Consider the following 144,179-nt stretch of genomic DNA (forward strand, 5'->3'; position numbering starts at 1 on the left):
TTTCAATCAATTCAATCAATTATTCAATATTCTAGAATCTATGGAATTTTGGAATATGATAACTAGTGTATTAACTATCTTCATAGCCACTTCTTTCAAAACCCAAGGACAATTGTCATCAGATCCTGGGAATTTATAACGTTTGATCCCTTTAATTATTCCATTACTCATTTTTACCTTATCCTTTTTTTCTGTTAGCCATTCTTTCATAGTACACCTATTGTTCCCCACTGAAGATCGACACAAAAAGCTGGAGTAACTCAACGGGACAGGCAGCATCTCTGGCGAGAAGGAATGGGTTCTCCACTATTTCCTGAAGGTTTTATTTCTCTTCTTCCATGAACACAGACACAGATATCAGTTCAATTTATTTGGTTATCCTATACTTCCCAACAAAATTTCTGCTGGATTTCTCCACAATGGGGCTTTGAGAAATCATAAATTGAGGGATATATTTTGGATATATTCAGGGATAATTCCCCTGCTCGTCTTAAAATTGCACAATGGGATCTCTTATTCTGACTTTGAAAGCAAATGACGCAGCCTCTGACAATGTGGTACTCCCTCAACATTACTGGATAGACAGTACTCATTTATGGGGTGGGAGATTGCAACCTTCACGTGGTCCGCCCTGTTTCGACGAATGCAATCAACCTGACGTGCACAATCAAATAAGATCAAATAGAACCAGTTGTCCTACAACTTTAGGCTGTGCACGCCATACGCAAGAAGAAGAAGAAGAAGTAGACATTTATGAAGTGTTCGGCATGGACAGTGTGGGTCGAAGGGCCTGTTCCTATGCTGTATAGCAGTCTGTTCTATGTATGTTCCAAATGGAAACATTTAGCTCTTAGGGCTAAAGGAATCAAGGGATATGGGGAAAAAGCAGGAACGGGGTACTGATTTTAGATGATAGGCACAAAAAGTAACTCAGTTATGGCCTACTCCTGCACCTATTTTCTAAGTGTAGGAAAGAACTGCAAATGCTGGTTTAAATCGAAGGTGGACACAATAAGCTGAAGCAACTCAGCCGGACAGAGGCAGCATCTCTGGAGAAAAGGAATGGGTGACGTTTCGGGTCGAGACCCTGATTTCGTCCCGTAACGTCACCCATTCCTTCTCTCCAGAGTTGCTGCCTGTCCTGCTGAGTTATTCCAGCTTATTGTGTCTCTCTTCGGTTTAAACAAGCATCTGCAGTTCTTCCTTACACACTGATTTTAGATGATCAGCCATGATCATATTGAATGGTGGTGCTGGCTCGAAGGGCTGAATGGCCTACCCCTGCACCTGTTTTCCTGTGTCTCTATGAAATTGAACTGGAACCCAGGCTGATGAGTGATACAAACCAACACCGTTTTTATTGATGTTGACGAATGCACTGACATTAATATTTATCGCCATTAATGTGTAAATATTAGGACTACAGTAATTGTTGTCGCTGGTAGATGGCAGTGTTTTCTGCAGTGTGGAACAGGGTGATGTTCATTTGGGTTGCAGAGTCTTCTTGCAGCAGCGAGGGGGAGTAGCCTTAGAGCTTGGAGAGAAGAAGCAGAGAGGCACAGAGGACAGACAGACAAACAAGAGACATTCCACAGGGCTTTTGGTTCTCACTTCACAGGAGCTTGCCATGACATTTGCTTCTTGCCCCCGAAATGCACCATCAGGCAGAGGAATTGTGAAGTACAAGTGCTGAGAAGCAGAGCTGGAGCAAGGGGGAGATATTGCAGCAGGGGGAATATTAAGATTTTCTACTGGTGTTTAAATTTTTTTTTTTGGAAGGTGGGTGGGGGGGTGGGGGGGGATTTCTTTTTTTTTTTTTGTACAAAAAATGGCAGCCAACTGTACTGCCAGTGCCAGCAAGACCAAAACCAAGAAGAAACACTTTGTGGCTCAGAAGGTGAAGCTGTTCAGAGCCAGTGAACCCCTGCTTAGTGTCCTCATGTGGGGAGTGAACCACACTGTAAGTAAGATCAGATCTGCCTCTTTTTTTTTTTTTTTTGCAGCAGCAATACTTATTGATTTATCTGTGTATTTAAATATGGAAAAAAAAAGAAATTGCATCTTCTCTTGGGGTGTTGGGGGGGATGCCTTAAGACTGTCTTAAACGCTTTTCTTTGCAGGGTTAAGATTATGCATTAATTTGAACAGGGTGCATTTTAAATTAGAGTTTAATTTTTATCTTACATGGAATTTTGTCGAGGGCGAGGATAGATCTGAAGACTTGTCAGCTTCCAAGAGGAGGAGAGAGGTCTCATTCATTAATGAATGGGGAAAAAAACACACAATTAGATGTTGCAAATGACCATGTTCATGTGTTTTTTTTGTTGTTGGTTTTGATGCATATAAATGAATCAATTTGCTTTTCTTTGTAGCAGGCAGGGAGGGAGGGAGGGTGGAAATAAATAAATGTGTTAAGGCTTGGGAGAGGGGGGAACACATTCAGGATTTAAAAGCAAGCAAGCAAGCAAGCAAGCAAGCAAGCAGCTTGGGCTGGGGCAGGACTTTGTTTTCAATGAGAAAGAGAGAGAATAAATATTTAGTGATTTATTTTGAAGGGGGCTTGTTGCGGCGAGGCCGATGGTTTCATTCACTGGGTGTTTTTAGGAGGAATTTGGGTTTAATTTGGCTTCCTTGAGGTGGAGTTTGTTCTAAGCGCCTGGAAGGGGCAGAGTTTTTATTTTAGGTTATATTTATATATATATATTTTTTAATTCCCTCGTGGTTTTGGCGCCGGGTTTTAATTTGAGTTGGGATTCGGCCTCTGGGGGGGGGGGGGTTAACTTCCCACCGGCTTCACCAACCCACCTTTTCTAGGCCATTCCTGCTGCTGTTGCGCCTCTGTCAATTCCAGGGCCCACCGCGCCCCTTCGCTGGACGCGCTCCTCAGGCGAGGCGAGGCTTTGCGGCCTAGGTTCCCGCCCCCCCCCCCTCCCCCCTTCTCCTGTTAAACACCTTCACATTTGCTCAAATTGCATTCTAAATAAACTTTGCAAAGGCAAAACTAGGTGATTACAATAATTATAAATGACATTTCTCTCAGTTTAGTCTGGTTATCTTCCTGTGCTTATAATTTTGAGACTAATGATTTCTGTAATTTCACAGCCATAAAAACATTTAATTAATTACAATAAATTGTGCCGTTTTACCCCTTGATACGTGTGTGTTTTGACAGTAGGTATGTGTGCAATAGTTTATTTCTTTGCCAGTGTCTTCCCTGTAATTCTAGGATGCCACTGCTAAATTGATATAAAAGCCCCTTCTGAGGAAATGCACAACTATTAGACACTTGAGAGTGAATGTCATAGATATTTGTTAGCCAAGGGGTATACACACATATTACGGCGAGTTGGTTGGACTAAATTAGCACAGGAGTGGGGCTTGCATGTCTGTGTTTTTATTTTTTGGTTCGTGGGGGTGGCACAACGGCGCAGCAGGTAGAACCACTGCCTCGCAGCACCAGAGACCCTCGTTCGATCCTGACCTCGGGTGCTGCCTGTGTGGAGTTTGCACGTTCTCCCTGTGACCACGTGGGTTTCCTCCAGCTTCCTCCCACATTAGATTAGATTAGATTCCTTTATTGTCATTCAGACCTGAACGAAATTTCGTTCCCTGCAGTCATACATATAATTTTAAAAATGACAAAAACACACAATCAACACAAATTTAACATCCACCACAGTGAGTTCACCAAACACCTCCTCACTGTGGTGGAAGGCAAAATCTTAAAGTCTCTGTCTCTTCCCTCTTTGTTCTCCCTCTGCGCCGAGGCGATCCAGGCTCCAGATGTTGTGACCCCACCGGGGTGATGGTAATCCCGCGGCTCAACGTGCTCCGCGAACGGGCCGGTTCAAACTCCGCGGGTGGTCGCTGCCGCCCGCCACAGCTCCGAGGCCGAGTTGGGTCTCCGCTGCAAAGATGTGTAGGTTAATTGGCCTCTGTAAATCTCTCCTAGTGTGCAGGGAGTGGATGAGAAAGTGGGGGTAATATAGAACGGTGTGAATCGGTGATCGATGTGGGCTGAATGGCCTGTTTCAGACTGAAGAAAGGTCTCTACCGGAAATGTCACCCATTCCAACTCTCCAGAGATGCTGCCTGTCCTGCTGAGTTACTCCAGCATTTTGTGTCTACCGAGCTGGAACAGTGAGCCAGCAGCTAGCTCCATTTGCTGCACTTCTGTGCCACTCATCCAAACAGTCATGCAGCATAGATATGAACCATTTGGCCCACCACATCAAGCAGTGAGCACCATCTATATTAATTCTATCTCCCAGCACTTAGCCTGTAATTTCTTTGCCTAGTCAATTCAAGATCACTTTTAGACACTTCTTAAAATGCTGTCAACAACTCTGCTTCAATTCTAGTAGCGCATTCCAGGGACTCACCGTAGAATAGTACTCCACACCACAGGCCCTTTGGACCTCTATGCCTTTGCTGAACAAATGCCAAACTAAACTAATCTCTGCCTGCAAGTGATCGATATCCCTCCATTCCCCGCATATTCATGTTTCTATCTGCAAGCTTTTTAAATGCCACTATTGTACCTGCTTCCACCAGTCTTTGTGAAAAATCTTGCCCTGCACACCTCCTTTAAACTTTCTCTATAGCTATGCCCTCTAGTATTTGACATTTCCACACTGAGGAAAAAGATTCTGACTGTCTACCCAATCTCTGCCTCTCACAATTTTATAAACTTCTATTAGGTCTCTCTACAGTCTCTGATGTTCCGGAGAAAACATTCCAATTTTGTTCAACCACTCCTTATTGTTAATACTCTTTAATCCAGGCAGCATTCTGCTAAATCTCATCTGTACCCTATCCAAAAACCTCCACATCCTGTCTGTAATGAGGCGACCAAAACAGTACATAATACTCAAACTGTGACCTAACTAAAGTTCTGTGAAGTTGCAATATGACTTCTTGACTCTTATACTCAATGCCTCAATTGATGAAGGCAAGCATATCATATGTCTGTTTAACCACTTCATATGCTAGGGTTGCGACTTTCAGGAAACTATGGTCTTGCATCCCAAGATTTCTCTATACATCAATGATGTTATGGGTCCTGCCATTTACTGCATACTGTCCTCTTAGACACAAAAAGCTGGAGTAACTCAGCGCGACAGGCAGCATCTCTGGATAGAAGGAATGGGTGACATTTTGGGCTGAGACCCTTCTTCAGACTATCTTCGGTTTATACCAGCATCTGCAGTTCCTTCTTACATATATCCTCCTGTATCCTTTGCAAGCGAATAGTGAAAGGCTTGGATAGAATGGATGTGGAGAGGATGTTTCCACAAGTGGGAGAGTCAAGGACTAGAGGTCATTGTCTCAGAATTAAAGGAGGCAATTCTTTCGTCAGAGGGTGGTGAATCTGTGGAATTCTTTGCCACAGAAGTCTGTAGAGGCCAAGTCAATGGATATTTTTAAAACACAGCTAGATTCTTGATTAGTATTGATGTCGGGGAGAAGGCAGGATAATTTTGTTAGGAGAGAGAGATAGATCAGTATGATTGAATGGCGGAGTAGACTTGATGGGCCGAATGGCCAAATTCTGCTCTATCACATGACCTTACGGCATGATAAAACCTCCACCTTTCTGAGTGGAAAAAGGTCCTCCTCAGAACCCCCATCCTTATTCTATGCCCTCTAGTTCCATTCACCTTTGATAAGGGGAAAAGGTTCCTGCTGTACACGTTATCTATATGTCTATTTTATACCTGTTCGGACTTTTAAGAATTTTTTTTATTTGGCAGTTGTGTATTTTCAGTTGCTAAAACTTCAGCCAAGGCATAAATCTTTTTATTGATGTATAGAAAATCATGAGGGGTATAGATAAGGTGAATAGTCATAGTCTCTCTGCGAGGGTAGGGGTGTCGAAATAAAAAGGGTGTACGTTTAAGGTGAGCAGGGAAAGATTTAAAAAGGAACTGAGGGGGAAACGTTTGGAGTGGTATGTGTATGTAACGAGCTGCCAGAGAAAATAGCAGAGGTGGGTACGTACAATCATGAAATTTAAAGGACATTTGCATTGTTTTACAGACAGGATACCTTTGGGGAGATAAGGACCAATTGCAGGCAAGTTGGATTAGCTCTGTTGGGCAACTTGGTCGGCAAGGATGAGTTGGGCCGAATGACCTGTTCCGTGCTATATGACTCTATGATCCAGGTTGGCCAAGTGTGGAGCTCGCTGCCTAGCACGGACAGTGAGTGATTTTGAAAGGAATTTGGTGAGGGGAATAAATGAACAGGATAGAGTGGGGGTAGACACAAAATGCTGGAGTAACTCAATGGGTCAAGCAGCATCTCTGGAGAGAAGGAATGGGTGACGTTTCGGGTCTCGACTTTCGGGTCTCGACCCGAAACATCACCCGTTCCTTCTCTCCAGAGATGCTGCTTGACCCGCTGAGTTACTCCTGCATTTTGTGTCTACCTTCGATTTTACCAGCATCTGCAGTTCTTTCTTAACTACAGGATTGGGTGGGGTTTGCCTTACAGCGATCGGCACTGACTCAAGGGGCTGAAACGCACCCTCCTGCACCATAATAACTTTGACTGTAAAATTGAAACGTTGAAACCTTAAAAGAGCGAAGAGCAGAACATGTCTGAGGGGTGAACGATCTTCTTCTGGATAGGTTATCATGAGGAAGGAGATCCTTGCAGTTGGGAGACGCAAGGACTGCCAGATGCTGGAATCTTGAGCAAAACTCAAGTGCTGCAGGAAATCCATGAGTCAGGCAGCATCTGTGGAGGGGATGGGCAGACCCTGGTTTGGGTCCAACCCAAAACATTGCCTTTCCATTTGCACCACAGATGCTGCCTGACCTGCAGAGTTCCACCGACATTTTGTGTTTAGCTTGTGTAAGCTATTTGCGTACAGTTTTGGTCTCCTAATCTGAGGAAAGACATTCTTGCCATAGAGGGAGTGCAGAGAAGGTTCACCAGACTGATTCCTGGGATGGCAGGACTTTCATATGAAGAAAGACTGGATAGACTCGGCTTGTACACGCTAGAATTTAGAAGATTGAAGGGGGATCTTATAGAAACTTACAAAATTCTTAAGGGGTTGGACAGGCTAGATGCAGGAAGATTATTCCCGGTGTTGGGTAAGTCCAGAACTAGGGGTCACAGTTTAAGGATAAGAGGGAAGTCTTTTAGGACCGAGATGAGAAAATCATTTTTTACACAGAGAGTGGTGAATCTGTGGAATTCTCTGCCACAGAAGGTAGTTGAGGCCAGTTCATTGGCTATATTTAAGAGGGAGTTAGATGTGGCTCTTGTGGCTAAAGGGATCAGGGGGTATGGAGAGAAGGCAGGGATGGGATACTGAGTTGGATGATCAGCCATGATCATATTGAATGGCGGTGCAGGCTCGAAGGGCCGAATGGCCTACTCCTGCACCTATTTTCTATGTTTCTATGTAAGAGGTTTGTTCAGGAGTTGGACAATAGAACTGCTGATGAACTTTAAGATAGATTGAATGAATTGGGTGGTGATTTTGCCGCTTTGAAGAGCAGGGCTACACCATGAAACCCAGGTGTATTCCAGTGGTTTGGGACGATATTTTAGATTGGAAGAATTATTGTTTCAACAGTGTTGTGTAGGAAGGAACTGCCAATGCTGGTTTAAATGGGATAGACACAAAGAGCTGGAGTAACTCAGCGGGACAGGCAGCATCTCTGGAGAGAAGGAATGGGTGACGTTTTTTTCGGGTTGAGAGGCTGCTGACTTTGTGACTTCTCAGTCTAACCATCCCTCCTTTATGTTCTGAATGAGTTGTTTCCCCGAGCATCCAGACTAGGAAATGTAGATAAACACCAGAGGAAGGATGGGAAGTGATAAGCAAATCTGGTATTTTCTCCCCCTGGCTAGCCCAAATGTGTTGCCCCTATTGCTGCTGAGGAAGGAAGGAGTGTAGGTTTTAGGACCAGTTTGCTCCGACCGGTTGTCCATGAAACATCTGAGGAATCAACAAAATGCTGGATATACTCACCAGATCAAACACCATTTGTGGAGAAAGAGAAAAAAAAAACCTCTCAGGTCGATGAATTGGGGAAAAGTGAAAAATTAAGTATGTTTTAAGTTCAGAGATGGAAACTAGATAGGTTCTTGCTGGATGCCATGGATATGGTGGTTCTTGGTTCTTGGTTTCTTGGTCCTCCAAAATATTCCAAATGGAATTTAAACTGGAGGTGGTGAAGGGTTATTGGGAAGAAAGAGCTACTTTAAATTTAGTTGCATCTGGTTGGGTAACTATAGCAGGGTGGAGATTATTCCATGCTTTAATTGTGTGGGGGAAGAACGAATTGCTGTACACATCTGTCTTTGTAGCTGGGATCACAAATTGGATCGAATGCCCTCGTCTGTTCCTAATTGGTTTGGGGTTTGGTGTAGGTCTTGTAATCTATGTCGAGCTGACCATTTAACATTTTGTAAAAACAGGTCAAACGGTGAGCTTCACGTGTGTCTTGGAGAGGGTTCCACCCCAGAGAATTCAGAAGTTTGGTGACACTCGCTTCTCTCTCATAGGTGTTAGTAACAAATCGAGCTGCCTGTCTTTGGCAACCCCTAATCCCAATCCCAAAGTCGTATGGGTTTGTAGGTTAATTAGCCTCTGTAAATTTCCTCCAGTGTGCAGGGGGTGGATGCAAAAGTGGGACAAAGTAGAACGAGTGTGAACGAGGGATTGTGGGCTGAAGGGCCTGTTTCCATGCTGTACCTTTCAATCCATCGGCGGGAATTGGATGGAGAATTAAAATGGCTGGCCATTGGAATCTCTTGGTCACCCTAGACAAAGTGGTCTGCAAAGTGTTCACCCATGTGGAGGAGACCACGTCGTGAACACTGACTGCATTATGCAAAATTAAAAGAAGTTAAAGAGAATTGTTGATCCAAAAAGGACTATTTGTATATCCGGATGCTGAGAAGGCAAGAGTTAAAGAGAGGATGTTGCATCTTCTGCTGGAGCCAAAATAAAAAAAAATAAAATAAGAACTGGAGATATTATGTTCTAAAAAGCCAAAAAAGTTCAGATATTCAACATCTGCAGATTTTTGCTCTGTTGCATCATCTGTTTACCATTCAATCTGTGTTTGAAACCGATGGGTGGGTGAATCATTGTACTTAAAGTCATACAGCGTGGAAGCAGGACCTTCGGCCCAACTAGCTCACCCCAACCAACATGCCCTATCTACACTAGCCCCACCTACTTGCATTTACCTATATCCTTCTAAACCTTTCCTATCCATGTACCTATCCAAATGTCTTTTAAATGTTGTGATAGTGCTTGCCTCAACTACCTCCTCTGGCAGCTCGTTCCATATACGCACCACCCATTGTGTGAAGAAGTTGCCTCTCAGGTTCCTGTTAAATCTTTCCCCACTCACCGTAAACCTATGTCCTCTGGTTCATGATTTCTCTGGGTGAAAGGCTAGGTGCATTTACACTATTTCCCCCCCCCCTTCATGATCTTATACACTTCCATAAGATCACCCCTCTTCCTCCTGCGTTCCAAGGAACCAAGGCCTGCCCAACCTAAGCCTTTGAGCAGCTGAGGAAGATCTAAATATGTGTAGAGGGATGATTTAATTTGGAAGGTGCATTGTTAGAGAATCATAGATATATCTTCTTATCGAGTCCACACACAAGATTAGAAGTTGTTCAGCCAGAGCTGAACACACTTCTCGGCATCTGAATACAATGGTGTCTGTCTTAGAAACATAGAAAATAGGTGCAGGAGTAGGCCATTCGGCCCTTCAAGCTTGCACCGCCATTCAATATGATCATGGCTGATCATCCAACTCAGTATCCTGTACCTGCCTTCTCTCCATACCCCCTGATCCCTTTAGCCACAAGGGCCACATCTAACTCCCTCTTAAATATAGCCAATGAACTGGCCTCAACTACCTTCTGTGGCAGAGAGTTCCAGAGATTCACCACTCTCTGTGTGAAAAATGTTTTTCTCATCTCAGTCCTAAAGGATTTCCCCTTTATCCTTAAACTGTGACCCCTTGTCCTGGACTTCCACAACATCGGGAACAATCTTTCTGCATCGAGCCTGTCCAACCCTTTAAGAATTTTGTAAGTCTCTATAAGATCCCCCCTCAATCTTCTAAATTCTAGCGAGTACAAGCCGAGTCTATCCAGTCTTTCTTCATATGAAAGTCCTGACATCCCAGGAATCAGTCTGGTGAACCTTCTCTGTACTCCCTCTATGGCAAAAATGTCTTTCCTCAGATTTGGAGACCAAAACTGTACGCAATACTCCAGGTGTGGTCTCACCAATACCCTGTACAACTGCAATAGAACCTCCCTGCTCCTATACTCAAATATTTTGCTATGAATGCTCCTATACTCAAATCCTTTTGCTATGAAAGGATATGTCTTGTCGTTCTTGTACTTCTTGTGCGTGGTGGTGGAAAGATTGGTGGAAACAGGGCCGCGACGTGAACGCTCTTTCCTTGACCCCAATAGATATATGAGACCACAAGATGTTTTGAGACCATGGGTGGCACAGTGGCGCAGCGGTAGAGTTGCTGCATTACAGAGACCTGGTTTTGATCCTGACTACGGGTGCTTGTCTATGGAGTTTGTACGTTCTCTCCGTGGAGAGACTGCTTGGATTTTTTTCTGTGATCTCCGATTTCCTCCCACACTCCAAACGTACAGGTGTGTAGGCTAATTGGCTTGGTGTAAATGTAAATAGACCCAAGTGTGCTTACAGAGAAAGGTTTTTGTTTGCGTACTATCCAATCAAATCAGATAATATAGTGCATGAATACAATCAAGTCTTGAACTGAAACGTCACCCGTTCCTTCTCTCCAGACATGCTGCCTGTCCCGCTGAGATACTCCAGCATTTTGTGTCTTATCTTCGGTGTAAACCAACATCTGAAGTTCCTTCCTACACATATACAAGTACTACAGGTAGAGCAAATAAAAACATACCAGTGTGCATTGTAGTGTTACAGTTCCAGAGAAAAAGTCTATTGTCGGCATTTAGTAGTTTGATAGCTAAGGGGAAGAATTGGTTTATACTCTCTAGAATTTAGGAGATTGAGAGGGGATCTTATAGAAACTTACAAAATTCTTAAGGGGTTGGACAGGCTAGATGCAGGAAGATTGCTCCCGATGTTGGGGAAGTCCAGGACAAGGGGTCACAGCTTAAGGATAAGGGGGAAATCCTTTAAAACCGAGATGAGAAGAACTTTTTTCACACAGAGAGTGGTGAATCTTTGGAACTCCCTGCCACAGAGGGTAGTCGAGGCCAGTTCATTGGCTATATTTAAGAGGGAGTTAGATGTGGCCCTTGTGGCTAAGGGGATCAGAGGTTATGGAGAGAAGGCAGGTACGGGATATACCTGAGTTGGATGATCAGCCATGATCATATTGAATGGCGGTGCAGGCTCGAAGGGCCGAATGGCCTACTCCTGCACCTAATTTCTATGTTTCTATGTTTCTAATCTGTTCCTGAGTGTGGTGGTATGTGCGTTCAAGCTTTTGTATTGTCTGTCTGACGGGTGAAGGGAGATGGAATGTACACCAGTCATTGAAAGTAGGCATGCAGGTGCCGCAGGCAGTGAAGAAAGCAAATGGTATGTTAGCATTCATAGCAAAAGGATTTGAGGGGAAGAATCTGTTCCTGAGTGTGGTGGTATGTGCGTTCAAGTTTTTGTATCGTCTGTCTGACGGGAGAAGGGAGATGGAATGACTTGATTATATTGGCTGGTTTGGAGACGCAGTATGAAATGCAGGCGGAGTCAATGGTGGGGAGGAAGGAACTGCAGATGCTGGTTTAAACAGAAGATAGACACAAAATGCTGGAGTAACTCAGCGGGTCTGACAGTATCTCTGGAGAAAAGGAATAGGTGACGTTTCGGGTCGAGGTCTGAAGAAGGGTCTCGACCCGAAACGTCACCCATTTCTTTTCTCTAGAGATGCCGTCTGACCCGTTGAGTTACTCCAGCTTTCTGTGTCAATGGTGGGCAGACTGGTCTGTGTGATGGGTAAAAATCACAGTAAATAACCATGAGAAGAACTTCCCTGCGCTGTTCCAGATTGTGCAGCTTTGATGTGCTCCTTAGAGGGCAGGCAGTTTAATGCCTTGTATTGGAAGTGTCAGACTGGCTTAGATGCTCGTGTCTCTGAGTGGGCATTAAACCTTTGACCTTCCAACTCTGAGGTGAGAGTAAACTGAGCCAATTCTGGCATCTAAGATGCAGAAAGCGGTTTTACAGATGTATGGCAAAAAGTAGTCGTGAAATGTGAATTTTATGGGTTGTGAATGTGTCAATCACAATCCTAGTAACATTTTCTTTTTCGAAGTTTGGGTCAGTGGTGCATGACCAGGAAATTACAGTTTAGTTTAGCTCAGCAATACAGTGTGGAAACAGGCCCTTTGGCCCACCGAGTCCATGCCGACCAGTGGTCACTCGCAGACTAGTTCCATATAATCCCACTTTTTCATCCTACACACTAGGGGCAATTTACAGAAGCCAAATTAACCTACAATAGACAATAGGTGCAGGAGTAGGCCATTTGGCCCTTCAAGCCAGAACCGCCATTCAATGTGATCATGGCTGATCACCCACAATTAGTACCCCGTTCCGGTCTTCTCCCCATATCCCTTAACTCCGCTATCTTTAAGAGCTCTATCTAACTCTCTCTTGAAAGCATCCGGAGAATTGGCCTCCACTGCCTTCTACCAAACGTGAACGTCTTTGGAATATGGGAGGAAACCGGGGCGGCCAAAGAAAAACAGGAAGATCGTGCAAACTCCACACAGACAGCACACGTAGTCAGGTTTGAAGCCGGCACTGTGAGGCTGCAGCTATACCATTGTGCCACTGTGTACCCCTAACTAAGAGTTGTGGATATCATTGGCTATACATATATCTATTATGAAAGAGAGACACAAAAAGAGCGGGGTAAAGCTGAGTTTGCCCCTCCGGTTCCTATTAAATCTTTACCCCCCTCGCCTTAAACCTATGTCCTCCGGTTCTTGATTCCCCGACTCTGGGAAAAGACTGTGCAATTACCTTATCTAATCCTTTTATGATTTTATACACATGCTGGAGATTTGTGCTTATCGGATGTTATTAACTTCAAAGTTGTGCCCAGAGGTTGGTTGTAACGTCCCTAACAGATGAGGTGCTAACGTTCTTGAACTAAGGTTGTGCTTCAGTTGGCTATGTAGGAGTCTGAAGAGCAAAAGAGGAGTGCGATGGAGGTTGAAAGTGGCAGGTTACTGCAAGTACAATCTGTGCTTGTCCTTCCCAATGTACACTAAATAGTAACCTGAATAATGTAATGTAGAGTCAATAATGTGTGGTTCATTGTATCCATAAGGTGAAGAGAGGTGGGAAAAGTCTTATGGTCAATATAAACTTTAGTTTATTGTCACATGTAACAAGATATGTACCTACGTGGTACAGGTTGGACAAGTACATAGATAGGACAAGTTTGGAGGGATATGGACCAAACGCAGGCAGGTAAGACTAGTGTAGCTGAAGAAGGGTCTCAACCCAAAATGTCACCTATTCCTTTTCTCTAGAGATGCCGTCTGACCCATTGAGTTACTCCAGCTTTCTGCATCAACGGTGGGCAGACTGGTCTGTGTGATGGGATCATCACAGTAAATAATCATAAGATGAACTTCCCTGCGCTGTTCCAGATTGTGCAGCTTTGATATGCTATGACTCTAAAGGATATGGACCTCATGGGTGAAGATGGAATTTGTGTAGATCGACATGGTCTGAAGAAAGGTCTCAACCCGAAACGTCACCAATTCCTTCTCTCCAGAGATGCTGCCTGTCTCGCTGAGTTACTCCAGCATTTTGTGTCTGCCTTCGACATGGCCATTGAGGGCCGAAGGGCCGACTTCTGTTCTGCACAACCACATGTGGCCTGTTTTGTAGCTGAAATTCTTTTGTAAACTATGTTGATATGTGTTTCTGAAAAGCAATTTATATCAGATCTATATCTATATTTGAATTCACATTTATTTTTAAGTGACCAAACCCGTTCCTCTGGTCTTAGATTGGAGGAGATCGGCTGATGGAAGTGACATTTCTTCAGCAGCAATGTAAGCAGAATGATTCTGAAGTTCTGAATAAAAATTGGTGCGTTCGTGGAAAAAGAACCGCTAATACAGCAATTCTAAAATGTGAACAGAAGATGCTGTAAATAACTCAACAGGTCAGGCGGTATCTGTGGGAAGAGAAACTGAATCAATGCTTGATCAGAAACGTTAACTGAGTTTCTCTCTCTACTGAAGCTGCTTGACCTGCTGAGTAGACATAAAATGCTGGAGTAACTCAGCGGGTGAGGCAGCATCTCTGGAGAGAAGGAATAGGCGACGATTCGGGTCTAGACCCTTCCTCAGAGATGGTAAGTCCGATGATAGGTCTCGACCCGAAACGTCGCCCATTCCTTCTCTCCAGAGATGCTGCCTCACCTGCTGAGTTACTCCAGCATTTGGTGTCTACCTTTGATTTAAACCAGCAGCTGCAGTTCTTTCTTACACATGACCTGCTGAGTCACTTCACGCTGCCTTGGCATGGTCTAGCTTGCATCAAAATCCTTCCAGTATTCGGGCGACCAGAACTGCATCCACAGTGATGCAAGCAGGGGCGGAAAACCCGGGGGGGGGGGCCAGAGGGGACACGTCCCCCCCATGTTTTGAGAGGTGGGCGACATCCCCGCCAGGTTAACCTGTCTGGGCTTGCGGGAAATATGGCCAGCGTGGAAAAGCAGCGCTGGTGTCCCGTCAGTCCAGACAGGGTTGTTAGTTAACCCGGTGAGACAGGCAGTAGAGCTGCATTTAGCGCTGGATTGAGCCTCCGAAGCCTCGCGCGCGTGTGAGTGTGCGCATGCGCGCGCGGCCGCCAAAAAAATTGTGTCCCCCGTCCCCTCCATGTTTTGATAGTGAGTTTCGTTCTTGGATGCAGGCCAACTAAACAAGTTACATTAAAGGGCGCAAAACTCTGGAGTAACTCAGTCCTCGAGTCAGGATTGAATCCGGGTCTCTGGCACTAATAATAATAATGATGGATGGGATACTCAAGGCGCTTTACATCGCATTATTCATTCACTCCTCAGTCACACTCGGTGGTGGTAAGCTACTTCTGTAGCCACAGCTGCCCTGGGGCAGACTGACGGAAGCGTGGCTGCCAATCTGCGCCTACGGCCCCTCCGACCACCACCAATCACTCACACACATTCACACACAGGCAAAGGTGGGTGAAGTGTCTTGCCCAAGGACACAACGACAGTATGCACTCCAAGCGGGATTCGAACCGGCTACCTTCCGGTTGCCAGCCGAACACTTAGCCCATTGTGCCATCTGTCGTCCCTATAAGGCAGCTACTCTACCGTGGGGCCACTGTGCCGCCCATTTTTATTGTCCTCCTCTCATATCCCTTGAATTTCTGACTGTCCCAAAAAAAATCGACCAGGTTTATTCTTAAATATGCTCAGTGACTAAGCGTAGACGCACTGTAGCAAATAATTACAAAGATTTACAAAGCATGTTAATAAAGAAACGTCTCCACATCTTGCTCCTAAATGTCTGATCCGTTATATTGAAGCTATGCCCTCGGATCCAGGATCGAACACTGTCAAATCTCCAGGAAATTTTGTTCTATTTCAAATAGATCACCTATTTTGCTTCAAAATTAGAGAAAATAGAATCTCATTCCGTTCCATTGATCCTTGTTTAACAATCTTATCATGAAGAGAGTCATTGTAATAAACCTTTAACCTGGCTCTGTTGTGGACTTTATATATTTACTCATTGGCTCATTTGGACGAGATGTGAAACTGAGATGGGAAGAATTCTGAAGTGAATGTTACGAATCTCCTGAGAGTTTGCCCAGTGACCTAAACAAGTCCCCATCTCGGTTATAAATGAAAAGTGCTGCAGTAACTCAGCGGGTCAGACAGCATTTCTGGAGAACGTGGTTTGGTGATGTGTAGGAAGGGGCTCATCATCGGCGGTCACTCGAAACAAGTATGACTGTCCTCTCGTGGACGATGCCTGTGCGTGACTTTGTTTAACGTGGGGAGACTGGTGCACAGGCAGCCACCCCATGGTCCTTGACAGTTCTGGGTCAGGATCAAGTGGCATGGAGTCCAAGACGACCGGAGACCCTTTTCTGCTGCAGTCTTCATCCGCCTCCCCGTTGTGACGCTCCACTAAGGTCCTCCGCCTGTTCCACCGTTGAGGTCTTGGTTGGATTGCTCTTTGTCAGAGACCTCCCCCTCGACCTTACCACCATAGGTGACCCTACCAGGGGCATAGCTCCAGACGGCATCGCTCGCAGGATCTCAGGTCCACACAAGCTTCTCCACCACAACAAGGTGACAATCCACGGAGAAGAGGAAAGAACTGCAGATGGTGTTTTAAACCGAAGATAGACACAAAAAGCTGGAGTAACAGGCTGCATCTCTGGAGAGAAGGAATGGGTGACGTTAGGGTGGATAGGTGATGTTTTGGGTTGGGAACCCTCTTCAGACCTTGTGTCTGTTGGACTGCCTTGCTATTACAGTGATGGATGGATTTGTCTGTAGAGCTGCATTGGTTGCATTGGAAAGTCATTTAGGTTTGAAGCCCTGAGGATGTGTCAAACTGACGCAATAAAACAGCGCAAAAGTTCATGTTCTTTCTTGCCCCCTGGACAGTGACATTCAGTACAGCTTGATGCGTTCTCTGTAAGTAGTTTAATTCAGTTTAGTTTTAGTTTAGAGATGCAGCGTGGAAACAGGCCCCTCGTCCCACCGAGTCCGTGCCGACCAGCGATCCCCGTACACCAGCACTATCCTATACACACGAGGGACAATTTTACAATTTTACCGAAGCCAATTAACCTACGAACTTGTACGTCTTTGGAATGTGGGAGGAAACCGGAGCACCCAGGTCACGGGGAGAACGTACAACCTCTGTACATGCATCACCCGTACTCAGGATCTGACCCAGGTCTCTGGTGCTGTCATCATCATAATCATAATTACTTTATTAGCCAAGTATGTTTTGCAACATATGAAGAATTTGATTTGCCACACAGTCATACCAATAAAAAGCAACAAAACACACAAAATACATTTTTACATAAACATCCATCACAGTGACTCCTCACATTCCTCACTGTGATTTAAGGGGGAAAAAAGTTCAATCTCTTCCCTTCTTTGTTCTCCCGCGGTCGGGGTCCTTGAGCCTTCCGTTGACTCCCGTAGCTGGTGGTGGGCCCTCCGTGTAGGGGCGATCATGTTCCTGCATCGGGGGGAATCTCAGCTCCCCCTTGCCGGGCCATCTACCCTGGGCCGGGGCTGGTCGAACCTCCTGGTCGAAGCAGCAACTCTATTGTTGCGCCACCCCTATTTGGTATGTAGATGTTAATTTAAGGGCCTTCCTTCTTAGAAGGGTGTAAGAGCTAAAATGACGCTATATAAAAAAGCATGGAATTCTCTACCGGGCCCTGGTGAATTTTTATCTATTACCCAATTTCACAGAGACAGAATGCCTGATTATTGACTCATTACGTGCCTGGAGGCCCTACAGCAGCCTGGGGCTTGCCTGGAACGGGCACCGCTCATTTTACCTAGAATATGGACTGGGCTTTAGGGCACCTCTTGCATGTGGGATAAGTCTGTACTTCTGTACAATTTGCTAATTGGGGATTTGCGTAGGTATTGCAATACTCCACTGGACTATTTATAAGAAAATAATGTTCCTGTTCGTTTGCACTTAGCACATGCAACAATAAAAGCTCCATTGGTCCTAGTGGCGGCGCGGCTCTGGCTGCAGCGGCTCTCCGGCAGTCCTGTTTGTTTTGTGTTTTTTGGGTTGTTTATTTTCGTTTTGGTTAGTCTAGTTTTGGTTATTAGTTTCTGTTTGGGGGGGGGGTTGAAACGGGGCTTGCTGTCTCTCCCTGCGGGGGAATGCGACTTTTATGTCGTATTCCCCTTCTCTGCCTCCGTCTGCGCTGAGGCCTAATGGCGGAGCTGGCGACCTCGAGGCTCGGGAGGCAGAGCCCGCCAGGACTCGCACTGAGCTCGCTCCCGTGAGGACGGCCCGGCTCGGGGCTGGAACAGGGCTTCCGTGAGGGGCTGTGACGCTACCGTGAGGACGGCCGGCCCGAGGAAGGAACGGTGCTCCCGTCGGAGTGGTCGAGCTCGGGGAGGTACGGCGCTCCTAGCCCGAGGGAGGAGCGGCGCCCAGTCGGGGCGGCCCAGCCCGAGGGAGGAGCGGTGCCCAGTCGGGGCGGCCCAGCCCGAGGGAGGAGCGGTGCCCAGTTGGGGCGGCCCAGCCCGAGGGAGGAGCGGTGCCCGGTTGGGGCGGCCCAGCCCGAGGGAGGAGCGGTGCCCAGTCGGGGCGGCCCAGCCCGAGGGAGGAGCGGCGCCCAGTCGGGGCGGCCCAGCCCGAGGGAGGAGCAGTGCCCGGTCGGGGCAGCCCAGCCCGAGGCTGAGACGGTAACGGCACTCACGTGAGGGCGATCCGGCTCGGGGCTGGAACCATGCTCCGGTGGCTTGCACGGTGTTCTGGCGGCGGTGGCCTGAGTCCGGGGTTTGGCCACGGGCCAGCGGCTGCGTCAGCAGGACTGGTGAGCGGCAGCTTCGACCACCCTGGGCCGCGGTGTTTGAGCCGAGGGACAATTGTAACATCGCCCGGGGGGTATCGCCTCAGCGCAGAAGGAGAAGAGGAGGGAAGAGACTGGAGACCTAAGACTTTTGCCTCCATCACAGTGAGGAGATGTTGGGTGGACTCACTGTGGTGGATGTTAATATGTGTTTATTGTTGTTTTTTATTGTATTGTATTGTATGTATGACTGCTTCAATTTCGTTCAGACTTCGGTCTGAATGACAATAAAGGCTATCTAATCTAATCTAATCTAATTAAACCACAGAGTCTGGAGTGGAGCGGTCTTGGGATTGTATACACTGGAATTTAAAAGGATGAGAGGGGATCTTATTCAATCATATAAGATTATTAAAGGATTGGACACGTTAGAGGCACGTTAGAGGTTAGATCCAGGGGCCGCAGTTCAAGAATAAGGGGTAGGCCATTTAGAACGGAGATGAGGAAAAACATTTTCACCCAGAGAGTTGTGAATCTGTGGAATTCTCTGCCTCAGAAGATAGTGGAGGCCAATTCTCTGGATGCTTTCAAGAGAGTTGGATAGAGCTGTTAAAGATAGCGGAGTCAAGGGATATGGGGAGAAGGCAGGAACGGGGTACTGATTGGGGATGATCAGCCATGATCACAGTGAATGGCGGTGCTGGCAATGCACCTATTGTCTATTATTTGGATGGTCACAAACCTCATTATGAAGTTTCCATAACTGAGATGCACCTTCTCCGACAACACGCTAAGTTTCGGCAGCAGGTACGTTAAGATTAGATTTCACTCTTATGTAGTTTATATCTTTATTGATCCACAAGCACCAAGTTTAGTGTGACGTATTTTGTTTAACATAATGTTACTCACTGTACGCAGGGTTCTCAGCAGGCAACCAGGCAGATAGGACTCTGAACTGTGTACGCAAGTCAGCGGAGTGCAGCCTGAGATGTTAACAGAGGTCATGTAAGAAAGATTTCCCAGACCTGGCAACGTCGCTTTGACAGGATGACATCAGAGGATTGAGATGTGAGGAAAGACTGCAGGAACTAGGGCTTTTCAGGCTCAAAATGAGGTAAACAAGAGCGAACCTTATAGCATGCATAAGACAGAAAGCCGTGTGGAACGGCTAAGTACAGAACATTCAATTGTAAGGCTGAGGCGAGGTACCAAAATAAGAGGCAAAATTCTTCCCGGTAAAGGAAGAGAGTATGTAGAGTTATACATCATGGAAGCAGGCCCTTCAGCCCAACTGTGTAGGAACAAACTGCAGATGCTGGTTTAAATCGAAGTTAGACACAAAATGCTGGAGTAACTCAGCGGAACAAGCAGCATCTCTGGAGAGAAGGAATGGGTGACGTTTCGGGTCGAGACTGAAGAAGAGTCTCGGCACAGCATTTTGTGTCGATCTTCGGTCCAACCTGTCCATGAGGCCCCGATTAAACTGCTCACATTTGGCCCATATCCCACTAAACCAGTCCATGTACCTGTTTAGTGGGGTGTTTAAAATCTTTTAAATGTTGTTATTGGCCCTGTCTCAACTACTCCTCTGACAGCTCATTCCATATACCCACCTCCTTCTGTGTGAAAGGTTGCCCCTCAGGCTCGTATTAAACCTTTCCACTCTCACCTTAAACCCATGTCCAGACTCGTACATTCTCCTTATCAATACCCTGTACGGAAAAGAAGGAACTGCAGATGTTGGAACACCGAAAATTGCTGGAGTAACTCAGCAGATCAGTCGGCATCTGTGGAAGGAATGACTAGGCGATGTGTTGGGTCAGGTAGCTGAAATGAAGCTGGATATAGGATGAAAGGGAGGAAATTGTGTACCTGCTTTTGAGAGTTGATTGAAAGATACTGCATGTTAACAGGCCCCCCCTCCATTCACCGAGTCTCAGCCGACCATTGATCACCCGTTCATACAAGTTCTATGTCATCCCATTTTCACATCCACTCCCAACACATTGCGGCAATTTACTGAGGCCAATTAATCTACAAACCCAGACGTCTTTGGGATGTGGGAGGAAACCATAGGACCTAGAGGAAACCCACTTAGTCACAAGGGGAACGTACACAATCCACACAGACAGCACCCGAAGTCAGGATCGAAAATGGGTCTCTGGAGCTGCGAGGCAGCGGTTCTACCAGCTGAGGAAACAAAAATAACAGGACTTTAGACAGCCATTTATCAGGGACTAATGATTTGCATCAATGCTGTTCACCTGGATGTACCTGGCAATGCGCTCTGCCAACCTTCACCTGTGTCTGCCTCACTGACATAAATATTCTTGAATCCAAGAACGTGGTCAAAACAGTGGTCGGACCTCAAACAGCAAATGCTGAAAATATTTTACTCTTTGGAAAATATATTCATTTACCTTCTCCTAGCTTTCCTGCAGTCTTATGTTTCCCATTTGTTGCCAGGCTTATTGATCCTGCACGCTGTGCGCTGGAGCGGAGCTGAGAGACAATTCTCCGGTGTAAAAACTCCAGCTTCACCTCTGAAACCCCCAGCAGTCTGGTGGTGGAGTGTGTGTCGAAAAATATGGTGTCAACTATCAGCAAGTTATTTTGGGACATCTGCATGAAAATCCCGGACCGTTTAAACAGCGGGGGCCAAAATTACCATATTTATGAGTAAAATCCGGGCCTATTTGTAGTCGCACAGCATGCAAACAGGCCCTTCTGCTCAACTCACCCACACCGACCAACATGCCCCATCCACACTAGGCCCCATCCACACCAACCAACATGCCCCATCCACACTAGGCCCACCTGCCTGAGTTTGGCCCATATCCCTCTAAACGTGTCCTATTATAGAGTCACAGAGTCTCACAGCGAGGACAAACCCCGTACAGACCACACCCACAGGTCTTGATCGAACCCGGGTCTCTGGCTGTATTAGGCAGCAACTCTACCGCTGCGCCTCCGTGCCACCACTGAGTTCTCCCAAATGTAATTTTTTTAAAAGGCGTACATCCTGGCTGTAGAAATCTCTTTTGTTTCATATCTAATTCTATTCTTTTTAGATGTAGTGTTGTACAAACACTTTGCCTCTCAGACCTTCTTGCAAGTTTGGTTAATAACAATTGAATCATTCTGTCAGTGAGTTTCACAGCAGTTGTGATAATCATTAAAGTCTGACTCATTCATTCTCATGAAGAAATAACAATCATTCATCCTCTCGGGACAAGTGGAAGGAGTGCCTGAACAGGTAGAGTGCTGGAGCCTGGTGTTTGCTGCGGGGCTTTTACACAATGCTTTGCTGGATTAAATGACCATTGCAAGACTAGACATAACCATTTTGGGCGTGGCAAAGCAAAAGAAATGGGTTTAGTTAGCAATTTGTGCAATAAGAAAAGCATACAACTCATTTGTTCCTTTGTGTAGGAAAGAACTGTTTTAAATCGAAGATTTAAATACAAAATATTTAAGCACAAAATACAGCCAGCATCTCTGGAGAGAAGGAATGGGTGGCGTTTCGAGTCGAGTCCCTTCTTCAGACTTCTTCTTCCTCGTGTCCGGCCATCTTCTATGTCACGTCTTTCCGGTCGGTCAGTGACGGTTGGCGGTCGGTGGTTGCAGAATTGGCTACTTCAGTCAGTCACTGTGGTACAGTTCCTGTCGTCAGCATTGCCCGGGATGCACCACCTGGAGGCTTCTGCTTGCATCCCTTCTTCAGACTGATCAATCTGAAGAAGGGTCTCAACCCTAAACGTCACCCATTCCTTATCATTTGTTCCTTTTTACTTGGAGTAAGGTTTACTGGATTAATGGACAGGTTGCCTTGCCAGGAGAGTATAGCTTATTATTGCCACGTGTACCGAAATACAGTGAAAAGCTTTTTGTCGTAGTAATGCATTTGTGTCGCTATCAAATCAGCTATTTTTTTCTAATGTAAAGGCTGTGGCTTGGGTTTAAGGCACAAACTAACAAATGAGAGGCTAAATGCTATTTCCTCCCATTGGTTGGTTTTCTGTCATTCCTGATCCTGAATGCTGTGCGTCAGCAGCTCATGACTGCATGTCCTTCCTGCAAGCTGTTTGCACATTGAGACGTCTGGCCAGAAGTGACTAAGGGTCCATGCATGAAATATCTGGACAAAAAAGGCAAACAGTTACAGTGATCAAACTGTTGGCAGTGTGAGCTACCTGGTGCTGGAACGAGAGAGCTATCTGCCACTTGATCCTTAGTCCATGTAGTTCTGCTATAACCCTGCTAGATAAATTGGGCGGCATGGTGGTGCAGCGGTAGAGTTGCTGCCTCACAGCGCCAGAGACCCGGGTTCGATCCTGACTACGGATACTGTCTGTACGGAGTTTGTAGGCTCGCCCCGTGACCTGCGTGGGTTTTCTCCAGGATCCCCGGTTTCCTCCCACACATCAAAGACACACAGGTTTGTAGGTTAATTGGCTTGGTGTAATTGTAAATTGTCCTAGTGTGTGTGCAGGATCGTGTTAGTGATATATGCAGAGATTATATGGAGGAATATGGATCACTGCAAACAGAGTGGAGTGGAGTATCATGACATTCTGTGTTCGACATAGACATTGTGGGCAGAATAGCCTGTTCCTGTTCTTTGTTCTAATTCCCAGCCACTTTCACAACATCTTGCATCTTCTTCTTCTTTCGTGTCCATCTTCCATGTTTCAAATGTTGACACGGCTGTCATCGTCCGTCCTGAAAAGGACGCAAGCTTCCGGCGACAATCAGTGGGAAGCCATCACTTGTCGCAATAGATGATGGTGGTAGCAGAATTAGCTCAGGATACCTCCAGTTCCCAGCCCAGCGACGTGGACGCTTCTGCTATGGGGCCAATATCTTGCGTAATAATTTAGAATATAAACTTTTGAATTTAAATTTGGAAATTCAGATTATTGCCTGTATTGCTAACTGGCTGAAGAAGGGTTCCGCCCCAAAACGTCACATATTCTTTATTTCCAGAGATGCTGCCTGACCCGCTGAGTTACTCCAGCATTTTTTGTCAATCTTTTTGCTAATTGAGGAACTTGTTGAAAGAACAGATGGGTCTGTGACTTGATGATTATGCCTCCGGTCCTGGCTCCAGGTGTATGAACTTTAATTAGTTGATTTGATAAAGATATTCCCGTGTGATGGAGCATGGAAAGAGCAGCAGCCAGATCGGTCTTGCAGAGAGCTGGCACAAAGTCATTGAGCTGAATTGCCGCCTCCTCTTAAGCAACTCTTCTGTGATTCTGAATGTAATGTGAAATGGCTTTTAGTTTAGAGATACAGCACGGAAACAGGCCCTTCGGCCCACCGGGTCCGCGCCAACAAGCGATCGCCGCACACTAACACTATCCTGCACACACTAGAGACAATCTAGAACAAGGGGTCACAGTTTAATGGGGCTTTTTCACGGGGCGAGTTGACGCAAGATGTCACCAGAGTGAAGTGGTCGTGGTCCAGCACGAGTCTCGCACGATATAACGGGGGTAGATAAAGAGTTCCCACGGTACTCGGCATTTCTGTTATTTGTGCGAGTGACTTGTCCGTCTCCCGAGCTTTCCCGTTAAATCTTGAATGAACATCGTGAACTACACGTGACACAAATGATGTAACTTTTTTTTTCACACACTATAAATATCCTCCCTTGGTTGAATTGGCTCATTTGGAGACATGTTTTACTGTGTATGTGGGAGACACAGATGGACTGAGCACAGTACCTCGGTCTTACTGTGTGTGGGAGAGGGGGAGAAAGAGACGTACACTCACAGAGGCAGAGTCTCTCAGCCTGTGTAAGAGGGAGGGAGAGAGAGAGAGAGAGGCACACACAAGGTGGATGTGAAATCTCACCTGCCTGTTTCAGTGACAGACACCCGCCGCCAGTAAATGAAGACACCCCCATCTGTCTCCCCCTCCTCTCCCTCGACTATAATCTTTAAAAGGGACTTTAAAAGGGACTTTACTGAAAGGTTACGCATTTATCGACCACAGGCAGCATATCAGAAGGGTCTCGATATCTCTGGAGAAAAAGAATAGGTGGCGATTCGAATCGGAACCCTTCTTCAGACATCCTAATCGGAATTGAGTCTGAAGATGTGTCTCGTCCCGAAACATCAGCTATTTTTCTCCAGAGATGCTGCTTGACTCGCTGAGTTACTCCAGCGTTTTGTGTCTGTCTTCGGTTTAAACCAGCATGTGCAGTTCACTCCTTACACGGGTCTCTGGAGAACATTGATTGGTAGCGTTCCGGACCCTGCTTCGGAAAGGCATCGATCGCTAGTCGGCGAGGACTCCGAGCTGTATCTCTCAAAGAAGTACATGTGAAAAATTTCTCACGGACCATAAAAATGCGTAACCTTTCAGTAAAGTCCCTTTTAAAGTCCCTTTTAAAGATTATAGTTATTTTCTTGAATCTCATTAACATAACTCATGAATAAGTTGGTGTCCATATGCGGATGCAAATCTTTATTTTTATTTATTTTTTAAATTCAATCCCACAGAAGACAATTTTTACTCACCTTCTGTCCCCTCTGTCCAGCTTCCGGGTTCACCGTTCGCAGGAGTTCCCACGGTACCCGCAAGAGTTATTACGGATATCGCACTGGCCACTACGTTCATATAATGTTGCAATGCTCAACCACAAGTGTACAAGTCACTCTTGGAGAAATTCAAACTTTCTTGAATTTTCTCCCGAGTGACCAAGATACACGATTACCTGCCGTTAGCGCTACAGTGGTCCACGGTGGTCCACGAATGCCGTACTGTTATCGCACAAGGTTCCCACGATGTTAAACTCTGGTTAACTCTTGCGTCAAGTCGCCCCGTGAAAAGGTCGCTTAAGGATAAGGGGGAAATCTTTTAGGACTGAGATGAGAAAAACATTTTTCACACAGAGAGTGGTGAATCTGTGGAATTCTCTGCCACAGAAGGTAGTTGAGGCCAGTTCATTGGCTATATTTAAGAGTTAGATGTGGCCCTTGTGGCTAAAGGGATCAGGGGGTATGGAGAGAAGGCAGGTACGGGATACTTATTTGGATGATCAGCCATGATCATATTGAATGGCAGTGCAGGCTCGAAGGGCCGAATGGCCTACTCCTGCACCTACTTTCTATGTTTCGATGTTTAATCTACATTTATACCAAGCCAAATACCCTAGAAACCTGTACTTTTTTGGAGTGTGGGAGGAAAGCGGAGATCCTGGAGAATACCCACGGGGAGAACGTACAAACTCCGAAACAGACAGCATCCCAGTAGTCCTGATCGAACCTGGGTCTCTGGCGCTCTAAGGCAGCAACTCTACCGCTGCGCCACTGTGCCACATGTACCGAGGTACAAGTGAAAAGCTTGTTGCGATGGGGGGTCTCTGATGATGCTGGCTACCTTTTTTGAGGTAGCACTCCAGTAGATCCTTTCTATTGCGGGGAGGACAGTACCCGTGATGGACTGGGCAGTGTCCACCAGCTTTTGCAATCTTCATTGTTCCTGAGCGTTTGAGTTGGCGAACCAGGCCCTGGTGCATCCAGTAACTTTGCTCTTTACTCTACGCCTGTGGGAGTTCAAGAGAGTATTCGTTGACATACTGAATCTCCACAAAACTTCTGCGGAAGTTGAGGCGTTGATGGGCTTTCTTAGGGATTGTTAAAGGGCCTGTCCCACTGTACGAGGTAAATCTCCCGAGTTTTCCCCTGATTTGAACTCGGAGAATGTCCCGTAGCGGCTCGTACGAGTAACGGTAGGTACTCGGGAAATCCGGTAAACTCGTGACGTTTTTTCAACACCGTGAAAAATGTCCATGAGTAAGAAAATACTCATGATGAAAAAAAATTGTTACTTTTTACCCGTACGAGCCGCTACGGGACATCCACGAACTCCTACGTACCCGCTACGGACATTCTCTGAGTGCGAATCGGGGGAGAACTCGGGAGAACCCTTGAATTACCTCGACCAGTGGGACAGGCCCTTTAGTTGTTCAACCGCAGGCTGATGTGTTATTTGAACACACTTACAACCTGAATTTTCTGTTTTCGGGCCTAGTGCTCTGTCTCTCAATGGTTTGCTTTGAGAAACATTGCTTCAGGCTCTTGATTTCTTTCGAGAATTGTAATGCAAAGTGAATCGTACATTTAGACGGAACGAAAATCAAAATGTATTTCTATGCATCCTGAAATCTATCCTAGCCAGAGATGCTGGATCCAGCCAAGTCCCATACTTCTTTGATCAAAAACAAAGCCACTTGACCTTTTTTGTTTTGCCCGTGGCAATTCAAGATGAATGCATCCTGGCGGATTTACCAACATTTAAAGGATTAAGTTTCATTGAAGTTCAAAGATTGTCAATTTTATTTCAATAAGGAGCCCATTTCGCCCAATACACCCGCTCTCCAAGAGTGTTACACATTCCAACAATGTGTGCAGGCTTTACTGAGTTAGAGCCATACAGCGTGGAAACAGGCCCTTCGGCCCAACTAGTGAATAGTCTTGCTCCCATCGTTCCCTTACCATCTAGTGAATAGTCTTGCTCCCATCGTTCCCTGTGCTCCAGTGTGCACGAACGTCCATCATCGGTACATGATTTTCATATTCAGGCAGGAGACACAAGGGATGTTTCACTTAAAAGTATTTTGAGTTTGGTTACACACAACATTCAGACTGCTCGATCTTGATACATTGCTACTGAAATAACACTGAATTTGACACGTGGGCGCAGTGGTAGATTCCCGACTAATCCCGGGTTTAATCCTGACTAAGGACGCTGTCTGCATGGAATTTGTACATTTTTCCTGTGACCGTGTGGGTTTTCTCCAGGTGCTCAGGTTTTCCCCCACACTCCAATGAAGTACAGGTTTGCAGATGAATTGGATTAGTAAATTCAAGATTCAAGAGAATTTATTGTCATGTGTCCCAGATAGGACAATGAAATTCTTGCTTTGCTTCAGCACAACAGAATATAGTAGGGGCATGAATACAGAACAGATCAGTGTGTCCATATACCATTATATAAATATATACCCACATGAATAAATAAACAGATAAGGTGCAAATAAAATGGCCTATTAATGTTCAGAGTTTTGTTTCATTTGCGTTTAATAGCCTGATGGCTGTGGGGAAGTAGCTATTTCTGAACCTGGACGTTGCAGTCTTCAGGCTCCTGTACCTTCTACCTGAAGGTAGCGGAGAGATGAGTGTGTGGCCAGGATGGTGTGGGTCCTTGATGATGCTGCCAGCCTTTTTGAGGCAGCGACTGCGATAGATCTCCTCGATGGTAGGGAGGTCAGAGCCGATGATGGACTGGGCAGTGTTTACTACTTTTTCTAGTCTTTTCCGTTCCTGGGCGCTCAAGTTGCCGAACCAAGCCACGATGCAACCGGTCAGCATTCAAATATGTAAATTGTCCCTAGTGTGTGTAGGATAGTGTTAGTGTAGGGGTGATTGCTGGTCGGCGTGGACCCGGAGGGCCAAAGGGCCTGTTTCTGCGCTGTATCTCTAAACTAACATTTAAAAAAAAATGCATTAGAAAGAACTGCAGATGCTGGAAAAATCAAAGGTAGACAAAAATGCTGGAGAAACTCAGCGGGTGAGGCAGCATCTATGGAGCGAAGGAATAGGTGACGTTTCGGGTCGAGACCCGAAACGTCACCTATTCCTTCGCTCCATAGACGCTGCCTCACCCGCTGAGTTTCTCCAGCATTTTTGTCTACCTAAAAGAAAAATGTCGTTTCTCCTACCTTACTTATATTGCTTTGCGTCCTACAACCTTCATTCTTTTTTTAAATTCCAGCGGCGTTCCAGCCAGCCCAGTCCACCGAATTTAAACAGTGGAACTAACACGTCTTGCCATGAAAGTGAATTTACAGTATTAACTGTTTCCTTTGCAGATCAATGAACTGAGTCATGTTCAGATTCCTGTTATGTTGATGCCAGATGACTTCAAAGCCTTCAGCAAGATAAAAGTGGACAATCACCTTTTTAACAAGTAGGTGAACGGTGATTTTCATAGTTTAATCGTGTAGATAAAAATGGGAGATACCCACAGATTTAATGATTTGAACCGGCTGTACTGGGACTATTAAACCTTCATATATAAAGTAGACCCAGAATAATCCCTTTGAACTTTATTTCATTGAGCTCCGAAAGATCTGCAAAGCGTAAGGTTTTATAATATATCAAATTAACTGAAATGAACTGGCGATTTTTTTTCTTTTAGCTCACGATCTGTGGCATTTGGATTTGGTTTGTATTGTTTAAATTTAAATTAATTTTCAATGTCCTTGAGTGGTATGGTCAGCATTATCCCTACGTTCCTTATCCATTATCGTGTTCCCACGGCAGAGTATAGAGACTGTGGGAGGAAAGGGCAGAGTCAAAACACTTGGTTGAAATGAGGCTGGAAAAAATTCGTGAGCTGATCCTGTCCAAGGGCGGCACGGTGGCGCAGCAGTAGAGACAGCGCCAGAGACCCGGGTTCCATCCTGACCAAGGATCCTGTAGACCACTCCTGCGAAATGCAATGGGCTGACGTGTAGTACGCAACGGAACGGAACATGGGCCTTTTTTTCATCCATAACCTGACCCGACCCGACCCGACTCGCAGTGTAATCAACGTTGCGGGGGAACAGTTTGTGTTAATATGAGGAGAAGATTTCAATCTGAAAATGAGGAGAAGATTTTTACCAAATAACATTTATTTTTACGAGGATGTTTCCGTAACCGCACTAGTATCCTATGGGATCTTTGGTGCGGAGACGGAAGCCGGTTACGGAAATGGGGCCTTAAATTACCCATGAATCTGCCCATGACCGTACTACATGTTTTTCGTCGAGTGATCTATCTTGCTCGCTATAGGATCTTCGATCCTGACTACGGGTGCTGTCTGTACGGAGTTTGTACGTTCTCTCTGTGACTGCCTGGGTTTTCCCCGGGTGCTCCGGTTTCCTCCCACATTCCAAAGGCACGCATGTCTATAGGTTAACAGGCTTCGGTAAAAATTGTAAATTGTCCCTCGTGTACAGGATAGTGCTAGTGTACGGGGTGATCGCTGGTCGTCGCGGACTCGGTGGACTGAAGGGCCTGTCTCCACGCTGTATTTCTAAACTAAACTAAACTATTCAAAAGGAACTACAAGAACTGGAGTGACTGAGTTGCTGTGAATAATTCATCCCAGATACAGCAAAAAAATTTGAATTAACTAAAGGGCCTGTCCTACTAGGCGTTTTTTTTTTTTAGACGACTGCCGGCCACTACGACAATGGGATTCACCGAAGTCAGCACTGCCGACAATCTACGGCAGCACCTACGTCGGGAGACGACAAGCTACGACAAGCCTACAGTCGCCGAAAAGTTTTGAACATTTCAAAATCCAGTGGCGACCAGAAAAACGCTACGACTCTTTGGGCAACTGAGGAGACGACTCACGACCGTACAGGCGACACCCCGGCAACCGTGTGGCGACAGCCTAGTCGCCGGCAGTCGCCTAAAACAACGCCTAAGTGGGACAGACCCTTTAGTTTCTCTAGTTTGCTATTTTACTCAAGGGAGAATGATTTCTGGAGGGAGAGCTGCCTTAAGCATATTGGACACTTGTGTTTTGTCAAAAAAAAAGTGGTTTTAAAAAAACACACAGTTTGAAGCAACCGTTGATTATCTTTTTTGTAGGGAGAATCTCCCAAGTCGTTTCAAATTTAAGGAGTATTGTCCGATGGTTTTTAGGAATCTGCGGGAGAGATTTTGCATTGACGATCAGGATTACCAGGTTAGTTTATTTTCACTATCTTCAGATGTAAAGGCACGTGATTTCTTTATAATTCAGCAATGTATCCTCTTCATTTTAAAATTGGATTCCAGGACTTGTTCAGGTTCTGAAATTTAAGACTGAAAGGAGCCGATTTGTGTGAAGCCTAGGCCACACATCCCTGTTTGTGATTTGCATTCGGGTGGCCAACAAAAGCACCTTCCATCAGAGTTCTGAAGTCCTTCCACAAGCTAGCGTTCGGTCACGATTCTCCAACCTGCCTCACCGCGTACATTTGACTTTTTCTGGAGTGAAGGAATGGGCGACGTTTCGGGTCGAGACCCTTCTTCAGGCTGAATCAGTCTGAAGAAGGGTCTCGACCCGAAACGTCGCCCATTCCTTCTTTCCAGAGATGCTGCCTCACCCGCTGAGTTACTCCAGCATTTTGCGTCTACCTTCGATTTAAACCAGCATCTGCAGTTCTTTCTTACACATTTGACTTTTTCTCTGGAACTATTATGCTACAATGCTGAGAACTATATTCTACACCCTGGAAAGATGTATCTGAAGAAGGATCCCGACCTGAAACATCACCCATCCATTTTGTCTAGAGATGCTGCCTGACCCACTGAGTTACTCCAAATTTTGTGTCAGTTTTGGTTCTGGACTCCCCCAACATCGGGAACATGTTGGAGACACAAAGAAGTTCATATGCAGGAATGAGTGAAATACAAAGTCCTGGAGGAACTCAGCAGGTTAGCTAGCATCTCTGGAGGACATGGATAGGTGACGTTTCAGGTCGGGACCCTTCTTCAGATTGCATTTTGTTGCCTCTGTTGTTCTGATATACGGCAACATTGCGGGCTGGATTTTTTATTGCGTATTCATTGATTGAAAGATTCAGCGTGGAACCAGGCCCTTCAGCCCACCGAGTCCACGCCAACCATCGATCACCTGTTCACACTAGTTCTATGTTATCCCATTTCCACATCCGCTCCCTACACATTAGGGGCAATTTACATAGGCCACTCAACCGGGAAGCCAGGGACGTCTTTGGGATGTGGGAGGAAACCGGAGCACCCAGAGGAATCCCACATGGTCACGGAGAATGTGCAAACTCCCCACAGATAGAACGGAGATAAGGATAGTAACTGGCTTGTACTTGTTTCTGGACGCTCTAAAACCCCTGTCCCACGGTACGAGTTCATTCCACGAGTTCTCCCGAGTTTGCCCTGAATCGAACTCGGAGATTTACGGTAATGGCCACTCGTCGGTACTCGGGGCTCTCGTGGACATTTTTCATCGTGTTGAAAAATCTTCACGAGTCTTCCCGTGCCTACCTGCCGTTAGCGAGTCTTCCCGAGTACCTGCCGTTAGCGCAAAGAGACGTCCCCGAGCTCCGACGTACCCGCTACGTTCATTCTCCGTGCTTACCACGAGTTTGATTTTATTTTAAACTCGGGAGAGCTCTTGGAATGAACTCGTACCGTGGGACAGGGCTATGAGGCAGCAGCTTCACCAGCTGTACCACTGTGCCGCCCCATTCCTAGTTTATTTGGGAAGGCAAGACACTTACTTTGAAGTGCTGTGGTTTTTGTTTGATTCTTTGTAGCGATCAGGCTGGTTGCTTCAGAGGGGAATAAAGAGTTGATCACATTGATGCGTGCAAGTCCGTGCAAGGTGCCAGGTCTTCTTCCCCAAGAGTCATGAGTCAGTCAAGAGTTTCGGGCAACAACATGAAAGTTTCATGGTGATTAATAACGTTTATTTTGTTGGTATTTTTAAATTCTGGTCAAAGTAAGATGTAATAGGTCATGTGTGGTGAAAACATTTCCACTTATGGGGAAGGCCAAAGCTTTGGTTCTGGTAGTCACGAAAAAATCTCAGGGAGTTGAGGGGAAATGTTGCTGGAACCTAGAATGCGGAACTATCTATTGCATGGAGAAGTTGTGGTGAACGGTATAAATGCATTTAAGGGGAAGTTCAAAGAGCACAAGAGGGAGAAGGAAATAGATGGGGGAAATAGATGGGGGAAGACAAAGAGGGAATAATATGAATCATCTAACCCAGGGGCCTGCTTCTGTGAAGTAAACTATAGGTGAGGTCTTGTTCTGATGTTGGGTACATCCGTAAAAGAGAAATTAGTTCATTAAATCATCAGAGCCAAATTCTTGAACAGGAATCATCTGAAATTCTGGATCACCTGAACTAAAATCAATGTAATGAGGAGAACGTACAAACTCCGTACAGGCAGCAACCGTGGTCTGTGGAATTCTCTGCCTCAGGCAGGTTCTCTGGATGCTTTCAAGAGAGAGCCAGATAGGGCTCTTAAAAATAGCGGAGTCAGGGGATATGGGGAGAAGGCAGGAACGGGGTACTGATTGGGGATGATCAGCCATGGTCACATTGAATGGCGGTGCTGGCTCGAAGGGCTGATTGGCCTCTACTCCTGCACCTATTGTCTATTGTCAGGGTCAACCCCGGGTCTCTGGTGCTGTAAGGCAGCAACTCTACCGCTGTATCAGCCCCTGAACCTGTGATGTCTGCTCCGAGAGTGAGGGGATTGTGAGGGCAGATGTGTTGACCAAGTCAATCAGCATCCCGACTTGGAGATATCGTTCGATCCCTTCTTTTGTCGGTGGTCTAAATCCATCAACATGGTGGGAGGACCTTTGCTGAAAGGATTGCCGCACTTTAAGAATACAGATCACTGCCCAGCCTGGTGGTCAGATAGAAATACAATCTGTAAAAGAAGTAACAAAATATGATGTGGATATATAGGTGCAGATATGAAAAGTGGTATTTTAAATAAGTAACGATAAGGTAAGATTTTTGATTGATTGAAAGAAGCAACATTGAAACAGACAGCACCACATGTTTCGTTTTGGCAGCTTACAACCGAGCGGTATGAATATTAATTTCTCTAATATCAAGGAACCCTTGCATTCCCTCTCGGTTCCTCCACCAGCCTAGTCATCTTGCTAGTTTCACTGTTAGTATCCCTTCATTATCAGCTCTTCAACAGCCAACAATGGACCATTGTGGGCTCCACCGTTCCTGAATCATCGGTGCTGGCTCTGATTTGTTCTGTATCTTTTCAAACCTCTAGTTTCCCACTCTCCCGACTCTCAGTCTGAAGAAGGGTCTCGACCCGAAAAGTCACCTATTCCTTTTCTCCAGTGATGCTGCCTGACCCGCTGAGTTTCTCCAGCAGGAAACTGTGTCTATCTTCGGTGTAAACCAGCATCTGCAGTTCCTTCCAACACGCCCTCTCTTTGCACCGGTTCTTCCCACTTTCACATCCACTCCCTACACTAGGGGCAATTTACAGACCGCCAATTAACTTACAAACCTGCACGCCGTGGGAGGAAACCGGAGCACCCGGAGGAAACCCACGCGGTCACTGGGAGAAAACCCACACAGACACCTCCCGGGGTCAGGATCGAACCCTGGTCTCCGGGGCTGTGAGGCAGCGACTCTACCCGCTGCGCCTCGCTGAGCGGAGATCTGTATCGCAGCATTGAATATTGTGCGTGCATTGATGGGAGGGGGGGGGGGGGAAAGGAAAGGTGAACTGAACGTTGCTGAGGCACAAGCTCTGCAGGATGTTTGACTTGTGTGTTCTTGACACTTGGCACCGGGCCGGGCATTCATTGAACAAACGCTGCTGAAAGCTGCCACAAACAGTGAAACAGCTGACTGGGGGGAAAAAAGCAGCCTGAAGATAAACGCTCTTGTTCACCAGCCTTGTTCCCAACTTCAGATCCTGGTACGGGCGTGAGCTTGGATAAACGGCCAAGTACTCTGCAAGGGCCACATTCTTTAGTCTTTGGTCTGAGCTTCTTTCTATTCGAAACAAAGAGTTGCACAACACAATTCACTGGCTTTGGAGACTAAAGGGCCTGTTCCTATGCGGCATAGTTCAGCGCTCTGAAGACGTACGTGGCTCAGTGTACTACATACCACTCCCATAACAGCTCTCAATCATTCTTTAATCTCCAGGCGGACAGCCCATTTGGACAAAGAGTTGGCGTCAAGGGCAGTAGCCGGCCTCGCTGCCTCCTGTGGACTGAGGATTTATCTCCTCCAGAGGCCTGTGTAATCACCATGGCTTCTGGCAAATTTGACTCTGTTGACTTCAGTGAGGACCCCCTTTGTCCCTCTCATCCTGTCTCACTCACACGACGTACTTGCACTCTCTTCTCTCCGTACCTGCAAGGCTGCAACCATTTTAAATACAGGCACCTCGCGTTTTACGCATGCTTGATTCCGCATTTTTAGAATAAGGCGCTTGTCTAATTGGTATTGATATTGGTGATTTATGTGCCACAGGTACCGGGGTACAGTGAAATTCATTTTTGTATACTGTACGGTACAAGTATCACTATACATAAGCACCTAGATACATATTGGATAAGCATCTCAGACGCAGTACAAGTGTACCGTAGCAATGCACTGAGGCTGTAAGCAGATTTGTGTTGGAAGGAACTGCAGGTGCTGGTTTACACGGAAGATAGACACAAAATGCTGGGGTAAAACTCAGCGAGGCAGGCAGCATCTCTGGAGAGAAGGAATGGGAGAGAAGGAAGGTCTGAAGAAGGGTCTCGATGTGAAATGTCACCCATTCCTTCTGTCCAGAGATGCTGCCTGTCCCGCTGAGTCGATCTTCAGTATAGAGTCGCCATTCCGGCACCATTTTCAAGTCCCAGTTGTTGTAAGTGCAATTGCTACCGAAGTTTAAATTACGGGGTTCTATTTTCGGAATAACGCTCTCAAATGTATACCTGGCACCGTGTGGCAGTGTAGCTGTGCATGATGCCTGGCATACGTTTGATTTACGCTCTTTGATTTACGCTCTTTGATTTACACGTTGCTTTTCAATGATGAGGAAAAGCTTTTTCACCCAGGGAGTTGTGAATCTGCAGAATACTCAATACACAGAAGGCAATGGAGGCCAATTCACTGGATGTTTTCAAGAGAGAGTTAGATTTAGCTCTTGGGGCTAACGGAATCAAGAGATATGGGGAAAATGCGGGAATGGGATACTGATTGTGGATGATCAGCCATGATCATATTGAATGGCGGGTGCTGGCTCGAAGGGCTGAATGGCCTACTCCTGCACCTATTGTCTATGGTTCTATGTTTCTAAATGCGTAACACGCAATGGGGTAAAACGCAAGGTGCCTGTACTGGAACTCTTTTTTTTCTGAACATTTTAAAAGATTCCCTTTTCCACAGATCTTTAAATAATGGAAACATTGTGGTTGTGGTAAGCCGTCGATATTTATTTCCATGCATTTGGCTTACAGAAACCTGCAGTGCCTTTAACGATACCCACAGCTACGTTAAACATCAAATACTAATGCCTCTGGCATGTAAGCACTTACTGTAACAATTGAACCACTCTCCTTAGTTGCGGGAACCTTTTTCCCAGTTTCACAGTAACAATACTTAAAATGTTGATTTAGATCAGCTGATTGCAGGGCAGAAACTTTAATTCAAGCAGCTTGTTCTGTTGTAATAAACGGTATTATTAATAATTGAGAGGCAGGTTCCAGAGCTCGGGAGTGCGGTTCGGATTGATCAGCAAGTGTATTCACATGTGAGATACATTAGCTGAAATGTAATGCACCTTGACACACAAGGGACTGCCAAAGCTGGAATCTTTAGTGTAAAACAGATCTCTGTAGGAACTCCAAGATCGACCCTGTGTGCCTGGGTCCTGGACTTTCTCACTGCCAGGCGCCAGGTAGTCAAGATGGGAAGAAATACATCGGACACCCTCACCCTGAGCACGGGATCCCCCCAGGGTTGTGTCCTCAGCCCCCTACTGTGCTCCCTGTACACACATGACTATGTGGCCAGGTTCAGCTCCAACTCTATAATCAAGTTTGCTGATGACACTGTGGTGGTGGGCCTGATCTCAGATAACGATGAGAAGGCCTACCGGGAGGATGTGGCTGATCTGGCACTCTGGTGTCAGGACAACAGCCTCCTCTTGAATGTCATAAAAACCAAGGAGCTGATCGTGGACTTTAGAAGGGCACAACATACGAGGACGTATACGCCACTGGAGATAAATGGGGCTACTGTGGACAGGGTGAGCTGCTTTAAATACCTGGGAGTCCACATCACAGAGGATCTGACATGGACAACACACGCTGCCGCACTGGTGAGTAAGGCAAGGCAGCGCCTTTACCACCTCAGGCAGCTGAGGAAATTCAGAGTCTCTCTGAGGCTCCTTCAGTGCTTCTACTCTGGGGCTGTAGAAAGTATCTTGTCCGGCAACATCATAATCTGGTTTGGGAACTGCTCTGCCCAGGACAAGAAGGCTATGCAGAGAGTAGTGCGTTCGGCCGAACGCATTATAGGAACTACACTCGCCCCCCTGCAGGAACTATACATCAGAAGGTGCAGATCCAGAGCCAGCAACATTATGGGGGGCCCCTACCACCCCAGCAACGGACTGTTCCAGCTGCTACGGTCAGGCAAGCGCCTCTGCTGTCATGCTGTGAAAACAGAGATGAGACGGAGTTTCTTCCCAAGGGCCATTAGGACTGTAAACTCTTATCTCAACAGGGACTAACTTACTGTATCTTTTTACTGTTGTGTTGTGTCTTTTTAAAATTGCAGTTTTTTTCTAATATGTAAATACTGATTCTGTTCTATTCTGTTCTGTAGGTTTTGCACAATCCGTAGGCATTGCCACTTTCATTTCACTGCACATCTTGTATGTGTATGTGGCAATTAAACCTTGGCTTGACTTGACTTGAAAAGCTGGAGTAACTCAGCAGAACAGGCAGCATCTCTGGAGAGAAGGAATGGGTGACGTTTCGGGTCGAGACCCGAAACGTCACCCATTCCTTCTCTCCAGAGATGCTGCCTGACCCGCTGAGTTCCTTGAGCAATCTGTTTGTTCTGGTATGGTATCCTTTTCTACAAGACCACTGTGGTAAAATTCCACAAAGACCCCTGGATGTTGCATGCAGATGGTTGAATGTTGCACAGAACAAAAACTGGCAGATGTACTCAGCGGGTCAGTCAGCAACTGTGGCGGGAATAGACAGATGATTTTTCAGGTCGAGACCTTCTTCAGTCCTAGCCCGAAACGTTGCCTGCCCATATACCTCCACGAATGTTCCAGGGCCTGCTGAGTTACTCCAGCACTTTGTGTTTGAATGAATGACTGAATGAATGAATGAATGAATGAATGAATGAATGAATGAATGAATGAATGAGTTTATTGGCCAAGTATTCACATACAAGGAATTTTCCTTGGTGCTCCACCCGCAAGTGACAACACAGTGACTGTTAGGAATGACACATAAAACATTAAACATTAATAATAAAACATGATTGTATTAAATTAGCTTAAGTTGCGAAAGGAACTCCATGGGTCAGTCAACATCTGTGGAGGCAGAAGGATCGACAATGTTCTGGTCAAGACCACACATCAGGTCTGAGAGTGTAAAAAGGAGATAGCCAGTATGACATTCAGTGGCGCTGTTACTGGTTGCCTCCGCCCACGGTCTTTTGTTGTTGTTTTTTTTTGTTATGTTTAAAGTATGTTTTTTTTGTTTTTTTCAGTATTTTATGTGGGGGGGGGGAGAGGGTATGGTAATGGGGAACCATCCTTCAGTCGCTTCCTGACGAGGATGCGACTATTATCTTGAGTCGTGCCCTCGCCCCCCTACTAACTGGATTGGCGCGGCCTTTCCTGCCGGGACCGGACCAGAGCTTCAGCAGCGGCGGCGGCGAGGCGCTGGAAACATCAGGGAGCGGGCGAGTCCTTACCTGGGATCGCCGCCTGGAGCTCCGGAGTGTTGGGCCGCTGCTCCAACATCACGGAGCTCCCAACGCGGGCGGCACTGACCTCAACATCGCGGAGTCCTGGGACCCTTTGCCGGGGGTCGCCAGCGCGAATCGCCGCCCAGCGCGGCCTGTGGACATTGGGAAACGCGGACTCCGGTGGAAGGTGGCCGATTCAGAGGTCCAGGCCGCTGAGGATGTTCTCCCGTTCGACGCGGGGTTCCATCGCTCCCGACGAGAGGGCCTGAAGATTCCGATTCCGATTCCGATTCCGATTCAATTTTAATTGTCATTGTCAGTGTACAGTACAGAGACAACGAAATGCATTTAGCATCTCCCTGGAAGAGCGACATAGCAAATGATTTGAATAAATAATAATAAGTGTCCGGGGGGGGGGGGGGGGTGATTGGCAATCACCGAGGCACGTTGTTGAGTAGAGTGACAGCCGCCGGGAAGAAGCTGTTCCTGGACCTGTTGGTTCGGCAACGGAGAGACCTGTAGCGCCTCCCGGATGGTAGGAGGGTAAACAGTCCATGGTTGGGGTGAGAGCAGTCCTTGGCGATGCTGAGCGCCCTCCGCAGACAACGCTTGCTTTGGACAGACTCAATGGAGGGGAGCGAGGAACCGGTGATGCGTTGGGCAATTTTCACCACCCTCTGCAATGCCTTCCGGTCGGAGACAGAGCAGTTGCCATACCATACTGTGGTGCAGTTGGTAAGGATGCTCTCGATGGTGCAGCGGTAGAAGTTCACCAGGATCTGAGGAGATAGATGGACCTTCTTCAGTCTCCTCAGGAAGAAGAGACGCTGGTGAGCCTTCTTGATCAGAGTTGAGGTATTGTGGGTCCAAGAGAGGTCATCGGAGATGTTGACCCCCAGGAACCTGAAGCTAGAAGCACGTTCCACCTCCGTCCCGTTAATGTGGATGGGGGTGTGCGTGCCGCCCCTGGACTTCCTGAAGTCTACAATGAGCTCCTTGGTCTTCTTGGAGTTAAGGGCCAGGTTGTTGTCAGCGCACCATGCTGCTAAGTGCTGGACCTCCTCCCTGTAGGCCGACTCATCGTTGTTGCTGATGAGGCCAATCACCGTTGTATCATCTGCATACTTGATGATGGTGTTAGTACCATGTACAGGTGTGCAGTCATAGGTGAAGAGGGAGTAGAGGAGGGGGCTCAGCACACAGCCCTGTGGAACGCCGGTGTTCAGGGTGAGGGTTGAAGAGGTGTGCTTGTCTAACCTAACAGACTGGGGTCTGTTGGTTAGAAAGTCCAGTATCCAGTTGCAGAGGGAGGGGTCGATGCCCAGGTTACCGAGTTTGGTGATCAGTTTTGATGGTATAATGGTGTTGAATGCTGAGCTGTAATCGATGAACAGCATTCTTACGTAAGTATCTCTGTTGTCGAGGTGGGAGAGGGCGGAGTGAAGTGCCGTTGAGATGGCATCCTCCGTACTCCTGTTCTTGCGGTAGGCAAACTGATAGGGATCCAGTGTGGGGGGTAGGCAGCTTTTGAGGTGTGCCAGGACCAGCCTCTCGAAGCACTTGGTGATGATGGGGGTAAGTGCAACTGGGCGGAAGTCGTTGAGGCTTGCCGCAGTGGAGTGTTTTGGCACTGGCACGATGGAGGTGGTTTTAAGGCACGTGGGCACAACTGCTTGGGCAAGTGACAGGTTGAAGATGTCAGTCCTGAACATCGGGAGGCCCCGACCACGGGTGAACATTGGGGAATATTTTATTTTTATTTAACCTTTATTTAACCAGGAGAAGTCTCATTGAGATTAAAAATCTCTTTTACAAGAGAGTCCTGGCCAAGACAGGCAGCAGCACAGTTCCACAGTTACAGACAATAATTTAAAGACAACAGAGAACATATAAATAGAGTCACAGTCAGAACATCAGCGAGGAGGTTGACTGGACTTTGGTGCCTTCCCTCACAGTGGAGAACTTTGGTGCCGCTGTGGGGATGTTTGTGTTGTGGACTACTGTGTTCTGTGTTTTTGTGTTTTTTTAAATTATTTATATGACTAAGGGGAAAAATAATTTAAAAAATCAAATCAAATCAAATCAAAGGAGGTGATGAGGAGGGATGAGGCAGGAGCTGACAAGTGATGGGTGGATCCAGGTGAGATGAAGTTCATGGGCAGCAATTGCATTGTAAGGCAAATAATGGCTGTCAGTGCGGCAGTAGGCTTCTAATAACAATACAAAAACCTTCTACCTTTAACCCAGAAACAGAATTGAGAGTGACCACACCAGAGATGAGTCTGAAGAAGGGTCTCGACCCGAAAGGTCGCCTATTCCTTCTCTCCATAGATGCTGCCTCACCCGCAGAGTTTCTCCAGCATTTTTGTCTGTACCGGAGATGAGGATAGGTTTCTCAAATAAGCACTGAAATGAAATGCTGGTATCTCAACTGATGACCATGAAATGACTAGATAGGTGTAAAACACAAAGTGCTGGAGAAACTTGCTCAAGATTCCACCATCTGTTTATCTGTAACATTGTAAAAACTAACCTTAGTTTAGTTTAGAGATATCGCGCGGAAACAGGACCTTCGGCCCATCGAGTCCGTACCAACCAGCGGTCCCCACACATTATTACTACCCTACTACACACACTAGGGACAATTTAACATTTTTTATACCAAGCCAATTAAACTACAAATCTGTATACCTGGAGTGTGGGAGGAAACCGGAGCACCCGGAGCAAACCCACACGGGTCGGGGGGGAGAACAGACAAACTCCATACAGACAAGCATCCGTAGCAGGATCAAATCAGGATCTCTGGTGCTGTAAGGCAGCAACACTAACCGCTACGCCACCATGCCGCCCAATAACGTCTGGCAGAAAGGAAGCTATCGACAAGGAGGTAATTGCCTACCCACAAAGGAGGCCATTTGGCCCATCAAGTACTGCCAGTTATGCAGAGCATTCCAGCAGCTCCTGTTCTCTGTAACCATGCAAATTGTTTCCCCTCAAATGCTTGCCCAATTCCTTTTTGAAAATCTACCATCTCTCCTTGACCTGGTCTGGGAACAACACCAGACCGCCCACAGAAATGACCCAGCAAGAAGCTCAAGGACAGTTGAGGGTGGGCAATAATTACAGACCTTGCTAGTAATGCCTGTGTCCCGTTAATGAATAAGGTATCTTTATAGGCTAGTCGATGCTTGTGAAATTCTGGATTGCAGATCTTTTAGATAATTGTTTCATGAAACCTCTGTTTGAACAGTTCTCCCGAATTGGAATCTGTGTTTGTGCAAGGCTGGAGATACACACTCTCTTGTTTATTTAAGTGTTGCACCAGAATTGTGTTATATCAACTTTATTGACATTTCAAAGTCCACTTGTTCCACATGTATTTTGTGTGTCTGGGTATACCCTGCCCCCCTGGGGACTCTCAGCGTTAAACCAGTCAGCTCATAGCAGCACAATTTCCAAATTTGCTGTATCATAGGCATTGACAAACAATGTGAAATCAATTAGGTCTTTATTCTTTGGAGCGCAGAAGGTTAAGGGGGGACTTGATAGAGGCCTTTAAAATGATAAGAGGGATAGACAGAGCTGCTACAATCCTGTTTGATCAAATTGATAAGCTTTTCCCATTGAGAGTAAGGAAGATTCAAACAAGAGGACATGACTTCAGAATTAAGGGACAGAAGTTTAGGGGTAACATGAGGGTGAACTTCTTTACTCAGAGAGTGGTAGCTGTGTGGAATGAGCTTCCAGTGGAAGTGGTGGAGGCAGGTTCGATTTTATCATTTAAAAATAAATTGGATAGGTATATGGATGGAAAAGGAATGGAGGGTTATGGTCTGAGTGCAGGTAGATGGGACTAGGGGGAATTAAGTGTTCGGCACGGACTTGTAGGGCCGAGATAGCCTGTTTCCGTGCTGTAATTGTTATATGGTTATATTTTGTTCTGTTAAAATATTATACAAGAGTCTAAAGTGTTCAGTCATCATACAGTGCCCTCCATAATGTTCGGGACCCGCGCGTTACTCCAGCTTTTTGTGTCTATCTTTGATTTAAACTAGTCAAGTCAAGAGAGTTTTATTGTCATGTGTCCCAGATAGGACCACAACATTCTTGCTTGTATTGCTGCAGCACAACAGAATATGTAAACATAATACAGAACAGGAGATAAAAGTTCAGTGTGTTTATATACCATAGGCCATATGGTCCATAGACCATAACTAGCATCCGCAGTTCCTCCCTACGCAGTTAATTGTTATAATGAGTTAAGAGGAAAAGTTGGAAACACTTAAAATGTCATATAATCAGTAATATTAATTGTTTCCCTCTTGTCCTACCTGCAGAAATATTAGCATTAGTTTGGATTAGGAAGAAGACTGGCTGAGCTTTATTGCCTCTCATCACAGTGATCACTAAGTTCAGTTCTATCATTCTTTTTAATTGTGTTGTGTTCTTTTTAAGTGTATGGCTGCATGGTGACTCGAATATCACTGCACCTTAATTGGTGCATGCAACAATAAATGCCAATCTGAATCTGACTTCCTACTTTAAAATATCTAATTTTTGATCGAAGTTTGGATCTCTCTGGGGCAGTGCATGCAGTAGCCACCTTGCACCACTAGATATCTCTGTGCTTTGTAAAATGCAGCCAGCGTTTATATGCAGTGTACATTCTGCATTGGCTTCCTGCAGCTGAACAATTGATCCTTCACAACAGCGGCTTTTTAAAAATTGCATGAAGTTAGATTCTGCGAAGCAACGTGCTTTCATTTTATTCACGGGGGCTCTGGCCATCCAAGAGCCCTCTCCCCTTTTCATAGAAACATGGAAACATAGAAAATAGGTGCAGGAGTAGGCCATTCGGCCCTTCGAGCCTGCACCGCCATTCGATATGATCATGGCTGATCATCCAACTCAGTATCCCATCCCTGCCTTCTCTCCATACCCCCTGATCCCTTTAGCCACAAGGGCCACATCTAACTCCCTCTTAAATATAGCCAATACTCCCAACTCCCCCCCCCTCCCCCCTTCCCTCCACTGTGTCCCATCTGGACTCGCACCTGTTTCTCCCCTCCACTCACCACCCCCATCCCTGAACACCCACCCCCCCCCCCCCCCCACCCCCACACCAATATCATCCCTCTGGCTTGACAATCCACAACTACTCAAATCTGTCACACTTTCTCTCCGTTTGCTTATTAAAGGCTTTTGTTCCAACCCTATCAACCGTCCCCCCCCCCCCCTTCACCTGTGTGGACTTGCCATGCAGAGCCTGCTGCTGCTCTTTTCCAGCTTTCACCCCCCCCCCCCCACCTCTCCCCCACAATCAGTTTGAAGAAGGGTCTCAACCCAAAAGGACACCTATCCATGTTTTACAGGAATGCTTGGTCACGGTGGCGCAGCGGTAGAGTTGCTGCCTTACAGCGAATGCAGCGCCGGAGACCCGGGTTCGATCCCGACTACGGGTGCTGTCTGTGCGGAGTTTGTACGTTCTCCCCGTGACCTGCGTGGGTTTTCTCCGAGATCTTCGGTTTCCTCCCACACTCCAAAGATGTACAGGTTTGTAGGTTAATTGGCATGGTAAATGTACAAATTGTCCCTAGTGGGTAGAGAATAGTGTTAATGTGCGGGGATCACTGGCCGGCGCGGACTCAATGGGCCGAAGGGCCTGTTTCCGCGCTGTATCTCAAACTAAACTAAAAAATGTTACTTGATCTGCTGTTACTCCAACACCTTGTGTCGTTTTTGCAAGATTTCGATTGATTGAAAGATGGCCCATTGAGCCCACGCTGACCATCGATCACCTGTTCACACCACTTCTATGTTATCCCACTTTCACAGCCACTTTCTACACCACAGGGGCAATTTACAGAGGCCAATTAACCTACGTAACTCTTTGGGACGTTGGATGAAACCAGAGCACCTGGAGGAAACCCCCGCAGTCACAGGGAGAGCGTGCAAACTCCACACATGACAGCACCCAAGGTCATGATCAAACCCGGGGGATCTGGCGCTGTTAGGCAGCAACTCTACCACCTACGCCACCGTGTCGCCCAATTTTATTGTCCTTCACTAATTGCAGTTGAGCCAAGTGGCTGTTGGGACTTTTCTTGGGCTGGAGCCAACAATGTAGCTGTGGGTCTGGAAATGCCTCGAAAACATTTTTATGAAGATGGCAGAGTTGCTAGTCTAAAGGATATTCACAAGTTCACAAGTTATAGGAGTAGATTTGGGCCATTCGGCCCATCAAGTCCACTCTGCCGTTCAATCATAGCTGATCTCTGACTGCTAATCTAATTTTCCTGCCTTCTCCCCATAACCCTTGACACCCATTCTAATCAAGATTTTGTTCATATCTCTGCCTTAAAAATGGCGAACCGATTAATTTTGACAACAATCAGTAGTTTCCTCACCACAATTATTGCTCCCGACATTTATTTCCAGACTTGGGTCAATTATTCCCACGTTCTGTAACTCACCAGACATTAAAGGCAATTTCACGACGACTGGTTAAGCTGCCTATCCACATCACGCTGGGATGTGGGAGGAAGCCAGAGCCAAGGAAATTGCCCCGGTCACAGGTCCAAACGCCACCCAGACAACACCAAAGATCGTGAAAAAGACTGGTCTGCCCCAACAGCTGCTGACAACCTTCTACCGCTGCACCACAGAGAGCATATTAACGTATGGCATCTCTGTGTGGTATCTCAGCTGCACGGAGGCGGAGAGGAGAGCTCTTCAGCGCGTCGTCCACGGAGCGCAGAGGATTATTGGGACAGAGCTACCAGCCTTGGAGGGCATCTACCACACACGGTGCCTCAGGAAGGCCGTCAGCATCCATAAAGACTCCTCACACCCTTGTAATGGACTGTTCGAACTACTTCCCTCCGGCAGACGTTACAAGGCCTTCTACGCCTGAACCTCCAGACTCAGAAACAGCTTCATTCCCAGGCTCTGAACCGGCCCTGCTGAGTGCCCCCCATCCCACCTGGACTGTCTCCCTCAGATGGTCACGTCACACAGTTTATTTATTTTTTATTTTTTTGACATCGGTTGAAAGCTGCATACCAAATCTCGTTGCACCGATGTGCAATGACAATAAAATATATTATTATTATTATTATTATGATTGAACCTGGGCCACTGGCACTACGACATCTGTGCCCTATACACATTAGGGACAATTTACAATTTTACCATAGCCAATTAGCCTACAAACAGGGGCGGCACGGTGGCAGAGCAGTAGAGCTACTGCATTACAGCACCTGAGACCAAGGTTCGGTCCTGACTACAGGTGCTGTCTGTACGGAGTTTCTGCATTCTCGCCTTGACCTGCGAGGGTTTTCTGTGAGATCTCTGGTTTCCTCCCACACTCCAAAGACATCCAGGTTTGTAGGTTCATTGGCTTGGTGTAAATGTAAAAAAAAATGTAAACAGAATTGCTGGAGAAACTCAGCGGGTGCTGAAGAAGGGTTTTGGCCCGAAACGTTGCCTATTTCCTTCGCTCCATAGATGCTGCTGCACCCGCTGAGTTTCTCCAGCAATTTTGTCTACCTTCGATTTTCCAGCATCTGCAGTTCCTTCTTGAACATGTAAAAAAAATGTCTGGTGTGTGTGTGCAGGATAGGGTTAATGTGCGGGGATCACTGGTCGGTGCGGACTCGGAGGGCCGAAGGGCCTGTTTCCGCGCTGAATCTCTAAACTAAACTAAACTAATCCTGCACGTCTTTGGAGTGTGAGAGGAAACCAGAGCATTCGGAGAAAACCCTCGCCTGGTGCAATACTGCTCTGAAAGTAACGTTAGTTAGTGAATCAGAAGAGTAGTTGCAGTAGGTATAACATATGACATTTGCGGTGTGAACACTGAGAATGTTTAAAGCGGCTACAATCCTGTTTGATCAAATTGATTGTAATCTGGTTTTGATTCCTCCCTTTTTAATGTCTTTTCATTTCCTCACAAGCAGGGACATTGATCGCAAGTGATGTTCTCAGGATATAAGTGTGTGTTTATGTTTCTTCAATTCTTATTGTTTATAGCGGTCTTTGTCAAAGCTTCCAACACAGGAGCTGGATAAAGTAACAGTGAACATGGGTTTAGCCCGTCAGGTCAGTTTTAAAATGGCAACTTGCGTCTCAGTGTCACCACAACATCCTCTCCTCCGCACTGCACGAACTTCTGTAGGTGACGTGAGGTTTGCTATTAACATGTTGCGAAGACAGAGCCTTGAGTATGATCAATTTCTTCTCGAGTCTTCCGTATTGTACAGTTTGTCCTGTATGTTACTCACGAGCTGGGTAAGACTCATTGGAAATCCTGATGCAACTAATTGCATTCCTCATTGGCTAAACAAAGAGCTAAAGGCACTATTTTCTAGCATGCGACCTCAATGCACAGTTGCATGACACTTGCATGCAAACGTTGATGTTTCAATGCATTTGATAAGAACGATAATTGTTTTTTATTGCATAAGGCATGTATTGAAATGAATGCATGCGACTACACCTTGTCAAGTATCTGTGACCGGTCACCGATTTCCATTGAACGGTGTAGGAAGGAACTGCAGATGCTGGTTTAAACCGAAGACAGGCATAAAGTGCTGGAGTAACTCAGCGGGACAGGCAGCATCTGTGGAGAGAAGGAATGGGTGACGTTTTGGGTCGAGGCCCTTCTTCAGACTGAGAGTCAGGGGGGGGGGGGGGAGGGGGGAGTCAGAGATAAGCAATTGTAAAGTGTGAGAAAGAGACATCAAAGGAGGTAGAGATCAAGTAAAATGTAGAATGGATTATTGTTAGCGAGGAGAAGGTAACCAAACATAGCAAACAGATATTAAATGTTTAAGAAAGAACTGCAGATGCTGGGAAAATAGGTAGACAAAAATGCTGGAGAAGCTCAGCGGGTGAGGCAGCATCTATGGAGCGAAGGAATATCCTTCGCTCCATAGATGCTACCTCACCTGCTGAGTTTCTCCAGCATTTTTGTCTAAACAGATATAAAATGTAATCAGGGACATTCAGACTGGTCGGAGAACTGGGAAGGGGGAGGGATGGAGAGAGAGGGAATAATTCCATTGAACGGTAATGTAAGTAAGTACGTTTATTGGCCAACCATTCACATACAAGGAATTTGCCTTGGTGCTCCGCCCACAAGTAACAACATGACATACAGTGACAGTTACGAATGACTCAGAAAACACTAAACATTAATAATAATAAAACATTAATGATCAAACACCATTGATCAAGCACGTGAACCTACAAAATACCAGATCAAAGGGAGGCTACAGATTTTTGGCTGTTGAGTAGAGCTACTACTCGTGGATAAAAACTGTTTTTATGTCTGGCTGTGGCAGCTTTGACAGTCCGGAGTCGCCTTCCAGAGGGAAGTGATTCAAAGAGTTTGTGGCCAGGGTGAGAGGGGCCAGAGTGTGGTAGAAAGCTGCAGTGCAATACTAGTCAATACTCTGTTGCATTAGGAATGCCACATTCACCCTCATTCACCCTCTTCCCTATTGCTTCAAAAACTTCAAACAGGTTGGTCAGAACTAGCAGGCAGCACAGTGGCGTACCTGGGTGAGCGGCAGCCTCATGGCGCCGGAGGCCTCGGTTCGAACCTGCCCTAGGGTGCTGTCTGTGCGGAGTTTGCACATTTTCCCTGTGATGTCATGGGGTTCCTCGGAACGGGTGCTCTGATCTCCCCCCACATCCCAAAGGCGTGTGGGCTTGTAGGTTCATCGCGTTAATAGGTTAAGTGGGTGGGGCGTGGTTGCAAATGTGGGATAACATGGAACTGGGATAAACGGGTGATGGGGGTTTGGCATGGACTTGGTGGGCCGAAGGGCCTGTTTCCATGCTGTATCAATCGATAAATGTAATCAATAACCATACCAGTGCGGCATTATATCACTTCATAAGTCACAGGAGCAGACTCAAGTCTACTCCACCATTCAATCATGGCTGATACATCTTTCCCCCTCAATCCCATTCTCCTGCCTTCTCCCCATAACCTTTGACACCCTTGCTAATCAAGAACCTGTCAATCTGCTTCAAAAATACCCAATGAGAAACAGTCTGGTGATGTATGACTTAATGTCTAAAGTCTCAGTCACAAAGGTAGATTGTAATAATTGACTGAAAGAAGAGAGAGGTGAAGCAGTCCATGAGGGAAGGGCTGTAGTTGGGACCTGACGACACGGATGCCAATGAGGTATTGATTTAGAATATTTAGAGGCAGCACGGCGGAGCAACGGTAGAGTTGCTGCCTTACAGCGCCAGAGATCCGGGTTCGATCCTGACTACGGGTGCTGCCTGCACGGAGTTGGTACATTTTCCCCGTGACCTGCGTGGGTTTTCTCCGGGTGCTCCGTTTTCCTCCCACACGCCAAAGACGTACAGGTTAATTGGCTTGGTAAAATTCTAAGTTGTCCCCAGGATAGTATTAGTGTGTGGGCGGGATCGCTGGTCGGCGCGGACTCGGTGGGCAGAAGGGCCTGGTTCCGTACCGTATCTCTCAACTAAACCAAATTGTTGACCAAGAAATAACAGTCAGAAATGAGTGGTTGGCTTTGAGGACGGAGGAGGCTGCATGATTAGAGGTGATGACTGAGGAAAGATTTGTAAACTGGAATCAGGATTTTAAAAGCAGAGTGGCAGTGAATGAATATAGCACATTGTTCCCGCCCGGCATCCCTCCCGTGAAAGGCCATGAAACTGTAAAGGACTACGGCCAACTTAGTATCCAAGCAACACCCACCCTCCAGCAACAGGTCAGATGTATGTGTAATTGCTGTTGCTTCTGGAATCCTGAGTGCAAAATGGTTGCCACATTTGTTGAATCAAAGTTGCGAGACAATGTTATTTTATGCCTGAGGAAATCTGCCGACCAAACAGAAGAAAGTATCATTGCTAATGGTCAGGGCGGCACGGTGGTGCAGCAGTAGAGTTACTGCGCTACAGTGCCACAGACCTGGGTTCGATCCTGTCTGCGGGTGCTGTTTGTACGGAGTCTGTTCCGTGACCGGGATCTGGGGGGTCCTTGTACATCAGTCTATGAAAGTAAGCATGCAGGTACAGCAGGCAGTGAAGAAAGCGGATGGCATGTTGGCCTTTATAACAAGAGGAATTGAATATAGGAGCAAAGAGGTCCTTCTGCAGTTGTACAGAGCCCTAGTGAGACCACACCAGGAGTATTGTGTGCAGTTTTGGTCCCCTACTTTGAGGAAGGACATTCTTGCTATTGAGGGAGTGCAGCGTAGGTTTACAAGGTTAATTCCCGGGATGGCGGGACTGACATATGCTGAGAGAATGGAGCAGCTGGGCTTGTACACTCTGGGGTTTAGAAGGATGAGAGAGTATCTCATTGAAACATATAAGATAGTTAAGGGTTTGGACACGCTAGAGGCAGGAAACATGTTCCCGATGTTGGGGGAGTTCAGAACCAGGGGCCACACAGTTTAAGAATAAGGAGTAAGCCATTTAGAACGGAGACGAGGAAACACTTTTTCTCACAGAGAGTGGTGAGTCTGTGGAATTCTCTGCCTCAGAGGGTGGTAGAGGCCGGTTCGCTGGTTGCTTTCAAGAGAGAGCTAGATAGTGGAGTCAGGGGATATGGGGAGAAGGCAGGAACGGGGTACTGATTGGGGGGGATGATCAGCCATGATCACATTGAATGGTGGTGCTGGCTCGAAGGGCCAAATGGCCTACTCCTGCACGTATTGTCTATTGTCTATTGACCGCCTGGGTTTTCTGTGGGTGCTCCGGTTTCCTCCCACATTCCAAAGACGTGCAGGTTTGTAGATTAGTTGGCTACTGTAAATTGTCTCTAGAATGTAGGATAGTGTTAGTGTACTGGGTGATCGCTGGTCGGGGCGGACTCGATGGGCAGATAGGCCACTGAGTTTGCACACTGTATCTATAAACTCTAAACAAAACTATCAAGGATGAAATCGGGGATTTCAAAGTTTTGAAACATGGTGAAACAGAACTTAACACAATCTAAGGTACACAAAATTGCTGGGGAAACTCAGCGGGTGCAGCAGCATCTATGGAGCGAAGGAAATTGGCGACGTTTCGGGCCGAAACCCTTCTTCAGACTGATGGGGGGTGGGGGGGGGAGAAAGAAGGAAAAGGGGAGGAGGAGGAGGAGCCCGAGGGCGGGCGGATGGGAGGGTGGGAGGAGACAGCTAGAGGGTTAAGGAAGGGGAGGAGACAGCAAGGGCTAGCAAAATTGGGAGAATTCAATGTTAATGCCATACGGACGCAAGGTCCCCAGACGGAATATGAGGTGCTGTTCCTCCAATTTCCGCTGTTGCTCAGTCTGGCAATGGAGGAGACCCAGGACAGAGAGGTTGGATTGGGAATGGGAGGGGGAGTTGAAGTGCTGAGCCACCGGGAGTTCAGGTAGGTTATTGCGGACTAAGCGGAGGTGTTCGGCGAAACGATCGCCCAACCTACGCTTGGTCTCCCCGATGTAAATCAGCTGACATCTAGAGCAGCGGATGCAGTAGATGAGGTTGGAGGAGATACAGGTGAACCTTTGTCGCACCTGGAACGACTGCTTGGGTCCTTGAATGGAGTCGAGGGGGGAGGTGAAGGGACAGGTGTTGCATTTCTTGCGGTTGCAACGGAAAGTGCCCGGGGAGGGGGTGGTGCGGGAGGGAAGGGAAGAATTGACGAGGGAGTTGCGGAGGGAGCGGTCTTTGCGAAAGGCAGACATGGGGGGAGATGGGAAGATGTGGCGAGTGGTGGGGTCACGTTGGAGGTGGCGGAAATGGCGGAGGATTATGTGTTGTATTTGCCGGCTGGTGGGGTGAAAGGTGAGGACCAGAGGGACTCTGCCCTTGTTGCGAGTGCGGGGATGGGGAGAGAGAGAAGTGTTACGGGGTATGGATGAGACCCTGGTGTGAGCCTCATCTATGGTGGCGGAGGGGAATCCCCGTTCCCTGAAGAACGAGGACATTTCCGATGCCCTGGTATGGAATGTCTCATCCTGGGAACAGATGCGGCGTAGGCGGAGGAATTGGGAGTAGGGGATGGAGTCTTTACAGGGGGCAGGGTGGGAAGACGTGTAGTCCAGATAGCCATGTGAGTCAGTGGGTTTGTAATGTATGTCGGTCAGGAGTCTGTCCCCTGCGATGGAGATGGTGAGGTCAAGGAATGGTAGGGAAGTGTCGGAAATCGTCCAGGTGTATTGGAGTGCCGGATGGAAGTTGGTGGTGAAGTGGATGAAGTCAGTCAGTTGTGTGTAGGTGCAGGAGGTGGCCCCAAAGCAGTCGTCAATGTAACGGAGGTAGAGGTCGGGGATGGGGCCCTGGTACGTCTCGAACAAGGATTGTTCAACGTACCCGACAAAGAGGCAGGCGTAGCTGGGGCCCATGCGTGTGCCCATAGCTACGCCTTGTGTTTGGAGGAAATGGGAGGAGTCAAATGTAAAGTTGTTGAGGGTGAGGACCAACTCCGCTAAGCGGAGGAGAGTGTAAACAGTTCTTATTCTATGTACAACTTAGTGGTGGGGACAGACACAAAAAGCTAGAGTATCTCATCAGGACAGGCATGGAGAGAAGGAATGGGTGATGTTTCGGGTTGAGACCCTTCTTCAGACTGATCTTATGAGGTGTGGGGACATTGGAAAGGGATGTTCGTACACATCTTCAGTCAATGATGGTTAAAGCCAATTGTCATTATTGACAACAGATCCAAAGAGACGAATGAGAAACAAACATGAGATGGTTGGGAATGGAGCAGGGTGAACGAACATGAAGCTCAACAGAGGGCAGGGTGTGAGACTTCATCTCACAGCCAGAGGTTGGCAATGGTCCCCATTCTCCTGCCTTCTCCCCATAAACCTTGACATCCGTACTAATCAATATCAACATACTGTTCTATGGTCTAGAGTCTTTCTAGAGAAATACTTTCTCCAAATGCACCCAAAATACACCTCAACCATCAAAGCTAAGCAAATAAAAGGTGAAACTTTTAAGCTCTCGTCAATTTTCACAAGCATGCACACCACCATACAAGGACAATAATATTTCCCTGACTATTGAACTAGCCAGACAGGCTAGCAAAGACTGAGGTGGTAAAGTTACAGATGCGAGCCTAAGCCGAGACAATAAGAGTGTGAGGTTACTTAACTAGACGCAAGATGCTGGAGTAACTCAGCACCTCTGGAGTAAAGGAATAGGTGACGTTTCAGGACAAGACCCTTCTTCAGACTGAAAGTCGGGGGAGAGGGAAACTGGAGGTATGAAAATACAAAGAACTTACGAATGAAAGGTAAGAAAAGAAAAAAAGTCGAGCCAGCAACGATGGCCAAGGAATGGTGGAGCCCACAATGGTCCATTGTTGGCTGTGGAGAAGGTGATAATGTGTGGATACAGACAGTGAAACTAAGCAGGATGTCAGTGATAGGGTGACGAGGGTGTTGGGAGGAACGGGGAGAGAGGGAATGCAAGAGGTACATGAAATTAGAGAAATCAATATTCATATCGCTGGGCTGCAGTTGCCCAAACAAAATATTACTTCAGGGGTCGTCCCACTTAGGCAATTTTTCAAGTGACTGCTGGCGACTGTCAGAGTGGAATGTGCACACACACACACACACACACACACACACACACACACACACACACACACACACACACACACACACACACACACACACACACACACACACACACACACACACACACACACACACAACGCAAAGGTGGGGGGAGTGCTGTCTGAAATTCACACGGAGCAAAGCCAAGGTGCTACTGACACACACCGCGATGAACAGGAAGGTTAAGACGGCTAGCACAGTGTATGGTATTTAAGAAGGAACTGCAGATGCTGGAAAATCGAAGGTACACAAAAATGCTGGAGAAACTCAGCGGGTGCAGCAGCATCTATGGAGCGAAGGAAATAGGCAACGTTTTGGGCCGAAACCCTTCCGGGTTTCGGCCCGAAACGTTGCCTATTTCCTATAGTGGAGATTGTTCAACTCTTTGCATGGAGCGGAGGAAATAGGCAACGTTGCCTATTTCCTCCGCTCCATAGATGCTGCTGCACCCGCTGAGTTTCTCCAGCATTTTTGTGTACCTACAGTGTATGGTAGGTCCTTAAAAAGGGGGGGGGGGGGGGGTAGGAGGAGTGGAGACACTTTTAAGAAGCCAGACAACTTTTAATAAGCCAGAGATACCCAGCTGTGAAGTTCGGCGGACATTTAACTTTACCAGTCGGTTATCCTTGGTTCTGAAAACTCGTGCTTACGTTTTTTTCCCCCAATGCGCCAATGAAAATGACCGGTCAGCAAAGGCGATTAACTAAAACTACCTACGACTACCTCGACTACCCATAACTACATGGCGACCCCACTACAACTGCACCTACGACTCCAGGATTATCGATTTTCTCCATGGCAACCAATTTTTGGTAGCAGAAAATGTTTCAATATGTTGAAAATTTTGCGCCGACCATACTGAGGCCGCGACTAGTCCCCAGAATATGAGAACTCCTCGCGTCCATGAAGGAGACGCACCAGAGACCACCAGCGAACATGTGGCGAGCGCAGAGCCTCCTGTACTCGCCTAAAAAGTCGTCTATGTGGGACAGGCCCCTTAGCTAGAGACAGGAGACTTGGGCAAAGAGCTGGAAGTTTGGGATAGTGGAGGTGAGGAAACATGTGGGAGAGAGGGAGGTCACACAGTGTGGAAACAAGCCCTTCGGGCCCAACTTGCCCACACCGGCCAACAAATCCCAGCTGCACTAGTCCCAACTGCCCGCGTTTGGCCCATATCCCTCCAAACCTGTCCTATCCATGTACCTGTCTAACCGTTTCTTGAACTTTACGCTAGTCCCAGCCTCAACTATTTCCTTCCACCCTTTGTGTGAAAAAGTTACCCCTCAGATTCCTATTAAATCTTTTCCCCTTCACCTTCAATCTACGCCCTCTGGTCCTCGATCTCCCCGGCTCTAATAATCAGAGGACTTGGGGGTTACGGAGAATGAACTAAAAGTGCCAAAATATCTGGATTGCAAATTGAACAGCGGAGTTCACGCTGGCTTGCATAGCCTTGCACCGTGCCAGAATGCGGAGATTGCTACATTCCTCTTGTTAACTACCCACTTCAAGCATTGTCAAGCAGCTGCATACCATTTGCAGCGTGCATTTCAAAATATCCCGTTAAATAATGTTTACAGCTGCCCCAGTTCTTTCTGCTTATCATCCTTGATAAGACTTTATTGCTTCATCTTTTCAATGGCTGACTTATCCAGCTAAAGGTAAATAACTGCTGACATGTTTTATATATTGCCTCCCTGCCAACCCTGCTGTTGCATAATCAAACACCTGCAGCCTACACATAAAACCCCTAGAAATAACAATCGTGCCAGTTATAATTTCACATTTTAATAATTGGGGGTGGCGCTGCGGTTGCTGCCTTGTAGTGCCAGAGACACGGTTTCGATCCAGACTACGGGTGCTTGTCTACGGAGTTAGTACATTCTCGCTAGAATTTAGGAGATTGAGGGGGGATCTTATAGAAACTTACAAAATTCTTAAGGGGTTGGACAGGCTAGATGCAGGAAGATTGTTCCCGATGTTGGGGAAGTCCAGGACAAGGGGACACAGCTTAAGGATAGAGGGGAAATCCTTTAGGACCGAGATGAGAAAAACATTTTTTCCACACAGAGAGTGGTGAATCTGGAACTCTCTGCCACAGAAGGTAGTTGAGGCCAGTTCATTGGCTATATTTAAGTTAGATGTGGCTAAAGGGATCAGGGGGTATGGAGAGAAGGCAGGTACGGGATACTGAGTTGGATGATCAGCCATGATCATATTGAATGGCGGTGCAGGCTCGAAGGGCCGAATGGCCTACTCCTGCACCTATTTTCTATGTTTCTAACCGGTTTCCTCCCATACTCCAGAGGTGGACAGGTTTGTAGATTTATTGGCTCGGTATACATGTAAATTGTCCCTAGTGTGTGTGTGCGTTGGATAGTGCGGGGATGGCAGGTCTGCACTGACTTGATGGGGCGAAGGGCCTGTTTCCGCGCTGTATTGAAACTAAACATGGTCCATACCCCTCCAATCACAATCAGGTAGTAAGTGACACAACATACTGGAGTAACTCGGCGGGAGAGGCAGCATCTCTGGATAGAAGACCCAGTTTCTATCTTTGATGTAAACCAGCATCTGCAGTGAGGAAGGTTCCATTTCAAGTACCAGGTTGCAAAGGAACCGCAGGAGAATGCAAGTGAACACCATAAATGAGATAGGCACAAAGTGCTGGAGTAACCCAGCAGCTCGGGACAGTATCTGTGAAGAAAAATAGGATAGGATTTTTTTTTTAAAAACAAGCCTTTTTCTAACAGAAATACGGCCTGACCCGCTGAGTTACTCCAGCACTTTGTGTCCATCTTTGGTGTAAACATAGAAACATAGAAAATAGGTGCAGGAGTAGGCCATTCGGCCCTTCGAGCCTGCACCGCCATTCAATATGATCATGGCTGATCATCCAACTCAGTATCCCATCCCTGCCTTCTCTCCATACCCCCTGATCCCTTTAGCCACAAGGGCCACATCTAACTCCCTCGTAAATATAGCCAATGAACTGGCCTCAACTACCTTCTGTGGCAGAGAATTCCACAGATTCACCACTCTCTGTGTAAAAAATGATTTTCTCATCTCGGTCCGAAAAGCCTTCCCTCTTATCCTTAAACTGTGACCCCCCTAGTTCTGGACCTCCCTAACATCGGGAATAATCTTCCTGCATCTAGCCTGTCCAACCCCTTAAGAATTTTGTAAGTTTCTATAAGATCCCTCCTCAATCTTCTAAATTCTAGCGAGTACAAGCCGAGTGTATCCAGTCTTTCTTCGTATGAAAGTCCTGCCATCCCAGTAAACTAGCAGCACCACCACGCAAAGGGTGGTGGGTGTACGGAACAAGCTGTCAGAGGAGGTATTCAAAAGGGAACTGCAGATGCTGGAATATCGAAGGTACACAAAATTACTGGGGAAACTCAGCGGGTGCAGCAGCATCTATGGAGCGAAGGAAATAGGCGACGTTTCGGGCCGAAACCCTTCTTCAGTCTGAAGAAGGGTTTCGGCCCGAAACGTCGCCTATTTCCTTCGCTCCATAGATGCTGCTGCACCCGCTGAGTTTCCCCAGCAATTTTGTGTGTCAGAGGAGGTAGTTGAGGCTGGGACTATCCCAATGTTTAAGAAACAGACAGTTACATGGATAGGGCAAATTTGGAGGGATATGGACCAAACCCTGGCTCAGTCCAATCGCATGGAAAACATGAAGTGCAGACATTCCGATCTTACAAGACAATGTTATCACCAGTACAGGTTGTTCATGCTTCCTGTTCTGACAAGTCTCTGCAAAACGTGCCGCTGCAGACAGAATGCAGTATGGTTAAAATAAAGACAAGCCTGTTTCGGTGTCGACTTTTGATTCCGCCTTCTCAACAGATGTGCTGAAACTCCGCTTTGATCGTCCAGCTGCACGACGGTTTGAAAGATAGTCATCTTTTGCAACAACACAGTAACTCACAAGTTTTGGTCCCTGTTGCATTTGAAAGTTTGTCAGCACATCATCGTCCCAGACTGAGATGTAAATCCATTGAAGCTTATGTTCTTGTTGGAACTGTGTTAATACCAATCATCTAGTTAGGTTTCTGAAGCACCAATTCAATGGCATTAGGCTTTATCTTTGATGCTGAAGATTTATCCTTCAATCTTTCATACCCTTCATTCATAAATCATAAGAGCAGAATTAGGCCATTCAGCCCATCGAGTCCACTCAGCCATGGCTAACCTATCTTTGCCTCTCCTGCCTTCTCCCCGTAACCTTTGACACCCTTACTAATCAAGAACTTGGCAATCTCCGCTTTAAGAATACCCAATGACTTGACCTCCACGGTCATCTGTGGCAGTGAATTCCACAGATACACCACTCTTATAATCTTATTATTGTAAAGGCCTTTATTTTTTAAATATTGTAGGAAAAATAATGTAGCAAGTTGAAACACTCTCGCCCCTTACCCCCTTCTCCCTTCCATAATTGTCTTTATAACGCAAATTTCTATAACATGAGGTTTCTAATGCCCCTGTCCCACTTAGGAAACCTGAACGGAAACCTCTGGAGACCTTGCGCCCCACCCAAGGTTTCCGTGCGGTTCCTGGATGTTTTTGTCAGTCTCCCTACCTGCTTCCACTACCTGCAACCTCTGGAAACCACCTGCAACCTCCGGGAACCGCACGGAAACCTTGGGTGGGGCGCAAAGTCTCCAGAGGTTTCCGTTCAGGTTTCCTAAGTGGGACAGGGGCATTAAGGGTGTCATCATTTCCCTGCCTGACTTGCTGAGTTCTGCCAGCAGTTTGGGTTTCACTCGAGACGCTCCTGTTACTCAACAGATCACTGTTCACTCGAGCATCTACTCTTACTTGTGTCCCTATTCTAGCCAAGGTGTTGGTGGACATGCCCAAGTTGTTCAATATTGCAGCAATGTGAAGATAGACACAAAATGCTGGAGTAACTCAGCGGGTCAGGCAGCATCTCTGGAGAAAAGTAATAGGTGACATTTGTGGTCGGAACCCGTCTTCAGACTGAGAGGATCAGCGGTAATATGAAAGTTGCAGCAATGTTCACCATATTGGTAAAGTCTCCAATGGTATCCAGAGAATGTGATCGAGATGTGCTGTCATATGCTGAGAGAATGGAGCAGCTGGGCTTGTACACTCTGGAGTTTAGAAGGATGAGAGGGTATCTCATTGAAACATATAAGATTGTTAAGGACTTGGACACGCTAGAGGCATGAAACATGTTCCCGATGTTGGGGGAGTCCAGAACCAGGGGCCACAGTTTAAGAATAAGGAGTAAGCCATTTAGAGGGGAGACGAGGAAACACTTTTTCTCACAGAGAGTGGTGAGTCTGTGGAATTCTCTGCCTCAGAGGGCGGTGGAGGCAGGTTCTCTGGATGCTTTCAAGAGAGAGCTAGATAGAGCTCTTAAAAATAGGATAAGAGGGGATCTCATTGAAACATATAAGATTGTTAAGGGCTTGGACACGCTAGAGGCAGGAAACATGTTCCCGATGTTGGGGGAGTCCAGAACCAGGGGCCACAGTTTAAGAATAAGGAGCAAGCCATTTAGAGCGGAGACGAGGAAACACTTTTTCTCACAGAGAGTGGTGAGTCTGTGGAATTCTCTGCCTCAGAGGGCAGGTGGAGGCAGGTTCTCTGGATGCTTTCAGGAGAGAGCTAGATAGAGCTCTTAAAAATAGCGGAGTCAGGGGATATGGGGAGAAGGCAGGAACGGGGTACTGATTGGGGATGATCAGCCATGATCACATTGAATGGCGGTGCTGGCTCGAAGGGCCGAAGGGCCAAATGGCCTACTCCAGCACCTATTGTCTATTGAGATACATTAAAACTCCTACAAATGCTTATACAAAGACACAATGTCACAGGGAGAATGTGCAGGTTTCCAATAGCCTTGGATAAGAGTTTTAATGTCTTTATTTGAGGGGGGGGGGGGGGCTTGCTGGTGGTTTGTAAGTATGTCTCACTGGAATTTGTTTGTGTTTGAACTATTTAAAATCTCCCTCAAACTCTGATGGTGATTTTTTTTCATTTTCTGTCCGGCTTGTGGTTTTGTCTTTAGTTCAGTTGCTAATTTAGATTGTCTCATGGCCGGGGTGGGACGTGAAGCCACTGTTTCCCGTCACAAGGTTGTAAATCAATGATCCACAAGACACGTAAGCTTCAACTGGGCAAATTGAGCGTTAAATCCTCACTTTATAGCAGAAAAGTGGATGAAAGAGTGTGAGAGGCATTTGCAAGACTTTTGGCTTTAATACGCACTTATATAAACATTGCATCATGGCAGAAGTTATAAAAATTTTATAAATCTTTTGTACTACAAACCAATATGTCTCTTTTTTTGTTGCCCCCTGATGTTGTCATTTTTACAGACCTCCTGCCTTTTCAACTAATAACATGGTAATTTTACAACTTAAAAAATGTATGTTTCTGATTTATGGCAGTGGACACAGGGGCTGCTAACTAGGTAACAGTGGCCTTTTCTTCATCCTCCGTTCCCGCATGCAGTAGATCATAGTTTCCCAACATGTTTGTCATTATTCTCCCTGAAGGGTTTAGGCGGGTATTGGAGGTGGCTTTCAGCTTCATGCCAAAAAATAGTCTCCAGTGCAAAATATCCAAGATGTAGAATTGGATGATAATAGCCATCTGTTGACAGTTCCAACATTTAAAACTCTCCCTCACAATGAAGTTAGTGTGTTACAATCCACAGCCTCGACCCAATTGAAACCTCAAGTGTTCATGGCTTTTCTATACTTCAGTTTTTCCTTTTGCGATATTACTCATGAAAATCTAAAATCTTTCTCCCTGTGATCATTTAGGTTTAGGTGTCAGTGTCGAACTCTGTTTGCATGCTATCCAAACAGGTCAGATATACTATTCGAGGTACAGTGTCGAACTTTGTTTTGCATGCTATCCAAACAGGTCAGATATACTATTAATAAATAGTGTAGGAAGGAACTGCAGATGCTGGTTTAAACAGAAGACAAACACAAAAAGCTTGCTTAAATCAGCGGGACAGGCAGCATCTCTGGAGAGAAGGAATGGCTGACCCGAAACGTCACCCATTCCTTCTCTCCAGAGATACTGCCTGGCCCGCTGAGGTACTCCAGCTTTTTGTGCCCATCTTCTATTAATAAATAGTTTAGTTTAGAGATACAGCAGGGAAACAGCCCCTTCGAGCCACCGAGTCCATGCCGACCAGCGACTACCAGCAAGCTGGCGCCACTTTCCATACAGGCACAGCAGAGGACAGGATCACAGCTGGGTCTCACTGTGCCACCCACGTAAGACATCTACAGTATCTACAGGAAGCAGAGGCATTGGAAGTAGAGTGTTTACTCTCCCATTGTTTCGATATTGCTGGTTCATGACAAGTTGCTGGTGATATCTACTCCTAGGACCTCGAAGCTTTCAACCATCTCTGCTGCAGCTCCATCAGGGTATGTGTACCACTTCGCATCCCGAAGTCGAATAGTGACAGAGTAACCGAGGGAATGCTCAAATTTTAAATACATTGAAGACAGCCTTTTAGTAAGATACACGCCCTTTGCCCAAATGATGTCTTCTGATGATTCTTTTGAACATGCTTTAAGAGTTAGTCTTAGAATGATGTAGCACGGAAACAAGTTCTTCACCCTGCGAGTCTGTGCCGACCATCAACCACACATCTATAGTAAACGACATTCTCATTGATAGCAAACCAGGAAGGAAAAATGATTAACCGCAAGTAACTTTTATGTAGAAAGTGAAGTAAAGTGTGACACATGTGCATGGGATTAAACTAGGAGCTGAATTATCAGGGCGGCACTGTGGTACAGCCTCACAATACCAGAGACCCGGGTGCTGAGTTTGCATGTTCTCTCTGAGACCATGTGGGTTTCATTTGGGTGCTCCAATTTGCTTTGTAGGTTAATTGGCCTCTGTGAAATCACCTTTTGTGTTAGGGAGGGGATGAAAAAGTGGGATAACATAGAAGTAATGGCCATGAGCATCCTCAGTGTTGCATCATCTCAGTGGGCTGAAGGGCCTGTTTCCCTGCTGTATCTCTAAAATTAAATCTAAACCTTTAAATTAAAGGTATGACCATTTTATCAAGGGGAAAGGGAATGGCACTCCACATCATTACACTTTCAGGGCAAGTATATTTTCAGCAGTAATTTTGACTGAGAACCTTTAAGTTCAGATTGTATTTATACATAGTAAAATTTGCTCTCATTGGAAAGCCTGCAAAACAAAGATTTTTGCTTGACCTCGTACACGTGACAATAATAAACCTAGACCGAGTGAGTTGAGTTTAGTTTATCGTTATGTGTTCCAGTGAAAAACCTTTTTGTTGCCTTCCTAACCAGTCAGCGGAAAGATAATACATGATTACAACCGAGCCATCCATAGTGTACAGATGATACATGATAAAGGGAATGACGTTCAAATCAAGTTAAAGCCAGTAGACTCCCATCAAAGATAGCCCAAGGGTTCAAGTTCAAGTGAGTTTATTGTCATGTGTCCCTGTATAGGACAATAAAAATCTTGCTTTGCTTCAGCACACAGAACATAGTAGGCATTTACTACAAAACAGATCAGTGTGTCCATATACCATAATATAAATATATACACACATGGATAAATAAACTGATTAAGTGCAAATAACAGATAATGGGTTATTAATAATCAGAGTTTTGTCTGAGCCAGGTTTAATAGCCTGATGGCTGTGGGGAAGTAGCTATTCCTGAACCTGGTTGTTGCAGTCTTCAAACTCCTGTACCTTCTACCTGAAGGTAGCAGGGAGATGAGTGTGTGGCCAGGATGGTGTGGGTCTTTGATGATACTGCCAGCCTTTTTGAGGCAGCGACTGCGATAAATCCCCTCGATGGAAGGAAGGTCAGAGCCGATGATGGACTGGGCAGGGTCTCCAATAAGGTAAATACTGTAGTAGTTCAAGACTCTCCAGTTGTTGGTGGCGTGGCTCAGTTGCCCATTAACTTGGCTTCATATGCAGCACAGACATTGTAGGCCAAAGGGCCTGTTCCTGTGCAATACAGGTCTACTACGTTCCTTGTTCTATAAATATATCATCACTGAATCATAAATGAATTCCATGATTCTGACCCACCTGTGGAAAACAAGGTACAATGCTGCAAAAACTGCCTGTCACCTATATCCAAATCCCAGCAAATGCTGTAACCAAGCTTCCCGTAAACGCTGAGTAACTTAATTTAGTTTCTATGATGATAAAAGTGAAATAGCCTTGGGTAAAGCTGCTATTTTTGGAGCAGCTATTCTGAAACCTCTGGCATTTAATCATTAATGAATGTCAAAGTGCCTGTATGCTATAAAACCTGGTAATTGGACATGTAAAACAAGTTGTCAGGTCTGTAGAATGAATAAGCAGCCCATTGTGTGCCTGCACAAAACAGAACACTAAATATATGTATTTTGGCAGCATTTATAAGAAATTTGTGTTTTTAACTGTCCACTGTTGCATGGTACCAGAGCGGAACTTAGAAGTATGCACTTTAAGCTTTTGTATAGCAGTGTAGAATTAGGCGAATCCAAGATTTTAAACATGGAAGGCTCCACAATTTATTATAAAGGAAAAGTAATAAATGAGAAAGGAGATACGAAGTGGGAGAAAATTGAACGACCCTCACCTTCAGCTTGTGGTAGGCTTAGCTAAATCACCATTTAACTTTAAACATATGGAGTTGTACTCTATTACACATCACTACAGACAGATTGGATGGTGAGAAGGTATTTGCAATTGAAGGAATATAATTTGGCCTGGGGAGAGAGTTGGGGGAGTTTCAGAAGGGGGAGCTAGTTGTTTCAAGTCTGGGGGGAGCGATGACATTGTGGTATAACGGTCCATTAACACGGAGAGTGACGTAGATGATTGAGACTGTGGTCCTGAATTTGAATCGACGACACAACAATGGTATGAGACAAGAGTTGGCTAAGATTGGAGAGGATTATTTATGGAGTTTATGTCGAACAAGCCCATACAAGCATTTAAGGAGCTCCTTGCAGAGAATTGTGTATGCAGCCCAGACCATCGCACAAACCATCCTCCCTTCCCTGGTACACAAAAATGCTGGAGAAACTCAGCGGGTGCAGCAGCATCTATGGAGCGAAGGAAATAGGCAACGTTTCGGGCCGAAACCCTTCTTCAGACTGATAGGGGGTGGCGGGGAGAAGCGAGTGAGGTACAGGGAGTGAGGTAGTTGAGGTGGGAACTATCACATTGTTTAAAAACACATTTGGACAGGTGCATGGATAGAATAGGTTGAGAAGGATATGGGCCTAACACGGGCAGGTTAGGCCCGTGCCTCACCTCCCTTCCCTGGACTCCATCTGCACTTCACGCTGCCTCGGCAAGGCCGCCAGCATAATCAAAGACAAGTCTCACCCCGGTCACTCCCTCTTCTCTCCTCCCCTCCCATCAAGCAAGAAGTGGAGAAGTGTGAAAACGCACACCTCCAGATTCGTTCCAGACACACTCCACTTTCTATGCAAAAAAAAACCCACTTGCCTCGCATATGTCCTTTGAAATTTGCTCCTCTCACCTTAAAGCTACCCTATCTAGTCCTTGACATTTCCATCCATAGAGTCATTCAGCATGGAAACGGGCCCTTTCGCCCAACGTACCCATGCCGACCAATATGCCTCATCTGCTCTAATCTCACCTGCCCCGCGTTAGGCCCATATCCTTCTCAACCTATTCTATCCATGCACCTGTCCAAATGTGTTTTTAAACATTGTGATAGTACCCACCTCAACTACCTCACTCCCTGTACCCATCACCTTGTCTGTGCAAGTACTTAATGAATAATCTGGATGATGGTGCAAAATGGATGGATCTAAAAACAATATGTATGGAGGGGTTTCTTGGTACCTATTAATGTGCAGAATCCAGTTTGAACGATGAAGATGGTAGCCAAAAATGGTCATGCACTGAGCCTCATTCACTTTTCCTTGCCTAATGTTATTCTTGCCTCTCCTTGAAGGGTTGGTTTTTCATTTTGAACGGACTATGAGAGTTAATGTCTGCAGGGAAGCGAAAGAAAGTGGTGTGGAAGTGACACTGAGCTCTGGTGGACCATATCAAGGCCTCTTAAACTTTCCCCATCATTGGACAACTTTCTGAAAAAGTAATTTCAAGAGATTTGGGACCAAGAATGACTGATGATTAACGTTTAAAAACTAGCCCTCTTGCATGGAATGTACATCAGAGACCCACACCACCCTAGCCACACTCTCAGTTCACCACTGTCATCGGGAAGAAGGTACAGGAGCCTGGAAACTGTAACGTCCAGGTTCAGGAGCAGCTTCTTCCCAACTACCATCAGGCTATTAAACACTACAACCTCCAAATAGGCTCTGATCTATATGGACTTGGGGACATTGTTTTGAATTTGCGCTATTATTGTCTATTTATTTGTCTTTAAAAATGTGTATACATATATATACACTGATTTTTTTTTGTGATTTATTATGGGCTTTATTTGCATATCTGTTGTGCTGCTGCAAGTAAGAATTCCGTTGTTCCATTTCGGGACATATGATAATAAAACACTCTTGAGAAGAAAAAAATGGCTTTATGCCTTTATGCTTAATTGTGTCTTTGCCCACTATAAATCATCCAATCCAGTCAGCACAAACACCCCTCCCCCACCCGTACACTCCCTCTCCTCCACCCCTCCCACACCCGTACACTCCCTCTCTCTCCACCCCTCCCCCACCCATACACTCCCTCTCTCTCCACCCCTCCCCCACCCGTACACTCCCTCTCTCTCCACCCCTCCCCCACCCGTACACTCCCTCTCTCTCCACCCCTCCCCCACCCGTACACTCCCTCTCTCTCCACCCCTCCCCCACCCATACACTCCCTCTCTCCACCCCTCCCCCACCCGTACACTCCCCCTCTCTCCACCCCTCCCCCACCCATACACTCCCTCTCTCCACCCCTCCCCCACCCGTACACTCCCTCTCTCACCACCCCTCCCCCACTCAAGTCGCACCAGGTTCCTGTTCTCACCTAGCAAACAGCTAACAATGGCCTGTTTTCTTTATCATGGTTACTTTATTTGCATATATCGTTCATTCATTTCTTCCATAGCTCTCTACATCACTGTCTATATCTCTCGTTTCCCTTTCCCCTGACTTGTCTGAAGAAGGGTTTCGACCCAAAACATCACCCATTCCTTCTCTCCAGAGATGCTGCCTGCCCCGCTGAGTTACCCCAGCATTTTGTGTCTGCGGTTTAAACCAGCATCTGCAGTTCCTTCTTACAAGCACAAACCTCTATTCCCTTCTGGACTGTTTATTCAGCATTCCCATCAAACGTGTCTATGGCATCCGACACAACCCCTACCTGTGGCAACAAGTTTCAGAAGTAAGACCTTAGAACATAAACCACCATGCCCGCAATCTGTGATGGTATTCCTACAATGTCTGATTTCAAAGCTGTTCTTTCTTTCAGAACTCGGTAACACGGAGTGCACCCGTCAACAGCGACGCACAAAACCGAATGGGAGCTAGGTTCTTAACTACGTACGACAAGAGATTCGTCATAAAAACCATAACTAGTGAGGATGTAGCGGAAATGCACAATATTTTAAAGAAATACCATCAGGTACGCAAGCAAAGTTTGGTCTTATTAAGCACTGTGATTAAAACTTCTGGAAGTTTCTCTGGAAGAACTAGAGCAGCACAGTGGCGCAGCGGTATAGTTGCCGCCTCACAGCGCCAGAGACCCGGGTTCGATCCTGACTACGGGTGCTGTCTGTACGGAGTTTGTACCTTCTCCCCGTGACCGCGTGGGTTTTCTCCAGGTTCCTCCTGCATTCCTAAGACGTGCAGGTTTGTAGGTTAATTGGTTACTGTAAATTGTCCCTAGTGTGTAGGATAGTGCTAGTGTACGGGCGATCGCTGGTCGTTGTGGACTCAGTGGGCCGAAGGGCCTGTTTCCGCGCTTCATCGCTAAACTAAACCACACTATACTACGTGAGCAATACGTTGGTACTGCTCTGGCCTTTTGTTGAAGCCATTAGACAGGAGTAGTTCATTAATTGAGGGTTCGCCGATGAAAATATATGAAACCTATTGCACCTTGAGAAAGATTTAATTTATTTTGAGGAGGTGGGGAAAAGGGGGAGGAGAACGGAAGAGATGTATTTTTGAGGAAGGGAAAGAGATTTATTTCTGATTGACACTTTGTCAACTGCTTAAAACGAGACTGAAGCTGGAAGAGGACTAACCTTGAGCTAAAACGTGTAATCTTGGCTGCCTGAATGATTGATTACTGTGCAATGATCAAGGAAGTTAAACTAGGGCCGATTTAAGTGTCTGTATAGAGAGATGAAGCAAGTGTTTACAAGGAAAAAAACGTGTGTATTATGTACTGTATGCACACACATAGAAACATAGAAACATAGAAAATAGGTGCAGGTGCACCCTGAGTTTCAATAGTCAATAGACAATAGGTGAAGGACTAGGCCATTCGGCCCTTCTAGCCTACACCGCCATTCAATATGATCAAGGCTGATCAACACACACATATAAACACACGCACACACACACATATAAACACACACGCACACATACACACACACAAACACACATGTATAAACACATGCTCACATATACACAGACGTATAAACACTCGCACACATATACACACACATACATAGAGACACACATAATATATATATATGCATAAACATACACACATTACACATGAATAGTATATATGTGTATATATATATATATATGTGTGTGTGTGTGTGTGTGTGTATATATATAGTTAAGTACACACATACACACATAGCATATATACACATATATACACACAGGGTATATACATACACATACACATAGTATACACTCACATATACACATGGGAAATATGATTTATTGATTAGTACAGGTGACAGGGGTTATGGGGAGAAGGCAGGAGAATGGGGTTAGGAGGGGGAGATAGATCAGCCGTGATTGAATGGCTGAGTAGACCTGATGGGCAGAATGGCCTCATTCTACTCCTATCACTTATGATCTTATGATGACCTGGCCATTCCACCAGACTAACATATATTGCCTACACTACGACTTAATCAGCCTTATGAAGTAGCACTTTTTTGTTGCTTAGGAAGAAATATGTGTATATAATATAACTATAGCTGTTGATGGGACATATGACCAGAAGCAACTCTCCCTGACTGAAACCTGTCACCTACACCAGGATTTAATAAGCCTTAAGAAGTTGAGTTTTTTTGTTGCTGTGACCTATTGGTTAAAAATTAGCACCAGATGTTCCATCGATGACTCACGCATAAAAGCTCTGCTTGATGTTATATTAGCCCACAGAGACTGGGTCCAAAGTCCATATCCTTAAAGGCATTGAGTAAAACGAACCCTGCAGATGCCCCGTGATGAAGATGGAGGTAAAAAACTGTCCAAAAACTGACTGTCTGGTGTACCAAAAACAACCTGGTACTCAACCCATCAAAGATAAAAGAACTGGTCGTCGACTTCAGGAGGAAGAGGAGAGAGGAACCTGCTCCTTTATACATCAAAGGAGACATGTTGGAGAGAGTCACTGGCTTTAAGTTCCTGGGAATAAACATCTCCCAGGACCTCAAATGGCAAATGAACACCGTCACTCTCGTGAAGAAGTCACATCAGCGGCTGTATTTCCTCAGGTCTCTGCGGAGAGCAAACGTCTCACAGCCGCTGCTGCTGTCCTTCTACCGATGCGCCGTGGAAAGTATCCTCTCCTATGGCATCCTGGTGTGGTTTGCTAGCTGCACTGTGGCTGAGAGGAGGGCGCTGCAGAGAGTTATAAAAACTGCACAGAGCTACAGTTACAAACGCTAAACTGCCCTCCTTGGATGATATATATAGGGCCCGATGCTTGCGCCGGGCCACAAACATCAAGCAGGACACATCCCACCCTGCCAACCTCCTTTTCACTCTGCTACCCTCTGGGAGGCGATTCAGGTCTCTGAAGGCTCGCACCGGTAGACTAAAAAATAGTTTCTACCCATGTGCGATAAAAGAGCTTAATTCCAACAGAGAACACTGGGGAAGCACAATGTAATTCCAAGAAATGCAACATTCTTTTAAAATTCTTTTTAAATACTTATTTATTATTTTTACTAATAAGTGTACATATGTGTCAATGGTTGTCGTGTTTGTGTTTTTTTAACCGGAGGAGATGCAATGGAATTTTGTTGCACAGTATTGTGCAATGACAATAAACGTATTCATTCATTCATAAAATGGACAATGTTTCTGACTCAAAGATAGACACAAAATGCTGGAGTAACTCAGCGGGACAGGCAGCATCTCTGGGGAGATGGAATGGGTGACTGACCAGTCTGAAGAAGGGTCTCGATCCGAAACGCCACCCATTCCTTCTCTCCAGAGATGCTGCCTGTCCCGCTGAGTTACGCCAGCTTTTTGTGTCCAACTTTGGTTTAAAGCAGCATCTGCAGTTCCTTCTTAAACGTTTCCTGCTCTGTACGAGGGTTGGTGTAAGCAGGAATGCAGGTCCAAGTAAAAGTGGGAATTATTGTTTTGCATCTTGTGAGTTGGTTTGCACCATGGGATTCGATGCCCAGCAAGAATCGGCTTTCTAGAAAGGAGCAGAGTGGCGCAGGGATAGAGTTGCTGCCTCACAGCGCCAGGGACCTGGGTTCGATCTTGATCTCGGATGCTGTCTGTATGGAGTTTGTACATTCGCCCTGAGACCGCTTGGATGTTTTCCAGATGCTCTGGTTTTCTCCCACATTCCAAAAACCTGCAAAATTGGTTTCTGTAAATAGTCCCTAGTGTGTAGGAAGTGGATAATAATAATAATAATAATAAATGTTATTTTCGGGCGCCTTTCAAATCTCAAGGTCACCTTACAAAGATTAAACAGAAGAGAAAAAAACATATAGTCGGAGAAAAATAAATAATAAGGACATCATTAATACACAAATTAAAGATAGAAATCGCTCCAAAGACACAAAATAAAAAAAATTAAAAAAACACAATGTGAAGAGAGAGCAGCGGCAGCTAAAGCGCGCCAGCGTCCACTCTCTCTTCCGACAGCCATCTTGGACACAGACTAACAAAGTACCTTACACACAGAAAAATCATCCCCCCACAGAGGTTACCACTGTGGGGGAAGGCACAAAAGTCCAGTCCCCAACCCCAGTTCTCCCAAAGGTCAGGCCTATTGAGGTCACCGCTGTTGCCTCAACGTAGGCCCGATGTTCCTGGCCGTTCTAGCCGGGTGGTCTTGCCCCGGCGTCGGGAGAGTCCTCACAGTGGCTGGGCCACCTGGAACGGCCGCTTCCTAGCAGGGGATTGTCGGCTTCCGAAGCCGACAAGGACGCACCGAGTTGGAGCTCCCAGGCTCCCGATGTTAATGTTGGCGCCCTCCGCTCCGCAGACCCGCAGCCCGGAGGTGTTGCTCTCGGCGGTCCAGCTCACCGGAGCTCCAGCGCGTCGACCCAGCGCGGCGACCCAGGCAAGGCATCGCCCGCTCCGCGATGGCGCTCCAGCGCTGTGCCGCCACCGAAGCCGAGGTGCTGGGCGGTCCCCACCAGGAAACGGCGCTCCAAGCCCGCTGGTAGGCCACGAGGACGGGTCGACGGGCAGCCCAGAGAAAAAGCTGCCTCACCGACCAGGTAGGGACCTAGAAGTAAGGTTACCTCCTTCCCCCCACAATAAGAAGTCCATTTCTCCGAAAAAACGACGAACAAAACGAACTAAAAGCTGGAGAGAAAAAATGAATTAAACGGACGGCTGCTGGTTAGCAGCCGTTCCCCAAGATGGCTCCTCCTCCTCCTCTGCAGGATGCAACAGTGGGACAACATAAACTAGTGTGAATGGGTGTTCGATGTTCGGCATGGACTCGATGAGTTGAAAGGCCCATTTTGGTTAGTTTAAAGATACAGCATGGAAACAGGTCCTTCTGCCTACTGAGTCCGGGGCGACCAGCGATCCCTGCACCCTAACCCTCTACGAGACACACTAGGGCCAATTTACAATTGTACCAATCAAATAAATCTACAAACCTGTACATCTTTTGAGTGCGGGAGTAAACCGGAGGTCCTGGAGAAAACCCATGCAGGTCATGGGGAGAATGTACAGGCAGCAGCCGTAGTCAGGATCGAAGCCCAGGTCTCTGACGAACTAAACTGAAATGTCAGCAGGTTAATTAAATCGTGGTGTTTCTAACATTGTTCTGCTTAACGATATCTTTTGTTTTTCCTCTCCAGTACATTGTGGAATGCCATGGCAACACACTACTTCCCCAGTTCCTGGGCATGTATCGGTTAACAGTGGACGGCGTGGAGACATATATGACCGTAACAAGAAATGTATTTAGTCACAGACTTACTGTCCACAGGAAATATGATCTGAAGGTACGACTCGGGCACAAGTTGGAATGTTTTAAGTGTGTGTCCATTTAACTGCAGCACAATACACAAGCGGAACCAATGAACGTTAGTGGCTTCTTTAGACAGGGAAAGGGTCTTTGGATTTATGTCACTCTTCGTATTTAAACACTTTAAAAAAGGAACTGCATGCAGCCAACAGGGAAGAGAAACCGGGCAAGATTCTGTGGGTGGACTAGATTCTTGTACTGCCGAAGGTAGACACAAAATGCTGGAGTAACTTAACGGGACAGGCAGCATCTCTCGAGAGAAGGAGTGGGTGACGTTTCGGGTCGAGACCCTTCTTCAGTCTGAAGAAGGGCCTCGACCCGCAACGTCACCCATTCCTTCTTGCCAGAGATGCTGCCTGTCCCGCTGAGTTACTCCAACTTTTAGTGTCTACCTTCAGTTTAAACCAGCATCTGCTGTTTCTTCCTGCAGTACTGTAGAAGCTGTAACTATATATACACACACACACATATATATAAATAGATAATATTATATATATATATATGCACGCACACACACACACACATATAAACAAATAATATATATATATATAATGTTATATATATATTATATATATAGATATGTGTGTGTATATATATATACGCACATATATAGACACATATGCACACGTGTGTGTGTGTATATATAGCACACACAAATATGTATATTATACACACACACATGTATATTATATACACACACACACACATATGTATATTATATATGCACACACACACACACACATGTATATTATAAACACACACACACACACACACACACACACATGTATATTATATACACACACACACACATGTATATTATAAACACACACACACACACACACATATGTATATTATACACACACACACACACACATGTATATTATATACACACACACACATGTATATTATATATACACACGCACACACATATGTATATTATACATACACACACATGCTTTATAAGCTTTCTCGGGTGAACAATGCAAGATTATTTCCACTGGTCATGGAGCCAGAAAACGGGTCATCGATTTAAAACTGAAGTGACAACAAGAGAATTTAGGAGCAATATCTTTAAATGTAAGATTGTTGGAACGTGGAACAGTTGTGGCAGAGGCAGTGAGCTCTTCATGGCGATAATGGCCAGTCAATTTTGTAAAATTATATGGTATCAAAAATGCTGGAGAAACTCAGCTGGTGAGGCAGCATCTATGGAGCGAAGGAATAAATAAATAACAGTCACAAATCCCAACAGATATGTTTTTTAAAGGTTGAGATTAGGGGACATGATTGGGTCTCAGAATAATGACCCCATGTTAATGAGAGTAAAAATGATGGCATTTTAATATGATAAGTGGATTAACTGGTCTATTAAATGGTCTGAGTATTTGGCAGAATATCCCAGAATATTATTAATGGCCACAGAGAATATGCTTGCTAATATTTGAATGCATTTAGCTCCTTAATAATAATATCATTACCAGACAATTGCTGAATTATAACCTGTTCAGCACCAAATGTTTCAAGTCCAGCTCTTAAATGAATTAATTATTTGTAAGTCAACTAATTATGGAGTGGACCAGTAATTTAATTATTGACTCAAGTGAATAATTATGAGATGCAGAGTATAAGTTAACTTAATTTAGAAAAAGCCAAATGCATTGTATAGAAAGTGAATGGATCCATTGTATAAATAAAAATGGAAAATTTATTGGCTGCCCTCAGGTCTTTAATACTGAACACACCGCACAATATGGTACACAGACATGGGAATCAATTGGGCCAAAGTTGAATACAAAACTGCTGAGCTGTACAATATAAAACTGTAGGAAATTCCAGGACAAGAGGCCGTTCATCGCGTTATGTTTACACCGCTTCCACTTTCCAGAGCAATTCTAGGGGCGGCACGGTGGCGCAGCGGTAGAGTTGCTGCCTTACAGCGCCAGAGACCCAGGTTTGATCGGGTGCAGTCTGTATGGCGTTTGCACGTTCTCCCCGTGACCTGCGTGGGTTTTCACCAGGTGCTCTGGTTTCCTCCCACATTCCAAAGACGTGCATGTTTGTTGGTTAATTGGCTTCTGTAAATTGTACCTTGTCTGTAGGATAGAACTAGTGTACAGGTGATCTCTGGTCAGCATGGACACGGTGGGCCGAAGGGCCTGTTTCCACGCTGATTCACTAAAGTCAAAATAATATTTCTTGCTGCATTTTCCATTCATACTGTTGAACCTCACTGCTTTAAATACTAATAATTTTAATTTAAGAACAGTATTAATGTAAAATATAGCAAAAATAAATCAAATTGCTGTACTTGCCATCACATGAAGTACCAAGTCTTCAGAGAGGATATCACTGCTAATCAGTGTACAATGTACTGCTGTTATGTATAAAAATAAGTAAACTAAAAATCTCTTTCCACAGTTACTTTGCATAATACTTGAAATAAAATCCACTGGTTTGAGCTTATCGTCATAAAACCAAATTCATCAAGTATAGGCTCTGCTTAGACTTACACCTAACCCGATCTAGTTGACCACTGCGTAGGAAGGAACTGCAGATGCTGGTTTACACCGAAGATAGACACAAAACGCTGGAGTAACTCAACGGGTCGGGCAGCATCTCATGTCTGTCCTAGGGTAAGAGGGAAGTCTTTTAGGACCGAGATGAGAAAATCATTTTTTACACAGAGAGTGGTGAATCTGTGGAATTCTCTGCCACAGAAGGTAGTTGAGGCCAGTTCATTGGCTAGATTTAAGAGGGAGTTAGATGTGGCCCTTGTGGCTAAAGGGATCAGGAGGTATTTTTCAGGGCTCCCGCAACGGCGACTTCTCCCGCCCGAGTTGCGGGGTTGAAGAGCTCCTGGAGCGGGGCCTACATCACCGCCCCGCGAGGCTTGGAATGGCCGCGGGAGTTTGCGAGCGCGCGCCGGGGGCTCTAACACCAAGACCCGGTGTGCGACCTTGCATCACCCGGCGTGGCTTTAATGGCCACGGGACAATTCGCCATCGCCCGCCGGGGGCTTTGACTTTGACTCTGACATCGGGGGGGAGAGTGCAGTGGAGAGATAAGTTTTTTTGGCCTTCCATCACAGCGATGTGATGGATATTTATGTAAATTATGTTGTGTCTTGGGTCTATTTGTTTGTAATGTATGGCTGCAGAAACGGCATTTCGTTTGGACCTCAAGGGGTCCAAATGACAATAAATTGAATTGAAGTATGGAGAGAAGGCAGGTGTGGGATATTGATTTGGATGATCAGCCATGATCATATTGAATGGCGGTGCAGGCTCGAAGGGCCGAATGGCCTACTCCTGCACCTATTTTCTATGTTTCTAGGTGCCCACTTAACTGTGGGCTAATGGTTGACGGCTCATGAACAAAAGGGCGTCGGAGTGCCAAATTCAAGTTAATGTTTTTGAATGTTATGAAGTTGGTTCATATTTTTGCCAGTAGTTTGCGAATTCCGGATTCCTTAATACCGGGATCAACCAGAGTGTGCTCTAATTGGTTTTATCTCCCTCCTGTATGGGAAGGAACTGCAGATGCTGGTTTACATCGAAGATAGACACAAAATGCTGGAGTAACTCAGCGGTTAGGCAACACCTCTAGAGCAAAGGAATAGGTGACATTTCCGGTCGAGATCCTTGAAGAAAGGTCTTGACCCGAAATGTCACCTATTCCTTTTGTGATCTTATGGGTTTTCTCTGGGTGCTCTGGTTTCACCCCACATTGCAGGTTTGTCGATTAACTGAATTCTGTAAATTGTCCCTCGTTTGTAAGACAGAACTAGTGTACGGGTGATCGGTGATAGGCTCGGACACCATCCCAAGGCCCTTGAAGAATGGTCTTGACCCAAAACGTCACCTGTTCCTTTTCTCCAGATATACTGCACGGCCTGCTGAGTTACTCCAGCATTTTGTGGCTATTTTCTTTATCTCCCGCCTCGTTAGTGTGGTTATATTGCATGGAATCCAAGAACAGAATAATTTTAATTCCCTTTTAAAAAGACATTGGCAATAATTTCTTGTTATTTAACTCCGTAGGGTTCAACAGTGTCAAGGGAAGCCAGTGGAAAAGAAAAGGTACGGTGATCTGTATTTGCGAATTGCATAATTGTCTTATGTTCATAGGTTTCATGTTATTGGAGGAAAATTAGCCTGTTTGGCCAATCAAGTCTACTCCGCCATTCAATCATGGCTGATCTATCTTTCCCTCTCAACCCCAATCTCCTGCCTTCTCCCCATAACCCCCATGACACACGTACTAATCAAGAATCTATCAATCTCCACCTTAAAAATATCCATTGACTTGGCCTCCACAGCCGTCTGTGGCAATGAATTCCACAGATTCACCACCCTCTGATTAAAGACACAGCTCCTCATCTCCTTTCTAAACGTACGTCCTTTTATTCTGAGGCTATGGCCACGGGTCCTAGACTCTCCCACTAATGGAAACATCCTCTCCACATCCACTCTATCCAGTCTTCTCAGCTGCATTTGTGTAACACAACAACCCCCACGCATTCTATGCTACCCCACTGCTCTGTTGCACTGTATGTAACACAATAGCACCCTTGGCTCAGAAGCAACTTTACAGCAATGCTTTTACCTCAGAAATACAACTGACATTAAAACTATAATGCACAATCAACTGCATCATTTTATTTCTGATACCCCCCCCCCCCCCCCCCAAAAAATCTAAGTACAAGGGGGAAAAAAGCTTTGGAAAATCTTGGCCATTTTGGATTGATGGAATCGACAGGAACATAAAAGATGCAGAGGTTTAAGGATTCTTCTCCTATTGGCATGAGCCAGACAGCATGGAATTAGGCCCTTCGGCCCATCGGATTTGTGCCGACTATCAAGCATCCATTTAGTTTAGAGATACAATGCGGACACAGGCCCTTCGGCCCACCTAGTCCACACCAACCAGCGATCCCCGCACATTAACACTACCCTACACACACTATGGAAAATTTACAATTTTGCCAAGCCAATTAGCCTATAAACCTTTACATCTTCGGGGTGTGGGAGGATCCCGGAGAAAACCCACGCAGGTCACGGGGAGAAGGTACAAACTCCGTACAGACAGCGCCCGAAGTCGGGATCGAACCCGGGTCTCAGGCGCTGTGAGGCAGCAACTCTACCGCCGCGCCACCGTGCCGCCCAAAACATTTAAACTAATCCCATTTTATTCTCCCCATCCTCTCCTCCCAGTTTCTATCAATCACCTGCACACGAGGGGTAATTTACAGGGCAGACACAAAATGCTGGAGTAACTCAGCGGGTGAGGCAGCATCTATGGAGAGTCTCTCGAGAGACCCGAAACGTCACCCATTCCTTCTTTCCACAGATGCTGCCCCACCCGCTGAGTTACTCCAGCATTTTGTGTCTACCTTCGATTTTATCCAGCATCTGCAGTTCTTTCTCACACAGTGTTAATTTACAGTCACAAATTAACATTCCGTCCCACTCTTCTTTGGGTTAAGGGAAGAGACCAGCCCTCCCGGAGAGAACCAATGCAGATACAGTGAGAATGTGTCAGATCCACACAGCTAGCACCTGAAGTCAGGATTAAGAATAAGGGGTAAGCCATTTAGAACGGAGACGAGGAAACACTTCTTCTCACAGAGAGTGCTGAGTCTGTGGAATTCTCTGCCTCAGAGGGCGGTGGAGGCGGGTTCTCTGGATGCTTTCAAGAGAGAGCTAGAAAGGGCTCTTAAAAATAGCGGAGTCAAGGGATATGGGGAGAAGGCAGGAACGGGGTACTGATTGGGGATGATCAGCCATGATCACATTGAATGGCGGTGCTGGCTCGAAGGGCCAAATGGCCTACTCCTGCACCTATTGTCTATTGTCTATTGAAACTCAGGGTGCCAGAGCTATGAGGCAGGGGCATCCACTGAACAGCGCTACCCTTTAGTGAGACACACCCAGCGGTAGATGAGATCATGTGTAATAATTAGTTTCACAGCAGGAGGATAGCTAATAACAAAACATTGCAGCAACACTCCGATACCAAGTCCCAAGGGGCTTGCATTAGAGTGCGTTGGCTCTCCTGTTGTCTGGAGAAGGTGCCACCAGGGATGAACAAGGGTGGCACAGCTGGTAGAACTATTGCTTACAGGCATGAACGGGGTACTGACAATAGACAACAGGTGCAGGAGTAGGCTTTTCGGCACTTTGAGCCAGCACCACCATTCAATGTGATCATGGCTGATCATCCCCAATCAGTACCCCGTTCCTGCCTTCTCCCCATATCCCCTGACTCTGCTATTTTTAAGATCCCTATCTAGCTCTCTCTTGAAAGCATCCAGAGAACCTGCCTCCACCGCCCTCTGAGGCAGAGAATTCCACAGACTCACCACTGTGAGAAAAAGTGTTTCCTCGTCTCCGTTCTAAATGGCTCACTCCTTATTCTCAAACTGGCCCCTGGTTCTGGACTCTCCCAACATCGGGGAACATGTTTCCTGCCTCTAGTGTGTCCAAGCCCTTAACAATCTTATATGTTTCAATGAGATCCCCTCTCTTCCTTCTAAACTCCAGAGTGTACAAGCCCAGCTGCTCCATTCTCTCAGCATATGACAGTCCCGCCATCCTGGGAATTAACCTTGTAAACCTACGCTGCACTCCCTCAATAGCAAGAATGTCCTTCCTCAAATTAGGGGACCAAAACTGCACACAATACTCCAGGTGTGGTCTCACTAGGGCTCTGTACAACTGCAGAAGGACCTCTTTGCTCCTATATTCGATTCCTCTTGTTATAAAGGCTAACATGTCATTCGCTTTCTTCACTACCTGCTGTACCTGCATGCTTACTTTCATAGACTGATGTACAAGGACCCCCAGACCCTGTTGTACTTCCCCTTTTCCCAACGACGCCATTTAGATAGTAATCTGCCTTCCTGTTTTTGCTACCAAAGTGGATAACCTCACATTTATCTGCATTAAACTTCATCTGCCCACTCCCCCAACCTGTCCCAACCTATCCCCCAATACCATGTGCCCTAATTTTCCCCACTAATCTATGTGGGACCTTATCAAAGGCTTTCTGAAAGTCCAGATTGTGGATGATCAGCCATGATCACATTGAATGGCGGTGCCGAATGGCCTACTCCAGCACCTATTGCCTACTGTCTATTGTCTATTCACAGTGCCAGAGTCCCAGGTTCGATCCTTACCCGGTCTGTGTGGAATTTGCATGTTCTCCCTGCGACCGCATGGGTTTCCTTCAGGTCTCAAGGACGAGTCTCACTCCCTCATCTCCCCTCTCCCATCAGGCAAGAGGTACCAAAGTGTGAAAACGCACACCTTCAGTTTCAGGGACAGTTTCTCCCCAGCTGTTATTAGGCAACTGAACCAGTCCTGACCCACTATCTCCTTCATTGGAAAGCCTTGGACTATTTTTAATCGGACTTTATCTTGCACTAAACGTTATTCCCTCTATCCTGTGTCTGTACACTGTGGACAACTTGATTGTAATCGTGTGTTGTCTTTCCGCTGACTGGATAGCACACGTCAAAAAAGCTTTTCTCTGTGTCTCGGTACACGTGACAAGAACAAATCTACAGGGTCCTCCCACATCACAACAGGCTCGTAGGTTCATCGGCCTCTGTAAATTGCCCCTATTGTGTAGGGAGTCGTTGAGAAAGTGAGATAACTTAGAACAAAAGTGTGAATGGGTGCTCGATGGCCGGCATGGACCCGGAGGGCTGAATGGCCTGATCCCTTGCTGCATCTGTCGACGGTTCACTTAACTAAGACTTTCACTGCTTCTGTGCATTTCCCGACAATTAGACCGAGGCCCAGGGGGCCGTCTTTGGCGACAGTAGTCTGAGACGGTGGTAGACCAGGGAGACAAAGCTTTGGGAAAAACAATGAAGACACAAGAGACTGCAGATGATGGAGCCTCGAGCAAAGATCAAGTTTTTGGAGGAACACTGTGGTTCAGGCAGCATCTGTGGAGGGAAATGGAGAGCAACGTTTTGGATCAGGTCCCTTCTTCAGACTGATGGGAGGAGGAGAGGGGAGGTAATCGGCAGAAAGAGAAGAGCGGAAGGGGTGGAGGCAACAGCTGTGCGCTCTAGTCTGAAGAAGGCCCCTGACCTGAAACATCTTCTGACTCCTTCCCTCCACAGATGCTGCCTGACCTGCTGAGTTCCCCTGTATTTCGCGTTAGAGAAAAACGATGTTCCTCAGAATTAACAGTGTCAGCCGATGTAAAATAAGACTTCCCCAGATAATTCTTGCAAGAACAAGATTGAACGGGACATCATAATGGCAATGTTAAACCTACTCGAAATAACGCAACTTAATCCCTGTCCCTAGTGTAACTGACACAATTTATCCAGAGACAAGTGCATGGGTTTTTGTGATGTTTAACCTCTGGTGAATTTCTCAGTTACCAATGTAATTTTGTAATGTGTTTGTGTTATTTCTGCAAGGGCATCATCCTATTGGGAGTACCTTATTCTTCTAAACTGAATCCCATTAAACGCAACGATTAAGAAACATCTGTTACAGAAACATGGATAGGAGTGGTTTATAGGGATATGGACCAAACGCAGGCAGATGGGACTAGTATGGATGGGAGATGTTGGTCAGTGTGGGCCGAACAGCCTGTTTCATTGCTGTATGACTCCATAATCGATAATGTACCAGAATATATACAAAAGGACTGTGCCAGCCTGCTTGTGAACCACATCTCTCCATTCCTTGCATATCATGTGCCTATATAAAAGCCTCTTAAACGCCACTATCATATCTGCCTCCACCACCACCCCTGGCAGCACATACTAGTCACCCACCTCCCTTTATTTACAAAACCTGCCCCGCACATCTCCTTTAAACTTTGGTCGACATAAAATGCTGGAGTAACTCAGCGGGACAGGCAGCATCTCTGGAGAGAAGGAATGGGCGACGTTTTGGGTCGAGACCCTTGTTCAGACTGATGTCAGGGGAGTGGGAGGGACAAAGATAGAATGTAGTCGGAGACAGTAAGACAAGTGGGCGAACTGGGAAGGGGATGGAGAGAGAGAGAAAGCAAGGGCTAGCTGAAGTTAGAGAAGTCAATGTTCACACCGCTGGGATGTAAGCTGCCCAAGCGAAATTTGAGGTGCTGTTCCTCCAATTTGCGCTGGGCCTCACTCTGACAGTGGAGGAGGCCCAGGACAGAAAAGTCAGTGTGGGAATGGGAGGGGGAGTTGAAGTGCTGAGCCACCGGGAGATCAGGTTGGTTAAGACGGACTGAGCGAAGGTGCTCAGTGAAACAATTGGCGAGCCTGCGCTTGGTCTCGCCGGTGTAGAGCAGCTGGGCTTGTACACTCTGGAGTTTAGAAGGATGAAAGGGTATCTCATTGAAACATATAAGATTATTAAGGGCTTGGACACATTAGAGGCAGGAAACATGTTCCCGATGTTGGGGGAGTCCAGAACCAGGGGCCACAGTTTAAGAATAAGGCAGTTTAAACCATTTAGAACGGAGACATGGAAACACTTTTTCTCACAGAGAGTGGTGAGTGTGTGGAATTCTCTGCCTCAGAGGGCAGTGGAGGCGGGTTCTCTGGATGCTTTCAAGAGAGAGCTAGATAGGGCTCTTAAAAATAGCGGAGTCAGGGGATATGGGGAGAAGGCAGGAACGGGGTACTGATTGGGGATGATCAGCCATGATCACATTGAATGGCGGTGCTGGATCGAAGGGCCAACTGGCCTACTCCTGCACCTATTGTCTATTAAACTTTAAACTTTCCCACTCTTACCTCAAAGTTATGCCGTCTAGTCATTTCCATTTCCACCCTGGGACTGTCTCCCCTATCGATGTCTCATAATTCTATATCGGGCAACTGAACCATCCTATCAACAACTTGAGCGAGGTCCTCACTAGAGACACTCGAAGTATCTTTAATTGGACGTTACTAGACTATCTTGCACTAAATGTTATTCCCTTTATCGTGCGTCTGTGCATTGTGGACGGATCGATTGTAATCATGTGCTGACTGGTCTGGTCGGCACACAACAAAAGCTTTTCACTGTACCTCGACACACGTGACAATAAACTAAACTATTACGACTTCTGTCAGGTTTCTCCTCAACATCTCTCATACTGGAGAAAACAATCAAAGCTGTGATCGAGAACATTTAAAAGCCGATAACTTTCTTAAAATTTAAGAGAACTGAAAGAAATTTTCAGTTATTATAGATTGAAGCATTCTGAAACAAATATGAAACAATCTTACCTAGATTACTAGAAATTAAAGCATATAATTAGTTAGTTACCTATTCAATTACTAATTACAAAATTCAATTACTAGATCTAAATTCCATCCATTTCTTAAGAATAGATTAACATTTTTAAATAGCCTAAGTGTCCAAATAACATTCACACAAGAATTCAGAATATAACATAGTTTTTAAATCTCATTGTCATGGGTTTTTAGGCCAAATGGAAGGAATTTAATGTTTAATACCTGTAAATTAATGGCCATTTAAATCAGCTTGTGAGTGGGATTTTCTGGAACAGGACCATTTGGAACGTTCAGGGTGCGATTAGTCCCCCATATCGGCAGCAAATACACTGCCGGTTCTTCGGGGGGGAAAATCACCGCTTCGCAACTTAAAATGTGAATTAAATACATCTTACAAAATTCTTAAGGGGTTGGACAGGCTAGATGCAGGAAGATTGCTCCCGATGTTGGGGAAGTCCAGGACAAGGGGTCACAGCTTAAGGATAAGGGGGAAATCCTTTAAAACCGAGATGAGAAGAACTTTTTTCACACAGAGAGTGGTGAATCTCTGGAACTCCCTGCCACAGAGGGTAGTCGAGGCCAGTTCATTGGCTATTTTTAAGAGGGAGTTAGATGTGGCCCTTGTGGCTAAGGGGATCAGAGGGTATGGAGAGAAGGCAGGTACGGGATACTGAGTTGGATGATCAGCCATGATCATATTGAATGGCGGTGCAGGCTCGAAGGGCCGAATGGCCTACTCCTGCACCTAATTTCCATGTTTCTATGTTTCTATCTTAAGAAACACTTTTATACATAAATATAAACTACTTTCTTTTACCCGGTCCTCCATAAAATCCGTCCCCGTTGTCGGCATTGGCGGCTTCAGAAGCTGATTTTAAAATCATTCCAGCGATTAACTTGTCAGGTTTATTTTTCTTTAAAACACACAGAACGGCCGTCGGAATGATTCTTTAGCAACATCTTGCACTCCAACAAATATAATTCAGGACCAGGTCGGAAAACCCCCCCGTTTTAACCCCGCCCCCACCCCCCCACCCCCTCAAACGCGCCAAAATCGCGCACACGGCCAGTGGCAGAATTGCAGCGCCGCTGAAGGTAAGTTTTGTAACATACCTAGTCTTGGTGGGAGATGTTGAGTAAATAGAAACGTAAGCGCCCGAGAAAACCCACGCGATCACAGTGCCCGTAGTCAGGATTGAACCCGGGTCTCTGGCGCTGTAAGGCAGCAACTCTGCCGCTGCCCCACCGTGCCGCCCAACATCTTTGAGGTTAACTCTCTGGAATGGTGCTGGATCTGTGTCACAGCTCCCCTCCCGATCATCAGGGGTCCACCATCGCCTGTGGGCAGTTTGATCATTTGTGGCTGCCAGACACCCACTAACCCACTCACTCACCCACTCACTAACCCACTCACTAACCCACTCACCCACGCCACTCCACCACCCACTCACTACTCACCCCTCACTCACCCACTCACCTCACTCACGCCCACTCACTCACTCACTCACTCACTCACTCACCTCACTCACTAACTCACTCACCTACACTAAACGCACCCACTGCATCAAGCACGCACGCACGCACGCCGACACACAGTCACGCACACGGAACGCCGCAAGCAAGAAAGCAACTGCACGCACGCACGCGCACGTACGCACCACGCACTCACGCACGCACGCACGCATCACGCACGACCCACGCACGGCACCACACACGCAGTCACGCACGCACGCACGCACGCACTCACACGCAGCACCTCAATCACTCACGACACGCAAGCAGACTCACGCACGGCACGACGCACTCACCCACTCACTCCACCCACCCACTCAATCACTAACTCACTCAGCGCACTAACTCACAATCCACTCACTCACTCACTCACTCACCCACCCACTCACCCACCCACTCACTCACTCACTCACTCACACTCACCCACTCACCCACCTTGGTTCGAAGGTGCCAGTAGCCACAGTGCGAGCGGGCTCTGTCGCTGGCCTGCAGGGGGTACACCCTGTAATGGGCTTTTTCTTTTCTCATTGTATCCCGACAATTTGTCATCTCTCCAATAATCCTTTACATCTGCACATCTCGCACAATGAATAGCTTTTTATTTGATGTGTGTCGACCATTGTTGTGCAGCCATTCCGTCTCGCAAACAGGCAGGAGATGAATGGGCTGTCGGTCTGACTTCAGCTGGTATTGGGTGAATGAGCTTGGCACATCAATCATCTGCAGCACACTGCAAACTCACTGCATTAATCGTGCAGCTCCAGCACATAAATAAACACACTAACGGTGATTGAGTCACACACAGCATGCATTATGCATTTTTAATAGGCATTGGAGAAAAGATCATAGAGTCTTACAGCATGGAAGCAGGCCATTCGGCCCAACTTGCCCATGCCGACGAAGATGCCCCATCTACACCAATCTTTTCCTCAGACTAGCACGGTGGGTTTGCTAATGGTTTCGATTTCTCTTGGCTTTCGAATGTTATTATGTGGCTAATGAATGTAACTCAAAGCTTATCACTGTACCTCACTACACGTGACAATAAACTAAACTGAAACTAAAGTGGCCCAACGGGAAACCTGGCTGAGATTTAAATTTCGCCTCACCCTAAAAATCAGTATTGTAGTAGCTTTGTGAATAGAAGGAGCAGCATTCTGAAGAAGGGTCCCGGGCACAAAACGTCACCTATGAACATTGTCCAGAGATGCTGCCTGACCCGCTGAATTACTCCAGCACTTTGTGTTTATATTTATAGCAGCTTTCCTGATCACCAACATTCACTGACAAGAAGCATCTTGGTCTGACAACCGAGATGAATCTTGGAGTTTGCTATTTAAGGAGCCTAATGATCAAATGCTACCGGTTATATTCCTGGTTAGTAAATGATGACTGAAATATAGCCATTGACCATGTCTACTGATCTCTGTAATCTCAATCCTGAAGGATATGCTTGTGAAGTTTAATATTTCTGTGCATTGGTCATTAAAGCAGCAAAATTTAGTTTAGTTTAGAGATACAGCGTGGAAACAGGCCCTCCGCCCCACCGATTCTACGCCGACCAGCGATCACTCTTGCACTGGTTCTATCCTACAAACTAAGGTTAATATACAGAAGCCAATTCAACTACAAACCTGCACGTCTTTGGGATGTGGGAGGAAACCGGAGCATCCGGAGAAAACCCAAGCGATCACAGGGAGAGCGTGCAAACTCCGTACAGACAGCACCCGTAGTCAGGATCGACCCGAGGTCTCAGGCTTTGTAAGGCAGCAACTCTACCGCTGCGCCACCGTGCTACAGTAGCGATAAAGCAAAATGTATGAGTCTTCGGTCATCGTGAATGCTGCACCTCTTTGTTGAGGGATGTTGAGTAAAAACAAATGCCATTTTGAACCAAAATTATTCGTGCTCCTAAAATGGTGTAACACCATTCATACTGGCTTACTATTGGAGAGGCACTATTTAGTGGACATAGAAACATAGAAAATAGGTGCAGGAGTAGGCCATTCGGCCCTTCGAGCCTGCACCGCCATTCAATATGATCATGGCTGATCATCCAACTCAGTATCCTGTACCTGCCTTCTCTCCATACCCCCTGATCCCTTTAGCCACAAGGGCCACATCTAACATTAAATATAGCCAATGAACTGGCCTCAACTACCTTCTGTGGCAGAGAATTCCACAGATTCACCACTCTCTGTGTAAAAAAAGTTTTTCTCATCTCAGTCCTAAAAGATTTCCCCTTTATCCTTAAACTGTGACCCCTTGTTCTGGACTTCCCCAACATCGGGAACAATCTTCCTGCATCTAGCCTGTCCAACCCCTGAAGAATTTTGTAAGTTTCTATAAGATCCCCCCTCAATCTTCTAAATTCTAGCGAGTACAAGCCGAGTCTATCCAGTCTTTCTTCATATGAAAGTCCTGACATCCCAGGAATCAGTCTGGTGAACCTTCTCTGTACTCCCTCTATGGCAAGAATGTCTTTCCTCGCAACCCTAATGGATGCGTGTCCTACTGACACCTTACTGTAAAGGCTGACGGATGAAAGGCCATCGCTTACACACGCTAATACAGGGCTGTCGGTTCCCGTGATGCATTAAGTCAGCAGCTTTGAGGAAAGAACGTGTAAGGACACAAGGAGATAGTCAATGAAACATTGTTCCCTCTGCTGTGTTGCTTGCAGACAATATCTCGGTTGTCAATGGATGAATAAGCTGCCTGTTGGAAAAAAAAAAAGAATTATGATGTGGTGTAGAGCTTTTGTGTCGTGACTTAAAGTAAAAAAAAAAAAATGCCAGGGATCAGCGCAGTGATGTTTCCTTTGAAATAGAACTTACACCGTCTAAAAATTATTATACATCTCGAGTTTTGATTCTCATTTATGGAAAGACAGGGTGGGTATAATTTGAGAGGGGAACATAATTTAAAAAAACTCAATGTCAGAACAACTCTTAAAAGTATGTGCATAGCAATCTGTGGTGTGAGTTTGTGGAATGGTCTGGAACAGGAGATAAAACTTAGCACAAGCATAATTCAGTTTAAAAAGATGTACAAAAACACTTGTTTAAAAGGATATTGGGATGAGGATAGGTGATTGGGATATTTGTTATACTGATTGCATTGGGAAGGGTGATTATAGAGTGATGGGTTGTATATATGACTAAGATACTGTATAGTATATGCGGGGTTTTTCTTTTCTTTTTCTTTTATTCTTTTTTGTATGGCTTTGTAAATATTTGATTAGTGTTCAAATGTAAATAATTTGGTGTACATATAGTGGCTGGTGTACATATAGTGGCTGGTGTACATATAGTGGCTGGTGTACATATGGTGTACATATAGCTGCTAAATTTGTATAAGATAATTACAAGTAGTTGAATAAGGGGTGGGAATTAATCAGCTTTGGCTTCTTCCTGCTCCTTTTCGGACACATACGATTTCATTTATTTATGGATATTGTTTATGACACTTTATAAATATTCTTGTTTTGTTTTTTGTATGCTGTTTCACACTTGCATTTTATTCTTTTATTCTGTTCGAAATAAATAATAAAATAAATAAATAAATAAATAGATGAATAGATAAATAAATACATAGATCTGTGAAAGGGAGGAATAAGTGTATGTAATTTAACTTTCCATTTGCAAATACCTTACTCAAATGCTTTACTCAAATATTTGTATGCCATCTTTACACCCTACTTGTGCAACATAGTTAAGAACTTTCCCACAAAAAAACCCCGCTAGATGTCTGTTTTCTGTGTCCTCATGGTTTTCCGTGATTTTTCTGTCAATTGCCATTTGCGCACAGTTCAGTTTATTGTCACGTGTACCGAGGTACAGTGAAAAGCTTTTGTTGCGTGCGAACCGGACAGGCCAAAGTTAGGCACAAAATGCTGGAGTAACTCAGCGGGACAGGCAGCGTCACTGGAAAGAAGGAACGGGTGACGTTTCGGGGTCGAGACCCTTCTTCAGACAGGGCAAAGATTATGTTCAAGAAGGAACTGCAGATGCTGGAAAATCGAAGGTAGACAAAATTGCTGGAGAAACTCAGCGGGTGCGGCAGCATCTATGGAGCGAAGGAAATTGGCAACGTTTCGGGACGAAACGTTGCCAATTTCCTTCGCTCCATAGATGCTGCCGCACCCGCTGAGTTTCTCCAGCAATTTTGTCTACCTAGTGCAAAGATTATACTCGATTACCATCGAGCCATCCGCAGCATACAGGTGCAGGATAAAGGGAATAACGTTTAGTGTAAATTAAGTCCAGTAAAGTCTGATCAAAGATAGTCCAAGGGTCTCCAATGAGGTAGATAGTACTTCGGGACCTTTCTCTAGTTGTTGGTAGGATGGTTCAGTAGCCGAATAACAGCTAGGAAGAAACCTAGTCCCTAAATCTGAAAGTGTGCGTTTTCATACTATTACACCTCTTGCTTGATGGGAGAGAGGAGAAGAGGAAGTGTTCCAGAATTATACTTGACCTAGCAGTAATTGTGGAATAATATACTTACTAGATTCTGCTGAAGAGTCACATGCAGGCAGAGGTGACTAACTTGGCATCATGTACAACACTGACCTTGTGGACCTTAAAGTGACAGTTCCTGGGCTGTACTGCTCTATACAAAAGATAGATACAAAATGCTGGAGGAACTCAGCGGGTCAGGTTGCATCTGTGGAGGGAAATGTCTAGGTGACGTTTCAAATCAGGACCCTTCTTGAACTTTCACGTCTGAAGAAGGGACAGAAGTTTAGGGGTAACATGAGGGGGAACTTCTTTACTCAGAGAGTGGTAGCGGTGTGGAATGAGCTTCCAGTGGAAGTGGTGGCGGCAGGTTCGTTGGTATCATTTAAAAATAAATTGGATAGGCATATGGATGAGAAGGGAATGGAGGGTTAGTGTATGAGTGCAGGCAGGTGGGACTAAGGGAAAAAAGTTGTTCGGCAGGGACTTGTAGGGCCGAGATGGCCTGTTTCCGTGCTGTAATTGTTATATGGTTATATGGTTATAAGAAGGCTCCCGACCTGAAACGTCACCCCATCCTTTTTCTCCAGAGATGCTGCCCGACCCGCCGAGTTACTCCACCATTTTGTGTCTTATCTTTGGTATCACCCAGTATCTGCAGTCCCTTTTTATTACTGTGACGGCCATTCTCTGTACGTTGGGATCAATGGGTTGTGCAACTTGCATTACATGGAGGTGCGGTCTCTTTTGTTTCAGGCCAAGGAGCTGCCAACGCTGAAAGACAACGACTTTCTCAATGAAGGGCAGAGAATTCAAATAGGAGATGAAAATAAAAAGATGTTTCTGGACAAACTCAAGCGTGATGTTGAGGTCAGTAATTGTCGGTAAAGTATACTTCATCTAAACAGAAGCAGCTGAAACACACTGAATAAGCACAGCGTTGAATAGGAAGCATGCTTGGTCAGACGGTAGACAAAAGTGCTGGAGAAACTCAGCGGGTGCGGCAGCATCTATGGAGCGAAGGTCAGACGGTGACCTGACACTGGACGACATCAGGTTTTTTTTGTCACAGATCTGTGCTGAGGACTTGATTCTTGCTTGATGCCTTTTGTATTTGAATATGAGGAATTTGGGTGCTTGTCTGTACGGAGTTTGTACGTTCTCCCCATGATCTGTTGCCATAGAGGGAGTACAGAGAAGGTTCACCAGACTGATTCCTGGGATGTCAGGACTTTCATATGAAGAAAGGCTGGATAGACTCGGCTTGTACACGCTAGAATTTAGAAGATTGAGGGGGGATCTTATAGAAACTTAGGTGTTGGACAGGCTAGATGCAGGAAGATTATTCCCAATGTTGGGGAAGTCCAGAACAAGGGGTCACAGTTTAAGGATAAGAGGGAAGTCTTTTAGGACCGAGATGAGAAAAACATTTTTTACACAGAGAGTGGTGAATCTGTGGAATTCTCTGCCACAGAAGGTAGTCGAGGCCAGTTCATTGGCTATATTTAAGAGGGAGTTAGATGTGGCCCTTGTGGCTAAAGGGATCAGGGGGTATGGAGAGAAGGCAGGTACAGGATACTGAGTTGGATGATCAGCCATGATCATATTGAATGGCGATGCAGGCTCGAAGGGCCGAATGGCCTACTCCTGCACCTATTTTCTATGTTTCTATCTGCGTGGGTTTTCTCCGCGATCTTCGGTTTCCTCCCGCACTCCAAAGACGCACAGGTTTGTAGGTCGACACAAAAAGCTGGAGTAACTCAGCGGGACAGGCAGCATCTCTGGAGAGAAGGAGTGAGTGACGTTTCGGGCCGAGACCCTTCTTCAGACTGAAAGCCATGGCGAAAGGGAAACGAGAAATGTAGACGATGATGCAGAGAGATATCGAACAATGAATGAAAGATATGCAAAAAAGTTACAATGATAAAGGAAACAGGGCATCGTTAGCTGTTTGTTGGATGAGAAGGAGAAGCTGGTGCGACCTGCGTGTGGGACGGATGGAGATATAGTCACTGATTCTACAGTATACTCATAGAATGCAAGGGTTACTTGAAGTTAAATAAATCAATATTCATACTGATATTGACTGGATTAGGGCATATTAGCTGCAGGGTGTAAGGTTGGACAAACTTGGATTGTTCTCCCTGTAAACCAGGAGGTTGCGGGGAGACATGATACAGTATATAACATTATGGGAGGCATAAATAGTTGAACAGAACAGTTCAACAAAACTGTCTAACAAAACAGTTAGAACCTTTTTCCCAGGATGGAAGATTCAGATACTAGAGGGCATAGCTTAAGGGTGAGAGGGGCAAACTTTTTCCCAAGGTGGAAATGTCCAACACTAGAAGATATAGCTATAAGATAAGAGGGGAGATATTTAATCGTGCGGGGCAGACGTGTGGGGCTGGTGGGGGCCTGGAACATACTGCCAGGGGTGGTGGAGGAGGCAAATACGATAGTGCTGTTTAAAAGGCTTTTAGATCGGCACATGGAAGTGAAGGAAATAGAGGGATATGGATCATGTACATGCAGATTAGATCAATTTAACTTGGCATCGTGTTTGGCGCAAGTTAAAGGGCCCGTTCCTGTGTTATAGAGTGACACTGTGTGGAAACTGGCCCTTCGGCTCAACTTGCCCACACCAGCCAACATGTCCCAGCTACACCAGTTCCACCTGCCCGCATTTGGTCCATATCCCTCCAAACCTGACCTATCCATGTACCTGTCTAATTGTTGGGATAGTCCCTACCTCCACCTCCTCTGGCAGCTCGTTCCATACACCCACCACCCTTTGTGTGAAGTCGTTGTACTGTTCAATAAAAAGGGTTTGACTCTTTTGATTGCTGATGCTGGGAGCCCTTCAGACTATACATTCCAGATGTGAAGTTGGGAGATTTATATTATCTGGCAGATAGACAAAAATGCTGGAGAAGCTCAGCGGGTGAGGCAGCATCTATGGAGCGAAGGAATAGGTGACGTTTCGGGTCGAGACCCTTCTTCAGAAGAAACATAGAAACAGAGAAAATAGGTGCAGGAGTAGGCCATTCGGCCCTTCGAGCCTGCACCGCCATTCAATATGATCATGGCTGATCATCCAACTCAGTATCCTGTACCTGCCTTCTCCCAATACCCCCTGATCCCTTTAGCCACAAGGGCCACATCTAACTCCCTCTTAAATATAGCCAATGAACTGGCCTCAACTACCTTCTGTGGCAGACAGTTCCAGAGATTCACCACTCTCTGTGTAAAACATGTTTTTCTCATCTCAGTCCTAAAAGATTTCCCCCTTATCCTTAAACTGTGACCCCTTGTTCTGGACTTCCCCAACATCGGGAACAATCTTCCTGCATCTAGCCTGTCCAACCCCTTAAGAATTTTGTAAGGTTAGGGTCAAGAGGGGTCTTGACCCGAAACGTCACCTATTCCTTCCCTCCGTAGATGCTGCCTCACCTGCTGAGTTTCTCCAGCATTTTTCCCTACCTTCGGTTTTTCCAGCATCTGCAGTTATATTATTTGGCAAACTCCCAGAGATGAGAGAAATACACCATCTGGGGCAGTTTGATGGTCCTGATGATGGGCTCATTGGTTAAACATCCTCACTTTCCCCTAATTTGTCTTTGATTTGAACAGTTTTTAGCACAGCTGAAGATCATGGACTACAGCCTGTTGGTTGGCATCCACGACGTTGACCGAGCCGAACAGGAAGAGGTGGAGGTGGAGGAGAAAGGTGAAGAGGAGGACTGTGAAAACGACGGAATGAGTCATCCTGTTGGTTCGTACGGAACTCCACCAGACAGTCCCGGAAATATGTTGAACTTCCCGCGAATCTTTGGACCGGGAGACTTTGACCCGACAGTGGACGTGTATGCTATAAAGAGCCAGGACAGTAAGTGGAGTTACCTTTTGTAACATATTTCCATTGTCGACCGTCGTAGTGCCGGAAATTTGATGAACATATATATATTTTGGGTGGCACAGCGGTAGAGTTGCTGCCTTACAGCACCAGAGAGCCAGGTTCGATCCTGACTACGGGTGCTGTCTGTGCGGAGTTTGTACATTCTCCCTGTGACCTACATGGGTGTCCCCCAGGATCTCCCACACTCCAAAGATGTACAGGTTTGACGATTCATTGGCTTGGTATAATTGGAAATTTCCCCAGGATAGCGTCAGTGTGCAGGGATCACTGGTCGGCGCGGACTCGGTGGGCCAAAGGCCCTGTTTCTGCGCTGTGACTAAAACTAAAATAAACATTTCGTTGTCAGGCATTTCTAACTATTCCAATGTAGCACCATTGTTGGGGGCACCATCATCATAGGGAAGCAATGGTTCATAAAGGCCAAGTCAGGCAACCATGGATTGTCCAGGAAGGAACTGCAGATGCTAGTTTACACCGAAGATTGACACAAAATGCTGGAGTAACTCAGCGGGACAGGCAGCATCTCTGGAGAGAAGGAATGGGTGACATTGTGGGTTGAGATCCTTCATATGACGATAAAACACTCTTAATTCTTTAGAAACATAGAAACATAGAAAATGGGTGCAGGAGTAGGCCATTCGGCCCTTCGAGCCTGCATCGCCATTCAATATGATCATGGCTGATCATCCAACTCAGTATCCCGTCCCTGCCTTCTCTCCATACCCCCTGATCCCTTTAGCCACAAGGGCCACATCTAACTCCCTCTTAAATATAGCCAATGAACTGGCCTCAACTACCTTCTTTAGATTGTTGAGATAGGGAGTGTGGAAGGAACAAAGAGAATGACGGTTGGAGATTTAGGGAACCTCTTCTTCTTGCGTGTGGCGTGCACAGCCTAAAGTTATAGGTCAACTTGTTCTATTTGATCTTGTTTGTGGACGTCGGGTTGATTGCAGTAGTCGGAACAGGGTGGACCACGTGAAGGTTGCAATCTCCCACCTCATTTAGGGAACTGCAGATGCTGGAATGCTGAAAAACACCCTTTGACTCCTCTCCCACAGCCATCTGTGGCAATTAATTCCACAGATTCACTACCCTCTGACTAAAGAAATTCCACCTCATCTCCGTTCTAAAGCTCCATTCTTATATTCTGAACCTATGGTCTTCGGCTCTAGACTCTCCCATTAATGGAAACATCCTCATCCACTATCTCAGCGGGACTTCTTCTTCTTTCTTTTCGAGTCTTTGAAGCTGGTTGACTATATGACAGTTTCCCATTCCTTTACACAGTCCTTTGTGTTTTTGTTGAACACTGCAAGATCCTTTGAGCTGCACTGGTTGGGTAGTAGGGGGCAGACAAGGCAGTGCTGCATTGTATGGTCCTCTTCTCCACATTCACAGGTGGTTTGGCCAGTTTCATAGCCCCATCTGGCCATGGCAGCTTTTGATCGCCCTGTTCCTGTTCTCAGGCGGTTGAGCGTCTTCCACTGGACCCATGGTGCTTCTGAGCCCGGAGGGAGGGCTTCAGAAGGAGGGATACCCATGTCAGTAGGAGGGGGGTCGTCCTCAAGCCTTTTTGTCCATAGTTGGAGTCTGGTTTCTTCCCGTGATGTTATTAGGGGCTGGACATGGCTGAGAAAGCTTCTCCTGGACTTCAGCCGTTGGGCCGGGGGTACACGTCCGTAGAGGAGGTGGCGTTCATCACTGGTGGCCTTGGTCATCTCTACTCGGCTGGCGACTTCCCGTCTCACATCAGCAGGGGCAATGCCAGCGAGGAGGTGCAGGTTGTTTATGTTGGTGGGCTTCAAGCAGCCAGTGATTGAGCGGCAGGTGTTATTCAACGCTGGGTCTAATTTCTTGGCATGGGATGATCTCTCCCAAACAGGACACGCATACTCCGCAGAGGAGTAGCACAGGGCCAGAGCAGTAGATCTTAATGTGTGTGCTGTGGCTCCCCATTTGGAGTTGGTCAGCTTCCGGAGGATGTTATTTCGGGAGTTAACTTTCAGTTTGGTGTTTTTGACGTGTTCCTTATAGGGGAGAGTGCGATCCAGTGTTACACCGAGGTACACAGGGTTGGTGCAGTGCTCAAGAGGTGTTCCAGACCATGTGATGTTAAGGGGTCTGTTTGCTTCCCGGTTCCTGAGATGGAATGAGCAGGCTTGGGTCTTCGCAGGGTTTGCGTGTAGGTGGTTGCGCTCGTAGTAGAGGTGTAGCTCATCTAGGGCTGAGGTGAGATTCGCTTCTACAGCTTCAAACGTACTCTCTTGGTATGTTACACAGAGGTCGTCGGCGTAGATGAACCGCTCAGTGTTCTGGTCCATTGGCTGGTCATTGGTGTAGATGTTATATAGTAGTGGAGCCAGCACACTACCTTGAGGCAGCATCTATGGAGCGAAGGAAATAGGCAACGTTTCGGGCCGAAACCCAGAAGGGTTTCGGCCCGAAACGTTGCCTATTACCTATAGTGGAGATTGTTCAACTCTTTGCATGGAGCGGAGGAAATAGGAAACGTTGCCTGTTTCCTTCGCTCCATAGATGCTGCCTCACCCGCTGAGTTTCTCCAGCACTTTTGTCTACCTTCGATTTTCCAGCACCTGCAGCTCCTTCTTAAACACTCATCCACTATCCAGGCCTTTCACTATTCAGTGGGTTTCACTGAGGTCCCCGCCCCTCGTCCTTCTGAATTACAGCGCGTACAGTCCCAAAGCCCCACAATGGCTCCTCATACTTTAACCCAGTCATTCCCGGGATCATTCTCGCACATGGAATGCAAAATTCCCTACACAGTTCTGATTGAGAGTGGGGTGCCTGTGTGATCTCAGTTCTGATCATTCAACAATTTTGCTAGTCCTTGCTGTCTCCTCCCCTTCCTCAACCCTCTAGCTGTCTCCTCCCACCCTCCCATCCGCCCGCCCTCGGGCTCCTCCTCCTCCCCTTTTCCTTCCTACTCCCCCCCACCCCCCATCAGTCTGAAGAAGGGTTTCGGCCCGAAACGTCGCCTATTTCCTTCGCTCCATAGATGCTGCTGCACCCGCTGAGTTTCCCCAGCAATTTTGTGTACCTTCTGATCATTCGACATTTGGCACATTTGTGCAGTTGATCAGTAGGTGTTAAAAAGTGCAAATTAAAGATTATCGCTTCCAGCTGTACATAGTTTTTTTATTGAATTTAACATCAGTGTTGTATTTGGCAAGTGGAGTGAGGGGCATGGTCAGATCCAACTGTAAACTGTGTTTGTCTTGGTCTTTTCCCCCGTAACATCAGGAGTCACTGTGGGGAGTCAGGTCAGAGGTACAGGCAATGAAAACCTGTTTGATCTTCAGTCTTGGAGTCTCTTGAGCTGCTGGTAAAATGGCTCTTAGTTGTAGTTTATATAATAATAATATCTTTCTTTTTTTGTTTTATTTTATTTATTTATTTTTGTTTTTTAAAATTGTCATTGCACATAAGTGCAACGAGATTTGGGGTATTAGGGATACAACGTGGAAACAGGCCCTTCAGCCCATCATGTCCGCGCCAACCTGCGATCCCCGTACACTAGCACTACACTACATGCTGGGGACATAAAACACTCTTAATTCTTTAGAAACATAGAAAATAGGTGCAGGAGTAGGCCATTCGGCCCTTCGAGCCTGCACCGCCATTCAATATGATCATGGCTGATCATCCAACTCAGTATCCTGTACCTGCCTTCTCTCCATACCCCCTGACCCTTTAGCCACAAGGGCCACATCTAACTCCCTCTTAAATATAGCCAATGAACTGTGGCCTCAACTACCTTCTGAGGCAGAGAATTCCAGAGATTCAACACTCTCTGTGTGAAAAATGTTTTCCTCATCTCGGTCCTAAAGGATTTCCCCCTTATCCTTAAACTGTGACCCCTTGTTCTGGGACAATTTATAATTTTACCGAAGCCACTTTTGGTCGCAACATTACAGGAAAGACGCGGCTGCTTTGGAAAGGGAGCAGAGATTTACCTAAACTATGCAAGAAAGAGCTGCAGATGCTAGTTAAAATCGAAGGTAGTCTGAAGAAGGGTCTCGACCCGAAACGTCACCCATTCCTTCTCTCCATAGATGCTACCTCGCCCGCTGAGTTACTCCAGCATTTTGTGTTTACCTAAATGATGCGTGGATTAGTGTGTATTAGCTACAGGGAGAGGTTGGACAAACTTGGATGGTTCTCCCAGTAACACAGAAGGTTGCGGGGATAAAATTATGAGATGCATCGATAGTTGAACAGAACAGTTCAACAAAACTGTCTAACAAAACAGTTAAGAACATTTTTCCCAGGATGGAAAGCTCAAATACTAGCGGGCATGGCTTTGAGGTGAGAGGGGTGAAGTTTTTCCCAGGGTGGAAATGTCCAGCATAGCCATCAGGTGAGAGTGGGAAGGTTTCATGGAGATGTGCGGGGACATGTTTTTGACAGAGTGGAGGTGGCCTGGAATGCACTGCCAGGGAAACAGGCCCTTCAGCCCACCGAGCCTGTGCCGACCAGCGAGTACACTGGCACTATACTACACACTAGGGACAATCGATAATCTCACCAAAGCCAATTGACCTACAAACCCGGACGTCTTTGGAATGTGGGACGAAACCGGAGCTTGTTTCTGACTCTAAGCCCCTGTCCCACTTAGGAGACCTAAACAGCAACCTCTGGTGACCTTGCCCGCCATCCAAAAAAAAATCAAGGTCGACGTGACCTGCAACCTCCTACCACCTCCCACACGTATGTTGAAAACCTTCCTCGACTATGAAGAAAACCGGCTTCGACTAGACCTGCGACTAAAAAATGATTGATTTTTAAAACGGCAACCTATTTTTAGTTTTAATCATGATGAAAAAATAACAGCAACCTAGATGAAGCCTCGACCACGCGGAAACCACTTTCGACCATTAGGGAGAGTGACCAAAACCACCGGTGACCTCATGGAAACCTTGGGTGGCGGGCAAGGTGACCAGAGGTTGCTGTTTAAGTCTCCTAAGTGGGACAGGGGCTTAACGCTGCCTCCAATGAGGGAAGTGGGAGGCAGCAGAGAAGAGGTCGCGTGATATTTCAGAGGGACGGCAGGGTCCGTGAATGTCCCTGCCATTATTCCAAAAACGCTGGAAAGAAAAATGCCTGACGTTAACGAATGCCATCGTCAGAATGTAAATATACTCCAGGTTATACATCAGCATACGAGAAACCAAAATAATCTTTTTTTTGTTTTTTTCTTTATTTTATTAGAAGTTAGTACAATACAAAACAATACAGTGGGACCTAATTTTAGGTGCCAACTATGTCATAACGTAACTATACATTCTATGTACAACCTCTAGTTTTATGTTTTTGAAAGGAAATTAAGAAAGACAAGAAGAAGGGGGAAAACAAAATTAAAAATTGGAGAAGAGAAAAAGAGGAAAAATAGATAGTAGAAAATAGAAAAACGTGAAGTGTGTGTATAAGACAAGAAAGTGGAAATAGGAGCAAAAGACCCTTAAAAGAGACATTTTTCAAATCTATATTCGGAGATGTAGATCTATCCACGGCATGAACTGAAATCAGCAATCTTTATGGTACCGCTGCATCACATGATTCCAAAAAGTCAATAAAAGGGGACCAACTCCTTAAGAATTGGTCATATTTATCTATTAGCCGGAGTCTCATTTCTTCAAGGCGTGCTATGTCCATCATATTCCTAATCCACATTTTAACAGTTGGTATGGCTGTATTTTTCCAAAATTTAAGTATCAATTTCTTTCCAATTATTAACCGATAATTAAAAAAAAAAATTTGGTCCTTATTTAAATTGGTATCTTCTACTATTATTTCAAATCTAATCCATTCCGTATTAGGTTCTATTCTTGACTTGAAAAGCTTTGTAAATATATCAAACATATCGCTCCAAAATGTATTCAACTTTATACATCCTACAAATGAATGTGTTATATTAGCCTTTTGAAACAAACATTTATCGCATCTGGGAGAGACGTTTGGGAGAAACCAAAAGAATCTAATGCATCAACTGTGAAGCAGGGTCGATTTTTAAGTTGTGACTTCTTGGTGCACATTAGTATAGTTCACATACATAGAGTGCGAAAAAATGGCCCTTCGGCCCACCCATACACTGGTTCTATCCTACACACCAGGGACAATTTACAGAAGCCGATTCACCTACACACCGTAGATGGTCTGGAGGAAGGTCTTGATCCGAAACGTCGCCCATTCCTTCTCTCCAGAGATGCTGCCTGTCCTGCTGGGTTACTCCAGCATTTTGTGTCTATCTTCGGTGTAAACCAGCATCTGCAATTTCCTACAAATATGCACTATATGCAAATATTCCCTAACCTACAAATATGCACGTCTTTGGAATATGGTAGGAAACCGGAGAAGCTGCGAGATTTTACCATTCCTGTCATTCCAATATTCAACAGAGAGGCTGCCTACAATTTATTTTGCCATTATGTAATAAGGGCGGGGTTGTAATATGTGGTCACTAAATTGTGGTACTGTATCAGGAATGTAGCTTGTTTTAACTTTAAATCTCACAAGTTGACGTTTTGTTGACGTTTCCATCAGTGTGCTGGCGTGCCGATGTAACGTCTAATTAGGCAGTCGCCGTTGCCGTGGCGATGACCGGAAACACTGTTGGCATTGGCCGTTGTCACGGAAATTGTGGTTAGCTAATTAGATGGTGCACTTGTAATGTGCTGGCTCCATCTCGCTCTCTCCCTCTCTCACTTTACCGGGGGTCTTGGTAAATTGTCACACGCGCAGACAGAATGCAAATGTAAACCCTTTTCACACACAGAAAGGGTGGTGGGTGTACGGAACGAGCTGCCAGAGGAGGTAGTCGAGGCTGGGCCTATTCCCAACGTTTAAGAAACAGTTGGACAGGTACATGGATAGGACAGGTTTGGAGGGATATGGACCAAAGGCAGGCAGGCAGGCAGGCAGGCGGGAAGGTGGGACGAGTGCAGCTGCGACATGCTGGCCGGTGTGGGCAAGTTGGGCTGCAGGGCCTGTTTCAACGCTGTATCACTCTATGACTCTTCTTCTTCTTGGTTCTTCTTGGTTTCTTGGCCCTCCAAAATATTCCAAATGGAATTTAAACTGGAGGTGACTCTGAGTGGCACACGATGGCACAATAAGCATGTGTTCTCTCTCGTGCTTCCACCATAACCGTGTAGTAATGCCCTTGTTCTCTAATGTCAGTCACACTGGCTAATTTTCCAGATGCTCCAAGGAAGGAAGTCTTCTTCATGGCGATAATCGACATTTTAACTCACTACGATGCAAAGAAGAAAGCTGCCCATGCTGCCAAAACAGTGAAACACGGGGTAAGTTGCACGCCCGTCTGGTTTAGTTTACAGATTCAGCGCGGAAACAGGCCCTACAGCCACCGAGTCCGCGCCGACCAGCGATCACCCCGTACACTAGCACTATCAATCACTCAATCAATCAATCAATCAACCTTTATTGTCATCTCGCAAAGCAACAGTTGTACAGTGCAAAATGGGAAGACGTTTCCCAGGGAATACCGGAGCATCGCACATGAAACTTAAAACATTTCACACATAATAACAGTCAAAACAATCCAGTCCCTGATGAAACAGTATAAATAGTTAAAAGCAGGTCAAACAGCAACATTAAAATACAGTAAAAACAGTCATTAAAATGTCCAGGGCAGCTGATTTGAGTGGCCAGTGCCAGAGTTATTAAATTGTCAGTGCAAAGCCGCAGAATCAGGTGACTGTGAGTACAGAGTGACTGTTTAGCAGCCTCACAGCCTGTGGCAGGAAGCTGTTTAGCAGCCGGGCTATGATGCTACGGTATCTCTTGCCTGATGGCAGGAGATACCTATCCTACACACGCTAGGGCCAACTTACAATTTTTACCAAAGCCGACTAACCTACGAACCTGCATGTCTTTGGAGTGCGGGAGGAAACCGGAGCACCCGGAGAAAACCCACGCGGTCACACGGAAAACATTCAAACTCCGTACAGACAGCGCCCGCAGTCAGGGTCGATCCTCATTTGTTTGCTCTCATTCTTTATGTTTTTTACTCTTTTGTTTTCCTCTCTCAATCTCTCCCACTATCGATGCGACCACCTCTGATCTCGGATTCTTTCTTTCTTTCAAATCCCCTTTATACCGCTTCTTCTCGGCAACTAACTGCCATGAAATTGTCAGGAGAAGTTACAGAGAAACAATCTGAAATGTTGGCTTATTTGTCTGGACCGGGAAGGGGTTAGAATGTATTATGCAGCCAGACAAAGCCCCAGTTAGATCACATCTGGGCTGCAAGGCACCATTCTCAGGATGGGTGATATTTTGGGTCGGGGACACCAAGGAACCGCAGAATAAGATGCAGATCCCGACCCGAATCGTCGCCCATTCCTTTTCTCCAGAGATGCTGCCTGACCCGCTGAGTGTCTCTCTGTCGTATAAACCAGCATCTGCAGTTCCTTGTTTCCACAGACTGCCTGACCTGCTAAGTTACTCCAGCACTTTTTGTTTTGGAAACCAGCATCTGCAGTTCCTAGTGTCTACAGAAGCAGAGACCGTGTCCGTAGACCATATGATGGTGTTAGTTTAGTTTAGAGATACAGCATGGAAACGGGCCCTTCGGCCCACTGAATCCGTGCTGACCATCGATCATTCATTCACATTAGTTCAATGATATCCCAGTTTCAAATCCACTCCCTACACAGTAGGAGCATTTGTTTCCTACACACTATCCTACACACTATGGACACGTTATAATTTTACCGAAGCCAATTAACCTACAAACTGTACGAATTTTGAGAATGGGAGGAATCCGGAACACACGAGAAAACTCACTCAATCAAAGGAAGAACATACAAACTCTGTATAGACAGCACCCATAGTCCGGATCGAACCCGGGTCTCTGGCGCTGTAAGGCAGCAAATCTTACCACTGTGCCACCCTGGATAGGTAAAGTTTCGGGTCAGAACCCTTCTTCAGACCGCCTGAAACGTCATCTATCCATGTTCTCCACCCGACCCGCTGAGTTACTCCAGCACTCTGTGTCTTCCTCCGCTTCTGTGTTTGATCTTGAATGGTTAACTTGTTCTCTGCCAAGTTTGTTTTGCTGTTTTTTACACTATTGGCCATGTCCCGAGTATACTTGGGGAGGGGGGGGTTGGGGGGGGGGGGGGGGGGGGGGGGGGGTGGCACTGAACAGGTTAACGGCCTCTTAGCACAGTTCTGTGTTAGAATAACGCAATGTTTGTTTTTGCGCATTGCAGGCTGGTGCTGAGATCTCGACAGTCAACCCCGAACAATACTCGAAGCGTTTCTTAGAATTTATGTCCAACATCATCACATAGTGCCACGCAGCGCACCCTACACGCACAACCAGAGACTACTGCTCAGTAGCCAATGCAGCAATGTGGGAACGAACACTTTGACACCGTAGTGCTGCGTGCAGTATTGAAAGTGCAGAGACTAATCTCAAAATCACATCCTTTAGAAACAAAAGAAACAAAAACACACACACACAGACCCACACACACAACACAACACAACACAACACAACACAACACAACACACACACACACACGCAGACCCACCTGCCCACCCACACACACAACACAACACACACACACACACACACACACACACACACACACACACACACACACAACACAACACACACACGCAGACCCACCCACCCACACACACAACACAACACAACACACACACACACACAACACACACACACACACAACACAACACACACACGCAGACCCACCTGCCCACCCACACACACAACACAACACACACACATGCAGACCCACCCGCACACACACACACACAACACAACACACACACAACACACACAGACCCACCCCCCCACACACACATTCCAACACAACACACACACACACACACACACATACCCACCCCCACCCCACACACACACACACACACACACACACACACACAGACCCACCCACCTGCACACACACACAACACAACACACACACACACACACAGACCCACCCACCCGCACACACACACAACACAACACAACACACACACACAGACCCACCCACCCACACACACAACACAACACACACACACACACACCCACCCACCCCCACACACACACCAACACAAACACAACACACACCACATACCCACCCACCCACACACACAACACAACACACACAACACAGCATACCCCACCCCCCACACACACAACACAACACACACACAACACACACACACACACAGACCCACCCACCCACCCACACACACAACACACACACACACACACACACAGACCCACCCACCCACACACACAACACAACACACACACACACAGACCCACCCACCTGCACACACACACAACACAACACAACACACACACACACAGACCCATCCACCCACACACACAACACACACACACACATACCCACACTTAATGGCGAATGTGTTTTGCCTCGAATTTTGCATTACTCTTGACGTTTTCCCCCGCCATGCATTCTGAGTGTGTCTTTGTCGGCATATGCTTCAGTGACACGCCATAACCCAGAATGAGACGTTCTGCATGTTCTTAAAACCGCCGAGGAGGGAAATCACAAGCAGTGAAGGACCGCAGGGGGCCACTTTGACCACGGCAAGAATCACTTTTGTTTTTTGGAAGAACGGTTTCAGAGGTTGTCCGAACAGGGCGAAAATGCCCCCGTCTAGTTTGCCTGTGACTTTGCGTAGCTGCACTCATCATCCCATCCCATCCCTGGTTGGTTCCGCCACTGTCGACCTGTGCCATGCTCTTTCTCGGAACGATTAAAAAAAATAAAATTTAAAAAAAAGTCGCCATGCTGTCTGATCGCAGGAAAGAAAGTAAAGACTTTTTTTTTTTAGCAACTGTCAATAAACCAACGCAACTGTATAAAGACACCATTGTTTGTTTGAGGGTTGGGTGGGGAGGGAGGGTGGCATGGGAGGAAGGGAAGGGGAATGTTTACTAAAAGGCAGTGTCACATGTACAATAGGATGTTGTATGCCCCGGTTACCCATTTGTGGATGGCCCAGAGAATCAGATATGTTACATGGGTAAACTGAACCAAGCTGCAACATCCCCAATGTAATCGAAGTTTACTTTTTGTTTTGTTACTTGGCAAGTGGGCTGGCGTTTACTTCGATGTGGCCAGCTAGGCTTACCAAGTGTGTACCGTCTGTAATCATGTTTAAGCTATTTCTCTGTTGACAATATCATTCTGTCTTCTAGGTCAATAGACATGAGTGAAAAAGATGTGTGTTTTTTTTTTTTTTTGAAAGAGCTAACTCCTTTGTAAGGAACTTTTTAAAAAAAACCTCAAGATTCTTTTGACAAAATGTAGAGTTTTCTGCTGAATTTGCTGTTACAAAAAGGTAATCATGATAATAATGTTGTTCGGTGGTATTTTGTTAAAAGAAAAACTACCTAATTGATTGAATCCTTAAGGAGAAATATTACAACAAAAATTGCAAAGAAAATATTCTGGATGTGTGCAAATAAAATCTGGTGTTAGCAGGCATCGAATTTGAACCACTTATGTGTAGTTTGCAGAAATCATAGAGGGAGTTAATTGGCACTTTAACCTTTAACAGAATGTTCATGTATGCTGTTAATTATGTGTAGTATAGCATTTATTAATGGATGAGGTGCACCAATTGGTGACTAATTGACATTGATATGCATATGTCTAAAGCCAATCAAGTTAACCGTTTGCACCCATCTTTAACATTTTGAACCCATCACTAACCCATTACTTTGTATGGACTTTTTAATACGAGACTTTCTTTACTAAAAGGATGGTGGCCATTTTACTAAGTATTCAGACGTTTTTTTTTAATCAATTGGGAACAGGAGAGAGAAGGTGTCAGAGGTGTAAAGATTACAGGAAAGCAAAAATAAAAATAGCAGTTCACCTTCTGACACCCTAACTGTATTGCTGGGGAAAGAAATGTACAAATCTTGCACTGTGTATGTTGTAATAGAGATTCTAGTGCAGTTGTAGCTAGTTTGAGATCATTGTAAAGGATGACAAAAGGAACATTAAACTACTGCCTAAATTCAGTTGCTTCGGGATATGTGCACATCGGATCCAAGCTTTGAATCTCAGTGTACCAAATGCTTTTGTGTTCCTCTTCTGTTATACAGAGTTCCGGATGAAAGCGTATCTCCTCAGTGTATAACCTTGACCCATGTATAAATTGATGTTAGTTGCACGGAGGCTCAGTTGCTTCTGAGCTCAATTCATAACTGGCTGGCCATATCACTGCTAATTTCTCCGGAGAGGCTGTGTTTTACATGATTTTTTGACTGGGCGTGTCCCAACGTCCCACAGTCGGTGTGGAGCCGTTGCTGTTAACTTCTGAAAATCAATGATGCAAAATTAAAGAGAAAGACCCTCAATATCATCAACTGTGATTTTTATTTCGGGAAGAGAAATCTCTTGGGACGTTTTGAGGCAGACATTCGCTGGGAGACAAGATAGACACAAGATACTGGAGGAACTCAGCGGGCCAAGCAGCGTCTCTGGAGAGAAGGAATGGGTGACGTTTTGGGTCGAGACCCTTCTTCAGTCTGAAGGCAGGTACAGGATACTGAGTTGGATCATCATATTGAATGGCGGTGCGGGCTTGAAGGGCCGAATGGCCTACTCCTGCAACTATTTTCTATGGTTCTATGAAGAAGGGTCTCGACCCGAAACGTCACCCATTCCTTCTCTCCAGAGACGCTGCCTGTCCCGCTGAGTTACTCCAGCATTTTGTGTCCATCTTCGTCTTAGACCAGCATCTGCAGTTCCTTCCTACACATTCACTGGGAGACGTTGGCTCTGATCTCAACCGCTCTTCCATTCATAATGAACAGGACGATTGTGAGTAATCATGAGACAAGATCTTAAGGTAGACAAAGGCGCTGGAGAAACTCAGCGGGTGCAGCAGCATCTTAGGAGCGAAGGAAATAGGCAACGTTTCGGCCTTAGATGCTGCTGCACCCGCTGAGTTTCTCCAGCACCTTTGTCTACCTTCGATTTTCCAGCATCTGCAGTTCCTTCTTAAACAGATAAGATCTTAAATTGGGAGCAGGAGTAGGTCAATCGGCCCCATGAACCTGTCCCGTCATTTCCCACAACTGATCTGATCCAGGCTTCATTGTTTTAGTTTGGTTTAGAGAAACTGCGCGGAATCAGGCCCTTCGGCCCATCGCGTCGGCAACAACCAGCAAGCCCCGCACACTAACACTATCCCACACACTCTCGGGACAATTTGCACTTATAGAAACATAGAGAATAGGTGCAGGAGTAGGCCATTCGGCCCTTCGAGCCTGCACCGCCATTCAATATGATCATGGCTGATCATCCAACTCAGTATCCTGTACCTGCCTTCTCTCCATACCCCCTGATCCCTTTAGCCACAAGGGCCACATCTAACTCCCTCTTAAATATAGCCAATGAACTGTGGCCTCAACTACCTTCTGTGGCAGAGAATTCCACAGATTCACCACTCTCTGTGTGAAAAATGTTTTTCTCATCTCGGTCCTGAAGAATTTCCCCTTTATCCTTAAACTGTGACCCCTTGTTCTGGACTTCCCCGACATCGGGAGCAATCTTCCTGCATCTAGCCTGTCCAACCCCTTAAGAATTTTGTAAGTTTCCATAAGACCCAAGTCGATTAAATACCTGCACGTTATTGGAGTGTGGGAGGAAACCAAATATCTCTGAGAAAACCCACGCGGTCACGGGGAGAACGTACAAATTCCGTACAGACAGGCACCCGTAGTCAGGATGGAACCCGGTTGCTGCAAGCGCTGTAAGGCAGCAAATCGATCGCTGAGCCACCTTGCCGCCCTCCTCTTCTCTCATCTCCTTTTGTGCTCCAGTTCTGACAGCCCTCCATACCCGCTCCCCGATCTTTCCAAAATGTATGTAATTCCTCTTCAAAGACTTAGCCCCCTTAGTCTTAGCCCCCTGTCTGTGTATGTGTACATAGACGCACATCACTAATAGTCAGTCACCAGCTGGTAAATTATAACATTGAACAATCAATACAGTTTAAGAAACAATTAGACAGGCACATGGATAGGACAGGTTTAGAGGGATATGGGCCAAATGCAGGCAGGTGGGACGAGTGTAGATTGGGACATGTTGGTCGGTATGGGCAAGTTGGGCTGAGGGGCCTGTTTCCACTCTGTAAGACTATAAATACACCCAGTTTTATTACCTCCACAATCCTCTAAAATAGAAAATTCCCTGGATTTAAAACCCTCCGCAAGAACGCACCCGTGTAGCTCAAGTATTAAACGACTGCCCTGATCTAGTCATGACCTATCTTTGTTCAAGACTCTCCCACTAATGGAAACATAGAACAATACCCACAAGGAATAGACCCTTCAGCCCATAATCTCCATGCCGTTTAACTAATCTACTCTGCCTGCACACTATCCATATACTTATCCATATCCCGCCATAATCCATATACTTATCTAAAATGCCCCTAATGGATCTATCTCCATCATCACCCTTGTCAGCATGTTACAGGCGTCCATCACATGCGCCTTTGTGTTCCGATGCACTGGAGTTCCTGGGAATTACTCTAGTATCTGTTAAATGCCTTTTGCCGCTGTCCTTTGAAGCCATCATTGGGTAGTGACAGTAGGCTAGATATCAGGTTCCCGGTCATACTACACTAAACTATGACAATTTTGGGCACCATATCTGAGGAAGGGTGTGTTGGCTCAGGAGAGGGTCATTTCAGATTACAAGAATGATCCCAGGAATGAGTAGGTTAACATATGATTAGCGTTTAGAAACATAGAAAATAGGTGCAGGAGTAGGCCATTCGGCCCTTCGAGCCTGCACCGCCATTCAATATGATCATGGCTGATCATCCAACTCAGTATCCTGTACCTGCCTTCTCTCCATACCCCCTGATCCCTTTAGCCACAAGGGCCACATCTAACATTAAATATAGCCAATGAACTGGCCTCAACTACCTTCTGCGGCAGAGAATTCCAGAGATTCATCACTCTCTGTGTGAAAAATGTTTTTCTCATCTCGGTCCTAAAAGATTTCCTCCTTATCCTTAAACTGTGACCCCTTGTTCTGGACTTCCCCAACATCGGGAACAATATTCCTGCATCTAGCCTGTCCAACCCCTTAAGAATTTTGTAAGTTTTGACAGCACTGGGCTTGTATTCGCTGGAGTTTAGAATAATGAGGTGGGACCTAATTGAAGGTCAAGGTCAAAGGTCAAAGGTCAAAAACTTTATTTGCCATTTGTGCTTACACACATAGGAACTCTTGTGCGGTTGTTCAGAGAGTCAAGTCAAGTCAAATTAAAAAGACACACAGAAAGACACATAATCTATAAAAACATATACTTTAGAAATAAAAAAAGAAAGTGCCTAAAACGCTATATAAAGGGGAAAGTGAGAGCATTGTAACTTGCACAAACCCTATATAAAAGTGTCGATTGCATTGTAAATTGCACAGGCCCAGGAGACAATATAATATGATATACTATGAGGTAGGTCAGGACATCAGTTCATTTTGTTTTGGCCAAGAGTCTCACTGTGGCAGGGAAGAAGCTCTTAAAAAAGCATAGGTACACAAAATTGCTGGAGAAACTCAGCGGGTGCAGCAGCATCTATGGAGCGAAGGAAATAGGCGACGTTTCGGGCCGAAACCCTTCTTCCTCCTCCTCTCTCTTAAAAAAGCGTGTTCTGTTTGTGGCGATGCTGTCCGCTCGTCTGTGCCTGAGGTTGTATGTGCAGTTTTTGTGTTTGAGCAGGGAGTGAGCTGGATGTAGTGTGTCTCTGATGATTCTCTCTGCTCTTTTTTGACAGCGCTGTGTGTAGATTGTGTCCATGGAGGGGAGTTCCGTTCTGATAATCCTCTCTGCAGTCTTTATGACTCTTTGCAGAGCCTTCCTCTCTGTCTGTGTGGTGTTTCCATACCACACCGTGATGCCTGTGGTGAGGATGCTCTCTATCAGTCCTTTGTAGACCTGGGTGAGAGGGCGACAGTGCAGACCAGCTTTTCTGAGCAGCCTGATGAAGTACAGTCTCTGCTGGGCTTTTTTCACTGTGGCTGCAGTGTTCAAAGTCCAGTTCAGACCTGATGTTACTTGTAATTCCAGGTATCTGTAACTGTCAGCCCTCTCCACCACAGTCCCCTTGATGATGAGGGGCTGCAGGGGGGGTGGATTTTTTCTGAAGTCCATTATTATTTCTCTTGTCTTGTCTGTGTTGAGGCTTAGGTCGTTCACCTCACCATAGGCAAGAATGTCGTTCACCAGACTCCTGTAGCCCGACTCGTCCCCCCCCCCTTGATGAGGCCCAGGATGGTGGTATCATCCGCATACTTAATAATGATGGTATTTTCCTGGGTGGAGACACAGTCGTGTGTGTACAGGGTGAAAAGTTTGGGGCTGAGACAGCAGCCTTGTGGAGATCCTGTGCTGACGGTGAGCTCTGCAGACACCCTCCTTCCCATCCTCACCACCTGTGGTCTTTCAGTCAGGAAATCCAAGATCCAGTTGCAGGTGGGAGTCAGGACGCCGAGGTCTGTCAGCTTCTCAGTCAGCCTGCCCGGGCGAATGGTGTTAAAAGCCGAGCTGTAATCCAGGAACAGCGTTCTGACGTATGTTCCTCTGCTGTCCAGGTGTTGCAGGATGTGGTGTAGAACAATGGCCACTGCGTCGTCCACTGAGCGGTTGGGGCGGTAGGCGAACTGGAGGGGGTCGATCGTGCCCGGGACCATGTGATTGATATGTGTGAGAACCAGTTTTTCTAGACACTTCATGGCAACTGGCGTGAGTGCCACTGGCCTGAAGTCATTCAGGGTGGATGGGTTTGTTTTTTTTGGAACTGGTACAATGGTGGAAATTTAAAAATACGGGGGACCACTGCTTGGTTTAAAGACAGATTGAAGATGTCTACATACACTCCAGTGAGTTGTTCTGCACAGGCCTTCAGAACTTTAGGAGGGACGCCATCTGGTCCCACAGCCTTGTGGGGGTTCACCTGCCTCAGAGCTTTCAGGACCTGTGTGGGTGTCACCTGAAAAACAGTGTCCGTGGGGTTGCAGGGGGCTTTTGAGGGGGTGTCTGTGTTCAGTCCTGTCAAACCTGGTGTAGAAGGTATTAAGGCTGTCTGGGAGGGTGACATCCTGGGGGTCTGTGGTTGGTACTGTTTTCTTGTAGTTTGTGACTGCTTGGATTCCCTGCCACATACTGCGTGTGTTGTTACTTAGGTAAAAGCTTTCAAGTTTTTGGGAATAAGCCCTCTTTGCAGCTCTGATGGACTTCTGTAGCTCGTACCGGGCTTTCTTGTACTCCCTTTGATCTCCTGACTTAAAAGCTTCCTGCCTTTTCCTGATCTTCTGTTTTATGTTTCCATTGAACCAAGGTTTCTGGTTTGGAAACACACGCACAGTTCTGGGAGGGGCACATATAGATGTGCACCAGCTGATGTAGTCACTCACAGCCTCTGTGTATTCATGAATGTCATCTGTGGCCACCTTAAAGATGTTCCAGTCTGTAGCCTCTAAACATCCCTGCAGGCTAGCCTGTGCACTGTCCGTCCAGGTGTTAACAGTTCTGACTGTGACTGGCTGTGCCTTAAGCCTCTTGGTGTAGGTGGGCTTGAGCCGAATTGCCAGGTGGTCAGACTTGCCGAAGTGGGGTATTGGTTCAGCTATAAAAGCATTTTTGATATTACTGTAGCAGTGGTCCAGTGTCTTATTTCCTCTAGTTGGGAAAGTCACAAACTGATACAGTTTTGGTATGTTTTTCTTGAGGTTGCAATGATTAAAGTCTCCCAGAATAATAAAAGCAGCATCAGGATATTTGTTTTCATGCTCATTGATCATGTCGTGTAGCTCCCTGAGTGCAGCCTCTTCTTTGGCAGAAGGGGGAATATACACGACACTCACAATAATACATTGCAGTTCTCTGGGTAGATAAAACGGCCGTAGCTTCACAGTTAGATACTCCACATTCTCAGAGCAAGATTTAGAAATAAGCTTACAGTCGGTACACCAGGTTTGTTTGACGAGGACGGCCGTTCCTCCGCTGCGGGTCTTGCCGCTGTCCGCTGCGCTCCGGTCCTCCCTGAAGGCCGTGTAGCCGTCTGGTGTTATCGCCTGGTCGGGTGTCCTTTCCCCCAGCCATGTTTCACAGAAGCACAGCATGGAGCAGTCCTGTAAGTACCTCTGCGTGGAGATCCGAGCATGGAGCTCATCCATCTTATTTACCAGAGACTGGACGTTAGCAAACAGTATAACCGGGAGGGCTAACCTTCCACTGCTAACCAAGCGCCGGAGTCGTCGTTCGGCCCCTCCCCACCTGCCGCGTCTCCGCCTGGGCCTGTCGTTGTCCGGGTGTCGGCCTAGCGTCGAGCCACCATAGCGTATTAGCTCAGGGTAGGGGTTAGACGTGCTCGGGTCTAAATGTCCAAAAGGACTGCACTCTCTCAGCCGTAGTAGGGTCGCCTGGACATAGACGCCATTTGCTGACCATGCTGTTACCGTAGTATGGCACAAAATATCAAGAGACAGACAAAAAAGCAGGTTGACGCTGAGAGCTCCGCGACGTCGACCTCTCAGGAGCGCCATCTTCCGCAGAAACCTGCAGAATAGTGAAAGGATTGGATAGAGTGGATGTGGAGAGGATGTTTCTACTAGTGGGAGAGTCCAGGTCATAGCCTCAGAATTAAAGGGCGTTCTTTTAGGAAGGAGATAAGGGGGGATTTATTTAGTCAGAGGGTGGTGAATCTGTGGAATTCTTTGTCACAGGAGGCTGTGGTAGTGGATATTTTTAAGGCAGAGATAGATAGATTCTTGATTAGTACAGGTGCCAGAGATTATGGGGAGAAGGCAGGAGAATGGGGTTAGGAGGGAGAGATAGATCAGCCATGATTGAATGGCGGAGTAGACTTGATGGGCGAAATGGCCTAATTCTACTATATCTTATGATCGACACAAAATTGCTGGAGTAACTCAACGGGTCAGGCAGCATCTCTGGAAAAAAGGGAGAGATGACGTTTCAGGTCGAGACCTTTCTTCAGACTGAGAGTCGGGGAGAGGGAAACTAGAGATACGAGAAACATAGAAAATAGGTGCAGGAGTAGGCCATTCGGCCCTTCGAGCCTGCACCGCCATTCAATATGATCATGGCTGAGAAGGTACAGAACAAAGCAGAGCCTGCACTGATGACTCAGGAAAGGTGGAGCCCACAATGGTCCATTGTTGGCTGAGGATGAGGAGATTAAGAAGGGACAGAGTGACATTAGCAAGGCAAAGAGGGATGGAGAGAGAATGCAAGGGTTGCTTGAAGTTAGAGAAATCAATATTCATGCTGCTGGGTTGTAAGCTGCCCAAGCGAAATATGAGGTGTTGCTCTACCAAGTATGAGGTGCTTTAATACTCCACAATGCTCATTGTAGATAACTAGTCACAGGCAACTGATAAATTTGCATTTAAATCAAAAATACTCAGCAGGTAAGGCAGCATCTGAGGAAAGAGTTGAACCAAAAGGTGAGCTGTTCCTACTGACCAATAAAGGGATCAGCAGTTGGATTTTAAGGTAAGGATTTTAAGGCAGTGTTGTCCAAGTTGCGTGATCATTTACCCAACAGCATTTGAAGATGAGCTAGATGCTCGACTCATTTTACCTGAGACTGCAGGTGATGAACTGGTGTTTTATAAATGCTGCAACTATGCCAAGCTCACTAGTTGAATAACGAAGATTTGCCAATGGCAAAAGGACAGCACAGTGGCACAGCCATGGTGGTAGAGCCGCTGCCTTACAGTGCCAGTGACCTGGGTTCGATCCTGACCTCGGGTGCTGTCTCTGTGGAGTTTGCAAGTTCTGTGACCACGTGCTGACATTTACTTCCACTTCATGCACATGGAGGATATGCATACTGGATCATATGGAAGGTAGACACAAAATGCTGGAGCAACTCAGCGGTTCATGCAGCATCTTCAGACTGAAGAAGGGTCCCGACCCGATACATCACCCATTCCTTCTCTCCAGAGATGCTGCCTGACCCACTGAGTTGCTCCAGCATTTTGTGTCTACCTTCGATTTAAACCAGCATCTGCAGTTCTTTCCCTCACATGGATCATATGGATATGAGATTAGTTTAACTTGGCATCAAGTTCAGCACAGACATTGGTCTGAAGGGTCTGTTCTATGGCTCCGAGAGAATACCCTGGTTGTGGAAATGATCCACTAATTACCCTGACCCTCCAAACTCAAGAACAGCTTCTTCCCAGCAACCAACAAACTCTTGAACAGTGCACGACGCTAACCTCCGCAATTATGATCTTGTCTGAACAAAGAAAAAGGCACAAGTACTGGACTAACTCCACGGGTCAAGCAGCATATCTGAAAGCATGGGTAGATGCTCCAGGCAAGCTGCTTGACCCGTTGTGTTACTACAGCAGTTTGTGTTCGGTTTTTATTTTGTAAACCAGCATCTGCAGTTCCTTGTTTCTCAATCTGCTATGGAAAACCAGTGTCGCTGGTTGCATTATGGACTTCAGTGTTTGCACTATTGTCGTCACCTAATATTAGTTCTTATTTATTGTATTATTTTTTATGTGTGTGTTATTGCATTTGCAGGTCTGTTAAGCTGCAGCAAGTAAGAATTTCAATGTTCTGTTATGTATAACAATTAAATGCTCTGGACTCGATTCTCAAACACCAAAGGAGGTGGAGGGAATGATGTTTCCCTCTCTAACCCTACTCCCATATATACAATAGAAGCTCTGCCTTAGCAACCTGCCAATGCATTGCTATATCGCAGTGTGCATCTACCGAGTCTCCATTTTCTCCATAATTCATCCGGGGGGGGGGGGGGGGGGGGGGGGGAACGTGATCAGGGTTCATTAGATCGGGTCCTGGGACGCTGCAGTTGTCGTACGAGATTCAATAGAATGAGCCGGTATTGTCCAGAGTTCAGAAGAATGATAGGTGATCTCATTGAAGCACTCAAAATTGCAACATCTGCAAGTTCTGGCCAAACTCAGTAGGTCCCTGCCAAGTTCCTCCAACAACTTGCTTTTTTACTCAAGGTTCTTAGTGAGAGTGAATGATGGTTGATGGGAAGTTGTTCTCCCTGTTACTGAGGATGGAGGTACTATCACAACATTCAGGGAACATTTAGACAGGTAAGGTCATAAGTGATAGTAGAATTAGGCCATTCGGCCCATCGAGTCTTTCTTCCACCATTCAATCATGGCTGATCTATCGCTCCCTCCTAACCCCATTCTCCTACCTTCCCCCTTAAGCTCTGACCCCTGTACTAATCAAGAATCTATCTATCTCTGCCTTAAAAGCATCCACTGACGTGGCCTCCACAGCCTTCTGTAGCAAAGAATGCCACAGATTCACCACCCTCTGGCATGGATAGGATAGGTTTGGAGTGACACAGGCCAAATGCAGGCAGGTGGGACGAGTGTAGATGGGGCATCTTGGTTGGCGTGGTCAAGTTGGGGCGAAGGGCCGGTAATGATGCTGTATGACTCTGATTTACAACAAGGGGTTGTCCAATATAGGATTGAGGTGGGAAAGTTAATCGTTGAGGATTTGGAATTCTCTACCCTGGAGCACTGTGGATGCTTAAACACTAGAGATTTGATTAATATCCTGAAGGAAATGGGAGCAGGGAAAGGAAATGGAACTGACCCATGTCTTAGTGAATAGTGGGATACACAAGAGTTAAGATATAACCTGTTCTCTTCTTTTAATACTCCAGGAACCACTACAGCTGCCACTTTATACATGAAAAATGACTATAGTCCAAGCCACTCCACCCAGCAATCTCATCTCTGAAACAAAATTGTGGGTTAAAGTTTCACTCTTGGGGTTCAAGCTTGTCGCCGTTGAACGAGCAGAAGTGTTTTCAGATGAAATATTAACCCTGTCTCAGACGAATGAAAGATCAAATGGGCATATTTTATATAAGGGCATATAGATACAAAAGGCTGGAGTAACTCAGCAGGACAGGCAGCATCTCTGGAGAGAAGGAATGGGTGACGTTTTGGATCGAGACCCTTCTTCAGACTGGTTAGGGATAAGGGAAACGAGAGATATAGACATACGAGGACATGTTCACTCTAGTATCCTGGCCAGTATTTATACTGTACCAACATTTACTCAGACAGATGATCTGATCATTATCACAAAGCTACTGTACAGAAGCTGGATGCTGCATTTCCTGCAGTTGGACAGTGATCACCCTTTAACTTCATTGTCTGTAAAGCATGTAGCGATGCCTCGAGATCTCAGAAGATGATACATAAATAAAGTCTTTGTGTTCTTTTATTAATTCTGTAATGGGACATTTGTAGATTGCAGAATTCTGGCTTAGGGTTAGCAAACAACTGTTTTTTTTAAACCCTTTCCAGCACAAACTCACATATGCCATGTAACAAAAATTCAGAAAGCCTTATGACATTTTTCACTGTACACAACAGAAATACCAAAGTATTCTGCTTATAATCTACCTTGTTTGGAGAGCTAATTTATTTGTTTAAATTACACTCCTCTCTTATAAACAGAATGTTCTGTGACCAAGTAGAATGAGAGATTTACAATTGACTATATCAACTGAGTCACACCATATATTCTCAGTGTCCCAGAACAGAGAAAAAAAAGTTGTATGTTTTTAAGAAAAGGCTGTATTGCAAAGTTTGCTGAGGAATTTGAGTCTTTAATCCATGCGAGCCTTTAGTGTTCTGGTGGTAACCTTGTCCTTTTCACTGCAAAGAAAAAATATATAGGTTAGAGTGTGGAACATAACAATACAAACTGCAAATAATTGAAGCGACCTCCAGCTATATTATAAACTCTGAACCACAAAAACCACGCAAGGTAAAGGGCCTTTCCCACTTGGGTGTTATTTGCGCGTCATTTACACGAGATCAATTACGCGTCACGCGCGCGTGGTGACGTGCATTACGCACGCATGGCGAGACGTGGTGGCGTAGGCAGTGACGCGCGCGGTGCCCCAGGATTTTGGGATTCACGAAATCTTCATGTGCCACCTGCGTGACGCGCAAATGTCGCCCAAGTGGGACGGGCCCTTAACTAACAAAAGGAATAAAGGAGATTTTATTATTTTAAAATATATTCAGATATGCATGATTGTTATACCCAATTAAACTGAGGAGACAGTTAAACGCCACCCATACTGACTGACTGAAGAGAGTTTGATTTAGCTCTTATGGCTAAAGGAATCGAGGGATATGGGGAAAAAGCAGGAATGGGATACTGATTGTAGATGATCAGCCATGATCATTGAAAGGCGGTGCTTGCTCGAAGGGCCAAATGGTCTACTCCTGCATTTATTTTTCTATGTTTCTATGACACAATTAAGCCAGACCAAATCGGGATAGGGCCCTATTGATACGTCAACTATCCTTTTTCTCCAGAGATGAGTTACTCCAGCACTTTGCGTCTATCGTTGGTATAAACCAGCATCCACAGTTCCTTGTTTCTACTCGATAATTTCTTTCCCTGCCAGTCGTTAATAAACCAAATGGGTTTTTGCAAAAATAAAGGCATTTTCAGGATTCGATAAGAAATGGAAATAGGAAAATGATGATCACAGTGAATGGCGGTGCTGGCTCGAAGAGCCGAATAGCCTATTCCTGCGCCTATTGTTTATTGTAATTATGTATAGTCTTTCCGCTGACTGGATAGCACGCAACAAAAAGCTTTTCACTTTACCTCAGGGTACACATGACAATAAACTAAACGCCACTATCGATCGTATCTACCCCCACCTCCATCCCTGACAATAAGCCCTCCCTGTTTAGAAAATCATTCCCCCTCTCACCTTATAGCCATGCTCTCTGGTGTTACTCATTTTAGCCCTGGGAAAAAGGTTCTGATTGTCTACCTTGTCTATTTTTCTCTGTATTTTATGGACCTATCAAATCTCCCTTCAACCTCCGACGTTCCAGAGAATTTTGGAATCCGTCTCCATGCCCTGGCACTTAATAATTTAATTGTGTACAAGCACCTCAGATATATCCTTTCCCTGCTGCTTTAAGATCTGCCAGCTGGTAATTTTATGCCTGCCATGAACAGCTCACAAGGAGTTAGTTAGCAGAAAACCAACAGCTTGTGTAAAGGTATTCCATACTTACATAACGTGAACAATGACACCCATTCCAGACACGGCATCTCGATCCACTGCATTCAGCATGGCCTGAGATATTGTTTCAAACAGGTCTTCTGCTTGCTGAAATCGAAACGTGGATTTAGTAGGTAAAATGAAACAGAAATGTTTAAATACCCCGTCCCGACCCGCCAGTGAATGCCTGCATCCCACAGCAGCCGGCAGATCCATCCCACCGGACTCGGTCCATAACTCAAGGCGTGCGTAACCCAGAGGGCCTGTAAATCTTCAGTATTTTACTTTAGGAATACAGCACAGTAACAGGCCCATTGGCTCACCCCCGCCAACCAGCGATCACCCGTACACTAACAATAAACGCCACTTGACATAGAGGGAGTACAGAGAAGGTTCACCAGACTGATTCCTGGGATGTCAGGACTTTCATATGAAGAAAGACTGGATAGACTCGGCTTGTACTCGCTAGAATTTAGAAGATTGAGGGGGGATCTTATAGAAACTTACAAAATTCTTAAGGGGTTGGACAGGCTAGATGCAGGAAGATTGTTCCCGATGTTGGGGAAGTCCAGAACAAGGGGTCACAGTTTAAGAATAAAGGGGAGATCTTTTAGGACTGAGATGAGAAAAACATTTTTTACACAGAGAGTAGTGAATCTCTGGAATTCTCTGCCACAGAATGTAGTTGAGGCCAGTTCATTGGCTATATTTAAGAGGGAGTTAGATGTGACCATTGTGGCTAAAGGGATCAGGGGTTATGGAGAGAAAGCAGGTACAGGATACAGAGTTGGATGATCAGCCATGATCACATTGAATGGTGGTGCTGGCTCGAAGGGCCGAATGGCCTACTCCTGCACCTATTGTCTATTGTCTAATAATTTCCTATTAGTTTGACTTGTGGAATGGGACAGAGCAAGATTCTGGGGCACTGTCTTGTCAGCTGTCAAGTGTTACCGCAAACTGTTATCTGGAACTTTTAAAACTAAATTCAAGACCCTGTTATCACAGGATGCCCCCTTTAATCCAGGAGGCTTGCTTTCAATTAATCCCGCCCATTCGTCAGATGAATGACAACATTACACAGGAAACTGTACAGCTGCAACTGGGGATAATTAAACACGGCTGCCTCAGAATTGAATCCGTATTACTCACTTAAAAAGAAGTACCACCAGCTGAAGGTCAGAGAGAGACCAAAAATAACTTGATTTGGGCTTTGTCGAAGTGGATGAAGCCAGCAGAGTTTATATTTGCCCAAGGTAATAAACAGGTCCAAGTGCCAAAGCCACAAGGGCAGGAAGGACTCACCATGTCGGGCTCCCACAGCGATTCGCACATGCCGTACATTTGTTCCGCGCATGTCCCGCTGACCACAAAATCTTCTGTCTCCATTGGACACCCAATTAAGTCGAGCGAACAGATAAACGGTTGAAATGTCTTTGGGTCGAGACCCGCGATTACTGGTTCAACGTAGTATGGGCCAAATCTGTGGGAGAATGAGAAATAATTATGAAAACGTTAATCAAACTATAAAAGGTTTGTTATTATTAATTGGGAATATCATTCATTAAGAATAAGGGGTAAGCCATTTAGAACGGAGACGAGGAAACACTTTTTCTCACAGAGAGTTGTGAGTCTGGAATTCTCTGCCTCAGACGGCGGTGAGGCCGGTTCTCTGGATACTTTCAAGAGAGAGTTAGATAGGGCTCTTAAAGATAGCGGAGTCAGGGGATATGGGGAGAAGGCAGGAACGGGGTGCTGATGGGGATGATCAGCAATGATCACATTGAATGGCGGTGCTGGCTCGAAGGGCCGAATGGCCTACCCCTGCACCTATTGCGTCTATTGAGAAACACAGAGAGACGTCACTGAAGCGCTGCAGCCCAGAAGTGACTCCAGGGGTGATAGACAACTAATGCTGGAGTAACTCAGCGGGTCAGGCAGCATCTCAGGAGAAAAGGAATAGGTGAAGTTTCGGGTCAAGACCCTGCATCAGATTCAGTCTGTTGTGCCTGCTGCAAGTAAGAATTTCATTGTTATGTTTTGGTACATATGACATTGAAACACTCTTGGCTCTCTCACACTACAGGAAGTAAAGCCCTGGCCTATCAAGTCCGAACATAACATTTCAAAATAGGGCAATATTACACAGCATAAATTCAAACACTTCACAAGCAATTAACCTACCGTCGCTCGTAAAGGAGGTTTGAAACCATGCTCATAAACGTTTTGGGCTTGATCTGTCTGCCTTCTTTTAGTTCATAGAGGTTCAACCTGAACTTGAGACGTTGTGAACTGGAAAACAAAAATGGGAGAAAGATTAAGAGCGGTGGGCGATTTCAGCTCACAGAAGTGGATCTAGATCATTAGCATTTTGGAGGGGCCCCCGATTTGCCTGCAGTCAAATGGTCCATTGCTGGCTGAGCAAGAGGTGATAATGAAAGAATAAATGGAGGCGGACAGTGGAACCGGCAGGACTGACGACCAGAGGACATAGGTTTAAGGTGAAGGGGTTAATAGGAATCTGAGGGTAGCTTTTTCACACAAAAAGGGTGGTGGGTGTATGGAACAAGCTACCAGAGAAGGCAGTTGAAGCAGGGACTATCCCAACCTTTAAGAAACAGTAAGAAAGGTACATGGTAGGACAGGTTTGGAGGGCAGGTGGGACTACTGTAGCTGGGACATGTTGGCTGGTGTGTTGGGCCAAAGGGCCTGTTTCCACACTGTATCACTCTATGTCGACTGGGGTGCGGGAGGGGTGGAGAGAGAGGGAAAGCAGGGGTTACTTGAAATTACAGGTCAATATTCAAATCACTGCATTGGAAGCTGCCCAAGTGAAATACGAGGTACTATTCCTCCAATTTGCGCTTGGCCTCACTCGGACAATGGAGGAGGCCCAGGGCAGAAAGATCAGTGTGAGAGTGGGAAGGGGAGTTAAAATGTTTGGCAACCGGGAGATCACAAAGGCCGCAAGGCGGACTGAGCGTAGGCGTTGAGCGAAACGATCGCCCAGTCTGACTCGCATACTTACACTGTCTGCACGTCTGTGCCAAGACCGGCCAGTCCAATGTATAACCAGTCGCCCATTGGAAAGATTTTCTGGAAGTCAGTTGTCACCGTCTGCGCCTGAATCCCAAACCGTCTGTCAGCTGCAATTGCCACACAGTTCTTGCCCCTCATAGCCATCACAGCCCCACCATTATATGACATGTGCGACTGTGGGAAAAGCAAGACATGCACTAGTTAGGAATCCAGTGGGTTTTAACAAACAATAATATCGGAATAACAATGTTGTAAATGTCAATTTTTGTGTAATTAGGGATGGCGTTCTGTAAAATCTATAGGCTGAAATTTCACAGGTTACACTTCCTGGCAAAATATGAATAATGTCTTAGATTAAAGGAAAGGATTGGGGTGGCACAGTGGCCCAGCGGTAGAGTTGCTGCCTTGCAGAGGCAGAGGCCCTTGTTTGATCCAAGCTACGGGTGTTGTCTGTACGTTCTCCCCGTGACCTGCGTGGGTTTTCTCTGGATGCTCCAGTTTCCTCCCACACTCCAAAGACGTGCAGGATTGTAGGTTAATTCGCTTTGGTAAAGATTGTAAATTGTTCCAAGTGTGTAGGTGCTAGTGCACGGGTGATCGCTGGTTGGCACTGACTTGGTGGGCCGAAGGGCCTGTCTCCGCACTGTAACTCTAAACTATATCTGAATGAAAATTTTGCGAATGTCAATTTTTTTGTAATTAGGCACGACTTTCTGTAAAATCCATTGGCTGGAGTTTTATGGGTCATATTTCCTGGCAAAATACTTCTAAAAAGGTTATCAAAATGAATCATGTCTTGGATTAAAGGAAGGGATCGGGGCGGCACAGTGGAGTTGCTGCCTTGCAGCCCCATTGTCCCTAGTATGTAGGATAGTGCTAGTGAACAGGGTGATCGCTGATCGCCATGGACTGGGTGGGCCAAAGGGCCTGTTTCCGCATATTCTCCAGAGTCTAAATAAAAAAAGAGGTGCTATTATTCAGACAGAAGCTAAAAATTATCTCTCTAATTATGCAGCTAACTGCATTAAACCAATGCAATTGATAGTAAACTTCAATGAGATTGGTACAGGGACGTTAAAAAAAAGTCAAATACAGGAGCCAAAATATCCTTCTATTGGAGGAGAGTAATTATCAAACTAGAAAACAAGTTAACAACTCTGGACATGATTCACACAAAATGGTCCCAGAAATATGGCCGACTCTTGCGTACTGTCTCAATGTAATGCACTATTCTTACATTCTTGTGTAGGAAGGAACTGCAGATGCTGGTTTAAACCGAAGATAGACACAAAAAGCTGGAGTAGCTCAGCGGGACAGGCAGCATCTCTGGAGAGAAGGAATGGGTGACGTTTCGGGTAGAGACCCTTCTTCAGACCAGTTGGGGCTGAGTTACTTTAGCTTTTTCAGTCTAATTTACATTCTTGTACCTGTACATAAGTGTGATTGAACCTACAGATAATAAGAATTTTACTGAACTGTAAGCAAAAAGGGGATTTTACTATATCCAGGTACTCCAGGTACGTGACATTAAAGTAATATTGAATGAAGTACCTTTGAACCAAGTTGACAACAAAAACTTCAAGGAACTGACATTACCTAAACTGTAAGTATAGAGTACTTAATCCATTTAAGCACATACCAACCAGAGTATATTATCTAACAACATAAATAGATATTATTATAACAAAATGATCACGGAGCGGGATCCCTCGCCGGGGATCCCTGGAGAAGAGCTCCGACCACTGGCCGCAGCCTACAACATCTTGAAGCCGCGGTCTGCGGTGTTTCTAACCGCGGCGCGGTGGGGAGTTAGATCTTCAACCGCCAGCTTGCGGCCTACATCATCCTGAAGCCGCGGTCTCGGGTAGGGAAGCAACGATTCTGGACTTACCTTGCCTGTACATCTGGCCACCCGCAGCGGCGACTGCGGAGGTTTGTGGTCCCGACCACGGGGGAAAATGGAGGAGGACTGACTAAACTTTGTGCCTTCCACCACAGTGATGAATGCTGGGGTGGGAGATTGCAACCTTCACGTGGTCCGCCCTGTTTCGACGAATGCAATCAACCCGACGTGCACAATCAAATAAAATCAAATAGAACAAGTTGTCCTACAACTTTAGGCTGTGCACGCCATACGTAAGAAGAAGTGATGAATGCTGTGGTGGATGTTTTGTGATAAATTGTATTGTGTATTGTGTGTTCTTTTTTTATTGTACCACTGCTGGCAAATTAATTTCACTGCACTTTATTGTGTATGTGATGAATGAATCTGACTATTGACAATGTACTATTGGCATGTGTGATAGTGGATTTCATGCATTGATTCAAGAATATTACATTCGGCACAGATTCACTAAATAACACATGAAGGCACTTAAATTTATAAAATGAAAGTAAATCAACTGCAAGTAATGGAAGTAACTGACGAGGAACATTTAGATCCTGAAGTTGTCTTAAGTTCTTAAATAGTTAAGCGTGCATATTCGGTTGCAGGCCAAAATTATCTCTCTAATGATGCAAGGAAGTTTTTTTTTTAAAGTTAACATACATTTGCCATAATTTTGTTTATAATTTAATGTTCACTTTATAATTTAATGTTAAATTTACTGTACAGAATCCCCCAGCACAAGATTTTCACACGGGATTGCACCGTGTATGGAACTGGCAGAACAATAAACCCCTTGAATCTGGAATTTTCTTCGGTTCTGGGAGAGCAATTGCGAAAGTGGAGGACAATTTAAAAAGAGGTTTAAAAAAAAAGAAGCAAATAACAGTTTAAAAATAACAGGAAAAAAAGGAAAACATAGAAAATAGGTGCAGGAGTAGGCCATTCGGCCCTTCGAGCCTGCACCGCCATTCAATATGATCATGGCTGATCATCCAACTCAGTGTCCCATCCCTGCCTTCTCTCCATACCCCCTGATCCCTTTAGCCACATCTAACTCCCTCTTAAATATAGCCAATGAACTGTGGCCTCAACTACCTTCTGTGGCAGAGAATTCCAGAGATTCACCACTCTCTGTGTAAAAAATGTTTTTCTCATCTCGGTCCTAAAGGATTTCCCCCTTATCCTTAAACTGTGACCCCTTGTCCTGGACTTCCCCAACATCGGGAACAATCTTCCTGCATCTATCTAGCCTGTCCAACCCCTTAAGAATTTTGTAAGTTTAGGGGCAAGAGGGGTCTTGACCCGAAACGTCACCTATTCCTTCCCTCCATGGATGCTGCATCACCTGCTGAGTTTCTCCAGCATTTTTGTCTACCTTCGCACATTCACTTTTTTATTAGGGAGACACAAGGAACAGCAGATGCAGAAGAAGGGCCCCGACCCTCGCCACTGCCTGTCCATTCCCTCCACAGATGCCGACTGACCCGTTGTGTCCCTCCAGCATTTTGTAAGTGAAGAAAAGATGCTAGTGGCACTAATTGAGGTCCAGGGGGTGGATCTGAGGGATCAGCTACTGAGATAAACGTCCTGTTGGACGATGGAAAAAACGGTGGAAGAAGTTAAAGTGGGATTGGGATGTGAGGCCTAACTCGGCCTGTGAGCCTGCGCTCGAGTTAACGCTGCAAATGTGGCGGGATGTTGTGTTTTAAGTCCTTTACACGTGTGATTACTCACCATTTCTGCGCGATTATGTCAGGCCCAGACGCGGTGGATGTTTCGGCTCCGGCAGCTGCGACTCGAGTTGGGAAAACAACCTCGAATGGACATAGAATAGAGAATTAACAAATCGAAAATGGAACTTGCACTTCCGGCCTCGGCCTGCCGCTCAACCCAACTTGCTTGTCCCGCCCCCCCCCCCACGACCCACGCTATTGGACGACAGCGGCCGGCCTCCGCCTCTCCCCGCTCTCCCATTGGTCGGTTGCGCTGTCACTCAAGGAGACCAGCAGGTTCGGTTGTCAGGCATGAGAGTGCGGAAAGTGAACGGAGGGGCCGGGTGGGTCTGCGCTGAACGCTGGGATACTGGAGGACTCGGCCCGGGCGACGAGGACAAAGCGAGTAATAGCAATAGCAATAGCAATAATTCATTCATTAATACTCATGGAATAGCAAAATATGACTTGGGAGGGGCAAACACCCACAATTAATCAATGAAAATAAGGAATAAACATATTTTTTTTATTATAGTATGCTTATTAAGAATAAGAATAAAATGTTATGTTATATTTTTAAGAAATAAAACGTCAAGATTTTTTCATTTCAAATGCCAAATGTTCACTTGGCTAGTGTAACGTGGTGCATTTTGGAATCGCAACTTGCGGCAAAGCGCATTCACTTCAACGCAGGGAATGAAGCATCCCGGCATAGATGCGTGGAAGGAAATTGTGTGTCATGATGATGGAAAACAAAGATACAAACAGATGAGCCAGTGTGATGTTGGAGAAGAGGAATTGTCCAACTGGTGGACACATTTAAATGCAGAATATCCCTTCCCGCTGCCTCAAAAAGGCTGGCAGCATCATCAAAGGACCCACACCATCCTGGCCACACACTCATCTCCCCGCTACCTTCAGGTAGAATAATAATACTAATATCTTTTATTGTCATTGCACATAAGCGCAACGAGATTTGGTATGCAGCTTCCAACCGATGTCATAACATAAATAACTAATACAATTTGGATTTAGATATCCCTAGAACATGGATTGTAAAAAGAACAGTAAAACAGTCAAAACAGTTCAACAGAAGGTACAGGAGCCCGAAGACTGCAACGTTCAGGTTCAGGAATAGCTGCTTCCCCACAGCCATCAGGCTATTAAACTCAACTCAAACAAAACTCTGAACATTAATAGCCCATTATCTGTTTATTTGCACTTTATCTGTTTTATTTATTCATGTGTGTATATATTTATGTAATGGTATATGGACACACTGATCTGTCCTGTATTCGTGCCTACTATATTTTGTTGTGCTGAAGCAAAGCAAGAATTTCATTGTCCGTGACACATGACAATAAAACTCTCTTGAATCTTGAATCTTGAATCTTATTTCCAGACGAGGAAGCCTAGGCATTATCGAGTAGGTAAAAAAAAATAATGACAGTTGAAATATTAACATCAGGCGAATCAGGACAGTGTTTTGGTATTTTTCATTACCTATAATTCAAAACGACCATGCTAATTGGTCTTAACAGTGAACATGATGTGTAGATACTGATGGTTTTACAAATACCATGAGATTTACAATTGAAGCTTACAAAAAGCTGGAGTGACTCAGCGGGTCAGGCTGCATCTCTGGAAAGAAGGAACGGGTGACGTTTCGGGACGGAGACCCTTCTTCAGTATGAAGCCAGACTTCGGTTTAAACCAGCATCTGCAGTTCCTATCCTACACATATTTATAATTGTCCTGGCTTCCTGATTTCCTTTTAAACCAGAATGATTTACAGAGAGCAATTATTCTCGCCGACCGCACCGATCCCATCGTTTTAAATTACTTGTTTATGTGTCTGTGAGACTGTATGATTTTTAAAAAATCAATTGTTTATGCAAAGCCGATAAATCATACATCTTAATTTTAGTGAGGCAGCATTACGTTGAACTAAGGGAGCTGCATGCTGTCGATATATTTGCTGAACCACTTCCCATGAAGAATGCTGGTGAAGGGAATGAAATAGACGCGAAGACTATGGCCACAGCTATGTGTAATACTTTGGCTTTTTGAATTCATTTGTGGCAGGGATAGGGACATTAATTGGAAAATGAAGCCGCATTCATAATCTTGGCTCTGATGATATGGAATATTGCATTCGCCCTGATCCACCTCTTATTGGCAATGTTTCGTTTTATTCTGTTTAGAGATACAGCGTGGAACCAGGCCCTTCGGCCCACCGAGTCCGCGCCGACCAGCGATCACCCCGTACACTAGCACCCTCCTACACACACTACGGACACTTTTACAGTGATACTAGGCCAATAAAGCTACAAACCTGTACAGCTTCGATGTGTGGCAGGAAACCGGAGATCCCGGAGAAAACCCAGGCGGAGACTCTCGACCCGAAACGTTACCCATTCCTTCTCTCCACAGATGCTGCCCGTCTCGATGAGTTATTCCAGCACTTTGTTTCGACCTTCAATGTAAACCAGCATCTGCAGTTCCTTCCTACATATTTAATCTTCATTTCCTGCACATGCATTGTGGGCCGAATGGTCTGTTCCTGTGCTGTACTCTTCTATGTTCTACGTTCTAAGATGTTTATCCCGAATAAAACCTCCCTTTAATTTAGAAGCAACTGTTCGGTGGGACTGTGGCACTAAATTATACCTTGATATCGGAAAATGATATTTCATTTGAGAATGTAATTGAATCTTTACATATTTAAACGCATTTAAGGTAACGAGGCATGCTTTTATTTTAACTAATTGTATGCTGTCGAGGTCTATTAATGATATTCGCGATATCGGGGGCAATCTGGTTTTGGATGGGCAACATACCCCGAGGAGGACTAGAGGGATTTAGGGATCAAAATCACTTAAATCCAAGGCGATAGCCATGGGCCTGCACACCAGAGCATTTTGGGGAAGGAAATGGCCTTTGTCACGGCTGTATTTTAAACTCAATCCTCGTTATTGATGTCAGGAGGCAGTGTAATTAGCCGGAGGGACTGGATTAGTCAAACTTGGAAACCCTCATTGGGGCCGGAGTGGGCAGGGGATGTGGGTGGAGATTTGTGGAGGCGAATCGTTTATGTTCGAAGCAGAGTCGGTGGATGCTGCGGTCTCCCTTTGAGTCAAGAGTCAAAAGTGTTTTGTTGTCATATGTCCCAGATAGAACAATTACATTTTTACTTGCAGCAGCGCAACACAATATGTTGAAGGGCCTCCACCCGAAACGTCACCCGTTCATTCTCTCCAGAGATGCTGCCTGTCCCGCTGAGTTACTCCAGCTTCGTGTGCCTATCTTCGGTTTGAACCATCATCTGCAGTTCCTTCCTACGCAGAATATGTTTGATATTACACGTTTTATACACATACACCATATTCTATCACAGTTTAATTTATCACGCTTCCCTGAAAAGTATAGTCCATTCTAAACAACCGGGTGGTTTGTTTGGCCCGGGATGTTTTAGAACCGCGCTGAGGGTTTGTGTTGAGGGAGTTCCCAACACAGTTGTTTAAAAAATGATAACTGATGTTCCTCCAGCCTATCCTGATGAAAGGATTTTTCAGTCAAAGACGAATTAGGGCCCAAATATTCACTGTGTGCTCCAATGTGTAACATGAATCATTTTTCAGGAAGAGAATTAGTTCCTCCTGCAGCCAGTTTTCCCATTCGGGTAAATATTCTGGATTAGACAACAGACAATAGACAATAGGCGCAGGAGGCCCCGTTCCAAGTCACCTTGAACCCCGCAATTCGGGTGGGAGAAGTCGCCGTTGCCGGTGCCTCGCACAGCGGTCTGAACCCAAAGATATGAATCTTGTAGTAATTTTCAGTGATTATCTTGCAATGGATATGTAATTAAATGGATCTGTTTGCACGATTTGTGAATGTTTAATAGTTGTCAGTGCTAGATGGCAACAGGAAGATGGGACCCTTCTTCAGACAGAAACGTCACCCATTCCTTCTATCCAGAGATGCTGCCTGTCCCGCTGAGTTATTCCAGCATTTTGTGTCTTATCTACCTACCCTCAGTGTAAACCAGCATCTACAGTTCCTTCCAACATGTGGCATTTATCAATAATGTATATACACTGTTTACTTTGTAGGCCTTAATGTGGACAATGGATTTCGTCAGACGCTGGTGTATACGAGAATAAATTGATATAAATCTGAATCTAAAAACTAATATAAGTCTAATTTTTAGATTCAGATTTCTATTACTTTATTGTCATATACATCACGGAACTTCGATATCAGACCAATCAAGCATTTATGCTTTCGTTGAAATTATACACTATTCTGGTGACTCTAACCCAATGATAATTCCTATATCAATAGAAATTTCAGCCCCAATGAAAGGTATATAGAAAATAGGTGCAAGAGTAGGCCATTCGGCCCTTCTAGCCAGCACCGTCATTCAACATGATCATGGCTGATCATCCAACTCGGTATCCTGTACCTGCCTTCTCTCCATACCCCCTGATCCCTTTACCCCGTTCCTGATTTCTCCCCATATCCCTTGATTCAGTTAGCCCTAAGAGCTAAATCTAACGCTCCTCTTGAAAACATCCAGTGAATTGGCCTCCGCTGCCTTCTGTGGCAGAGAATTCCACAGATTCACAACAATAGACAATAAACAATACGTGCAGGAGTAGGCCAATCGGCCCTTCGAGCCAGCACCGCCATTCAATGTGATCATGGCTGATCATCCACAATCAGTACCCGGTTTCCCACCTTCTCCTCATAGCCCCTGATCCCGCTATCTTTAAGAGCCCCATCTAGCTCTCTCTTGAAAGCATCCAGAGAACCCACCTCCACCAGAGAATTCCACAGACTCACCACTCTTTGTGAGAAAACGTGTTTCCTCGTCTCCGTTCTAAAAGGCTTACCCCTTATTCTTAAACCGTGGCCCCTGGTTCTGGAATCCCCCAACATCGGGAACATGTTTCCTGCCTCTAGCGTGTCCAAGCCCTTAACAATCTTATATGTTTCAATAAGATCCCCTCTCATCCTTCTAAACTCCAGAGTGTACAAGCCCAACCGCTCCATTCTCTAGGTGAAAACCTTTTTCCTCATCTGAGTCCTAAATGGCCTGCCTCTTATTACAATACAATACGGTTTATTTGTTATTATATTATGGAACGATATTATGGTTCGGCAACTTGCGCCCTGGAGAAGAAGAGACTACAAAAAATAGCAAACACTGCCCAGTCCATCATCGGCTCTGACCTTCCTTCCATCGAGGGGAATTATCGCAGTCGCTGCCTCAAAAGGCTGGCAGTATCATCAAAGACCCACCCCATCCTGGCCATACACTCATCTCCCTGCTACCTTCAGGTAGAAGGTACAGGAGCCTGAAGACTGCAACAACCAGGTTCAGGAATAGCTACTTCCCCACAGCCATCGGGCTATTAAACGTGGCTCGGACAAAATTCTGATTATTAATAACCCATTATCTGTTATTTGCACTTTATCAGTATTTATCCATGTGTGTATATATTTATATTATGGTATATGGACACACTGATCTGTTTTGTAGTAAATGCCTACTATGTTCTGTGTGCTGAAGCAAAGCTAAAATTTCACTGTCCTATACAGGGACACATGACAATAAACTCACTTGAACTTGAACTTGAACTTATGGAAACACAGTGAAATGCATGTGCTGGAGGCAACTGATACGGCGTCCAAGGGGGGGGGGGGGGGGGGGGGGGGGGCTCTCTTCGTGCTGGTCCCAGAAGTGGATCTAAACTAACCTTTGCATACCCTCTAGTATCCCTCTTCCCTCTGACTCTGAGTCTGAAGAAAGGTCTCGAGCCGAAACGTCACCCATTCTTTTTACTCCAGAGATGCTGCCTGACCCGCTGAGATACACCAGCATTTTGTGTCTGTCTTCGGCACTAACTTTAGTGGGTCAGGCAGCATCTGTTGAAGTCTTGGGTAAGCGACGTTTTGGATCGGACCTTTCCCCTGACGGCAATGAAGGGACTATTTTTAAATGCAGAAACATCCTAAAATGCCGAATTAAAGTAAGTAAAATGCATCTTAAAGTGACACACGCCGGAGCTGATAATTGGAATGGAAACATAGAAACATAGAAAATAGGTGCAGGAAGGAGTAGGCCGTTCGGCCCTTCGAGCCTGCAATATGATCATGGCTGATCATCCAACTCAGTATCCTGTACCTGCCTTCTCTCCATACCCCCTGATCCCTTTAGCCACAAGGGCCACATCTAACTCCCTCTTAAATATAGCCAATGAACTGGCCTCAGCTACTTTCTGTGGCAGAGAGTTCCAGAGATTCACCACTCTCTGTGTGAATTACAATACTGTAATTCTATGGGTAAATCGAGCAAGTTTAACGTGATTTTTTTTCAGGCGAGTCAGGCCATTAAAGATGAACACGGACAGGCAATATTGTTCTATATGTCCCCTACATCACAGTCTATGTCTCTCGGTTCCCTCTCTCCTGACTCTCAGTCTGAAGAAGGGTCTCGACCCGAAACGTCACCCTTTCCTTTTCTCCAGAGATGCTGCCTGTCCCGCTGAGTTACTCCAGCATTTTGTGTCTATCTGAGGCAATATTTGTTGTCTAATGCTGACTCATTGTAGAAACATAGAAACATGGAAAATAGTTGCAGGAGTAGGCCATTCGGCCCTTCGAGCCTGCACCGCCATTCAATATGATCATGGCTGATCATCCAACTCAGTATCCTGTACCTGCCTTCTCTCCATACCCCCTGATCCATTTCGCCACAAGGGTCACATCTAACTCCATCTTAAATATAGCCAATGAACTGGCCTCAACTAACCTATGTGGCAGAGAATTCCAGAGATTCGCCACTCTCTGTGTGAAAAATGTTTTTCTCATCTCGGTCCTAAAAGATTTCCCCCTTATCCTTAAACTGTGACCCCTTGTTCTGGACTTCCCCAACATCGGGAACAATCTTCCTGCATATAGCCTGTCCAACCCTTATGAATTTTGTACGTTTCTATAAGACCCCCCCCCCCCCCCCCCCCCCCCCCCTCAATCTTCTAAATTCTAGCAAGTACAAGCCGAGTCTATCCAGTCTTTCTTCATATGGAAGTCCTGACATCCCATGAATCAGTCTGGTGAACCTTCTCTGTACTCCCTCTGTGGCAAGAATGTCTTTCCTCAGCATAGGAGACCAAAACAGTACGAAGATGAATTCCGACCCATTCCTTTTCTCCAGAGATGTTGCCTGTCCCGGAATTCCACAGATTCACAACAATAGACAATGAACAATACGTGCAGGAGTAGGCCATTCGGCCCTTCGAGCCAGCACCGCCATTCAATGTGATCATGGCTGATCATCCCCAATCAGCACCCCGTTCCTGCCTTCTCCCCATATCCCCTGACTCGCTATTTTTAAGAGCCCTATCTAGCTCTCTATTGAAAGCGTCCAGAGAACCTGCCTCCACAGACTCACAACTCTCTGTGAGAAAAAGTGTTTCCTCGTCTCCGTTCTAAATGGCTACCCCTTATTCTTAAACTGTGGCCCCTGGTTCCGGACTCCCCCAACATCGGGAACATGTTTCCTGCCTCTAGCGTGTCCAAGCCCTAACAATCTTATATGTTTCAATGAGATTGCCTCTCATCCTTCTAAACTCCAGAGTGTACAAACCCAGCCGCTCCATTCTCTCAACATATGACAGTCCCGCCATCCCGGGAATTAACCTGGTGAACTACGCTGCACTCCCTCAATAGCAAGATCTGCAGTCAAATGCTCTGCCACTGAGCTACACCTGCTATAATGCCTTCGTCTCTCGATGTTCAGAATTAAGGGACAGAAGTTTAGGGGTAACATGAGGGGGAACTTCTTTACTCAGAGAGTGGTAGCGGTGTGGAATGAGCTTCCAGTGGAAGTGGTGGCGGCAGGTTCGTTGGTATCATTTAAAATAAATTGGATAGGCATATGGATGAGAAGGGAATGGAGGGTTATGGTATGAGTGCAGGCAGGTGGGACTAAGGGGAAAAAGTTGTTCAGCACGGACTTGTAGGGCCGAGATGGCCTGTTTCCGTGCTGTAATTGTTATATGGTTATATGGTTATATGTTGGGGGAGTCCAGAACCAGGGGCCACAGTTTAAGAATAAGGAGTAAGCCTTTTAGAACGGAGACTAGGAAACACTTTTTCTCACAGAAAGTGGTGAGTCTGTGGAATTCTCTGCCTCTGGAGGCAGGTTGCTTTCAAGAGAGAGCTAGACAGGGCTCTTAAAAATAGCGGAGTCAGGGGATATGGGGAGAATGCAGGAACGGGGGGGGGGGGGGGGTACTGATTGGGGATGTTCAGCCATGATCGCATTGAATGGCGGTGCTGGCTCGAAGGGCCAAATGGCCTACTCCTGCACCTATTGTCTATTGTCCATTACACACACTCACGCGCATATACATGCACACACATACACTTTTATATACACACATACACTCACGCACAAACACACACATATACACACAATACACACACTTACATACATACACATACATATATTTACACCCACGGACGCACAGGCAGAAACAAACACACATAGACACAAACACATACATACACACATATACACACACGCGCGCATACACACACATGGACACACATATACACACACGCGCACACACATCACGGATGCAAGTGAAACAGACGGCGCGACCATTTCAACTGTATTAAAGACCAGGCAGATTATAGCATGCATTATTCACAGATTCAAATAAATAAAATGGACATCATCTTTCAATGGCGTCTGAATTATTTAATTAACAACGCATTGTAAACATATGGAATATTGCCACTGGCCCATATTTATGTAATGCTGTCCCAACTCACATATTGTATTGGCGCCTATTTTGTTTAAACCTTGTATAAATGTAAGGTCGCCGACTTGTCCCAGATGGAAGCAACTGTATTGGATGTATTTAATGATCCCGTTTGGACGATGTATTCCATTCACACGGATTGGTTATGAAATGCCATTTGGGTGTATGTGGCATCCACGCGAACCCAGTCAAAGAAACAGTAATAAATACGTAAGTAAGCAAATAAATAAACAAATAAATAAAAGCACAAACAAATAAATAAACACAAAAATAAATAAACAGATAAATGAATGGCACGGACAATTAAATAAATAAAAAGATAGATAGATAGATAGATAGATAGATAGATAGATAGATAGATAGATAGATAGATAGATAGATAGATAGATAGATAGATAGATAGATAGATAGATAGATAGATAGATAGATAGATAGATAGATAGATAGATGAATATTGATTTATCCTTCAAGTAAACATCGCATCCCCTCTCTCTCCGTCCCTGCCCACCCTAGTCGGAGTACTAGTTTCATGTCGTCCTATTGAGTTTCAGTGTCTGTATAACTGGTTATCACCTATCTCACAGCCAACAATGGACCATTGTGGGCTCGACATTTCCCCTGTTACCGTTGCTTTTTTTTGCACATCTTCCATTCATTTGTTCGTTACCTCTAGTTTAACTCTCTCCCGACTCTCAGTCTGAAGAAGGGTCTCGACCCGAAAAGTCCGTTCATGTTTCACCCCCCGCCGGTAGTTCTTGGTCTGCGGCGTGTTTCCTGCATATTTTGTTAGCGATGAAAACTCAAAGAACTGCAGATGCCGATTTGCCAAAAATACAAGTCACAAAGTGCTGGAGTAACTCAGCGGGCCCGGCAGCAAACTCTGGAGAACATGGACAGGTGATGTTTCTCAACAATCTGAAGTAGGGTCTCGACCCTAAACACCACCCGTTCCCTTCTCTCCAGAGAAGCCGCCAGTCCCGCTGAGTTACTCCAGCATTTCTTTATGTATCTGAGGTGATGTTTCGGGTCGGGACCCTTCTTTGGAACCTGAAAGTCACCTATCCATATTCTCCAGAGATGCTGCCTGACCCGCTGAGTTACTCCAGCACTTTGTGCCTTTTTCCTCACAATGAAGAAACATCTCACTGTAACTTAATGTTAATGATAAAAGGCTGATATATATTTATGGTCGTGGTTTGGAATTTAAGCTAAAATGTGGGTTGGGTTGTTCACTTCCAGCTCCGTGTCCCCTGGGCCCGAAAGCCTGAACATTTCTGTTTTTCATTATAGTTGTTCTGGAGAACAGCGTCCTGAGTCACATGTAAAAGAAAGCGACTGTGGGGTGCCGGCGTCCGGCGCGGCAAACACAATCCATTGCAGATCCGGAAAGAGATTGATTCATTGCATAACGTTGCATTGCAGTATCTGGCCGCGGATGTTTAGCGTTAGTGGCAAGACTAGAGTAATACACGTTCCCGAGTCGTGTTGTGATATGTCCAGTGATGTTTCATTAGAGGCAGCCATGATAACTATCTCCGCAGCTGCTGTCATTGGAAACACACACACACACACACCACACGCACACACACGCACACACGCGCACACACGCGCACACACGCGCACACACGCGCACACACACGCACACACACGCACACACACGCACACACACGCACGCACACACACACACACGCACACACGCACACACACGCACGCACACACACACCCACAAACAAACACACACACACACGCACACACACACACCCATAAACACACACACACGCGCACACACACACGCGCACACACACACGCACGCACACGCACACACACGCACACGCACACAAACACACACACACCCACACACACACACGCACACACGCACACGCACGCACGCACGGACGCACACACACACACGCACGCACACACACACACATCTACAGCGTGAATCAAAGAAAAACAACGTGGTGATATCAATCTCTATACTGAAGTTTGGATAGACGAAAACTGCACGAGTAGCTCAGCGGGTCAGGCAGCATCGCTGGAGAAAGGGGTGGGTTTCACCCGAACCGACATTCCTTTTCTCCAGAAACGCTGCCCGACTCGCTGAGTTACTTTGTGCTTATCTTTGGTACAAACCGGAATCTGCACTTTTTGTCCACAATCAACATAGCTTCTTCTCTGGGACGAAATTGAAAACACATTGGGCTAAAGAACCCCCTTCAGTCCCTAGACCTCCATGATGTTGTGACCAGTTAGCTGCAGAATACATCTGTCCGTGGATTAAATTCCACTGGATTATTAGTTGGAGGTTGTCCATTGTCTATTGTTTCAAACTAAATATCGACTTCCTGTCAACCGCAAAGACGCCAACCTGTTGCAATGTAATACCATCTCTGAACAGGTGGCTTATCCGCAGAGGGCGGCTCCCAGTCTACACCTCACGCTCGGTCCTAACAAACTCGTATGGATGGAGTTAGCACATATTTCCTTCAACCAGGAGTTCCCCCGCGTGTTCATAGCCCCCCCCCCCCCCCCCCCCCCCCCCCCCACATACCAAACACTTGCTGGTTAGAAGGTCAACTACCCACAGTGAAATCATCAGGGTGTCATAAGTAAGGAGTAGAGTTAGCCTACCCCGCCATTCAATCAAGGCTGGTCTATCTTTCCCTCTCAACCCCATTCTCCCTGCCTTTTCCCCTCCCATAACATTTGACTCCCTTACTAATCAAGTTGTATGTGTTATCATGCATGCGAAAGAGAATAGGCGTTGTCTTTTTATGACAGTTGGCAGATCAATTTCCCTCCTGGGATACATAATGTTCTATCTTGTCGTATCGTAGTTTACTGCAGAAAACAATGCGTGGCGTAATTACTCTGAGAACAGGTATAGAATGGATGGGCCAAATGGCCTCACAAGGAAATGCAGATGCTGGAATCTGCAGCTAAATACAAAGTGATGGAGAAACTGAGCGGGTCAGGCAGCATCTGGGGATGGGATGTGCAGGAGACGATTCGGGTCAAGATCTTGCTTAAGACTGGCGATGTTTCAAGTCGGACAGCGAAGAAGAGTCCCGGGCACCATTGGTTGTCAGTCTATTCTCTCCCCAGACGCTGCCCGACCCGATATGTTCTTCAGCCCTTTGTGTTTTGCTTGCGGGAAATGGCCTCATCGGTCGTAGTAAGAGAACATCAAATATGGTGGCGCAGCGGTAGAGTTGCTGCCTCACAGCACCAGAGTACGGGTGCTGTTTGTACGGAGTTTGTACCTTCTCCCCCTGACCTGCGTGGGTTTTCTCCGAGACCTTCGGTTTCCTCCCACACTCCAAAGACGCGTCGGTTTGTTCCTTTGTAAAACTTTCCCGAGTGCAAAAGGATCATAGCAAAAGGGTTTGAGTATAGGAGCAGGGAGGTTCCACTGCAGTTGTACAGGATCTTGGTGAGACCACACCTGGAATATTGCGTACAGTTTTGGTCTCCTAATCTGAGGAAAGACATTCTTGCCATAGAGGGAGTACAGAGAAGGTTCACCAGACTGATTCCTGGGATGGCAGGACTTTCATATGAAGAAAGACTGGATAGACTCGGCTTGTACTCGCTAGAATTTAGAAGATTGAGGGGGGATCTTATAGAAACGTACAAAATTCTTAAGGGGTTGGACAGGCTAGATGCAGGAAGATTGTTCCCGATGTTGGGGAAGACCAGAACAAGGGGTCACAGTTTAAGGATAAGGGGGAAATCTTTTAGGACCGAGTTGAGAAGAACATTTTTCACACAGGGAGTGGTGAATCTGTGGAATTCTCTGCCACAGAAGGTAGTTGAGGCCACAGTTCATTGGCTATATTTAAGAGGGAGTTAGATGTGGCCCTTGTGGCTAAAGGTATCAGGGGGTATGGAGAGAAGGCAGGTACAGGACACTGAGTTGGATGATCAGCCATGATCATATTGAATGGCGGTGCAGGCTCGAAGGGCCGAATGGCCTACTCCTGCACCTATTTTCTATGTTTCTATGAGTGTGTGTAGGGTGGTGTTCATGTGCGGGGGGGGGGGGGGGGGGGGGGGGGGGGGCTGGCTGGTCGGTGCGGACCCGTTGGGCCGATGGGCCTGTTTCCGCGCCGCAACTCTAAACGAGTCTAAGCTAAAATAATAAAGTGCATGACATGAAGAATCCGTCATTGATTCACAAGTACATCAAAGTTATGACAATTTACAACTCTCTTTACACCTTAGTATGTCAAAACATCACGTTGCCGCAGGAACAAAGAGCGGGATAAATAAAACAGGCAGTGCTCTCGAATTCCATTGTGGAATCATAGTCTCAGAGACTGAAACAGCGTGGAAACAGGCCCTTCGGGACAAATTCCCCACGCCGACCAACATGCCCCATCTACACTAGTCCCACCTGCCCGCGTTTCGCCCATATTTCTCTAAACCTGTCCTATCCATGTACCTGTCCAACTTTTTTTTTTAATGTCGTGATAATACCAGCCTCAACTACCTCCCCTGGCAGCTTGTTCCATACACTCACCACCCTTTATACTAAAATACGTTGCCTTTCAGGTTCCGATTACAGCTTTCCCGCCTCACCTTCAACCTAAGTCTTCTGGTTATTTTCTTGACGTCCCTTTCAATTCAGCATTGACCAAACCCATCCCTGTGACTATTTCCTTCGCTCCATAGATGCTGCTACACCCGCTGAGTTTCTCCAGCATTTTTGTGTACCATCCCTGTGACTCGTGGTTTAAGGTGAGGGGAAAACTTTGAGATGCAGTTGGCGTTGACATCCAAATAATGATCTAATTGAACTTAATCCATGGACAGAGTGATATTGGAACACTGTTAGATTGTTTTCCACAATCTTTAGTTAACATCAACGCAGTTAAAAAAAAACCCAAGTCCCTCAGTAGTAGCGATGTTATGGTCTGCGGTCATCAAATGTTCCCCTTTCCATTGTACGCAGTTCTTGCTGTCCATTGAACCACGCGCTCTTCACCTCCGAGCGATTGACGATAAAACGCCAACGCGCAAAGCATCAGTCTGAAGAAGGGTTTCAGCCCGAAACGTTGCCTATTTCCTTCGCTCCATAGATGCTGCTGCACCCGCTGAGTTTCTCCAGCTTTTTTGTGTACCAAGCATAAGAACAAGTTTGGTTTAGAGATATAGCACGGAAACAGGCCATTCGGCCCATCGATCGCCGGTTTACACTAGTTCTATGCTATCCCATCCACTCCCTACACACCGGGGGGGGGGCAATTTACAGAGGGCCAATTAAACGACAAACCCGCACGTCTTTGGCATGTGGAAGGAAACCTACGCGTTCACAGGGAGAACGTGCAAACTCCACACAAACAGCGCCCGAGGTCAGGATCGAACTCGGCACTCTGGCGGGGTGAGGTGGCAGCTCTTCACTGTGCCGCCCATTGATCAGGAATAATTCCGACCTCACGGTGCAACTGAAACAAATGTCTCCGATTATGCGACAGAGGAGAAAATCCATTGAGACTGATGGAGTTATAGACAATAGACAATAGGCAATAGGTGCAGAGGTAGGCCATTTGGCCCTTCGAGCCAGCACCGCCATTCAATGTGATCATGGTTGATCATCCCCAATCAGTATCCCGTTCCTGCCTTCTCCCCATATCCCCTGACTCCGCTATTTTTAAGAGCCCTATCCAGCTCTCTCTTGAAAGCATCCAGAGAACCTGCCTCCACCGCCCTCTGAGGCAGAGAATTCCACAGACTCGCCATTCTCTGCGAGAAAAAAGTGTTTCCTCGTCTCCGTTTTAAATGGCTTACTCCTTATTCCTAAACTGTGGCCCCTGGTTCTGGACTCCCCCAACATCGGGAACATTGTCACATGTACCTAAGAAGGACAAATCCAATCTTACTTGCAGCAGCACAACAGATGTGTACCCACAGTACTCAATCTGTCATATAATAAACAAACACCAGTTAATACACGACATAGTACCCGCACCCCCCCCCCCCCCCCCCCCCCCCCCATACAAAGCCAGCAGTCCCGAGGGAAACCAAGGCAGTTCATCATGGTTAGGAGTTTATTTGGAGACTGGTGTTTAATAGCCCGGCGGTTGTTGGGAAGAAGCTGCTCCTGAGCCTGGACCTTGATCTCGGTAGCAGGGGTGAAATGAGCGCGTGGCCATTGGTGATGGTTTAAAGAGGCCACTTAACCTACAACCCTCGCGTCTTTGGAACGTGGGAAGAAACCGGAGCACCCACGTGAAACCCACGCGGTCACACGGGATAACGTGCAAACTCCAATAAGACAGCTCCACGCCAGAGGCCAGGGTCGAACCCGTGTCTCTGGCCTTGCCCCCCACTGTACGAGTTCATTCAAGAGCTCTCCCGAGTTTAAAAAAAAATCAAACTCGTGGTAAGTACGTAGAATGTACGTAGCGGGTACGTCGGAGCTCGGGGATGTCTCTTAGCGGTTCGTAGCGCTAACTGCAGGTACTCGGGGAGACTCGCTAACTGCAGGTAAGCACGGGAAGACTCGTGAAGATTTTTCAACATGTTGAAATGTCCACGAGAGCCCCGAGTACCGACGAGTGGCCATTACCGTAAATCGCTGAGTTCGAATCAGGGCAAACTCGGGAGAGCTCTTGGAATGAACTCGTACCGTGGGACAGGGCTTTAAAAAAAAAATCAAACTCGTGGTAAGTACGTAGAATGTACGTAGCGGGTACGTCGGAGCACGGGGACGTCTCTTAGCGGCCCGTGACGCTGACGGCAGGTACTCGGGAAACGCGGTAAGCTCGGGGAGACTCGTGAACATTTTTCAAACATGTTGAAAAATGGCCACGAGAGCCCCGAGTACCGACGAGCGGTCATTACCGTAAATCTCCGAGTTCGAATCAGGGCAAACTCGGGAGAACTCCTGAATGAACTCGTACAGTGAGACCGGGCTTTTAGATGTTCAGAGTGAACCCTCGGTGTGGTGGCGAAGTCTTCCTGAATCCCCCCCCCCCCTGCACGCCTGGCGCTCTGATCATTGCCCGTCCATCGGATGCGAGCTTGAACTGTGCGCTGTTATTTCCATTCATTCTTTTCCCAGCCAGCAGAGAGCACTCCAGCTTTGGAGAAAGCCGGGCGAGCGAGCGCCTGTTGCTAGGGAACCGCGTCTCTCCTTCCAGGAATAGTGTTCTTTTGTTCTGCGGGTGCCAGCCTTTCCCACGGTGACATATGTTCGCCTCTGCCGCCTATTTAATAGCGAGGGGATATATCGATCGGTGCGGTTCTTACTGTTCAGCTGCGCGGAGAATACAAATAATGCGCATTCAGACTGAGTCAAAATGACCAGCACGCGTAATCCATTTCACTTTTAAATCAGCATCTGCAGTTCCTTCTTATCCATTTACCGATGCACCGGAATATGAACCTTTAAAAAAAAAATGTATTCAATATGTAAACACTATCACCATTCTCCAATCATCTCGATTGAAAATTAACAATTGAAATCCCTGTTCCCAAATCTCCCTAAAATACAATCAAGGCAACATTGGCATTCTGTAATAATCGATTGATTTGAGTCATCTATACACCGGCGGATGCCTCACTTAAATGAGTTCTATTGCAATTTTTTTTATTTTCTTAATGAAATCTCTGATGAGGAAACTGGTCATCGGTAATCGATGGATCGATTCGCCCCAGAACGCGTGCTGGCAATTCTGCAGAAGGGAGTTCGTGTTATCGGCAAATTTTCCTTGGAGATCGGTGGATAAGACGTAAATGGGACCCCAACCAGCCCCCACCCGTTCACTCCCATCTCGCCAGGAACCACAGCGGAGGGGTGCGGGGGGGGGGGAGGGGGGGGGGGAGATAGAGAGAGAGAGGGGGGGGGGGGGGGGAGGGGGGAGGGGGGGAGGGAGAGGAGAGAGAGAGAGAGAGAGAGAGAGGGAGAGAGAGAGAGAGAGAGAGAGAGAGAGAGAGAGAGAGAGAGAGAGGGGTGGAGAGGGGAGAGGGGGAGAGAGGGAGAGAGAGAGCGAGAGAGGGGGGGTGGTGGAGAGGGGGGGGGGAGATGGGGAGGGAGTGAGAGAGAGAGATAGAGAGAGAGAAGACGGGAGGGAGGGGGGAGGGAGGGAGAGAGAGAGAGAAAGAGAGAGAGAAGACGGGAGGGAGGGGGAGGGAGGGAGAGAGAGAGAGAAAGAGATAGAGAGAGAAGGAGGGAGGGGGGAGGGAGGGAGAGAGAGAGAGAGAGATAGAGATAGAGAGAGAAGACGGGAGGAGGGGGAGGGAGGGAGAGAGAGAGAGAGAAAGAGAAAGAGAGAGGGAGAGAAGGAGGGAGGGAGAGAGGGAGAGAGAGAGAGAGAGACAGAGACAGCGACAGAGACAGAGACAGAGACAGAGATAGAGACAGAGACAGAGACAGAGACAGAGACGAGAGACAGAGATAGATGGCGTGGTGATAATAGCTTGAATGAAACAAAGAAACGAGAGAGAGGTGGACGAGTGAGTGTGTCACGGCAGTGAAAGCCATGTATTCCCCGTACAACTAGCGCGCGCGCACACATTCAGGTTCATACATGCAAAAATAAAATATAAAAACCTTTGTTTGCGACTGTGCGTCGGGGGGGGGGGGGGGGGGGGGTTTGTTGGGGAGCGGGATTAATTATATTAACGTCTTTAGCGCAATCAATTCAATTGATTAGGAGAGACCGAGAGAAAGGGACAGAAAGAGTATGGTAAACTGACGGCGAACAGAAAATGTCAAATGGGGTTAAATCTCATTATTCCCAGTCAGAGAAACAGATCGATGGACATCATAGGCCGGCTTGAAAACGAATTCATAGGATCCCATGTAAAAATCACATTGTGGTATCAGCCAAAATCATTAAGACTGGTGTGTGGAAAATCAATGTCTGTTATGTCTATCCTGCCTCACCCAGCCTCTTTCTGTCTCCCTCTGTCTGACTGGTTTGTTGCCCCCTCTCCCTCGCTCAATCATTCGTCTGCCCCCGACTGTCTTTGTTTCCGTAATTTTTGGGTCCCATCCTTTGCTGTTGAGCCGAACAGTCCAACCATGGTCACTCGCCCGCCCGCCCGCCCGCATTTCCCACTACCTCTCCCCCTCTTTACCCCTGCTTGTCCCTCTCTATAATCGGGTTTATTTCTCTTTTTCTCCGCATACCGTTTATCCTTTAACATCTCCTTTCCCCCTTTGTTGCTTCGTGTTCTGTCTTGATTTCTGTTTCTCTATGTGTGAATGTCTGTATTTTTTGTCTGGATGCATGTTATACATCTGTGTGTGTGTGTGTGTGTGTGTGTGTGTGTGTGTGTGTGTGTGTGTGTGTGTGTGTGTGTGTGTGTGTGTGTGTGTGTGTGTGTATGCATGTGTGTATGTGTGTGTATGTGTGTGTGTGTGTGTGTTGTGTGTGTGCGTGCGTGTGTATGTTGTGTGTGCGTGTGTGTGTGCGCGTGTGTGTGTGTACGTGTGCGTGTGTGTGTATGTATGTGTGTGTGTGTGTGTATATGTGTGTGTGTTGTGGGTCATGTGTGTGTGTGTGTGTGTGTGTGTGTGTGTGTGTGTGAGTGTGTGTCTGTCTCTCTGTCTATCCATTCGTGCATCTATCTGTCTACCTAATCTAATCCTTGCAGATATTGACACACCTAGAGTTGCACAAAATATCAGTTCCAATCCACAAATGAAACACTTAATTGTTGATCAATATTTTAAGGCGCTTCACCTGCCACCACAGTTCACAAAAATGGATAATTCTACCGGGTCCTTTTTCAGTGTTTGCGGTTAACACGTTCCTAGCATATGCCTTGATAAAGACTGAATAAAGACCCCATTGTAAATATAATATCTTATAACAGGTTGACACGGTTAGCGTCTGAGTCCCAAATATGCAACCCCTTTATAAAACACCCCTCAGTATTTATTCCACTATATACTGCTTACACATAAACTGCCAGAGATGCCACCTATTAGGTGAAAACGTTCACCTCTGCCTTCCTTTAAGCAAATGGGGCTAAAATAACCTACCACGGGATCAGCTACAATTGAGGAGCTGACCGTCTCGCGTGTTGTTTTCTAAAATCAAATGTGTTAAAACACAAACAAAGCAATAAAAACACAGATAGCTGTTTGCAGCCTTTGTGGGTTTAGTGGAAACCATGTTATTTGGAGCTGGATTGATACCATTAGAAATGTGCAGAAGGCTATATTATTCGATATTTACACTGCAATGCTCCCCACAACAAATAGAAATAAGGCAAATTTTAACTTCAGATAACATTATTTCAAATACATTGCTATCATAATTCAATCTTATTTTAAGGGGCAGATGCAACATAGCACATAGCAACTGGGCAGCGTGGTTATTGTAATTGATACATATCTAAACTGGTAAAGAATGTTATTTAATATGAGCACGCATTTTCTATTTAATTTCCTTTCCCTTCTCTTGCCAATAGGCGTTTTCCATTCCTTTCTTTGACATTCTTATTTCCCTTTTTGCAAACCATCCTGTGGCATAATTAGGAACCATCTGATGTGATAGTGTGTGGGGGGGGGAAAATCAGCTTTGTTGAGATTTACTTGGCGTGGCCAGAGATCCCTGATTGTAACACCACCTCTAAGAAAATGAACCAAGTTGCACAAATTTGGGAAAAGAACTCGGCCGCGAGAATTAGTTAATACGAGCAATTAATAATGCGTTTTAATGTCGTGTAATATATGACAACATTGCTACACTGTTATGTGAAAGCGTTGCATTGAATGAGTTATTTTGAAACACCACAACATTTAAATGAAGGAATACGTCCTATTTCAACCTACTGATATAGTTTGCCGCAGAATTTACAAAGAGTCTCTCTTCGTGTTTTTATTAAATTTGTTGTTATTTGTGGCTATTCTTTTAAATCACGCAAATAAGCAAATGATTACTGGACCTACTGCGTTCATAATATTTTGTGTAAAGCCACCTATGTCCAGTGGTTATCCGAGTCCAGATCCCCACCAGAAAACACTTGAATCCCAAACCTAATCTACATGGCGGAAGATAAGGCCTGCCGTTGCGTTATTGCGGTTGAAGATGAGCTAACACAGAACCCAGCGATTTTCGTGTTACTTCTGTTGCTTTCCCTTTCACCCGGAATATATTCGCTCGGCCGGCAGTCAACGTACGAAGAAATGGGGAGGAAATAAACCAGGATGAAAACGCAGTAACAGAACTAGCTCGGTCAACCTGAAGATGAGAGGTTGATTTGAATAGGGAAGTTAAATTATCAATCATGACACTGGGGTTTAGAACAGAAAAATATTGTGCAACAGAAGATTGACACAAAAAGATGGAGTAATTCAGCGGGGCAGGCAGCATCACGGGAGAGGATTAATGCAATGACGTTTCGGGTCGAGACCCTTCTTCAGACGAACTTGAAGAAGCCTTCTGAGGAAGGGTCTCGACCCGAAACGTCACCCATTCCATCTCCCCATAGATGCTGCCTGTCCCGCTGAACCACTCCAGCATTTTGTGTCTCTCTTCGGTTAAAACCAGCATCTGCAGTTCCTTCCTACACAGATTGTTTAAACTACTGGCAATAAATAATATCGACATTGATCATCACGCATTCTGTATCTGAATATATTTATGCAGAATAAACTTCCTTATGAAAACGCAAGGATTAATGTTCCTGCCGCGGTTTGGTTTGCAAACTATTGCTGAATACTTTCTTTGGCAGCTCTTGTTAAATCTAAGCAAGTAACTGCTGCAGATAATGAAATGTTTGACAGTTTAAATACACGATATCATATGTTTTGACTATCAACTATCGCTTTCAATGATAGAAATTGTAATCGTGTACAATGTGAAATGGCACGTGGAATTTATTGGGGATGTCTACCGGTTGAATGAACAAACATTGGTGTGAAATAAATATTAATTCCTGGAAATAACTTCAAATGGAGCAACTATACAGACACAGTAGCTACTTTTTTGCACATCTTTCATTCATTGTTCTTTATCTCTCAACATCACCGTCTACATCTCTCGTTTCCCTTATCCCTAACTAGTCTGCAGAAGGGTTTCGACCGGAAACGTCACCCATTTCTTTTCTCCAGAGATGCTGCCTGTCCCGCTGAGTTACTCCAGTTTCTTGTGTCCAGCTACGAATTATTTGATGGGTTTATCTTGAAAGAAATGCTTATTCGGATGCTCCTCATTCCTGACACATACAACCTAGCAATTGTTCAAATGTTGCACTGAATGTGATGAAACAGATAGTCTAAAGGAGCAATATTTAAGCACAACAGTGGACAAAGTGGCGTGTAGTAATTGTGGGTTAACAGTGCATCAAAGATAAATGCAATCAATGGCATTGAAATATGTGGAACAGCAACAATGACGAGGAGGCATTGGAAATAATTGTCACTCAATGATAGAAATTATATTAATTTACAATATTAAATAACGTCAAATTTATTGGACGAGTTCACTGGTTAGATAGAGCAAATGTTTGGTGTGATGTATAATATCAATTCATGGAAATGGCTTCAAATGTAACTGGAAAATTCAGCAGATTTAAACTCAAATTTTAATGCAATCGTCTATTTTAGAGCATTAAGACCGCAGAAAAAATATCACTTTACAGAATATGCGGCCTGCAAACTATGGTGATGGGGACTGACTGAAGGAGTGTATTCGCTATTCAAATTGAACACATTTTGAATTGAAAGAGAGAAAGGGTATTGTATTGAAATAGACCAATAACCCAAGTGAACGAAGCAAAGGCTTTGGACACAAACACATGTGTGAAGAACAAACCTGAACGGTCCGAATAAAGCCATGAAATTAGAGTGAAATATATTCTATTGCAATTCAGAACCAAGACAATTGTATTCGGTTAATGCGAATCACATAGTGATGATCAGTAATGGGGGTTTAATTAATAATATTAAGAAGCAGGGGTATAGTTCTAGTAAAATTAAGTTCGATTATTTCCCAGACCCCAACGACTACACTGCTGCCTAAGAAACAAAGAGGGCCCGGATCAGAAGCATAACATTTCGTGCTAGGCTATCTAAGCGAGGTTGCCTTTAGAAGGCAATTTCAAAATGGCTGTGTTTTATATATTAGGGCACAATTGTTCGACATTGTAAACAAATATAATACAAGTCTGGGCAGCAATGTTGACATTCATGTCCACAGTGAATGTGAATTAAAAAATAAAAGTTAAGATGAAATGTGCCAAACATTTTAATACATTTAAAACTCAAACGGTGGCCTCATGATGTTTCCATTTACAATTTCGGCAATTGAGACTATTATTTTGAGGGGGAATCTCTTTTAAAGACCCGTGAATTATGGCAACAGTAATGTTCCTGTATTTGAATCCAGCGCACAACAGATACGTGAAAAGAAAACGAGGCCATAAATAATACGCATGCACGCATATAATCTCGAATAAAATATTTTAATACATTTTTCTTTTCATTAAAGAGAACATGCACGCTACTTGTAGGAACAATATTAAGGATATTAACTAAAACACTGCTACTATAAATGCAAACTGGATAAGCTGTAAAAAACTATCCCGTCTCCCTAATATAACAAAAGCAACACAAGACAACAGATTCCTGATTTAATTAATGCAGCATTTTTTTCTTCATTATTTAAAGTGATCCGGTTTATACATTTGTCTATACATGTATCTGACACTCCATAAAAGGGGTTCAGAGAAAAATGTTGGAGCGTCCCTGGGTGGGCTCGAACCACCAACCTTTCGGTTAACAGCCGAACGCGCTAACCGATTGCGCCACAGAGACCAACTGGCTGTCATCGTTTGCAAGCACTGTATTAATGGAAGAACTCCTTCGCTTTTGCAGTGGGTGAATAAACAGGAAGGCGATCAGTTAATAACCATTTAGAAATTGTGTTCAATGCATTGCAAGTCTAAACGGTGCTGAAGCACATTAACCCCTTCAATACTGATGGGCCGAATGGCCTGATTCTGCCCTCATGAATGTGTGTATTTCCTGCAGAATGCTATTTCCTACAGTATATGCTTCATAAAAGCTGTTGCAATTACATTTTGTTTACTCGGCATAAAGATCTTTACATACAACTCGAGAAACTAAATTGATCACACAATTGCATTGCTCTGTGGAGCTTCGACGAGACCGATTTTTAAAGAAACATTAATTTTACAGAAAGTCTAAAAAAGCTAAAAAAAAAAAAGAAGAAACCTCATGGACTTTAATATGAGTTTAAATCATGATTTCGATCATCATTGGAATTTTTAACCTATACATAAATTATTGTTATCTTTAACCAATTGAACAAAACAT

The 144,179-nt window shown here is 45.8% G+C and overlaps 2 protein-coding genes and 1 non-coding gene across 5 annotated transcripts; 1 reads left to right on the top strand and 2 right to left on the bottom strand.

The window, feature by feature from the left end:
- The first annotated feature begins 1,528 nt into the window (after positions 1 to 1,528).
- On the top strand, positions 1,529 to 99,758 carry pip4k2b (phosphatidylinositol-5-phosphate 4-kinase type 2 beta). 3 transcript variants are annotated; one of them, XM_033034883.1, is made up of 11 exons: positions 1,529 to 1,960; positions 28,455 to 28,552; positions 30,232 to 30,328; positions 46,127 to 46,195; positions 65,155 to 65,307; positions 69,944 to 70,090; positions 74,154 to 74,192; positions 87,082 to 87,195; positions 89,959 to 90,214; positions 97,448 to 97,572; positions 99,505 to 99,758. In XM_033034883.1, exons 1-11 carry the CDS (start codon positions 1,829 to 1,831, stop codon positions 99,583 to 99,585), a joined length of 1,311 nt encoding a protein of 436 aa, XP_032890774.1. In that variant the 5' UTR covers positions 1,529 to 1,828; the 3' UTR covers positions 99,586 to 99,758. The 3 variants fall into 3 exon arrangements, with proteins under 3 accessions (XP_032890774.1, XP_032890775.1, XP_032890776.1); XM_033034885.1 differs by lacking the exon at positions 1,529 to 1,960 and adding an exon at positions 24,173 to 24,177; XM_033034884.1 differs by lacking the exon at positions 46,127 to 46,195 and having other exon boundaries at positions 1,530 to 1,960.
- A 12,809-nt stretch (positions 99,759 to 112,567) lies between these two features.
- Positions 112,568 to 121,228, bottom strand: psmb3 (proteasome 20S subunit beta 3). The gene is made up of 6 exons (XM_033034886.1): positions 121,066 to 121,228; positions 117,433 to 117,617; positions 116,589 to 116,696; positions 115,710 to 115,887; positions 114,418 to 114,512; positions 112,568 to 113,025 (listed from the first exon to the last, which is right to left on the bottom strand). Exons 1-6 carry the CDS (start codon positions 121,066 to 121,068, stop codon positions 112,977 to 112,979), a joined length of 618 nt encoding a protein of 205 aa, XP_032890777.1. The 5' UTR covers positions 121,069 to 121,228; the 3' UTR covers positions 112,568 to 112,976.
- A 22,355-nt stretch (positions 121,229 to 143,583) lies between these two features.
- On the bottom strand, positions 143,584 to 143,657 carry trnan-guu. The gene has a single exon. It is a non-coding gene; the product is annotated as a tRNA-Asn (tRNA).
- Positions 143,658 to 144,179: the final 522 nt, after the last annotated feature.

Source organism: Amblyraja radiata, chromosome 16, assembly GCF_010909765.2.
Source record: "Amblyraja radiata isolate CabotCenter1 chromosome 16, sAmbRad1.1.pri, whole genome shotgun sequence".
NCBI lineage: Eukaryota > Metazoa > Chordata > Chondrichthyes > Rajiformes > Rajidae > Amblyraja > Amblyraja radiata.

Excerpts from the sequence above, each read along its gene's own strand:
- pip4k2b (XM_033034883.1), top strand. The coding sequence starts at position 1,829 with ATGGCAGCCAACTGTACTGCCAGTGCCAGCAAGACCAAAACCAAGAAG. Across the intron at positions 1,961-28,454 it reads TGTGGGGAGTGAACCACACT|ATCAATGAACTGAGTCATGT; the intron begins GTAAGTAAGATC and ends TTTCCTTTGCAG. Across the intron at positions 70,091-74,153 it reads ACAGGAAATATGATCTGAAG|GGTTCAACAGTGTCAAGGGA; the intron begins GTACGACTCGGG and ends TTAACTCCGTAG.
- psmb3 (XM_033034886.1), bottom strand. Across the intron at positions 116,697-117,432 it reads GGCACAGACGTGCAGACAGT|TTCACAACGTCTCAAGTTCA; the intron begins GTAAGTATGCGA and ends TTTGTTTTCCAG. Across the intron at positions 114,513-115,709 it reads CGCTGTGGGAGCCCGACATG|CAAGCAGAAGACCTGTTTGA; the intron begins GTGAGTCCTTCC and ends TTTCGATTTCAG.